The sequence below is a fragment of the Lotus japonicus genome, chromosome 5 (assembly GCF_012489685.1).
Source record: "Lotus japonicus ecotype B-129 chromosome 5, LjGifu_v1.2".
NCBI classification, from domain to species: domain Eukaryota; kingdom Viridiplantae; phylum Streptophyta; class Magnoliopsida; order Fabales; family Fabaceae; genus Lotus; species Lotus japonicus.
The window spans coordinates 43,952,588-44,096,766 of NC_080045.1; the positions used below are offsets into that span (position 1 = coordinate 43,952,588).

The window sequence follows — 144,179 nt, forward strand, 5'->3', positions numbered from 1 at the left end:
GCTCGCCATCTCGCGACATCTCACTCACTGCACAACTCGCCATGTTGCGACATCTCACGACATCTCCCTACGCAACTCGCCATGTCGCTGAATAACTCGCCATGTCGCGACATCTCACGACATCTCCCTACGTAACTCGCCATGTCGCGACATCTTGCGACATCTTCCTGCGCAACTCGCCATGTGCGCGCACCACACATCTAATGAACTATTAAACAGATGTAAATTATCAAATATACTCATAAAAATATAATATTTTTATCATGGTTTCGTATACACGTTTTGTAAACCTCTATAAATTTTCAAGTCACAATTCGAAGTACAAAAATCAGGAAAAATCGTACACTAACCGCAGTTTGTAAGAAACTGGACAGCTTAACCTATACTCACTAAAATACACATAACTCGAGCTACAGACGTCGGAATGATGTGAAACCAGTGGCAAAAGTTTCGTAACAGAAAAACCTACAACTTTTATGAAGACTAATTCTTCAAATTCGGCCATTAACATAGCACGAAAAAGGGTACAAGAGAACGTAAATTTCTGCGCATCATGCAAGCCTATCATCTACCCCCAAAATCATCTAAAAACCAAACCCTAACTATTTCAATTTGGGAATTTTTGCAACCTAGGGTTCCTAAATCATGCTTTCTATCATTATCCACTATCATCCAATCCATAAAACATGAATTCAAACCCTTACCTCTTGTAGATCAGTTCTAAGTTTTCTCCTCTTTTCTCCTCTCCTTCTCTGCTTTCACGTGTTTCTTGTTCTGCTTCTCTTCTAATCCTTATTTTTTTTCTTTTCTTTCTTTCTATTTCACTCCTAACCCTTAAATAGCCATACAATGGGCCCCACTCTCAATTACTCACACTAAACCCTAAAACCTTATTTATCTATATCACATAATCACTTAATTATCTAACAAAATCACTTAATTACCATATACCATAATACTAATTAAAATAAAATAATAAATAACCTAATAACATAAAATGGGGTGTTACAATTCTTGGCAAGGTATTTCTCTGATTCTAAATTTATGGAATGTAAAACTGCGATTTCTGCTTTCTCTCAGCTTGCAGGTGAAAGCTTATGTGAATCTTGGGAGAGATTTAAATCTTTGTTGAGGAAATGCCCGAACCATGAATTTGATGCAAGGTCCCAAATCCATATCTTTCGAAAGGGCTTACAGCAACCAACTAGGCAGATTCTGGACGCAACGTCCGGTGGTTCTTTAATGGCTAAGTCACCCACTGAAGCCATTCAAATCATTGAAGCGATGGCCTTAAATGATCAACAAGATCAACACAACCGAGGTCCACCCAGAAGAGGAGGAATGATTGAGCTTGGAGCAACAGATGTTGTGTTAGCTCAAAACAAGCAGCTCCAACAACAACTGGACGAAGTAAAGAAAACACTGACAAATCTGCCCAAACAGCTTAAGGAGATGCAAGAATCATCTTCCAGAAGACAGGTAAATAGGTGTGATGTTTGTATAGGTGACCACCCTACTAGTGGTTGTGACCAGAATCAAGAAGAAGTGAATTACTTGGGTAATCAGCAAAGACAAGGCCAATATCAAAATGCTTATCCAAGGGGAGGAAATCAATATAACAACAGCAGCCAACCCTGGAGACAAGATGCAGGGCCTTCTAGCAGCAGAGCACCACCATCCTACCAAAATCAACAACACTTTCAGCCGCTCCAAGATCGGACTTCCAAATTGGAGGATACACTAACTCAATTTATGCAGGTTTCTATGTCCAATCAGAAAAATACTGATGCATCCATTAAAAATTTGGAAGTACAGGTTGGACAAATAGCTAAACAGTTGACTCAGATGACTACTGAACAAAAAGGGAAGTTTCACGCCAGCACTGAAGACAATCCTAAGGAGCACTGCAAGGCGATCTTCACAAGGAGTGGAAAAGAGGTTGGTAGAGGAGTTGGTGAGAAAGTGAGTGAGAAAGAGGATAGTGATGAAGAAAAAGAGCAAAAACATGATAGTGAAGATATTGAGAGAGAGGTGCTAAAAAATAAGAGTGACAGTGTAAATAGGCAAGAAAAGAGTGATAAAGAGAAAACCAAAGAAAAAGGTAAGGTACAGGTAGGTGAGAGTGGAGAGGAAAGCAAACTTGGAGGGAAAGAGAATGAACTGAAAAACAAAGAGAAAGTAACCCTAAAACCTCCCCTAGAGAAGAGACTTCCATACCTACATGCTCCTACCAAAGCAGATAAAGAAAGGCAATTCACTCGTTTCATGGATATCTTCAAGAGGCTCCAGATCAACATCCCATTTGCAGAAGCTTTGGAGCAAATGCCGACTTACGCAAAATTCATGAAAGAGTTGCTGACAAAGAAAAGAAAGTTTCAAGATGAAGAAGTGGTGCATTTGGGTGCTCATTGCAGTTCATTCATTCAACATTTCATCCCTGAGAAGTTGGATGATCCTGGCAATGTCACGATTCAAGTCACCATTGGCACACTAGCAGTGGGAAAAGCTCTAATCGATTTGGGGGCGAGTATCAGCCTTATGCCACTTTCAATTATGAAAAGAGCAGGTGGTATGGAGCTTAGGCCAACCAGAATGTCTTTACAACTTGCAGATAGATCAATCAAATATCCAGTTGGCATAGCAGAGGATGTACTGGTAAGAGTTGATAAATTTTTAATTCCCGCTGACTTTGCTGTTATTGATATTCCAGAGGATGAAGAAGTTCCAATCATTTTGGGAAGACCTTTTATGAGGACAGCAAGAATGGCTATTGACATGGACATTGGAAAGCTGAAAGTGAGAGTCCAAGATGATGAAGTTCAATTTGATCTCTATGAGGCTATCCAACATCCAAAGGACAAAGGACAATGTTTCAAAATTGATATAATTGATGAAGTTTGCAGAGAAGCAGATAAGAAACCTTATGTGTTTGATCCTTTGGAGGTGGCCCTCATCAACATGTGTTGTTGCTCACAGTTCAATGATTTGGAGGAAAAAGAAATTGAGAAGTGTTTGGAGGAACTTAATCTTTTGAAGGAAATACCCCCTGAACAAGTAGTAGTGGAGAATATCAAGAAGGAGGAACCAGTGGAAGCTGATATAAAGAAGGCTGATCAGAAACTGGAGCTAAAACTCTTACCCTCTCATTTAAAATATGTGTTTTTGCAGGGTGAAACAGGTAAACCAGTGATCATTAGCAGTTCTCTATCAAGCTGATTGATGTTCTTAAGGAAAATCAGGAAGCTATAGGCTGGACTTTATCTGATCTCAAAGGCATTAGTCCTTCTTACTGCATGCACAAAATTATGATGGAGGATGATTTCAAGCCGATAGCACAACCTCAAAGAAGATTGAATTCGACTATGAAAGAAGTAGTCAGAAAGGAAGTGGTGAAACTACTTGAAGCAGGTATGATTTATCCTATCTCTGACAGTTCTTGGGTGAGTCCTGTGCGGGTAGTTCCAAAGAAAGGTGGAATGACTGTGATCACCAATGACAAGAATGAGTTGATTCCGACCAGAACAGTTACAGGTTGGAGAATGTGTATTGATTACAGGAAACTAAACAAGGCCACTAGAAAGGACCATTTCCCATTGCCATTCATGGATCAGATGTTGGAGAGGTTATCTGGACAAGCATTCTATTGTTTTCTGGATGGATACTCAGGCTACAATCAGATTACAGTCAATCCAGACGATCAGGAGAAAACGGCCTTTACATGTCCCTTTGGTGTTTTTGCTTATAGGAAAATGTCATTTGGATTATGTAATGCTCCAGCAACATTTCAGAGATGCATGCTAGCTATCTTCTCAGATTTGGTAGAAAAGATCATTGAAGTTTTATGGATGACTTCTCTGTATTTGGTGCTTCATTTGATCTGTGTTTGGAAAACTTGGATACCGTACTGAAGCGATGTGTGGAAACCAATTGGGTACTTAATTGGGAGAAATGTCACTTCATGGTGACTGAAGGAATTGTCCTTGGGCATAAAATCTCATCAAGAGGAATTGAAGTGGACAAAGCAAAGGTGGAAGTTATTGAGAAGCTACCAGCACCAACAAATATCAAAGCCATCAGGAGCTTTCTTGGACATGCTGGATTTTACAGACGCTTCATCAAAGATTTCTCCAAGATTGCCAAACCATTGAGCAATCTCTTAAATAAGGATTCTTCTTTTCTCTTTAATAGTGCATGTTTAAAAGCTTTTGAACAATTAAAACAAAGTTTGATTTCTGCTCCTATTATTATTGCTCCTGACTGGAAACTCAACTTTGAACTTATGTGTGATGCTAGCGATTATGCAGTTGGTGCAGTTTTAGGACAAAGAAAAGAGAAAATCTTCCATGCAATTCACTATGCTAGTAAAGTTTTAAATGAAGCTCAAATAAATTATGCCACAACTGAAAAAGAATTGTTGGCAATAGTGTTTGCATTGGAAAAATTCAGAAGTTACTTGATAGACTCAAAAGTTGTCATATATACTGATCATGCAGCTATCAAGTATCTCTTAACAAAACCTGATTCTAAACCAAGATTGATAAGATGGATTCTGTTGTTGCAGGAATTTGATTTAGAAATCAAAGACAAGAGCGGAAAGGAAAATCTGGTGGCTGACCATTTGTCAAGGCTGGTGAATGATGAGGTGACCACAAAGGAAAATGATATAACAGATGCATTCCCTGATGAGAAGCTTTTTCTAGTTCAGGAAAGGCCATGGTTTGCTGATATTGCCAACTTCAAAGCTGGAGGCAACATCCCTGATGAATTTAACTATCATCAGAAAAAGAAGTTTCTCAGTGATGCTACTCAGTTCGTGTGGGATGATCCTTATCTATTCAAAGCAGGAGCTGATGGGATACTCAAAAGATGTGTGGCCTCAAATGAGGCTAAGGAAATTTTGTGGCATTGCCACAATTCTGCTTATGGAGGGCACTACAATGGACAGAGGACAGCTGTGAAAGTCCTCCAATCTGGTTTCTATTGGCCTACACTCTTCAAGGATGCTCATTTTCATGTACAAAGGTGTGATGAATGTCAGAGAGCAGGTTCCATTACTAAAGCCAATGAAATGCCCTTGCAAAGTATCTTAGAAGTTGAGGTTTTCGATTGTTGGGGTATGGATTTCATGGGACCGTTCCCGTCCTCATTCTCTAATGAGTATATCTTGGTAGCTGTTGAATATGTTTCTAGATGGGTGGAAGCAGTGGCAACACCAAAAGCTGATGGCAAAACTATAATTAAATTCTTAAGGAAGAACATTTTCAACCGTTTCGGAGCACCAAGGGTGATTATTAGTGATGGAGGATCTCACTTTGTTAACTCTCAACTGGCCAAAGCATTAGAGCATTATGGAGTCAAGCACAAGGTAGCATCACCTTACCATCCACAGACCAATGGACAAGCAGAGGTGTCTAACAGAGAAATTAAGAAGATCCTGGAGAAAACTGTGTCAAGTTCCAGGAAGGATTGGTCTCAGAAGCTTGATGATGCTTTATGGGCGTACAGGACTGCATACAAGTCTCCGATAGGCTTAAGCCCTTTTCAATTGGTCTATGGCAAAGCTTGTCATTTACCGGTTGAATTGGAGCACAAAGCCTATTGGGCTCTTAAATTTCTTAACTTTGATTTGAGTCTTGCAGGTGAGCATAGGAAGAATCAACTGAATCAATTGGAAGAAATGAGGCTTCAGTCCTATGAATCTTTAAAATTGTATAAGGAAAAGGTGAAAAAGTATCATGATAGAAAAATCATCAAGAAGACATTCAGACCAGGTCAACATGTACTTCTGTTCAATTCCAGGTTGAAGTTATTTCCCGGGAAGCTGAAAACAAATGGTCAGGTCTGTTTGTGGTTAAAGATGTCAAACCTTATGGAGCAGTTGAATTGGAAGATCCTGAGTCCACAAGGACTTGGGTGGTCAATGGTCAGAGACTGAAACTATACTTGGGTGGTGAAGTGGATAGGCTCACCACTGTGCTATCTGTCAAGGAAATCTGAGAATATACATGCGTCAAGCTAGTGACGTTAAAGAAGCGCTTCCTGGGAGGCAACCCAGCGTTCGGTTAGATTTTACAGTTTTTAAGTACTTTTAGTAAGTAATATGGTGAGTTTGTGAAGTTTCAATCAAATGTGTGCTTTCATGTGCTTCACAGTTTTTGATTACCATATTGAGCATGTTTAAGGGCCTATGAGTCAATGATTTGATGAAAATGCAAAAATAAGGCTGTGACTTGTGTTTTGTGACAGAACTTAACAGAGATTTGGATTCTATAGCATTTCTGTAAAAGCTCTAAATTTTAATGTTGTAATAGTTCCAAATGGTGCTTTCATATGTGTATGAATACTTGGTTTGCATGAAATTAGTGTTTAGCCAATTTGGGGGAAGTCAGTTGTGAGTTCCTAGTAAAAAAAAAAAAACAGTCCTCCTTAACCATTTTCTGCATTCATAATGATAAAAATGAATCTCGAGCCTTTGAACAAGCTCAATTGTGTGTTTTGATGTTATTTAGTAAGTGTAAGATAGTTACATACTCATTGGGTGAGTTTTGAAGTCATTTGGTGCTTCCGGTTCATGATTTAGCATTTTTTTTTAGGACTTGAGGAATGATTTTGAGAAGTTGTGGTTAACTATGAGTTTTATGGCTTTCAACAAGCTTTAAATGTTGTTTTGAAATGTTCTTGACCTGAGAAGAGATTGGGATTTGAAGGATTTGGAACTTTGGTTGTGTTACTGGTAAAAAGTGGTCTTAAATGAAACCTAAGTTGACTTTTGTGCTAAACGTGTTTAATTTGTCAATTTTAAGCTTGGCACAAGTTTCTTAGAACATTTACATATGTTTGGAATGATTGACATGTGATGGAAGTAGCAGTATCAAAAAATTGGCTTGTTAAGTTGTGAATAGTGCATAAAACTTGTTTGTTTTTGGAAACTGTAGCTTGTGATATTTGATAAATGAAGCTTGGATGTCAAATTTTAAAGCTGAGTCATGCTTCAAATGATATTTGAATGTCAATGGATCAATTGGTATAGTTTGGAACTCTAGAACTCATAATTTGGCCTACTCACGTGTGATTTTTGAAAGTTTTTTCTTATGAAAAAGCCAATTAGATGATTGAATCTTAATCTTTTTTATTGATGATTGGGTTTGAAATTAAGAAGAACAAGTGTACATTGTCTTTTGTGAAGGGATAAAGAGAAGGTGAGAACGTGAGGAGGTGAGGAACTTTTGAAAAAAAAAATACAAAAATAAGAAAATTGAGTTTGCTATTAAAATTCTGCAGGTGAATAACCTGTTAGATTTACGCTAAGCGCATATAACTGGGCGCTGAGCGTTTTTCGTTTTTTTTTTTTTAAAAGGAAAGGAAAAAAACCAAAAAAACTCCTCAGCTTAAACACCACCTCTTCACTTCTTTCTTTCTTCACTTTCTTTTTCTTTCTTCTTCTCCCTTAAAACTCACGCACATATATCTCTCACACACTCCCCTTGCTCCATCACGCTCCAAGTCACGTCTCTCTTCTCAATCACGTTTCTTCTTCTTCTTCACCATGTAAGTGAATGTTTCTCCTCTTTCTTCTCTTCTTCATGGAACTCGAACCCTAGGATAGAAAATTTGGGGATTTTCAAAAATTCTTGTTCTTGGGTTATTAGGATTGGGTTTTCATGCTTGATTTGATGAAACTTGAGTGTAATGATGTGATTGGTAATTATGTGGATATGATTTATGGTCATGACTAGAGCATGTAAATTTCCAAGTGAAGAACAGTATAAGTTGTTGTGCTTGCAAGGTGTTCGATGAAATGTTTTGAATATTGTTGGAACCCATGCTTGATTATTCTTGTCTGATCTTATCAATGAATGTCAAGGGAGGTATACATACTATTTCGGTTCCTTGTCATGTGTGTAGGATGTGTAAATTCATTGGGTTTAAAGAGAAAAATTTGTTTCGTTCAAACTGTTTTGCAAAGCAAATACTCAATGAAATTGGATAAATTACTTGTTGTACATGTTTGATGAACTCTTCAACTAATTTCTCTGGCTCTTGAGTACTGGAACTTATGTTTGATCAGCAGGTCTAAAAAAAATACACGTGGTGTAAAGCGTAACAAAGCATCATCTTCAAGAGTAAATGAGGATCCAGGTTCAGATTTGGAAGTGGAGATGGAACGACAAAGCCGACGTAGTGCACGAGCTAGGAGTGACACACAATTTGACACTAGCAAATTCAAATCTTCTGTGACAGCTATGCACTATGGCAGGTTACGCAGTCTTCGTTTCATTGAGGAAAGAAGGGTAGAACTTGGATCGAATGAGTTCCCAGATTTTCAAAAGGAGCTAGAAGAGAGAGGGTGGATGAAGTTGGCTAAACCACCTCGATACTTCAATCATGAGGTAGTTCGACAATTTTATGCCAATTCCCTTTTTTCTGAAGAGGCTAAAGAGCAAAGGAAGTCTTGGGTGAATGGAATCCAGGTGAATTATGATAAGGATACAATCAATAATTGTCTAGGAAATCCATGGGACCCACACACCGATGATGAAGACGATTTGTGTGACTACCAAACACAGGAACTTAAAGGCATGAATCATCTAAATGGATTTAGCAAAGATAAAGTGAGGAAGAAGCTCTGCATCGAAGGACTTGATACAACTAAAATGAAGGGTGGGATTTACAGAGCCTGCATGAAACAACTTCCTCTCATCTGGATGAATTTCTTGGTTACCAACATGTTGCCTTCTTCTCATGTATCAGATCTTCCATTAACCAAAGCATGTTTGGTCTATTCCATTCTTGAGCAAGATAGTGTGAACATAGCGGCTGTCATTTCTGATCACCTTGCTAAATGTATTGGAAACGGAGTGAAATCAATGATTTTTCCAGCTCTTATACATGAATTATGCAAGTTACACAATGTACCAATGAATGCTGACAATGAGCTACCACTTCAATACCCAATCACTGCAGCCTATATTCAACAGAATTGCAAAGAGAATGATTTGGATACAGCCAAAGCAGAATTTGCCAGAAAACTTCATGAAACACAACCTGAACAGCCAGAGCAAGTTCCACCCACTCATGAGCCACAATCATCCCAGATGGATCAGATTTTATCTCAGCTACAACACATGCAAGAGCAGTGGTCTGAGATACAATCACAACAAGCTGAGGATCGAGTACAGCGAGCTGAGGACAGACTCTTACTCCAGCAAGGGGTACACGTTTGTTAGAGGTGCAGGAAGAGCAGAAGATTCAGAATCAGCAGCAGATGACATACTTCCAAGCTACTACTGAGCTATACAGGACTGCAAGGAGTGCCTCCCGCTCCACCCCAGACCAGCCTTGTGTTTGGCCATCCTATGAGGAGTATTTCTCACATTTATGCTGGCCTGAGGACAGGCCCTACTTCACAGAGGGGAGGGGAGATATTATCCATCATGCTGGAGCTAGAGATTGATGCAGTTGACTGAAAGCTCACCATACTGAGTGATTTTTAATTTTCTGTCATTTAATTTCAGTACTTAGTTGGTTTTTAGTATTTTAGTAGTATGTTGGTACTTTCTATTACTTGTTTTGGTTTTGAGTATTTTATTTTGGAACTTTCCATGGATTTTGGATTTAGAGGTTACCTCTTGGTTTGCCTTGTTTTGGATTGAAGTTTGATCCATTTGCTTAAGCATGGCCGATGAAAAGTTATTGATTGCATGATTGTTGGGTTTTAAAATTGAAAGCATGATCCTTATAGACTTTTGTGGTTGCACTCATAGGTAATTTGGCATGAATAAATGCATTTTTCACATGAGTCCATAGGCATAACCTTGTAATGTCTTGATATCAAAGGGACTCCTGGCCCACAACCGGGTGAGGGAGTGTGACCAAACACTAGTGAGATGAGAGAAAGAGAGAACCATCATTGTTTTACAAAGTTGGACTTGCTTGAGTCTCTAGTTGTGGAAATTGCATGGGAATGAAAGAAAAATCAAGGCATTTTGTTCTTTAGTGTAAATAACCACTTAGCCAAATAAGCTTACCCTTGATTAGGAATTCCATTTGCACCCCTTTTGAGCTTAAATTGAAATTTTGTTGTTCTCTGTATATGATCCCAAAGCCAAAAAAAAAAGTCTCTTCCTTACTTTCATAGTTAAGAGAGCATAAATGATCGGATTGTATAATTGTGCAAGTTGGGGGGAGTGAGGATTTTGGTATTCTTTTTGTTCAATGAAAATGTCAACTTCTCAATCTAACTATGTGTAAATTCAATGGAAAAGAAAAAAACAAAAAAAAACAAAAAGAAAGATTGAGAAGTTGAAAAGGAATGAAAGGGTTGAGGTGTGCTACAAATTGTAAAGAAACGGTGACAAAACAGAGTGGAAAGTTATTGGTTGTAATATATGTCATTTTATGCTCTCTTGACTAGAAAGTGTTTGAATATCCCAAAAAACCAATGTCTTTTGAAACCAGACCTCATTACAACCCTACAAAGACCTTTGTGATTCTGGATTAACCATGCAATTTGACGATTACTGAGACAGGTAACAAGTTTGATTTTTGTGATTCATTGATAGATTTGAGTGAAACACTTGCCCTTTGTTGGTTCTTTAAAATTATATGCAAAGTGTACTGAAGTTCCCATTGGTTGAAAACACATTTGATAGTGTGATTTGCCTTGTAGACTCATGATGGATTGTGTAAATTTTCATTGTCATACTTATCTTTTGTGGGCATCACATTGTTTGATGGGAAGTGCAAAAGTTGGAAATCATGCAAGGTCTGAGGTTTTTGAATTTTAACGGTTCATAACCAATGCTTTTAGCAAATCTTTGTACATTTTCTTTTTTATTGGATTGATACCATTTGTTTGAGGGCAAACAAAGTTCTAAGTTGGGGGGAGTTGATAAGTGTCAATTTTACCTAGTTTTCCATTGTTATTAAGACACTTATCTATGTGATTTATGGAAAATTTATATCAAAGTACTCTCCTTTGCTAAGAATTTATAGATTAATGAATTCTAACTAGAAAGTGTTTAAAATTTAATTCCAATCTCAACTTTTGTTGTAGGAATGATGATTTAAGGAACAAATGCAAGAGACCAAGGATTTTGAAGATTTTGTGTCAAAAGAGCTGAGCTGATTTTGAAGGTGCTCAGCTGATTTTTAGTGGAATGGTTCTGTCCTAAAAGAGCTGAGCTGATTTTGAAGGTGCTCAGCTGATTTTTAGTGGAATGGTTCTGTCCTAAAAGAGCTGAGCTGATTTTGAAGGTGCTCAGCTGATTTGAGGCGGTTTGGAGACAAAACCCATCAGTGAAGGTAAAACAAATTCAACTCAGCTCACGGGAAAAAGAGCTGAGCGCCCTGTGTCACAAATTTCATATAAGAAGGCCAAAAATCCCATCAGAAAGGACCAACAGGGAGAACCAGAACTTGACAAAGGAGAAAACCCACAAAGGAAGAAAGAAAGAAAAGGGAGATTGAGAACTTTCGCACCCTCCGTCGAGCTGGGGACACGCCGACGACGGCACGGATCATCTCCATCTTCTCTATTCTCTTGTAAGCTTTAAGCTTCCATGAAAATGGATAGCTAAACCTCTTTGTGTTGGGATTGGATGCAGTCTTTTATCTTGAATGTATCCAACTTGATTCTCATCTATAAATTTCTATTCCTATGTGTTGATTTCAATGATCTTGTCTTGTTCTTCATGCTAGTTTTAGACTGATCAACTAAAGCTTGATTTTGGATTTGATTGAATGGTGGGAACTATTCCTTTGATTCTGAAATAGATAAGATCATCTAGTGAGCTTCACTTTTAGGAATGAAATTGAAATCCATTAGTCAAGAAGCATCTAAGCTTAAAGCAACTTGTTTTCTAATTTACTCAAGGAATTGATTATTGGAAAGTGAGGTGATAATCCTTTTTATGAGGGAACTTTGAAAAGGATAAGAAATGATGTGATGGAATCCAACATAGGAAGTGACTTATATGTGAAATCATAAGGATACTGAAAAGTTAATCGGCGAAATCCAATTCCAACTGTATTCTCAACTTGTTCACAACTCATTTTATTACAGCTTTCTTTTAGTTTTGCAACTTAGTTTAAAACAACCAACCAAAACACTCCTTGAATTCATTGCTTAAGTATTTTCACTAAAGAACGGCGTTGTATTTCCAATTCCCTGAGGACGATAAAAACCCTTTACTATACTACAATTGAATCTTGAAAGGGATTTGAAAGTAGTTGTGGTAAAAACCTTTCAACACTTCATCAACAAGAATAGCAAAAAATTCATTTCCAATATCAGCAATAATAACATTAGTAGTTTCTAATGCAGCAGCATGAGAGAAATTGAAAAGCATTTTCCATAAAATGTAAACCCGTTGAATTTTCTGATCATATTAAAGCTCGTCAAGAAGTACTAGGGACTACGATTATTGCAATATCATTTTGGATTGTTGAAGAAATTAATTGATAGTTTTCATGAGCATTATCCAAAACAACATTTTTTATCAAATCATTGTGCATGGCAAGAAATTTAAGTAGCTCAAGGACTACCTTGATTGGTAGAACCCTTTGACTCATCGTGACCACGAAAAGCTAAGCTTTGATTTAATAGCCAACAAACACAATCAATTGTTGCCTTTAGGCGTGTTCTGTGGATGTTATGTTGTGTGTTAGAATGCCTAGACATCACAATGGCAATATGTTGATCTTGTTTCATTAAGTCTTGACATTTCTTCAAAGCAATGTTATGAGCACTATTAGGACCTTCAACATGTAATGTGATCTTATCTTTTATGTTCCAATTATTGAATCCCTTGGTGACAAATGTCTCACCACCACCTTGCTTTCCTTGATCAGACATAAAGAGATAGCAACACAAACAATATGCAACATCTTTTTCAATGTTGTACTCTATCCAACTTCTAAATTCAGTGAACCATGGCGTATAAAATCTTCTTTTTGAGGTTTCGATATTCTTTTGTGGAAAGTCGTGATTCTTAGGTTGACATGGCCCTTTTTGCAAATATGCTCTCCGTATCTTATCTTGATCATTAAGATGATATGTTGTAATTCTTGGTCGCAATCCAGGATCCGATGGCAACTCATTTAGATTAACTGCAACATGTGGTGGTTGTTGTTGTGTTGAGCTTGATCCACATTGCTCACTTGATGACCTTGCTCTCTTTACTAAAAATTTGTCCATGACCTTCCTAAAATTAAAAACATATCAATACCATAATCAGAATTCTTAATATATCTCATGGCCAATAATCAACAAATTATGTGCAAATGAAAAGGAGATATTTTAATAGGAAGTAGAATTAGAAAGATGGGAGAAACAGTGCAGCAAGCTAAAACCGCAAAAAAACTACAATTAAAGGACTGTACAAAACCAACAGTAGCTAGACAAAAAACACAGCCAGGGACCATCTCTAAGGGAGTGTATAAACACAATAGTTACAGCCGGCTCTGTACTTTAAGAGAGCCTCCAAAGGTAAATCATAGATAGTTATTCAAGGAGGTACTAGGGGTACCTCAACGCAAATAATACAATAGTAGAGACCATAAAAAATGTAGATACAAAGAGAATAACAGAGCCTTATCAAAACAGCTATACATTGGCACAAACCAACGACACCAGCATATAAAGCTTTCATATGCTCAAACCAAACAGACAAAATAATATTAACAAATAATTTCCCTGCTCCTACAGAACCAGACAAGGAAAAAAGGAAAAAAAACAGAATCTGCAGGGATACTAATTCTGCAATCAAAGTCCATAATAAACCAATGAATCATTTCCTCACGCAGACTTGTATCTCTAATTCTCTATCCCACATATTTCCAACCAAGCAGTTTTTGTTCCAAATTAGTGATTTCGTGCCCAGTAGTCAGAGTAAACGAGAACAAGAGCAGCCAAAACATTCAGAGGCAACCAAGACAGTACCTTGGATTGACAAGCCAATCATAATTTGAAAACTTGAAATTCCTATTTCTTGCATCATTTGAATGAAATTATGACATTTGAGGAAATCAATTTAGGGAAATCAAGCTTGAGAAAGGAGAAGGGAAAGGAAATCAATTTAGCCATTTAGGGTGAGGGAAATCAGCCATACCTGTAGAGCCGCAAAGCTAGAGGCACGGTTGGACTGGTTTGTGGTGGACAATGGTGGTGCGGCGGTCGGTGTGGTGGTGGACGGTGGTGGCGCGTCGTTCCCATGCGACCGTGCGTGAGTTGATGACCCAGACCTAGGTGAGAGTGCTTGTGCGTGTATCGTGAGTGAAATCAGAGAATGAGAGTGAGTTTGTCTGACGTGATGAGTGTGTGAGAGTGAGAGGAGTTGGGGTCTAGGGTTCAAATTTAAATTCTCAGGGGGGTCAAAAAATATTACAGGGGGTAAGTAGAAATTTGTTTTTTCAGGGGGTTCATCTGAATCCCCTGAGCTAGTTGTGGGTCCGCCCCTGCTCAAATATAACATTTTATTGTGCATAACATGTAATTAATATTATGATACTATTTTGACAGTATTATAATTATTATACAGAGGGATATTCGTAGAGAGAGATCCATTGGATGATATCATAAATACTTATTTAAGCAATTGTCTACACCCTTATAGTGATCTAAAATATGTGAGTCTACATTTCTTAATTCATTGCTCATAAGGTTTACTGTCTTAGATAAATATCAACACATGTAATGACTATTGTCGACAAATATATGTCTCGATTGATGATTGTGGCCTTGTTTATCTAATGGTAATCCCATTACGTGAACAACAAGTTTATCATTTTGACTCTTATATGGAAGACCGAAGCGAATACCACCGACAATTCACAATGTCAATAGTTTGGATAACAATTAAATTATTGTAAGACTTTATTTAAAACTGTATATTTTCATTAGCTATTGATTTTCTAACTGTGACTTAGTTGAAGAGTATAAATCAAATATTGGCATTGGATAAGTTTGCACGCATATTAGCTGACACACTAATCGATATGCATACATGGGATATCATGTATGTTAATGGGATATCAGATCTTGGTCAAAATGGACACTCACTGGTTTGTTGACTTTCTTAACTTGAGTGTATTTGTACACTAGTTTACTCATAAATTATCCTTCTCATTAATTGTAATATTATGATATTGATAGGGTTAACTCCCTTGTTTGGGTTCTGGATTGGATGAGCATGTAGTCTTCTTTCCAACAAAACGTTAAACCAAAGGTTGGTTATATTATTTCTATATTTAAATAGATGCACTTTTTTCCAATATAATAGCTGACAAAAGTTTAATTGACTGCTCGATGAGGACGTCGTAAGAATGAAGGTAGCTGTAGACTTGATTGGTGGAGAACATAATGAGTGTTGGGCATAACTGAAGTCAAAGGTTGATAAATTTTGGCATATGATTTTACACGGTGATATCAAACAATGAACTACCATAAGCTTGATGAAATTGAGTGTTTGCACAACTTTTTATATGATGAATCACCTAACACAAATTTGCACAAATTATTATTTTGCAGTAACTTTAAATTTGATCATTGCATTTTATTACTAGATTTGGACAAGGATGAAGTTAATGCACATGTGTTATATCTTGAAACTACATTACCAATTTTGATCTTCAATGGAGTGCTTACCAATTTATATCTGCATCATTCAATTGAGGTTACAAGAACAAACTATAGTGTCTTGAATTCTTCATAATTAAAGCTCTAACATGGTCATGGTTCGTAAGTTTTTTTTCTCGTTACACAGTGAGTATCAAACTTGAACGAGAGGAATAAAAAACAATAGCCACAGAAAATTAACAAAAAAGACTAATCCATTTTTATGGTTTTTTTTTCCAGCATGCATGTGAAAGATAAGAAGAAACAACAATATTTTAAAATTTGGGAATTGTAAGACCCAAGATTTTAAGCTTAGGATCAGTGGAAGAGATTTCCATTTACGATTAGGGTTGATGTATTGTGAAGGGAAACCTGAACAAGAGTTTGTCAAATTAAATAGATTTATGAAGGGGAAAGTTCAGGAAAAGTTCAAGGATTGCATTATGATCGATAAAAGTTATAGCACGATCGTTTTACGCTTAAACCTAGGTCAAAAACCCTAGTATATAGCTAATTTTCACTTTTAGGCACGACGGAAGTTAATTCCAAAAATCTTCAGAGAAATGTTAGAACTTCTCTTTTTCCATATATCACAATCGTTTCGAGGCGAAACTCTAGAATCTACGAACGTCCGATTCCAATCATCGGAAGTTTGCCGAAACCGAATCCCTGGTATTTCAAAACCCTAGAATTTCTCGACAATGAAGACTTTTTCTATTCAGAGCTTCAAATGAATATTCCACACGCGTACACCCATTTCTCTTGATGATTTCAATCTTTCTTCAGAAGGAAGTTTTCTATTCCGACATTCGATGCAAAAAGCAACTTATCGGGTAAAATAGTTTTATACCGACTATGCATTAGTTGCCAAAAATACAAGGAGACCTCTTTATGGTTTTGGAATTCTTTTGCCAAAACATATCTATTAATTCACGGAGAATGACGCCGGAAAAATCAGATTCGCGAAACTTTCATTTTCCCGCGATTTGCCATCTTCTATATATAGCAAGCAAGTGAGAAGAAATCACAAAACTCCACCATTTTCTACCCACCAAGGCCGCGAGTTTGAGAGGAGAGGAGGAGGAGAAGATTTTCTTCATTTCTTGCTTGATCGTTGATCCGTTAGTTGCTGCTTCAAGGTTTCGAGGTGATTTTGAGGAATTCCCAGAGGGGCAAGCCTTTGATTGTGAACAAGTGTTAGGAGATCGTCCTGGAGAATCTACAGGTGAGGGCTTCTCACTGAATCTCTAGTTAATGCTTAGGGTCGATGTTTCGACATTGTTTACTGTTTATGCACTGGAATTGTGTGTGATTGGAAAATGTTTTCTGAGGCTTCGGCTGACAATGTAGATGATTCATCTACTGAATGTTTTTGAGATTGACTTACATGCTATGTGTTATGTGGGTAATCTAGGATGTGTGGTGCATGCTTTATATGCTAAGTGCTAAGTGTTTATGATGCGATTTATCGATATATGACATGTTGTTGATTGTGATGAATTGAATATGCTCTGTACTGGAATCTGAGTTTCTGAACGGTGAGAAAAGCGGGCAGGTCATGCCGATTTTATTTTGAGAGTTTTGAGGAAGCTTGAAAGGACGAATGAGATTCGGGCCTTGTTATGATGTTTATGGATCGAGACATTCTCTGGAGTTATTTGGGGATTAGGAGATCCCGAGAACTTATAGGATTTGCGATAAGACTAAAAGGATAATTATTTTGTAAAGAAAACTCATAAGACATTAAACAACCTTTAAATCTTTAAGTAATGGTAATAATCTCGGAAGGAAGCTTTGGATGCAAATCATAGTTTTGGAAAACGAGAAGTGTCGTCGGATTCCAGCATTGAGAAAGTTGAGAGGCTTCGAGTATGTAGATGTTGTGGTGCTGTTGGAGCAGCGTTTGTTGTTGTGCTGTTGGAGCAGCTATTGTTGTTGTGCTGTTGGAGTAGCTATGTTGTTGGGTGTATCTTCGACTTTGCGGCGCGAATCCGTATGTCCAAACCCGACGGGTTGGGCCGATTCGGCAATAATTGTTGACACGCGCGAATCCGTATATTCAATCCGATGGATTGGATCGATTCGGCGGTAGTCACTCAGGCACGCGTGAGTCCGTATGTTCAATCAGAGGGATTGGATCGATTCAGCGATTGCCATTTTACCTCGCGTGAATCCGTATGTTCAATCCGAGGGATTGGATCGATTCAGCGACAACTTTTCGACACGCGCGGATCCGTATGTTCAATCCGATGGATTGGATCGATTCGGCGATAGTCATTGGACACGCGCAACGTCCGTATGTTCGACTCCTTTGAGTGAATCGACTTGGCGTTGTCATTTGTTGCGTGTGCGAGTCCGTATGTCCATCCCGATGGGTTGGATCGACTCGACATGCCTAATTGTGGGAGTTGCGTGTGCGAGTCCGTATGTTCAACCCAAGGGGTTGGATCGACTTGACATGCCTAATTGTTGGGCTATCCTGGGGATAAGTCCGGGAAACCGGTAGTTTCCGAGTATGTGATACTCTTTGCTTGTTGAGCAGTTGTGACCATCGGATTGAGATGAGTCGGATGATCCGGAGATCATCATGAGTTACTATGTTGATGTGAAGAAGTGTCTTTTGTCGCAGAATCGACTTTACCTTAGGGTAAGCTTTTAGAGACTTTAATTTACCTAGAACACGTGGCGACGTGTCGAGTGAGAGTCGGAGACGTTGTTTGACTAATCATCCTGCATTCATGCATACTGATTTAGTTGTCGAGTGTGATTGTTATTTGTTAATCCTATTTGGAACATGTTAATTGTTATTATTGCTGTTAAGTTCATTATGGAATATGCAACCCTAGGATGTTATCCCTAGCTATAAGCCTAAGTGGCTATTCTCTTATCTATATCTATTGGTGCTATTATTTATGTAATTCTTTGGAGTTGACCCTCGCGTCTTCTGTGTGTGCTTTGGCGGACAAACACCCTTTGTCAGATGTCTTTGGCGGACTGGTTCACGACGGTTCACCCTTCGGGGGAAACTAGAGTTGGGATGCTGGAACAGGAGCGCATCGCGATAGCGAGCGGAGGACGGATGGTGTACATAGACTAGGTCGTTCTGGATTTTCGAATTCGGACGACGATCACGCTAGCACGTAGGATTGAGTGTTAGTGTGAGCTCCTCGAGATGGGATTAGTGTAGGAGTAGAGTCTTAGCTCTGAACATCGTTTGTTTCATTCGGGACAGGGTAGTTTCCCACCTATAACTTTTTGTGTGGTTTCGTTACGGGAATCACAGAGAGTTGGTTGGACTTAGGAGGTCTTATTTTCAGGCCATTGGGTCAGCTGATTCTCAGTTTTGAGGGATGGTGTTGCGGGCACTTCACCCTTTTCATTTGGTTTGTATATTTTGCCTACGGGCGCTACTCTTCTATTACCCGTCACTGGAGGTTTACTCGTGACGAGGTTACTACTTACAGCGGGGGCCGTTATATATTTTGTATATTAGTTTTATTGCTTTTCGCATTTGGGTTTTATTTATTTCAGTCTTGTCTTAGTTATTATCGGAAAAAAAAATATTCACGTTTTTCCGCATTAAGTTTACTTTTGGTTACTAAAGTGACGCCACCGAAATCGGGGTGTTACAGGAATGCAATGAAATGGACAACCAATACACATAAGAGATTCAAAAACTGAGATTGTGTTATCAATGTTGAAATTCTAGCAACCGTAGGACAGATGTTCTACCAGATGTCGAAGACATCTTGTCTAACATTACACAAATTACAGCAAACAATTAAGCAAGTATAAGGACAGAAACACTAAAATCACACAAGAGATTGTTAACCCAGTTCGGTGCAATATCACCTGCGTCTGGAGGGTTTTCATCCGAGAAAGATAATTCACTATTATAGAGAAATAATACACAAAAGGTCTCAACAGAACTGCCACAGTTCAGCTACATTGCTACCTATCTCTACCCGTGGCTTATTACTTAGTCCCCCCTAAGTATGAGAGCCGCTCTCACTTTCTCACTCACAATCACTGCCACAGTGATTGAACTCTAATAAGAGTACAAAGATAGATCTCAAGATCACACAACTAACAACTCTTAGCTTACAACAATGACGTCAAGCTTCTAAGAGAACACATTGTATGAACTCAATAAACCCTAATACAAAACACACAGAGAGCCCCTAGCAACTAGGTCTTGGGTCTTCATAAGTAGTAGTCTTCCAGGCCTTGTTTTTGTTGGGCTTGAAAGTACACAGAGTCCACACACAATAATAAGAAGTTGTTTCAGAAACAAACTAGTAACATATCTGCACAGAATCTTCAAACCGTGATTTAAGGTGCAGACAAAAACTTTCACAATTAACTCCAAATCAAACCCTTTTGAACCGGGTATGACAACACTTAATATCTCCCTTGACGGCGCATAGAAGCTCCCAACAATAACCCTAATTTGATCACTGAGTAATCAATACAAAGCTTCACAAAATCTGCCAAGTAACAGAACGTCTCCCAGGGACAAATGTCATAGCATGATGTTTCAACATCTTGTCCAACAACTTGGCACACACAAACATTAGCTAAAATGCAAACAACCATAACAAAGAAAAAACAAATGTGATTAGCGTTTGTTGTTGATCATGAAATATTTTTAACCTAATGATTGAGGTTCACATAAACACACCACTGATTTATTTTTTTGATAAGCCAAAAATTTATTGAAAAGAATCACAAGGGGTGCTTCAACCAGAAATTGTAAAAGATTGACATAACAATACTACCAGCATCTAGTCACGACTCATACACCAATTTAAAAGCCAAAATTGACTAGAAGGTACCTTGTGCGAATGACTAGCTTCAAATCAAAACTGATAGAAGCCTATATAACAGTACATATCATAGATGCCAATTCAAAAGTCAACAATTCAGACACCAATTCAAAAGTCAATCTACTAGTTCCCCACATTGTGGCAAATATGTAAGACCCCATTGAGATTGTTCAAAAATGCAGCAGGCAGGAACATGAGCTTGACAGGGAGAACAATTTTTTGTTAGAAAGATGAATTAAATTTATTGAAAGAAAGCATCATGGGGACAAGGTTCCCCCACATGAACTAAGAGAAAAAGAAACAACTACAAAGGGAAACATAGTAAAAGCATAACCATAAAAAAATGAAAACAAAGTAAACAACACAGGCAAAACACGCCCGACCAAAGAATGCAGAACAACAACAGAGAGGAAAATTAGAAAACTAAGCAATCCTCATACCCAACAGCAAAGTCGCACCTCACAATAACAATACAAGGCCCCCAACAGCTACAGAGGACAATCAATATACGACCTTGGGCATAAAAGGACCAGATAGATTAAGGGCACCATTCCCATAAGGGAACCTCTCTTGCACACCCCATCTTGGCAAGATAATCAGCCATATCATTGCCTTCTCTAAAGATATGAGAAACCCCTATATAGCCTAATTCAGAGATCAAAGAATCAACAGGGATAACAAATTTGAAGCCACAATTTTGTACATGTCTAGGCAGCAAACCCATCACCTAGTGAGCAAGAATTTACAGAGTCCTCAAGCACAATATTAGGCTTCAAATTCACACAAGCAGCGAAGATTGAAAGTCATGAACTTTGGCAGAGATCCAATTCCAAGAACATAATTTAGATCAAACATTGTTGAAATCAAGCTACTCACCTCTAAAAATAAATGTTATTCATGTGGAACCATAAGGAGCATACATACACAAACCAAACACACATCATTGATGAATGAGGGCGCTGCATTCAACAGAGAACTCAAACATTCAACAAAAATAAGAAAATTATAGACCTAGTCCCCTTTATATCCATGGCAAAGACAAAGCCCCCTACTATTAAAGACTTGAGTAAAATAAAACATAATGAAACATTCAAATTATACCCTTAAATCACATCAACATTCAAATAATTAATTTCAATGCAGTATTTCCTGCTGTATACAAACATCATTTTCTGCAACACTATAGTTTGATCAAAATAAAAAATCTCTAAATGATTTGAATGTTACTGTGATCCTCCATTTTTTGTTATCTCTCGACTACCTAGTATCTGTTAGCAGAACTCACATATGGGCACAATAGAAACTTAGTTGGGAAAAAATTCAAACAAAAAGTAGATTCTTGATCACAATAAAAACTCAGTTGGGAAAAATATTCAAACAAAGAGCAGATTCTTGATCACAATAGAAAACAAGTTGGTACTTGCATAAACATCTGGCACGAATTTGGACCCACTGGAAATGAATTTTGAATCCATGTTACTAATACCATAACTCCAAATCATATGTTAAAGTCTACCCTCCCGATCAACGGTGTGCTCACAATACATCAGAGGATCCTTTGTACCTAACAAGGGTAGAAAGTTCATTACTGTCAAGGAGGTGCGACGGCTGAAGAAAGGAGAAGACGGCAGATAAACCCGAACTTCTGATTTAGCAATATTTTCTTCTGACTAATTTAACCCTCTTATATTGACTAATTTAACCTTTTAAGAAATAACATGTTCTCTAAGTAACCAGTAATAAAATAAAATAACTACCCTCTCTTTCACGATGAATTAGCACTAAATATTTAAAAATTGATTTCAAAAGGTACAAAACTAATTATTTATTCAATAATTAAAACCATGCAATTATGCATAGCATTGATTATAGCATAACGGAACAGGTAATTGATACTTTGAAAGGAGAGGATGGAAATCAAAATTTATTGGCATTGACATTGATGAGCTTGGAGAAGGGAAGTGTTTATTTTTTAAAAATTTTAAAACATTGAAAAACCGATTTCAAAAGGTACAAAACTAATTATTTATTCAATAATTAAAGACTACAATTATGGAGAGCATTGATCATAACATAACTAAGGATAAGTGGTGGCTAGTGCGACGCAGGTTTTCTTGGAAGGATAGGGTGTGTGGCCTGGTGGCTAGGGTTTATAGTGAGAGGCTGAAGTGAGAGTATGTACAAGCATGGGTTGGACTACAAATATGGGCTGGACTTGTAGGTTTTTTTTGTAAGAACTAGTTCGTTCTGGTTGGAGCCCAAACTGGAACCGACTGCCACAAACCACCAAAAACCAGTTCTCTTGACATGTTAGACCCGTTATCTAGTATGGCAGCTCGATTTTACAAAAATGTGCTTATTTTTTTGTGGGTTTGGTTTGGGTTGGTTCACCTTAGGTAACCCTAAGTTTGGGGGGTAGAGAGTCAGGTGAGAGGCTTCGATGTACTTTGATATTCAATAAGGTACCTTAGAGTTTGAGGGTTCATAGTGAGTTTCTTTTGTTACATTATCTCAAACCTGGTCAATAAGGTTGTCCATTGGCTGGTTTCGATCGGACTCAGGCCAAAATAGTCTGTTCAATCGGGTGAAAAACATAAAAATATCACACTCGCCACCGACCGATTAGTGTCTTCGGGTTGTTGGGGTTTGGTTTGCACGAGTCACAGTTTTGTTGGGTGAGTTCATACAGATTGTTATTCCAGAAAATTATATAAAAAAAAAAGATCACTACAAAGTTGTCTCTGCCATGACGGTGCATGACAATGACATAGAATGAAACTCTACTTGGATATATCTCACTTATATGAATGAAGGAATTCTTAGACAAAATCACACTAGCCTTTGAGGACTAAAGTAGAGTTGTGAACCATTTAAATGAGTTTGAAGGAAGAGATGTAAATCGTTCGGTTTCAGTCGAACTCGAGCCAAAATAGTCGGGTTTGTCGGGTGGAAAACATCAAAATACTAGACCCACCACCAACCGATTAGTCGCTACTGATTGTTCGGATTTTGTTTCTCGGGTGACTGTTTTGTCAGGTGAATTGAATTTTGGTCAGCAATGATTTTTTGGACAGCCCTACCGGTCAAGTTACTTGTATGGATAATGGCAACATGCTCGGCTGCTCGCAGTACTTGATTGATTATTTTTGCTTTGCCAATTGCCATGCTGTATATGTAACTTGGGCTTTTATGCCTTTTCCTTTGGGCTAAGACCATGAATGAACTTTGGCAAAAAAAAATCAAAACGGTCCCTTTTGACAAAAACTATCCTTAATTAATTTACAAAAACAAAAACAAAAATAGAAAATGTTGACAAGTACAGAAAGTCCAAAGCATATTTAAATAAAAATTGAGTAAATACTGGAATCAGTTTGGAAAAACACAGGAAACCAATAGATTTTTAAAAAATTAGGTATTAATTAATTTATTAACTTTTAATTAAAAATTTAAAGAATAATTTAGTCTGGAATTTAAATTAATATAATTTTTTTTGAACCAACCAAAAAATTAATATAATTGTTTAAAGACTAAAGTTGATGAAATTTTGAGCATTTACGTAAATTAAGATAATTGAAAGTTACTTATCTGAAATATAATATAATTATTGAGTGAAAGAAAGAATCAAACAAGACATCGTTTTCAGACGAGGAGGAATATGTGAGCGTTTGTCATTGGCACATTCGAAAAGAATCACGTAATATCTAACTGGCATCACACCATGCTCTCTAAAGTCTAATCTATTACCATCATTTTCCTTTTTTATATTTCAATTATTTCATTCTTTTTTATTTGTAACAGTGTTAGCTGCAACTTCTATGGTGTCAAAAGTCCAACTCCAACGGAACCAAAGGTAAAGCTATTAACTTTCCCTTTCACCAAACACAGAGTGTAAAGTTAAAGTTGAATTTTTTTAGTTAGATTCATCCTCGTTTTGATCTCTTCATTCACTGCTTCAAATCTCCCCTTCATTTGCTTCTGCAGATTCAACTCTCTCTTGCCATTTTCTGTTCTTATTGGATCAATTGCAAGAGGGTTCACTTGTTTTTTGTTTGTCTTGTTTCTGGTCTGGATTTTTGGTTGCTGTTTGGTTTGGCCCTTTTCTGGATATGTCTTGTTTTATGGTGAACTCAAGAGACTATAGTAGAATCATTAAATGCTTTTCCTTTTTTTCAAGAACCAAATCTTGATCTAGATTTTGTCATTTGGGATGTTCCTCTTTATTTTTTTCTCCTAGTGGTTGTATCAACTAAATTATAGTAATACTATTGTTTTGACTTTTGAGATTGATTGGTGTGTTTCTTCTAAAAGGGGAACACAAAGGAAGGGGAAGAAAAAAGGAACAAGTGTTTTTGCTTTCTGGGGTTGTGAATTTTTGAGTTTAGAGCTGTGGAATGTGAGCAGCTGGTAGAAGCTTCAAGCTGCTCTTTTTCTCTTTTGTTAGGTTTGGTCCTTTCTTTTGCCTTCAATTTGTAAAGGTTTGATTTTGAAGAGGAAACATATAAGGATATAGTGGAGATCAGGGACTTGTTTCGTCTGTTATGCCCCATGAGGACATTCTTCAGTGGAGAATCATGTAAAGAAGCACCCCCAAATGCTCTTAATCCACAGTCCTGGCTCCAAGTTGAAAGAGGGAAGCTTCCCAAGTTGTCACCACAGTCCTCCTCTACATCAATGTAAGTTTCTCCTTTCAGCATTTTCTGTTTAAAGGTTGAGTTTTTTAGTTAATTCACTGAATTAGGTTGTTTGCTGTTAACTACTACTACAGAGAATCTCTAATCAAGGTCCCCCAACCACCCATACTCCAATATTTTAAACCTGTTGATTATGTCGAAGTTTTGGCCCAAATCCATGAAGAACTTGAGTCTTGTGCTCCACAGGAGCAATCAAATCTGTTTTTGTTGCAATATCAGATCTTTAGGGGCCTTGGGGATGTTAAATTGATGAGAAGAAGCATCCGGGAAGCTTGGCAGAGAGCCAGCACTGTTCATGAGAAGATTATATTTGGGGCATGGTTGAAGTATGAGAAGCATGGGGAAGAGGTAATTGCTGGCTTACTCACAAGTAAATGTGAAAAAGAATATGAGCCCATAGATGTAGAATCTCATCTTACTTTTGATACAGATGTAAGTTCCCATGAGAGAGTTTTGATGAATGGGAAACATAGTTCACAATATGTTATTTTTACCATTGGAAATGAGAAGATAACCTGTGATAGGCAAAAGATATCTGAGCTTTCAGCACCATTTCATGCAATGCTGAATGGGTATTTTAGGGAATCATTTTCTGAGACCATAGATTTGTCTGAAAACAATATCTCCCCTTCATGTATGAGGGCAATAAGTTATTTCAGTTCAACAGGCAGTTTACTTGATGCCCCTCCAAATCTTTTGCTGGAGATGTTAGTTTTTGCCAACAAGTATTGTTGTGATAGACTTAAAAAGGCTTGTGATAGAAGACTTGCATCCTTAGTTTCCTCTAAAGAAGATGCTTTGGAACTCATGGAATGTGCTCTTGATGAGAGCTCAGCTGTCCTTGCAGCTTCTTGTTTACAAGTTCTTTTACGTGATGTTCCCGGCTGCTTGAGTGACAATCAGGTGGTGGAGTTATTTGTTACTGCTAATAGGCAGCGGTTAGCAGTCATGGTTGGGCCAGGTTTATTTGCACTTTTCTGTTTCTTAAGTGAAGTTTCTATGAACCTTAATTCTAGTTCGGACACGACAGCTCATTTTCTGGAACGGTTAGTTGATTTTGCTGAAAATGACAAGCAGAAACTGCTGGCATGTCATCAATTGGGATGTGTAAGACTCTTAAGGAAAGAATTTGATGAAGCTCAATACCTTTTTCAAAGGGCTGTAAATGCAGGGCATATTTATTCTGTTGCGGGTTTAGCTAGACTGGACTGCATAAAGGGAGAGATGCTTTTAGCAAATGAGAAGATCAGCTCAGTCATTTCATCAGTTACTCCACACGGATGGATGTACCAGGAAAGATCGCTATACTGTGACGGTGATACGAGGTGGAAAGACCTTGAGGAAGCAACTAAACTGGATCCTACTCTTGTCTATCCCTATATGTATAGAGCTTCCACTTTAATGAGGATGGAGAACTCTCAAGGTGCACTGGCTGAAATCAATCGGATTCTTGGCTTCAAACTTTCATTAGAATGCTTGGAACTAAGGTTTCTTATCTATCTGGGTCTTGAGAACTACAAAGCAGCCCTCCGCGATGTTCAAGCAATCCTCACTCTATGTCCATATTATAGAATGTTTGAGGGGCGCGTTGCTGCATCTCAACTCCGTACTCTTGTGCGTGAGCATGTTGAACACTGGACAACCGCAGATTGTTGGGCACAATTATATGACTGTTGGTCTTCTGTGGATGATATTGAGTCTCTATCTGTTATTTATCAGATGCTTGAAAAATCTGATGCAGCAAAAGGTGTTCTATACTTCAGACAGTCATTACTTCTCCTCAGGTATGTTATGGATGTAATATAACTCTTATTCATCGTAAAAAATCATGACTTCGCCCTAACTCTATCATTGAATCGTAGATAGTAGGATTGGTGTAATTGAATCATACAGTACCATAACTAAAAGGATGGGTAAATAATAGCTTTTTTTTCTTATCTTCTTGTTCTGTACACGTGGAATTGTTTCTTCAATTGAAAGCCACTGCATCTCTTTCAATTAACTCAACCACAAGAAAAACCCACAACATAATTTTCCTTTGAGATCCGACAGAAATGCAGATTCTCCTGCTACAGGATCCGGTTTCAATCTTTCATGTATTTTTTTTATTCCAACTGAAACTTATGTTTGCTAACGAGTCTATTTATCTAGGCTAAATTGTCCTGAGGCAGCTATGCGGAGTTTACAGCTAGCTTGGAAACATGCATCAAGTGAGCATGAACGATTTGTATATGAGGGGTGGATCTTGTATGATACAGGTCATTATGAGAAAGGGCTTCAAAAAGCTGAAGAGTCTCTTGGTATTAAAAGGTCTTTTGAGGCCTACTTCCTGAAGGCGTATGCATTGGCAGACTCTAGTCTAGATTCATCATGTTCTTCAACTGTTATTTCTCTCCTCGAAGATGCCTTGAGGTGTCCTTCTGATAATCTGCGCAAAGGTCAGGTATGGTTACCACTTCTAGAAAAAATCTACTAATCAACATCCAGTGGGCCATACACAGGTTTATGAAAATAAATTATTTCTCTGATTTTGTATCTTATTTAGCAGTTATTGGTAATCATGTAAAAGTCCTGTTGGTCTGACCTTAATTAGAAGTTATGATGTTTGAGATAATACCAGAGTTTGATAAAACACAGGGGTATAAAGATTTAACATCTGGATATAGTCAAAAGAAATACTAGAAATACATTCTTCAACATACTTCATATGTGATTGGTTTATATTTTAAGAAGTCAACTGTTGGAATCAAGTGTGAGTCAAGTCCCACATCAGAGAAGTCAGGGTAAGAGGGAGATGGACCCATAAACCTATCACCTTAAGGTTTTGGGTTTAGATGTGGCGTCGATATCTCTTGGTGTCTTGCTCCTCGTCCCCTGTCTCTCCCAACATCATCACATTTTTGAAAGACCAATCACATGGAGTGTGTTTGAGAGTGTGTTTAAGAGTGTGTTGATAGCACTTCTCTATTGTCAATATGTTAAAACAGATAAACTTGTTAGCCAGTGTCAGTTATATTTGTGTCATTACATTTACATCCTATCCATGTTCATTTACTTTTTTACTTTGGATTCAATTAACTTACAGGTTTACTATTGTTTTCTTCCTTTTAATCTACCAGGCCCTGAACAATCTTGGAAGTGTTTTTGTTGAATGCGGGAAATTGGATGAAGCAGCTGATTGCTATATCAAAGCCCTTAAAATCCGGCACACCCGAGCCCATCAGGGTCTTGCTCGTGTTCATTTTCTGAAAAACGACAAGACTGCAGCTTACAAGGAAATGACCAATCTCATTGAGAAGGCGAAAAACAATGCATCAGCTTATGAGAAAAGGTCTGAGTATGGTGATCGTGAACACACAAGGGAAGATCTGGAGACGGTGACAAGATTAGACCCACTTCGGGTGTATCCTTATAGATATCGAGCAGCAGGTTTGTAATATTTTACGTGCTTACTCTGCAAAAAATTGAAATCATGTGAACCTGATTTTAGTTAGCTAGAAGAACCTTCTTGTATGTTAGAATTTCTACACATTGTTATTGGCATTGTTGCGGATTCTACTGCATTGACAAATTTCACTTATGTTTACACTATTGCAACTAGTACGTGACAATATTGATGTGCTTGCAGTTTTGATGGACAACCATAAGGAAGAGGAGGCCATTGCTGAACTATCTAGAGCAATTGCGTTTAAAGCTGATTTGCACCTCTTACATCTACGTGCTGCATTCCATGAACACAAGGGGGATGTATTAGGTGCGCTGAGAGACTGTCGTGCTGCACTCTCAGTGGACCCAAACCACCAAGAAATGCTGGACCTTCACACTCGTGTTAATAGCCACGAGCCATGAGTCAAGAACGACTTCTACGAGATGGAAGTGCAAGTTGAAATTGAAAACTTGCAACCTTTGCTGGCAATGAAAATGTTCGGGCACTGAATAGTGAAATCTCAGCCACAATATGAGGAATGAAGAGGTACAACAGCACCCATCAATAGTGATGAAAATTAAATTTGTAAATGAAAATTATAGTTCAAATGGTTGATCAATCAGAACTGCCTATAGCGTCATTTTCCCTCATCCTTTGATGAGGGGGGATGCCCAAATTTTGTAATTTTTATTCTTGTTGTCTTGTGGGGTTTTATGAATGTCAGATATATCGCTTATCTTGCATGCATTTTCAGTTCAATGTTTACACATGCTTATGTTTTTGTTTGTCAGATATCTACTTCCTCTATTTGTTACTTCCTTTAATAGCATATTGTTCATCTTGTTATTGTACCTTGGAATCATTGAACAAAGAGCATTCTTACAATCACACTAAAGCAACTATCATTGTAGTATGGCAATGTTAACCATTGATGACAGGCGTGATAAAGGTGTTGGAGGTGAGAACTGAGGTAATAAAGACGGTGGTCACAGCTTTTATATATTTCTTTTGCATCGTACTAGAATTGAACCCAGAGCATGGAGAATTGTAACATAACAATTATCATGTGGGGCCGATATTGCTAGTCACAACTTCTATATATAAATATTTATTTTTCAGATGTATGCGTGAATAATTTTTAATATGTATAGTAGCACCCATATTTTCCGATGAATCAAAAAAAGTAGCACCCATACCACTCTTGTAAAATAAAAATAAAATATAATCTATATTTATTGTATCACATTAGAGCCCATGCCAATGCACCTCCTCTTAACATGGCTTGTTTGTATGAATGAGATTGACGTCCACTTTGTTTGGAAGAGTTGAAAACAAGAAAGAACAACCATAAAGAAAACAACAAAGTGTGTTCTGTAGTTTGGAATGCAACGACACTTATTTTCATATTTTGACTAAAATAACCTTCACTTTTTAATTTATAACAATAGTATATTTTTTATTTAAGAGTATTTATGTTTTTTTTTGAAACTGATCATAATATATTAAATAGTGGGTATTTATGTTAATTTATCATTAATTTTTTTTTTCTCTTCTCACTTTTCTTTTCATATTCTTTCCAACCAAACAACTGAAAAATCAAGTCACTTTCAATCTTTTTTTCTCCCTTTTCTTTCTCACTTTTCTTTTCTAACCAAACAAAGCAGTCAAAAATTGAGTCTATGGTCAAATGTGCGGTGAAAACCAGAGGCATTGTCAATTTATCCATGTAGTTTTCATTGCTTGGCTCCAGCTTATGCAAATTACAGACGATGATGTTGATGGCTTGATGCTACCCATTAGAGTTCCAACACTTTTGAATGCCCATGAAGCGGGCAAGAGACCAAATTTTGAAATGACCAACGGAAAACAAGGGTAATGTTACATTGTTCATCACAAGCTAACGAAAACGAAAATATGGTAAGTTGTACTTTTTAATATTAGCTTATCATTATACATGTAGAATCAGCGAAGTTTAGTAAGTTCTGCCGAGAACTTTTTCTTACCATTCCATATACAGAGACACCAATGCAAAAATTAATATATGCTGTACATGTTAATTCCCCAAGACGAAAAAACATCGTTTCCCTACTTTACTGTATGTCTGTATTGCATCAACTTTTCTATTTCTATAATTCTATACAGATACAAGCATGCGATGCTCATTTGGTCCTAAGTGCATCAGTTAGCAGTCATTTATTATTTTTAATTTGTTCTGGTCAGTTATTTGGGAACCTAGTAGCAGTCAGTTATTTTGGCATCATATTGTCAGGCTTGAAACATCAGCTTATTCTACCTTTTCCTCGAACCAATATCTGCTTCTGTTCGGTGAGACTCATTCACTGATAGAGGACCCGTGGCGTTTGATCATATTGATCCATTAAATGTAATCTTGAACTCTGTTGAGTGAGTCTCACCGATTTGGAAATTTCAGATCAGTAAGATTGTGGCACAAACTATTCAGCTGAGAATGAATAATTCAGTGAGACACTGGTTGTTTTCCATAAATCATAATCCTCTTGGGGGAGGCTGGAAATAGGGATGCTGCAGTGCCTCATCAACACTAAGCCGATCCTCCTACAATTTAAACAGAAGCCTTCATCAGAAGCAGCATTAACCAACTAAAGAAGTGATTAATATTAGCCGTATGCTCTCTCTCTGTCTCCACCCTCATCCTTTTTTTTCTCTTTTGATCCACATAGACAACTACAGCAAGCTTTTAAGTGACAAATTGACTGAAGAAAGAGTAAGAAGCAACATTATTTTCTTTGTGGGACTAGACAGAAGATCATCAATCAAACTATTATAAATGAACATATCCTCCCTAACGAGCTCCACATCAGGCAATCAAACTTTGATGCTAAGACCAGGATCCCAAACAATTTAGATTGTTTCTTATATCAAACTGTTTCGAAAGTTAGAAGCTAAGAGAAAAGATCTAAAAAATGACAAAATCAACTGTAATAACTAATCGGGAAACTTACTGGGTCCCAGAGTAATAGATGGCGCACTAAGCGTAGAGCCCAGACATTTGAAAAACTGCAAGAAGAAAACATTTGCACCATCAGAGAAGACTAGACATATATCATACCATGATAAGAATGAAAACTTCTGAAGTTAGGCGGCTAACCCTATTTTAAGAGGATCTCTATTCTTAATTTGACGAGAAAAGAATTCTTCAGAGCATTTCCAGGATGCAGGTGAAACTCCAACCTATATTGACAAAGATGAAAGCTTAATTAGGTCAATATATGTTCAAAAAAGAAAGTTGGAAGGCAATGTGTTTCTGATAGATAAACCATTTGGAATGGACTAATCTAGAAACATGCATTCACAAGTCTTCCACAAGGGAGTGAAATCCGAGGTGGTATGCGTGTTGTTTCAGACTACTTCAAATTGTGTATGATGGGCTCAATGCACATGGAGATTTAAATGATTTATCCTTAGAAATGATTTACGATTAGACATTATTACATTATCTGATTCATGTGGCTGGTTCAACCAAGTAGGAAAAGGCTTTTGTATAGTTGTTATCATTATTTTCTTTGTTGAGAGTAAATCAAATTCTATATTGACATTCTTAAGAAAAACTAGCATAAAATGCAACAAGTTATTACCACCCTATTGCAACAACTCAAACTAGAATAAGCCCAATATGCAGACCAATAAATATTTTGAGTATTATGTTTATGCCTCTGCATGTCTCCATGGTCGGGTACGCTTGTGTATAAGAATGTGCAAGCCCTAAACCCCATCATACATAAGAATCTGAACTCTTTTCTTTTATTGATTTGGAAAAGCCATAAGATAGAGTACCTAAAGAGGTTTTATGGAAGCCTCTAGAAAAGGAAAGAATTCAGATTGTTTATATTTAAGCAATCAAATATATGTGTGATGAGCCATGACAGCTATAAGAACAAAAGGTATTGATACAAAAGATTTCTCAATAACTAAAGATCTGCACCAACGGACAACTTTAAGCTCTTACTGTTTTATCTTGATTCTAGACATGCTGACTGAACATATCCAAGAGACTCTGCCATGGGGCATGCTTTTTGCGAATAATATTGGACCAGGCGGGGCACAAGCTGCCCTATGACCGCCCACGACACCAATAGAATAGGGCGAGACATCAATTGTGGAGACACGGGCGATGATGGACGGTCTGATGGTCTATCGTCTTACTGGTGGTCCCACTTGCTAGCTGGAAGATTCTTTTGGGTTTGTCTTATTTGCATAGGGATTTGGGCCTTGGCTGTAAGGCCCAAATGTAAGAACAATCTAGATGAGGACCACACCCTCTATAAAAGGGAGGTCTTACCTTGTATCTGACAACTTTACTATCATTAATGAGAATATTTCCTCTTTATTACATCATTTCTACATTTGTGCTCTGCTAGGGCTAGTCTTTGTACCTTTTATACCTAGATAAGCCCTAGTACGGAACAAATATAGTCTTAGTTGAAGAGTAGATAGGAAATAAGTAAAAAGTTAAGAGATATGAAGACAAGGCTTTCACTTAAGTATAAGAAAAACAAAGCATATAGAAACAAGACCGGCCTTATGTTAAACTTTCTTTAGGCCCCTAATCCCTTTCAGGCTCCCATAATATATTTTAAAATTATTACTATTTTCTTCTTAAAAAAAAGGACATAGTTTATGGGCAATCTTAAATATATTTTTCTAAGATATAGCCCTCTTAATCAGTAATGATGTTATTCATGTCATTAGTTGATTCTTCTCATCTCATTAATCCTAATTAAAATTCATATGTTCCATTGTTTAATAAGGTGAACACAGGGATATATCAAAACCACCACAATACTATATCATAAATGCTAATCACCTGTTTAATATTGACTAACGTTGTAAATGCATCACACTATTTTAGGATAGAATACTTCATGATTTACTTTTTCTTCAATAAATATCATTGTATACTATGTCATTATTAGGATAGATTTATTCCCTTTTTCCCTTGATTTTCATTGATTATGATTCATGTACGCCTATAAATACTAGAGCTTGTATAGTTGTATATTGTAAAATTAAATAACTTCATAAAATTACTAATTGTTCATCCCTTTACTAGGCTATTACTTATTGGTGAAGTACAAATGTAGTACAAAGAATGAGGTACATAGTACATATGGGTCATGCTCATATACTCTCACTGATCTAATTCAAGACCATAAACTTAAAACTTAACAGCAAACCTCTACTCCCATGCTTCCAAAACCATAAATTTTGAGTTTTACCTTTTCTTTTATTTCTTAGTACTCAATAGATTGAGATTATTATCAAAATTATGAGTTATTTTCCAATCTAATCTTTATAATGTCTCAACAAAAAGTTAAATGGATTGGCTTTATTATTTATTTTAAAAAATATGTTTACTAAAATTTATTATGATAATGGAATAAGTGATTTGGCATCCTAAAAAGTAAGATAGAATAACTTAAAATAAAATTGCAATAATGGTATATTCCAACCCCACTTTGTGGCAAAAACTTGTTTTTTGTTGTATATGATGGTCTATTCTCTCCTACAATATTTTCCACGCCAAAATACTTTCTTTTTCCAAATATAATATGAACATTAATGTTTAATGTGCTACTATAAACTAATTCAGAATAATATAAAATCACATATATAAGCATTCAGTACTATCTCATCATAGGTAGTAAACTGATAATGAAATATGTCAACTTTTAACATTTTCCTGAAATTGCATGAACTATGCCAATAAAGCTACTAGTAAACAGTTTGTTTTGTTTTGATTTTGATTTAAAAGTGTTATTTCTGTAATAAACCGTCATGTACTAGCATGCAAATTTTCAATGAAGTCTAGATCAAGGTTACTTGACCTTTGAATAATTGGGCCAGGCATGTTAATATCAATATGTTAGTAGACATTAAATAATCCTAGGAATTTGTATTCAGCCATCTTTAAGGCATGTTATAAAATTCCAGATATGAGAGGTTTTTATTTTTTAAACTGAGGAAACCCTCTTATTATAGCTTCTTTTCAATCTATCTTACTTCTCTTTCCAAATTATATTTTTGCCTACTGCCTATCATCTTCTGCCGAATTAGATTTGGAGAGCTCTAAGCATCTGAGCTTTGGAGATGCAGTCATGCAGATAATCCTTGCAACTTGTCTGTGATGAAAATTAACTCTACAGGAATCAATTAAGCCAATATATTTACAATATAGCCAAATATTTTCCATTGTGAAAATAAAAGATGTCAATCAACATTGTGCGCTAAGACAAGACTAATTTAAGATGGTAAACTTACTTGATTCGTTGTGTGATACTTTTTTGAGGCACTACCAGAAATTCCAGGGACTAAGATGCACAATTCCATGAATGATCTAAGTCTGTCACCACATTAATAAAATAAATAATGTTATAAATATAGAGCGCAGAGGTTCAAAAGATTTGATGAATCTTAAATTTTCTCACCAAGACTGTTAGAAATATAAAATAAAATCCTTTATGGGTCTTCACTCAATAGCTTAAGACTCTATATCCAAGTGGTTTGAAGTTCGATCTTTGTAGCCCCCACTATTCTAATAAAAACAGTTAAAGTTCAGCACAAGGTAGGTAGGCAGGTGATTCTCCACACTTCAAACTCAATGGACTCTTCCAAGAGGGGGCATGTCAAAAATGTAATATCATTCATGTGTAAACTTTACCCAATAGCTTAAGTTTTTGGGTTAGTTGGTTAATGACACCAACAATTATGTAAGTCTTCCTAATAGAGACAACAATGCTAGAGTTAAACCATCAACTACTTGGAAGCCGAAGAAGCATGAGTTTATAGTGTAAGTGCCTGATTGCCTGCACATTAGTCTTGGTCTTGGAGGAGACTTAATTTTCAACTGTTACACGAAACCTTAAAAACGTATGAGACGATGGGTTGATGGCAGAGAAAATAAGAAAATGCCTCGGAGGTTTTCAATACTAAATACCTAATATAGATAACCTAGGGAGAATGCAACACAAAAACAGGAAAATGATTATCAAACACCCCAGATGCTAGGACCTCTGAACTAGGGGTGGAAATAAGGCCAGGCTATGTCAGGCTTTGTACGGCCCAAGCCTGGCCTGCATCTTAATTTTGTGGCCCAAGGCTGGCCTTGAGCCGTCATAGGCCAAAATTTAAGTATTGGCCTGGCCTTTTAGATGGCCTGACTTGCTAGCCTGTTTACAACTATTTAAGATTACAAATCATGTGTCTTTCCCTTTCTCTGATATCGTCTATCCTCATGATATCGAGTTGCAAGCTCTTTTACTCTCTCCCTCGATCTGAAGTTTGAACCTTGCGAACCTCCAATTGCTTCTGAAGTGTTTGTCGTTGCTGTCACTAAGGCTCTGATTTTCAAAAGCATTTTATACTTCTTCCTCGATATTTCGTAAATGGAAATAATGTAGGAGAATGTCAGAGTAAGCAGCCAAAGCATGTATTATCCCCTTCTTCCTTGACATTTCATAAATGCAAAGACTACCACCAAACTTTAGAAACTTAAAACAGAACACTCAGCATTGAGCTACTAGTCTAATTCACAGTTGTGTTTCCGATTAAAACAACAAGCAAACAAGCTGGTGAAGAAGACATCTCTGGGAAAAGAAATTAGAAAATCAACCAAGGATTGCATTCATTTTGACCTTTAAACAGCCCATGAATACCCTTTTGGCTGCCTTTTTGGCTTAAAAGAAGATAGAAGTACTATAAAAGGTCATCTAAAGTTCCAGGCATTAAAGAATGTTAGTATTACAGCCTTCTTAAAGACAAACTTACTTGTATGCCAGTTTCTTCACATCCTCATTCCAGCCCTCAAGATGGCGGTCCAAAAGAGCACGTGTTAAAGCATTTATCTGGAAAACATTTGGTGTACCTAAGACCAACTCTAACATCACAACACCAACACTCCACATGTCATATCTGTGATAGCAGAGAGATTGCTTTAACTATTGTGGCTAATAATAGTGTCGAAATCTATCAAAAGATCAAGCAAAATCTTAAGAAGAAAATATTGAATACAAGATGCTGAATTCATGCAAAACAAGACATACTTCATCGTTGAGCTTGTTGACCCTTGAAACCATGTGGCATTTAGTAAAGCTTCAGGAGCTGTATAGTCATAAGTTTGTTCATCTCTGAAGATAAACGAAAAGAATAATAAAAAAGTAAGTTCATTAAATAGATTATCAGTATGTAGAAGGAGCAGTAAGATACCTAGAAGGCCCTGTAGAACCATATAAATGCTTTAATGTGAATTCATCAATTCCACTTCCAAAGTCAATGATACGCCTAAATGTAAACAGTAAAAGACATCAAATTCATCAGACAAACCAGTAAATTATGCACACAATAGCCAACCAAACAACTGATGACCAAATCAAGTTTTAAAGTTAAGCAATAACCTACTTTTCTTGCTACCATTGTCAAAGACTCAAACCAATGATTATGACTTGCTACCATGTAGTTACTTGAACATATTAACAGAGAGGTAGAGCTGAAAGATTTTGAAATATGCTCAAGTGTGATATCGCACTTTCCAACTAATGCAAATTGCAGGGAAAAAAATGTAGTATTCCTGAGCCAATTTGAATGTTAAATATTAAGAAGAGAGGTTCCATACGCAAGAAGCCTTTTAGACACACCAAAAACTATGTTACTAGAAAAGATAAGGAGAATAGTAAAAGACTTCTGATCATTCTTCTAAATGTTATCAAAATTAAATACACAGTTCATATGAAAAATAGGGATTGAACCACAATTGAGCTAAACAAAAGCAGGATACTAAAATAAGAATAAATACTTCACTGTACATTTTGGTAGAAAAATTATTAACTGTTGTTGGAATCTCTTTCAAGCATCTCCCTGTCTCCTGATCTTCAAAGCATATCACCATATTCTCTTCAAAAATAAAACATCTAGTGTCAGTCAAAGTATACAAAGAAACAATTTCTTTCAAATAAACATTTCATTATAATAAAATGAAATTCAAACATAACATACATCAAAGGATCAAGGATAGCAATCTTGTTATGGACTATATACATAAAGGACAGGGCCAACAAAAGTATAGTGTTTTAACAACTAGGCTTTATCCCACAAAGATAATTTTTTAATCAAATTACCAGTTTTAGTTTGAGCTTAATGTGTTGGAGCAAATATAAGAACCCAAAATGCTGACAGATCAACTAATTGGATTTATTATACAAGCACAGTAACAGGTCGGTTTCCATAAAACAGTCCACTAAGCATTTACACAAATTGGATAATTTACGTAGAAATTTAGCAATGCCAACTAATTGATATCCTTTGTAAAAAAATATTCTATCCATCTCAACATATACATGTACATCACATAGGCACAACAAACCACCCCCAAGTCTTACCAGGTTTAATGTCCCTGTGTGTGATATTGCGATCATGACAGGACTTGAGCGCCAATAGCTGAGCAAACAAAGAAAGAGGATTTGTCAAGAACATATAGTAAAGGCTAACAGGCAATAACCCCACAGAACCTACATTGAACACATACCAGCTGCCAGATAAGATTGCGCATTTCCTCTTGCCCTTCTTCGGTCGTTTTCATCCAATGCCACCACTTTGATGGACGTAGTATCTGAACATGTTTTACTTGCTCAGGTCTTTCTTTCTCAGAAGAATCAGATGCATCTTCCACAGTATATATAAGTTTTGACAATGACACTCCTTCATAATTGAATACAAGCCATATCTCATTGGATCGAGACTCAAATGACTCCACATATCTAGCAATATGGTTCAAACCTTCTTCATATGCGGATCTTTGCGGTCGAAATTTGTTTGGAAATGAATCATCTGAACCAAATTGTGATGTTTCCAAGACACAGTTTGATTTTCCAGCTGATAGTAGATCTTCAAAGCATGTAGAGGCATTTAAGAAAGTTTCTCCAAAATACTTCTCCCTCAGTCCACTTAAGTAAACAGCAGAGCCTCTCTCTACCTGTTTAGTACATTTAAGAGTTAGGCATGCTAGATGCTTTCATGTGCATAATTAAAATACAGTGCCTCCTGAAAATAAAGTTTCCACTTAGCAAGTCATAGAAAGTGTTAGCATCTCAAAGCAACTAAACCACTAACTAACGGGGTACCTATCATAAACAAAATAGTCCCAATCAAAAGAAGGGAGGTATGCTTACTGCTTAGACTTAGTGTTTTGTATCTTTTATTTGTGTTAGGGAAAATAACCGAACAGCCAAACACAAAAGATAGGGATATGTCTGGAAATAACTGAATATTAAGCTTAAACGAACCAAGAAGGTAAACCTTCTTACAAGGGAAATCCCTTACAAGTTATATGCATGGGATACAAAACTTAATTCGTTGTAATCTAAGTATTTCAAATTTATTCAAAATAAAATTAATGAAATTAAATATGATATAAAAGTCAGATTTTGATTTATAGTGATAACTCCATAAGACTAAAGAATGAACATCTAATTAATAGATTTTTTTTTGCTGAAAAAGAAGAGCATCACATTTGAGATAAAAAAACATAGAAATGGAGGACTAAACACCAGGATCCAAAGAAAACAATAGAAGCTGAAGAAGAACAAATTTTAATTAAAAGAATAAAGCAAGCAGCTTCCTCTCAGGCTGAATAATCCAAATAGCAACACAATAATCCAATTTCAAGAAATGTTTATTCATCTTCAGAAATATATAAAGACTAAGGACTGGGGGGGGGGGGTGCACTTTGTACAAATAATGTGGCAGATTTAATGTATGTTATGATGATAATCATGCTGACAGACAAAAAAATAATACAGGTATCAACTCCTTTCTCAAGTAAACAGTGCATTTTGACCCCTAAAGGGATCCTATAATACATTGAAACCATAAAAATCAGTTCTATTTCACTCAAATGTATTACCATTATACGTTTCAAAATGTAGAGGGTGTAATTAGAAGGCCCGTCCTGCCAATCAGTAGTAGTTGAGCTGCTGTTTATATTATTGTCATCCTTGCTCATTTTTGCACCATCATTACCTTGATTACAGTTCCAATGAAAAGCCAACCATACTTCACCATATGATCCACGACCATAACTCTTCTTCAATACATACCTACACACCAAAGTGTATATTTACTTGTTGGGCTAAAGAAAAACATAAGCATCAAATTTTCCAAAACAATATTCACTTACACCATGTCACATAATTGTAATAATGATAGTACTGACCATCTACATAAGAGAATCTTGAAACCATATGGACTTGAAAAGTAAATATTCAACAAGATATTATCCTCATAAGCATCAAATTTGCCAAAACAATATTCACTTACACCATGTCACATAATTGTAATAATGATAGTACTGACCATCTATATAATGCTGTGTTTGTTTGTAGGGAATATGGCAGGAAGGAAGTTATAAGGAAGGAAGTTGGCTGGAAAACAGTGTTTTCCATGTGTTTGGATGACACGGGAAAATGAGGGGAAGGGAAGAATGACACATGGGCCCCACGAAAAAGTTTTCTCTCCCACAATGGGAAGAAAACTGACACAACACAGTGTCTTCCTCCTCTATCCTTATGCCCCTTCAACCATTGTCTTTTGCAAACTACCCAGTACCCACGTGTTTTTTTTTTTGAAGTTTCAATTACAATATTGTTTATGTTTGCAAAAAAAAAATTACAATGTTTATTTTGTTGTTTTTTTATTCAATTATATTGTGAAGTAAGAAAAAAAAATTACGCTGTGCCTTCGTCTTTGTAAAAATAATTTTTCAAATTTATACATTTAATTTATGATATTATTTATATGATAAAAAATAATAGTTTAATGATAAGTATTTTTGAAAGATTAATATATACACACACATACAAAGCACAAGGGGATGAAATGGTAATTTTACATCACACTCATTTTTCTCTTTCCTACTTTTCCTTCTACTTTTCCTACATTTTCACTCAATCCAAACAACTTCAAAATCAACTAATTTTCCGTTAATATTCATTCCTTTTATAATTTTTCCTCTTATATTCCTTCCCCTCATTTTCACCTCTGCATCCAGACAGAGCATAAGAGAATCTTGAAACCATATGGACTTGAAAAGTAACTATTCAACAAGATATTATCCTCCTCTATCTTATACTACGAACAATATTCATGTGTCAATGCATTCGAAGAAGATAGATTTACCTTAAATCAGGCATTGAATAATCAGAAGACCCATTATTGGAACCAGTATCATTTAAAGGAATGGATCCGAGAATACCAATAAAACTGGCAAAGCCTTCAGGATTAATGCATTGGTCTTTGGCTTCACTGACAGTGGGACCAAGGTGAAAGCAAAAGTTTTGCTTGTTGTACAAGTTTACAGGACCATCTAATGCTGAAAGGAATCAACCAGAGTATTGGATTTCAACAGATAAATTCAACCAAACACACAAAAAAAATGCACCTTAAATAACCTAACATCTTCGCTTACCAGCATGAAGGGCATCTGGTGGAGGGGGAGGTAGCTCATACAAATGGTCTTCCCTGTCAGTTTTTTTGGCAGGCCCCTTAGAGTCCACAAGTTCATCAAGATTCTCAGATAAATAAAAACATCCAAAATCACCATGATTCCCTTCAACCTATCAAAAAAGTAAATTAAGAGGTATTCATTCCGATTAATTTTGAACAAAGGGATCTCTGCTTGAAAGTGAAGCAATGATTTATTATGACAGTAAAAGAGTACACAGAAGGATGGAAATTTATTCTAGAGGAAACACACATAATGAAGATAAACTCCCAATTAATGAAATCTCACACATCTATCACAACACGAAAACGGACCTTATTAAAGAAAAAAAAATCATTTTATTGGCAGTATATGTTACAGGTTTCAGTCTTTCAGAACATAAAAAATGCTTAAAAATCAGCCATGTATGCATTAGATAATACAAAACATACATCTCACCACCAAGAGTGTGACAAAATTGATTTATCAAATAATGTGCACAGAAAAACATGAGTCTCTAGTCTCAGAGAAGGGTACAAAGAGGTTACATTAGTTTGCAGTCTACAAGCTTCTAGAAAAAGCTTCTCTAAGACTATATATAGTAGATGTGTTACAAAGATAGAACAGTATAGAGAGAGAGAAAGAGAAAAGAGAGAGAGAAGTTTGATCTGAATGAAACAGAACTGAATTATTGATTGTGATTACAAGAGTAGCTCTTCTATATAAAGAGTTACATTAGTTTGCTTACAATAGGAGATACTAACTACTCAAACTAACTTGTACAGCTGTCATAACAGAAACTAACTGCCTCCAAGGGCAGGATCCCATACACTTGAGTACACAATACTCCCATACACAAACATACTCTAATATGATAGTATGCAGAAATCAGATTAGAAAACCAGAATACAATTTTCAGACTCAATTCTACTTGCTTCTCCTCTTTCTCTCTCCATCTGCATTTCTAACAAATTAGTTTGAACTTTGAACAATTGTGTTGAGGGACTGGGAAAGAGGACCGAGGGATAGAGTAGAGCCCCTGATAGAACAAATATGGCTAAAATTTCAAGAATTTACTGGAAAGCAGGTTGGTCCTCTTCATTCCGTTCAAAACATACAAATCACTTCCAAGACAGCTAATCTTCTACCCCCAGCAACCTTGGTCGGCCCTTTCTGAAGTGGCTGGAAGGGGGGGACATTTTTTTTTTTTTCGGATTTTTTTTTTTTTTTTTTCAGGTTGACGGCTGACCTAGGAAGGTTGAGAACCTAGGCTCTGATACCATGTAAAGAGAAAAGACTAAGAGAGAGAGAGAAAGAGATATTGTAATGGGATACACTGCAAGGTGCAACCTCCCTCATATATATAATACTAGGTTAAGAGTAGTACAACATGTAGTACAAAGTACATATGGGCCTGGCCCATAGACTCTACATCTAACCCTAACTCTTAACATAATCCTTAATGCTAACACTCCCCCTCAAGCTGGAGCATAGATATTAATCATGCCCAGCTTGTTACAAATAAAATCATTACACACCCCATTCAAAGCCTTTGTAAACACATCTGCAAGTTGATCGCCTGTTCTAACATAAGAAGTAGATATAAGGTTCTGTTGAAGTTTCTCACGAATAAAATGGCAATCCACCTCAATATGTTTAGTTCTTTCATGAAAAACTGGATTTGATGAGATATGTAGGGCAGCCTGATTATCACACCATAGTTTCATTGGAGATATCCTCTCAATTCCCATCTCACTCAAGATTTGTCCTACCCACATAAGTTCACAAGTAGTTTGAGCCATAGCACGATATTCAGCTTCTGCACTAGATCGTGCCACCACATTTTGCTTCTTGCTTTTCCAAGAAATTAAATTACCTCCCAAAAATACACAATAGCCAGTGGTGGATTTTCTATCCATAGGAGATCCTGCCCAGTCAGCATCTGAAAATGCCTCCACTCGCATATGTCCATGATCCCTGTACACGATACCTCTTCCTGGAGCTTTCTTCAGATACTTGACAATGCGAATCAATGCTTCCCAATGTGCGTCTGTCGGGGAGGACATAAACTGACTTACAACGCTCACTGGGAAGGCAATATCTGGTCTGGTAACTGTCAAGTAATTCAACTTACCCACCAATCTTCTATATTGCTGTGGGTCATTGAAAGGAACTCCTTCTGCTGTAAGTTTCATTCCTGGTTCCATAGGGGTCTCACATGGTTTAGATCCCATAAGACCAGTCTCAGCTAGCAAATCCAAAACATACTTCCTCTGAGATATCATAATCCCATTCTTCGAGTACATAACTTCAATGCCCAAAAAGTATTTCAGAATTCCAAGATCTTTGGTCTGAAACTTCATCTGAAGGAAAGTCTTCAAGTTGCCAATTCCTTCACTATCACTACCTGTAATCACAATATCATCAACATAAACAACCAATAAAATGCAGCCTTTATTAGTTTGCTTGAAAAACACAGTGTGGTCACTCTCGCTTCTTCGTAAACCAAACTCCATAACAACATCACTGAATCGTCCAAACCAGGACCTAGGTGATTGTTTTAGGCCATACAATGATTTCTTGAGTCGACACACTTTCCCACACTCCCCCTGAGCAACAAACCCGGGTGGTTGCTCCATGTATACCTCATCCTGTAAATCACCATGTAAAAATGCATTCTTCACATCTAACTGGAACAAAGGCCAATGATTAGTAGCAGCAAGAGAGATGAGAATGCGAACAGAGGACAATTTAGCAACAGGGGAAAAAGTATCAGTGTAGTCGACCCCATATGTTTGAGCATATCCCTTAGCAACCAACCGAGCTTTCAGGCGAGCCAGAGAACCATCAGGGTTTACTTTAGTAGTGTAAACCCACTTACACCCAACAACTTGTTTCCCTGCGGGTAAAGGGACCAAATCCCAAGTCGCATTATGCTCAAGGGCCAGCATTTCCTCCTCCATAGCCTGCCTCCAACCAGCATGTGATAAGGCATCTGAAAGAGACTTAGGCACAGACACAGAATCTAAGGCAGCAACAAAAGACTTAGAGGCAGGTGACAATTTATTGGAAGTGACATAAGAAGAGATGGGGTAAGAGCAAGTGCGTTTACCTTTACGTAAAGCTATAGGGAGGTCCAAATTATCATGAGGGTCTGAAGACACCAGAGGAATTGAAGGTAGAGATTGAGTATCCGGTGGAGGAGCACTACTCTTCGGCCTGCGACTATATGTCTTCTCATAAAATTGGAAACCTGTACCAGTAGTAGTCTGTGGAGCAGGGGAAGTAGTGATATAAGTTAAGAAGGTGTCTTCTGACTCACATACCGGGAAAGAGGAGGGCAACCACCCCGAGAAGGAGCAGTCCTCAAAGAATGTAACATCAGCAGAGACAAGGTAGCGACCAAGAGCTGGAGAGAAACACCGGTACCCTTTCTGGGTACGAGAGTAACCCAGGAACACACACTTTAATGACTTCGGATCCAACTTAGTCACTTGAGGCCTGACATCAAGAACAAAACAGGTGCAACCAAATACTTTTGGAGGCAAAGGAAACAAAGAACATGACGGAAACAAGACAGAATAAGGAATAACACCATTTAACACAGTGGATGGCATGCGATTAATTAAATATGCAGCAGTAAGAACTGCATCAGCCCAAAAACATTTCGGAACTTTCATCTGAAACATCAAAGCACGAGCAACTTCCATAAGATGCCGGTTTTTACGCTCAGCCACCCCATTTTGTTGTGGTGTAACAATGCAAGAAGACTGATGAATCATGCCATGTTTATCCATAAAAGTACGGAATGGTGAAGAGAAGTACTCTTTGGCATTATCACTACGAAGAATACGTATTGGACAGTTAAATTGAGTACGAATTTCAGCACAAAAGTTGCAAAATATAGTGAATAACTCAGATCTGGATTTCATTAAATATAACCATGTTGCACGAGAATAATCATCCACAAATGTGACAAAATACTTGTAACCTAATTTAGAAGTTACAGGGCATGGCCCCCATACATCAGAGTGGACAATATGAAATAAAGACATAGCTCTTTTATTCAAACGAGGTAAATAAACACTACGATGATGTTTAGCAAACTGACAAGACTCACAAGAAAAATTTGATAAGGACTCCAATTGAGGACACAACTTCCTAAGAACTCCTAGAGATGGGTGACCGAGACGACCATGAAGCTGAAAAGGAGACACGCTACTGGTACGATAAGCTGTGGATGCCTTCGAGACTCCTTCGTCTAGTAGATACAGTCCATCAGATTCTCTTCCTCTACCAATAATCCTCTGTGTCGACAGATCCTGAAACACACAAGAATCCGGAAAGAAGGTTACTGAACACTTTAATGAACGGGTTATTTTGCTAATTGAGAGAAGATTACAAGGAAACTGAGGTAAATATAGCACAGAGGACATAGGTAAGGTAGAAACTGGGGTGGTACACCCACTCCCCTTAACACGAACAATGGACCCATCAGCAAGGGTTACAGACGAATGAATACTAGAGGAACTAAATGACGAAAAAATACCTGAATCCCCTGTCATATGATCAGTAGCGCCGGAATCAATGATCCAACGCCGTGAGGTAGAGGATAGACACACAGTAGGATTACCTGTTTGGACAAAGGTAGCTGTGGAGGAGGAAGGTGAGGCTAACTGCTGTGAGATCTGAAACTGTGTATATCTGGCAAACTCATCATCACTCATAACCACTGTACGCTTTTCTGGTTGTGTTTGGATAACATCTGACTGGGAAACGTTGTTGGCAAAGCGATTAGGAGCTGACTGTTGAAAATGTTGTTGGTGCTGTTGAGAATTGGGACATTGATTCTTGTAATGACCCAGTTCTCCACAACTATAACATTGGATCTGTCCGGAACGTCCACCACGACCTCTAGCACCACCACGACCTCCTCGGCCACCACCACGTCCGCCACGAAAGCCTGAATGGGCCGCTAAAGCAGAGCGATCTGAAGTATCAACATCTGAAGCAGGTTTGGGCTTCTCAAAAGAGGACTGCATGACTCGAGAGAAGACAACAGTGAGAGTATCCACCTGCTTGCTCGACAAAATCTGAGACCGGACCACCTCAAACTCCTGATCAAGGCCAGATAACCAACTCAATGCTATCAATTTCTTCTGTTGGGCTAGCATATCCTCTTTTGTCTTGCAAGATAGGAGAGAAGTCAGTTCCTCAGCATATTTCTTGAATTCCAGAAAATAATCCATCAACTTACGCTTGTCCTGTTTCGGACGAAATATCTGCTGCAACAGAGCATAGATGCGATTCAAATTATCAGCTTTCCCAAAAATAAATTGGAGAAACTCCCATAACTCCTTCACTGTTTGACAATGAGTAATCACAGATTGTGTCCGCTTATCAACAGAATTCACCAATAACGCCAGAATGCGTTTATCATCCATCTTCCATTTCGCCGCTGCCGTTGCGTTTGTAGGACAAGACCCCGTCAAATGCTCATCCTTTCCCATTCCTCCAAGGCTGACCTCCACCAAATACTTCCACTCCACATAGTTCTCACCATCCCCATCAAGCTTGATGTCGGTGAGTTTGGACGAAGTAGTCATGAACTCGGTGACTGGGGTCTTCCCTTCACCATTTGTCTTAGAGTTGTCTTCAGCCATATCTCAGAGAGGAATCACTTAAGAAATAAAAGAAACTCAATACTCAGCGAACAATATGAACGCTGGTTACTAACAGAAAATGCACGTTTCCACCTGTAGAGCACACCGAAACACACCGTCGCACGTCGAAACGTCACCAAATCACCACCGACGGCTGTGAAAATCACTGGGCGTTCCTCAGACAGCAAAGACGCCCTGCTCTGTACCTGAAACGTACGCTATCTGGCTCCGAAACAGCACCTTCGCGATTACTCACATAAACCGCGATTTCGGCATTCTGCCGATTTCTTCAAGATCCGGCCGCCAAAAAATTTTTCCTACCCCCAGCAACCTTGGTCGGCCCTTTCTGAAGTGGCTGGAAGGGGGGGAATTTTTTTTTTTTTTCTTCAGGTTGACGGCTGTGACGGCTGACCTAGGAAGGTTGAGAACCTAGGCTCTGATACCATGTAAAGAGAAAAGACTAAGAGAGAGAGAAAGAGATATTGTAATGGGATACACTGCAAGGTGCAGCCTCCCTCATATATATAATACTAGGTTAAGAGTAGTACAACATGTAGTACAAAGTACATATGGGCCTGGCCCATAGACTCTACATCTAACCCTAACTCTTAACATAATCCTTAATGCTAACATATCACAACACGAAAACGGACCTTATTAAAGAAAAAAAAAATCATTTTATTGGCAGTATATGTTACAGGTTTCAGTCTTTCAGAACATAAAAAATGCTTAAAAATCAGCCATGTATGCATTAGATAATACAAAACATACATCTCACCACCAAGAGTGTGACAAAATTGATTTATCAAATAATGTGCACAGAAAAACATGAGTCTCTAGTCTCAGAGAAGGGTACAAAGAGGTTACATTAGTTTGCAGTCTACAAGCTTCTAGAAAAAGCTTCTCTAAGACTATATATAGTAGATGTGTTACAAAGATAGAACAGTATAGAGAGAGAGAAAGAGAAAAGAGAGAGAGAAGTTTGATCTGAATGAAACAGAACTGAATTATTGATTGTGATTACAAGAGTAGCTCTTCTATATAAAGAGTTACATTAGTTTGCTTACAATAGGAGATACTAACTACTCAAACTAACTTGTACAGCTGTCAAACAGAAACTAACTGCCTCCAAGGGCAGGATCCCATACACTTGAGTACACAATACTCCCATACACAAACATACTCTAATATGATAGTATGCAGAAATCAGATTAGAAAACCAGAATACAATTTTCAGACTCAATTCTACTTGCTTCTCCTCTTTCTCTCTCCATCTGCATTTCTAACAAATTAGTTTGAACTTTGAACAATTGTGTTGAGGGACTGGGAAAGAGGACCGAGGGATAGAGTAGAGCCCCTGATAGAACAAATATGGCTAAAATTTCAAGAATTTACTGGAAAGCAGGTTGGTCCTCTTCATTCCGTTCAAAACATACAAATCACTTCCAAGACAGCTAATCTTCTACCCAAGTTTTCTCCTCCAACAACAAAAACAGTGCTAAAAGCTAGCTTCACAACTGACTCAACCACAATTTTGAAGAATCACAGCATAAGAGTTCCCTGACTTTAATACTCAAAACAATTATCTTAAAAATTGACAAAAATGCTATCAGTCTGTTCAGAAAAACAACTCATTTCTTAATTCTATCAGGACATTCAATTAATGAGATAAGCAAACAACATATGGAGAAACTAAAATATTAACTTTCCATGGATCCATACCAATATTCGCTTAAACTTGGTATCTACCAAATGAGGATGCTCCAAGTGGATTAGTTCAGATGACATGCCATGAGCTGAGCAAGTCCCAAATAACAAATAAATTGATAAGCATCAGCAGCAAGAACACAAGCTAGGAAAATGAATAACCAAATTAAATAACTTCAGCAATAATTTAAGTTCCCTGCAGAGCACATATCATGGCAAACTTGATTTTCTTCTTTGAAGTCAAACATGACATATTGTTATATACAAACTCACACCACATATATTATTCGTTATAAAAGGTTAAGTTAGTAAAACTGTCTATAATTAGAACAAGCACATATAACCACTGCATCATGCCAATTATATACGCATCTGCGAGTGCTATTGCATGTGACTCAGATGTTCTTTAAATATCTGAACAAACTGAAGATAATCAAATAACAGATTGGCAGATATACAATGTCACCTTAAATGACACCCAAAAAATTGCTAATTAGTGGTTAGGTTAGCACATAGAATGTAATTTAATGAAGTAAATTCATGCATAGTAGAAGCAATTATCAACTACAATAAACTAATTCAATTGAATTTCAACCATTTAATATTAGTATTTCAGTCAAGTTAGACTGAAACAAATGCAATCTCTCCTGAAAATATCAATTTTAGTGTCTTTCCATACCTTTATCATCCTTCTCTAAGTAATTGTATGGCCCAATTTTTTGTGTCCAAGATTCATAATTTAAATGACACGGAATTTCCTGAACTGGAGCTCCTTTTAGACCTCATTGCCTTGTTTTCTCACCCCAAATAAAGGGTTTTGGTTGTTTGATCCTTCTGGGGCATTTTTATTTTTTTGTTCAGATCCTCACTCATTCCTTGAATAGGGATCTTCATGAAAACCCCTGTTGGAAATCCAAAGCTCCATCTAAGGTCAATATTTATGTGTACAGTGTCCCTTAATAGAAATAATACTGATGAAAATGTTGTGGGTTCATAGGTGCATGATGCTCTTCCCCCTACTATGTGGGCCCTGGGTGGTGTTTGCACATAATCTTTTCCATGTCTGCTCTTATATTTCTACTGGAGTTTTTTTTATAGAACTCCTTATTTGGCATTTTCAGTGAAACGGGGTGTGCCCTAGGTCCCTGGACCAATTCTTGATTAGATTTCATGGTTTTGATTGAAGTAAAAAGGGAAACTTTTGAGGCATGTGCAATTTATGCTACAGTTATTTGGTGCATTTGGTTGGAGCGGAACTCTCATAGTTTAAGGAGGTTTCTTTGCTGCATCACTTGATTTTGGATAAGATTAGGAATTTGGTGTAAACCCTTTCACTAATAGATATTATAGGAATTGGAAAACTTCGTTACATTGATCATCTCTTTTTTCTCGTTTATTTTATTTATCCTTTCATTTAGGATCATCCTCCTTTACAAATTCTCTCTCTCTCTCTCTCTCTCTCAATAAAATTCTCCTTGTTTTAGAAAATAAATAACTTACCTTAAGTTTGTGAAACTTAAACATCCATCCATGTGAAGTAGTATAAAAGTTTGTGTGGAGGAGCAGGGGTATATGGGAAAATAATTAAAACATGGGAAGTAATTCTTGATAAAAAATAAGATAAGGGATACACATGCAATATCCAAAAGAAGGAAGCATAGGTTTCAAAAACTGTTGGAAAGGTAAGGGTAACAACGGATGTTTGGAACAGTTTTTCTGAAGCTTATTTGGGTCTTAATTTATGACATAAGTGCGTAAGCTAGTGTGTAGCTAAGATTATAAAATAGCTCATGACCTATCTATAAACACTTTTGAGCTCATTTCAATAAGCTTCGGAAATAAGGTTATGAATAAGCACTTATTCGATAAGTGCATAATTATGCTTTTAACCCAAATGCACTTGTAGTCTTTAGATTAATTTCCTATTAAATGACAAAAGTGAACCTAACCTTGATGACATTACCATATTCTTTAGATCATGTATACTATAAACTACTATGCATAAATAACAGCAAGAAGGAGGAGATCTTGAGGAAATGAGTCAAGGTTGAAAGTTTCATCAGCCCAAAAGACATACCTGAGTTTCTGGAAGAGGGTTCCTGCAGACCAAATAATGGGAAACCTGTATCCTTCTTTTCAGTGTAGCTTCTATGTGAATTTGTGGAAGATTTGGCAGATTCTAGAGGAATGACAACTGCTGCCATATTGTCCATACTGCCCTTTTTGAAGGCAGTATTGACTATAAAATCTGCCAATGAATAGGAAGATGAAGGGGCACACTCTGATCTCATGTTACTGAAACGGTGTACTTCCCACAGCAAATCACAGACATCCTGCACGCTCATCTTCTCAAATACACCATCAGATGCAACCACCAAATAACTATCATTAGCAGTCAGAGGCTGCCAATCAGTCACTTCAGGTGCAGATATAACACCATAACTGTTGTCAATTCATTGTAAGAAATTCATTAGAATTTCGACATAAAAGTTTAGATTGTAAAGAAAGCAGTCGTCCTAAAATCTTAAATTGTTAATCTCGTGCATACACTTGTCTTCTAGCCTTGACAAACCGCATGCCCGCCCCTAAATTTTTGCAATTGAATATTAAGACAAGAAAATGAGCTGCTTCAAATTTAAATATCCAATCTGAACCACCAACAAAAAAACATTTGCACATAATACGAGTCTGCTGCTTGAAATATATATATGCTTTAGCCATAAGCTAGGGATGTATGAAAACGATTTCTACTGAACCTACCTTTTAAAGAACACGTCACCAATAGCCCGTGTAATAGCCAGCTGACCATTTACGCGAGGCAAACCAGCCCAATATATAACTTGACCACCAGCTTTTTCCACCCGCATTCTTTCATCATCTCTGTCTGGATGATGATCACTGGTCAACTCCTTTACTACAAAATGAGTGAGTCCATGAGAAGAAGCCAATCTGTACTTTTCACGATCCCACACAGAAACAGAACCATCATGCTCTTTCTGCCTATATAGCCTTAATAATGAGGCTACACATAAGGAACTAAAATCAACAATTGTCTAGTCATGTTTCTTTAAAATGAAAAGGTAAGCTAGTCCCCAGGTCATAACCACATGTCATATTAGGGCAAAAGAAAAGAACCCAATGATAAACCCGTTTGACATTGAAAGTTTGATTAAACACCATAATCTTTCTCACCTTTAGCCTCTCTAGGAGACTGAAAATTTTCAGAGCACAAGAAGGCCTTGGAGTCTCCAATATTGGCAACCAAAATTTTATCATCTGCAACCAGTACAATGGTTGCTGTAGATCCTGAAGGAAGATTATTTCTTGAGGCTTCCTTCATAGTTCAATTAAAATACGTCAATACAAGAACACGTAGGAAAAAGCATCATATAGAGCTTTGTAAAACTGACCAGAAAGTCAAAATTACCTCAGAAAATTTTGCATCAATATCATGGATTGCTCTCAACAAGGCTTCCTTCAAAATTTCCAAGTGAAAAGAGTCATCAAATTTTGAAGTAAGTGTATACTGAAACCTGGAAAAATATTTATCGTTCAGACAGGCATACAAATGCGAGGAAAAAAAAAAGGAATGTAAAACTAAATGCTCATTGAAACACTTAGTCCACCAGAAAAACCAACAAACCAAATAAAAAGTGGCATATGCATACAATCCAAAGCATGGCAACTTATCTTTAGAAGCGAGTACGGTTCTCCCAACAGCAGAACCAAACACACTACTAGTAGTGACTAGTGAGTAATGTGGACATCCAAAGTCAAAATTTATCCACACAAAATTTGCTATCTACCTATATATGCATTTCTAACTTAAGTATATATGTTTATAATGAGTTCATTAACAAGTCACCGAAAAGTTCAATCCATACTACTAGAGATTCGAAACCACCTTTCGGAATGCAGTTCATGCCCTTGCAAACCTAGAATCTCTTTCCATCTATGCAATAGTTTAACATGATCACGATCTCTCGTGTGAAGCATCGTTTCCGTCGACGACGTCTTTGATATAACAGAATAAGCAGCATCAAGAAGAAAATAAGTATGCAGAACGAAATACTCGACCAAAAGCTTCGACGCCATCTCACTAGCTTCTTCACCGTTATGACCATCGAAAACCGCCACAATCCCAACCGCAACCTCCTTGATCCCAACGGCACCTGTTCCACAATCAAACGCAGAGAAATTCGGAATTCGGAACAAAGCTTCTAGAACACAAATCGAATGAGAGAGGGGAATTTGGATAGCGTACCGGGGAAGGGAATGCGAATATCGAGGAGGCAGAGAGCGCGATCCTCTTGAGATTTTCTGCGGCCTTGGAGCACGGCGGATTGGCAACGCGCGGTGGTTTGGGGAGGAGAATCGTTGTAGTCGGAGAGCTTCCAGCGGGGGCATTTTGGGGATTGGAAGACCGCCGGAGCACCGCCGGTTTTGTACACCGTCAAGCATGTGGAGGATTCTCCGAGAGCGAAGGGGAGTGTGGCGGAGAGCAGAAACCCTAACGCGAGTAATAGGTGATGTAATGATGAAATGTTATTCTTGCTTACCATGTTTGGTGATTCGGTGAAGAAACTGAAAGGGTTCGCAGCATGATGCACATTCCTTTCGGCTGAATTATCAGTTTTTGTTGTTATTGTGGCGCCAAATACAGATTTTGCTAGAAATTGAGTGAGCAAACAGCACACAACTACTTTGATCATACTGAAAGAAACTAGTGTGTTAGTTTAGATGTCCAACCATGACTCAATCTTCCTAATTCATATTTAGAGCAAAATTGAAAAAAATTAAATCTAGCAATTCAGCACTAAATGCACTACAGTCATATAATTTGAACATCTTTGCTCCAGAAGTGTGGCTTCAGAAAGCTACAATGTAGTAACTGCGAGTAATCTTTCAGCAACAACGAAGCGGTCGGTGCCGAAGAGCTTTCTTTTGGCGTGCTTTCTTAGGTTTGAAAATCCGAAGTCTTTTCGCCATGTAATTTGTTAACTTTGGCCTCACTTTTGGTATCAACAATAGTCGTTTTGACGCTAACACTTGATAACTTCTTTGACATTGTTTCAGATGAGCCGAATGGACTTCGTCGGATGTCCCTTTTCTTTATCTTGCGAAGTTAATGCTGCTTTCTAGTTTGGATATTTCATACGGTGTGAACATTTTCGGCTCCAGTTTAGCTTGATTTTGATCATTTCAAGTTTGTTTGTGCCGAATCCATTCCACGATTCATATTGCGCCGAATTGTAATTTTTATCATTGGTGGTTTTACTTTAGACATCATGAATTCGGCAAAAGTGAATTTTACCACCAATCGTCAAATGTGAATACTATCAAAAAAAGTGAGATAAAAATAGAAAGTTGAGTCGCGGTAGTTGTAAAGAGAAGGTGTAAAGTGTTAGTCTATTATCCAATAAAATGTCTCAATGTGCCTCCCAACCAATCAAAATATTTGTAAAATCAGCACGGCAACCAGAACCAATGTTTTCATACCACACTCACGGGGTCCTCCTCCCCCATCACAATGCCCCTATGTAACTTCCAGAATTTTCCAAACCAAGGGACCATCCACTCAACATCCATCTATCTCATCCAATTGCAAACCAGGAAAGTGCTAAATCAAATAATTTTGCTCCCATGACATCTAGAACTTTCTATTAAATTGTTCTATTTTCATTGCACAATACTCCACTATTTCCTTCTATATAATAATCCCTCAAACCCCTCACTCTATAGTCCATGCTATATTGTTTCTAGAAATGGTATCACAAACAACCAATCCATTTTGACGGCTTAAACAACTTCCCTTCTCAACAGGGAATGGAACAGGATCATCTGCACTTAATGTTTTTTTTTCTTCATGTTCACTCATCACTATATATAATCACTCTCTCTAACCTCGTTTGGATTATGTTTAGAATTTCCCCACTTCATACCTTTTTCTTCCTGCACAAATCATCACCTGCATAAAGTTACCTATCTCTATCTGCTACTCAAGCATCAATAACTGAATTCAACCACAAATCCATCAAATAGACCATGAATTATATGTATTCAGTGAAAGAAGAGTACATGGCAGTACCATCATCATCGTTTCAATCTGGAGATAAATTCCCATCAACGATTCAACCTCCCCAGCCAATGGAAGGACTTCATGAGATAGGACCCCCGCCATTCCTCACCAAAACGTTTGATGTGGTGGACGATCCAGCTACCAACCATGTAGTTTCGTGGAGCAGGGGCGGCACTAGCTTTGTGGTTTGGGATCCACATGCTTTCTCGATAGGTCTTCTTCCTAGATACTTCAAGCACAACAATTTCTCAAGCTTTGTGAGGCAATTAAACACATATGTAAGTATTGTTGTTTCTTCATCCATGGCTTATTTTGAGTTTCAATTTCAAGTTTTAATGTCTATAACTGTAGGTTTAGTGTTTTACTTAAACTAAATAAAGAAACCAATTCAAATTTTGTTATGTGCATGGAAACGTTTTAACAATTGATTCTGAGGCCAAAATCATTTCTAGAGTGGAGCTTCTGATGAGTAGCTTCTAGGTGTCAGAATTGATTCGGAAGAAAAATAAGCTGATCTAAACGTGCTAATTAAAGTGTTAGAAATTCAAGTCTAAGTGATGAAGTCTCACCTTGGTTAATAATGAATTATTTAAGAACAATACAAGTGTAAAAGACCCACAAACTCATCTTTTGGATCAATATGTGGTGTCATATCATTATTATTCTTTATATAAAGTGTGGGATCATCATTATGATTCTGGTCTATCACTTAAGCCCATTAAAATAGTTCTTTTGGTCTTGAGCTCCCCTCATACTCTAACATAAGGTTCACTTCAAGCTTTGGGGTAGAAAAGTTATCAGTTGAATTTTTTCCAGTAAAAAATGAATATCCAGCTATGCTTTATTGAAAGATTAAATTCATTTTTGTTGCAATTACAGTTTCAAATCTATTCTGAGTTTGTCCAACTTCGTGTTTTTTATATTGATTGTGGTGTTCAATGTTATAGGGATTTAGAAAAATTGATCCAGATAAATGGGAGTTTGCAAATGAAGGATTCCTAAGAGGCCAGAGGCACCTGTTGAGGAACTTAAGGAGAAGGAAAGCACCTTCCCAACAAGCACAAGGTCACAGTGTTGACGTTAGCCGTTTTGGACTTGATGAAGAAGTTGATCGTTTGAGGCGCCAAAAGCGGGAATTGATGATGGAACTCGTGAATCTTAGAGAGCAGCAACACAATACCAGAGTTCACCTTCAGGAGATGGAGCAAAGGCTAAAAGGAATACAAATCAAGCAGCAGCAAATGCTATCATTCTTAGCCAGAGCTATGAAAAATCCAAACTTCATACATCAACTACTCCAACAAAAAGAGAAGAGAAAGGTGCTTGAAGAAGCCATGACCAGAAAGAGAAGGCTAATTGAGCAAGGAACTAGTTGTATTGGAGAATCTAGCATTGCAGGTGAAGGGAGGGGAAGTGTTAAAGTTGAGCCCTTAGAACTTAGTGATTATGAATTTGGGGTGTCAGAGTTGGAAATGCTAGCTATGGAAATGCAGGGTTTTGGAACTGGGAGGACTGTAGATCAAGAAGAACGACCGGAGGGACAAGAATCACAAGACGGGGTGGACAGTATAATTGATGAAGAATTCTGGGAAGCACTATTGTTTAGTGAGAAATTTCCGGGTCAATTAGACTTCGCAATTGCATCTGTTGAAGATAAAGACTAAGATGAAGATGTCAATGTGATTGCCAATCGCTTTGGTTGCTTGGAATCATGTCATTATGTGAACAACTGAATCAAGATTGGTTAACCCTTTCAGTTCACCATGTTCAAGTCTACTTCAAAGGAAGCTTCCAATGGTGGAGTCATTCTAATTGGCAAGACAGTAAAATTACAAGCAGAAGGGAAATAATTTATTTTAGTGTCTTTAAACTATTATATGTTCTTTTATAGCAATTGGTTAAACCCTGAATTTTCATTTTCCTTGATGTTTAATAAGGTAGGTTGCTGCTGATGCTTGGACCAGAATCATTGGTAGTCATATGATAACTGTCATTATTTATCTCAAGGTTCAACTTTTCCTACTCCCTCAAACACATATATGTATATGTAATTATGCATAGTGCATCATATCAAGTTATCAATCCAGATATGACATTACCTGTTGTAATTTTATTTTGATTAACTTAATGAATGTAGATTATCCAGAAGATGTAGAATGGACAAGAAGTAGCTGATTTCCAACAATCACAAATGTTGATTATCAAGAGCCAGTTGGTGGTTATCTTTGTCGGTTTGATTATTCTCCCCTCCTTTTGTTTCCAGTGTGTGTATGTGTATGTGTATGTGTTTGTCTTTTGCTATTCTGGTCGGTGGAGTACTTTCATGGTTGATGTTACATCTGTAGCATGTGATTAGGTATCATCACAATTTCATGTTTCCATTCTCATAAAATAAATCATTGATGGGCCTTGATAGAAATGTTTATTTGTGAAGTAGCAGATTGCTTCACGTTTCTGAGCCACTGGTTATATCATCTGCAAATGTTAAGAAGTGCAAGGTTAGCTACTCCTATTATGTTCGGGAGTTTTTGAAATACATTGAAGGACAAGGTTCTCAAATACCCTGCGCAGTTTTTGTAGTTTTAATCACTTTTGCCTCTTTTTGCATTCTTAATGTCTTTTATAGACCTTGGAAAAGAAATAATAATTCCAAGTAGAAACTCTTTAAATAAATAATGTCAGGACCGGAGAAATTTATTAATTTAGAGAGTTATTAATTTATCGATAAATTAATAATTATTAATTTAAAGAGTTTTTAAGTAATTATACTGTACATACCAAACAAACAAAAAGACAACTTTATAATACAATACAAAAAATACAACACCTGAGCTATTGAGCTATTGGATGCAATAAGAAAAGCTAGAGATGAGCTTCAAATAGACTTGAACTTTAAAGGAAAACAGACAACTATTGAATCATATTTCAATAGAGTGTAATATCTTTTTTTCAGTTTGCATGAATTATTAATTTATGATTTTCTTGGGACCAAAAATTATAAAGGGATCTCCCGAAAAATTATTATCTTATTACTTTATCGATTTTTTCATTTTTTTTACATTGGCTCAAGTCGGGACCGGACAAATTTATTATTTTAGAGAGTTTATTAATTTACCGAGTATTAATTTAAATAGTTTCTACTGTATCTCCCTTTTGGAAGGTTGCCTTGTTTGATAAGATGCCCACTAGGGTGGGCAATTTTTTTTTTGGTTCACCGGTGCACCAGGATTAAACACAGTTTGATCAAAGAATCTTGAAATATTCTTTTATAGAACGCCTAGAATTGAATGATGGTAAAATGACAAAAATGTCAATTGACAACTCATCTACTTACAACCTCTTTGACTCATTTCTCCTTACACTCACTCAATTCAAATGTATATGAACTAACAAAACAAAACTGCTATCTAACAACAAGGATACTTCATGGTCTAGTTTAGATCCAACGACTCAATATTTTAGTAGTGGTACTACAACATTTTGACTAGCTGAACATGCAACAATTAATATGAAATTGAAAATAATGAACTGATTGTTGTCACTGAAGATTTAATCAAAAGGTTTGATATCCTGTCACCAAGTGATAGACTGATAGCCTCTAGTGAGATGAGACAGTTTTTCCTTTAACGACAGTATAAGCTAAGACTAAATGATCTATTTAGAAAATATTATGTACTCATTTTTATTTGCATAATAACTTATTTGGGACATCTATATCTGACTAGGAGTGCCATATGAGTGAGTAAAAAATATTTCAAAAAAAGTTTATGGCATCATTTGGACAATTTTTAATCAAATTTTTTTAGGAACTAAAAACTATAAAAACAAAATTACGGTGCCCATTTTAGATTATATGGTAATGGTATATAAGTCGAGGGCCAGAAAAATTTAACTATTTAATTTGTTAACGTTTTTATTCAATAATTTCATTCTAATCAATTTAAATTGTTACAGTTAAGTTCATGCACATAAAAAAACAAGTCATAAATTTTATAATTATACTTAACTATTTTTTTAAACAATTATATTTAACTATAAAATAAGAAAAAATGATGAAAATTTTGATCTTATATGATTATAATAATTTATTGACCAAACTTAAAATTATCATTACTAATAATTATTTTACATTTTTATGTATTTTTTTTTGACAACATAAAACTTTATTGAATGGAAACTTGTATGAGAACAACCCTCTCATGACAATGGGAAATTGTGACATACAACCAAAAAACCTCTTGAAAGAGCACCTTAGAGATCATGCCTCATTAAAACCTTACTAGGAAAAACCCAATTGGGATAAAAACATAGTGAGGAAAAAGAGTACAAAAATCGCTAAAGAGTCTTTGAGTCACACCTACCAAATACATAAACTGTCCAATATTCTCCCCCTTATCAGTTTAAACCAGCAACCCCCTCAAGCCTTTCATATAATAAACCACCAAAGCATTTCTGAAAAATATACCACCAAAGCAAATTGTCATTACGAAGTGGTTTCTGTGACTGGCCACTAGGTACCATGAACCACTGTCAATAATTGTACCTCATCTACCCATTGTGAACTAATGGCCAATCAACAAAATGTCATGTTAAGAGCTTTCCTGCGCCAAACACAACCCTGCATCTCAAAGTGCTAACACCATAAAATACCATACCAAAACCAGTACCAGTAGATATAACAACTTGCATTTTCAAAAAAAAGAGAGAAGACACATTTATCTGTTTAATCACAGAAACCAGAAATTCCACGTCTAACACCATACCAGTACCTTAATGTGAAACCATTCTTGACCTGCAATTTAATTTTCACTCATTGATCCAGCACCTGCCATAAAGTAACACGACCATCTCTGCCACTCTTTGCCAGGAAGTCTGCTACCTCGTTTGCTTCTCTCAGAACATGGACAACACCTAAGCAATTTACCTCAGAAATTAGCCAATCAATTTTGCTCAAGATCTGGTACAACTTCCACGGTCTTCGATCACTATTCCCCACCCAACCTACCGCCAAAGTGGAGTCACTCTCAATGACAACCGTCTTGATATTAATTTTTATGTATTTTGTATATAAAAACATTTTTTTGTAAATTAATTATTCTTATAAACTTTTTCATCATTATTCGGTTTCACTTTCAAGTGAAAAATCTTATGGATCCTTCTTCATTTGATTTGTTGGTTATCCTATTTTTTCTATAAGCCACCTTTATTCTCATGGAAAATCAAATAATTAAAGAAAAAAATTTAAAATTGAATTAATATATATATATATATATATATATATATATATATATAGATATAGATATAGATATAGATATATGTGTGTGTATTGATTTTATTCATGGAAGACTAAACTTATTTGGTAAAAAAAAAAAGCAGAATCTACTTAATCAACCATAAAATTTAATAAAATTGACTAGTCATTACAACATTTCTTTGAAGGGATACAACTTGATTAAAAATCTTTGACGACACAAGCCTTTCGTTTTCCTCCAAAAGTTACACCTTTTCAATTAACATGATCCTCCGTTCACAAAAAGCATACACATTATACTATTTACAATAAAACTATCGTAGCCATGGAAAACAACTTGGACATGTTCTCTGCCTGACCAGATTCTCTCCATCTCATCATCATTTCCTTGCTTCCCTATAAAGAAGTGGCAAGGACTTCCATCCTCTCCAAACAGTGGTTTGAGACATGGCGTAAGACAAAGAAGATTAATGTGGAGTTCGACAAACTCTTCTTTTTGAAACCCGATGAATTCGATGAATCCAAAGAAGCACACAGAAGGGGTTTCCTCAACTTTATCACTAATTGAATCTCACACAATGCGAACCAATTTGTGGACAAGTTCTTTCTCAAGTTTCTCACCCTGAGAGTTGCCATGACATCATAGAAAGGTGTGTCGCTTTCGCGACACAGTGTGGGGTGAAAGAATTGAGTCTCGATTTCTCTGATCCAAACTGGAAAGAGAATAGCTTGGATGATCATGAAGGTTTGGTGCAATTGCCACAACATGTCTATGAACTCGGGTCATTGCTTGAGTCTCATTTGTGATTAACAGGTGCCAAGCTGTGAAAAAAAAAACATGAATATCATAATATTATGGTAATAAGATGAAAATTATGGGAGGGAAGAGAAGAATATAAGATTACCTGAAGTAAGACAATGCACACCGTTAGAACTCGGACATGGTAGAAATCGCTCAGTATGGTGTAGAGTTCATGGGCATATTCATTGAATTTAGGCTCAAACTCATATGGGAAATCAATTTCTGCCTCTTCCATGACATCTCGGTTTATGTTGATATAAGAAGTCCATCCACCTGCATAATACTTGAAAAACTCAAGATCTGGATCGTCAAAAAAGATTTCACTACATTCAAATTCACACTTATCAATCACTAACCTTTTCAATCTGAGCTTTTCCAGACCCATGTCAAAGCTTTCCAATTTCCCGCACTTCTTCAGGCTTAAGTTTCGAAGAGTGTTACAAGTGTGTAGCAAAGTTCGAAGAGTCGTTTCGCTAATTTCAATCCAGCCCAAAGAAATCACCTTTATTGACCGAAAGTTAAGCATATAGGCATGGTAAAACTGCATGAGTAAAGTTTCAAAGACTCAAGCAATGACCTGAGTTCATAGACATGTTGTGGCAACTGCACCAAAGCTTCACGATCATCCAAGCTATTCTCTTTCCAGTTTGGATCAGAGAAATTAAGACTCAATTCTTTCACCCCACGCCGTGTCGCGAAAGCAACACAACTTTCTATGATTTCATGGTAACTCTTAGGGTGAGAAACCTTGAGAAAAGAACTTGTCCACAAATTGGTTCGTGTTGTGTGAGATCCAATTAGTGATGAAGTTGAGGAAATCCCTTCTCTGTGCTTCTTTGGATTTATCGGATTCATCGGGTTTCACAAAGAAGAGTTCGTCGAACTCCACATTAATCTTCTTTGTCTTACGCCATGTCTCAAACCATTGTTTGGAGAGGATGGAAGTCCTTGCCACTTCTTTGTAGGGAAGCAAGGAAATGATGATGAGATGAAGAGAATCTGGTCAGGCCGAGAACATGTCCAAGTTATTTTTCATGGCTACGGTGGTTTTATTGTAAATAGTATAATGTGTATGGTTTTTGTGAATGGAGGATCATGTTGATTGTAGTGACTCTTTTATAGGATGGAAATGGGGTGCAACTTGAAGGTGAAAAAGTGCAACTTTTGGAGGAAAAGGAAACACTTGTATTTTCAAAGTTTTTTGGTCAAGTTGTGGTCCCTTTAAAGAAATGTTGTAATGGCTGGTCAATTTTAATTTAATTTATGTTTAATTCAAAGATTTTTGGTCAAGTCGTGGTCCCTTTCAATTTTACTTTAATTTGTTTTTAATTAAGTAGATTTTGTTTTATTTTTTTATGACCAAACTAATTTAATTAGTCTTTCATCTTCTTCTTATTAATAAATAAAAGTCAATATATATATATATATGTATTCTATTTTAATTTTTTCCATTAGGACAAAGGTGGCTTATAGGATAACCATCAAAGCAAATGAAGAAGGATCCATAAGATTTTTTACTTGAAAGAGAAACCGCATAATGATGAAAAAGTTTTTCAATCTACGTCAATGCTAATTTGCATAACTCGTATAAATTTTGTTTTTTAAAATAATTAATTTTAGAAAAAGATTATTATATAAAAAATTCTTAAAAATGTAAAATAATTATTAGTAATAATGGTAGTTGAAATTTTGGTCAATAAATTATTATAATAATATTAGTCAAAATTTTCAACAAATTTTCTTATTTTATAGTTAAATATAATTCTCTCTAAAAAAAATAGTTAAATCTAAACTATAGGCTTCTGGCCTGGGTTCGACTCCCCTCTTAGGTCAAAAATAAAAACATTTGTGGCTAGTGACATCACTACTGTATTCCAAGTCAGATTAGTCATGTGAGACCCTTTTCCCCTGTGTAAACTGGTGGTCAAATGACAAAAAAAAGCTTTATCTCAATGAGATAAGACTAATAATAAACTATTCTCAGTATGTAGAAGGAGCAGTAAGATACCAAGAAGGCCCTGTAGAACCATATAAATGCTTTAATGTGAATTCATCAATTCCACTTCCAAAGTCAACGATACGCCTAAATGTAAACAGTAAAAGACATCAAATTCATCAGACAAACCAGTAAATTATGCACACAATAGCCAACCAAACAACTGATGACCAAATCAAGTTTTAAAGTTAAGCAATAACCTACTTTTCTTGCTACCATTGTCAAAGACTCAAACCAATGATTATGACTTGCTACCATGTAGTTACTTGAACATATTAACAGAGAGGTAGAGCTGAAAGATTTTGAAATATGCTCAAGTGTGATATACCATCACTTTCCAACTAATGCAAATTGCAGGGAAAAAAATGTAGTATTCCTGAGCCAATTTGAATGTTAAATATTAAGAAGAGAGGTTCCATACGCAAGAAGCCTTTTAGACACACCAAAAACTATGTTACTAGAAAAGATAAGGAGAATAGTAAAAGACTTCTGATCATTCTTCTAAATGTTATCAAAATAGAAATGAAAACACAAAATCAGAACCCAAATTAATGAAGATGATAATGATAGAATAGGATATTATTTATTCTCTTTGTAATTACGCCTGTAATTAGGGTTTAATATTTATTGTTAGTCAACTAGGTAAGTTGTATATATAGGGTATTTCATTATCAATAATAGTCACGGAATTGATTTCCTTCATGGTATCAGAGCAGGTTCAGATCCCCTCTTCAAATCTGACCTAATTTTTAAATAATATCCTATTCTATCATGAAGGAAATCAATTCCGTGACTATTATTGATAATGAAATACCCTATATATACAACTTACCTAGTTGACTAACAATAAATATTAAACCCTAATTACAGGCGTAATTACAAAGAGAATAAATAATATCCTATTCTATCACACCCCCGCAGTCGAAGCGGGAGGTTCACCGACGCTGAGACTGGAACGAAAATCATCAAAAAGAAGCCGAGGTAGGCCCTTGGTAAAAATGTCCGCAATCTGATGACGGGAAGGAACATGAAGGACGCGAGCCTGGCCACGCGCGACCTTTTCCCGAACAAAATGGATATCCATCTCAATATGTTTGGTACGCTGATGGTGCACTGGATTCCCAGAGAGGTAGATGGCACTAACATTGTCACAGTGGACCAATGTTGCCTGAGAGAGAGGAAAATGAAGCTCCAGAAGTAAATTGCGGATCCAGCAGGACTCGGAGACAACATTAGCAACACCGCGATATTCAGCTTCAGCACTAGAGCGAGAGAGAGTGGGTTGCCGCTTGGAGGACCAAGATATGAGATTGTCACCGAGGAAAACACAATAACCAGAAGTGGAGCGTCTGGTGTCAGGACAGCCCCCCCAGTCAGCATCAGTGTAAGAAACAAGCTTTTCAACCGGGGAGGGATACAAATGTAGCCCATAAGTCAATGTGCCACGAACATAGCGGAGAACCCGCTTGAGGGCAAGCATGTGCTCGGTGTGGGGTGCATGCATATGTAAGCAAACCTGCTGAACAGCATAGGAAATGTCAGGACGAGTAAATGTGAGGTACTGTAGGGCACCAGCAAGGCTCCGATATAGGGAGGCATCCTCACAAGGAGTCCCAGAGGAAGAACTGAGCTTCTGCTTGGTGTCAACCGGTGTAGCAGAAGGGTTGCATGAGGCCATGCCGGCGCGAGCAATAATCTCAGTAGCATAAGTGCTCTGACTGAGGAAAAGGCCACCTGCATGTCTAGTGACAGCGATGCCAAGAAAGTAACTCAGAGGACCGAGATCCTTCATAGCAAACTCGGATGCAAGAAGTGCCATAAAGGATTTGCGGAGATCATGCGATGATGCAACCAGGATGATGTCATCAACATAGAGAAGTATGTAGGCAATATCAGAACCCTGCCGGAAGATGAAAAGAGAATGATCTGAAGTGCTGTGCCGGAATCCAATAGAGGAAACATAATCAGCAAATCGCTGATACCAAGCACGAGGCGCCTGTTTCAGACCATAAAGGGACTTCTTCAGATGGCAGACATAGTCCGGGTGGTGAGGGTCGCGGAAACCCAAAGGCTGATGCATGTAGACAGTCTCATGGAGATCACCATGCAGGAAAGCATTCTGGACATCCAACTGATGTATGGGCCAAGATCTGGAGAGAGCAATGCTGAGAACTGTCCGGATGGTAGCCGGTTTCACCACGGGGCTGAAAGTCTCATCACAATCCACACCTGCAATCTGAGACCTGCCATCACCTACAAGACGAGCCTTATACCGCTCAAACAAACCATTAGACTGCTTTTTATGGCGAAAAATCCACATGCAACGAATAACATTAACATGACAAGGACGGGGAACCAACTCCCACGTATTATTTCTAATAAGAGCATTAAATTCAGACTGCATAGCGGACTTCCAATTTGGATCGGATAAGGCTTGTTTTGGGTTACGAGGCAAGGGTGAGATGGACGGGTCATCAATAGAGACCGAAAGACTAAAAGGCTTTTTAGGTTTGGAAATGCCGTGCATGCTACGGGTAGTCATGGTCCGTACGGGTGGTGCAGGAGGGACCGGAGGCAAGGGCAAAGGTGAGGGAGAAGCGGTAGGGGAGACGGGAGCCGATAAGGGAGGCGAAGAGTCAGTGGGACTCGACGGCTGGACCGGAGGGTCAGGTGGGCGGGAGGATACGGTTTGCCAATGGTGGATCAAGGAAGGAGAGAGGTCCTCGGTGAAACACTCATAAGAAGGGGCAGGAGTCAAGGATAGGTCAGCAAAGGGAAATCGGGTTTCATCAAAAATGACATGCCGCGATATTAAAATTTTTCTGTGTGACAAATCATAACATTTATAACCTCTGTGATTCATCGGATACCTTAGAAAAACACACGGAGTCGATCGTGGTTGCAATTTGTTTATGGTAGCGGAAGGAAATAGAGGAAAACATAGACAACCAAAGACACGTAAGTGGGAGTAGGAAGGGTCGCGATGATACAACAGCTGAGTAGGAGAATCATTCTGAAGAGTCTTGCGTGGCAAAATGTTCAGAAGATATGTTGCCATTTGAAGGGCATGATGCCAAAATGAAGGAGGAACTGACGAATGAGCGAGGAGGGTGCGGATCATGTTGTTAATGGTGCGAATTTTCCGTTCTGCTTTGCCGTTTTGAGAAGAAGTGTGAGGGCAAGAGAAGCGAAAAATAAGGCCATTAGCATCACAATACCGATGAAAGGATTCATTGTCATATTCACGTCCATTATCACATTGAAGACATTTAATATTTGCTGAAAATTGTGTTTTAATAAGTGTAGCAAGAGTAGTAAACATTTCATAAACCTGAGATTTCTTGCTAATCGGAAACGTCCATAAAAAATCAGTGTGATCATCCAAAAACAAAACGTAATAACGATGACCAGCAGTACTTAAAACAGGAGACGTCCATAAATCACTATGCAAAATATCAAATGGTCTCAAAGTAATAGTGGCAGATGAACTAAAAGGCAACCGGACATGTTTGCCTAAAACACAAGAGTCACAAACAGAACTAGAACGCGAAGGTTCACAAAAAATAAGTTTATTATTCCTAAGATGGTTTAAAGCTGAGGAAGCTGGATGACCAAGTCGATTGTGCCAGACACTAGAAGCAAGACCAGCAAAGGGAGAGGAACGAGTGACTGGGTAGAGGTCGCCGAGGCTGTTACATCTCAGGAGAGGCATCCCCGTCTTGAAGTCAGACACCGAGAATCCAAATGGATCAAAAGAAACAGAAACATTATTGTCAGTAGTGAGTTGTCGCACAGAAATTAAGTTTTTAATAATTCGCGGAGTGTGCAAGACATGATTGAGTGCTAAAGGTTTGTGAGGGGTAGGAATAGAAGTGTATCCTGAACCCTGAATTGGAATGCCCTGACCACTACCAACTATCAGTTTCTGATTAAAATGACTTAAATTAGAATAAGACGTGAGAGTACCTTGAGATGCCGCAGTGTGGGATGAGGCGCCAGTGTCCATGTACCACGTGGTGTCTGGAGGAGTCAAGGACATGGTGTGCATGGCAGCAGCGATATCAGTGGGTGCTGGAGAAGCAGTAGCGGTGTAGGCCTGAGGACGCGGACCTAAAACGCCGGGTTGCTGCGGAACACCCATGGGACGCGACCACTGAGATGTGGGGTAAGGACAAGGAGGCATGCCCCAAGGGGAAGGAGCCCAACCAGGGGGAGGAGCCCAACCCCATGGATTCCAGGATGCCTGCGGTGGTGGGCGCCAGGGTGGAGGAGATGCAGCAGAGGAACCAGAGGAGCCAGATGATCCAGGATAACGGGAGCCACCTTTCTTCCTAGGTTTACCAGAACCACCCTGATAATTGCGATTTTGCCCTGACCCATAACGATGGTTGGAGTGGCCCTGATCGCTGCGGTAGGTGGGGCGCTGCTGAGAGGAGTCAACGGAGGCCGGTGGACGGGAAGCAGAGGTGTGCAAAGCAGTCTGAGAGGCCGGACCTGACATCCTGGCGAGACCAGATTCCTCTAGAATCAACATGGAGCGGACCTTGAGGAAAGGAGGCAAAGGCTCACTCTGACGAATCAGGGTGGCAACACCACGGAAAGGCTCAGTGAGACCAGAGACCAACTGGAGAACAAGACGATGATCACTAACAGGGGCACCAACATTCCTCAACTGATCAGAGATATGTTTCAGACGTTGACAATAGGCCGAAACATTAGGAAAATCCTCCATGCGAGTGGAGATGAAATCCTGGTCGAGGGCGACAGCACGGGAGTTCTGATTGTCCTCAAACATAGAAGCTATACGGTTCCAAGTAGCCATAGCAGTAGAACCTTTCGCCATAACAGTGGCGAGAAGATCAAAGGATATGGTGGAATAAATCCACTGTTTGACAGTAGAGTCCAGAGTGGCCCACCGGGCATAAGAAGCATCGGTGCGCGCAGGAGGCTCCATGCCAGCTTGAGGAATGATGTGGTGGAGCACCTGAGTGGTGTGAGCATGAGTTTCAAACAATTCAGCCCACATAGCATAATGATCCTTGTCTATCTCGAGTTTGAAAGGAATGTTGTTTTTTATATTGGTGACAGCAAGTGCCGGATGAAAATCCGACTTGGTAGATGTTGGCGGGACAGGTGGAGTGACCATAGTAGTGGCAGTGTCACTCGTGGGGGCATCGGTTGGAGAGCCAGGGGTAGAAGCAGACGTAGCCATGCAACCTGCAAAACAGAAAAATAAGAATTTTTTTTTTTTTTTTTTTTTTTTTTTTTTCAAAGGTTGCTGCAGGTGCGGTTGGACCGGGTTTGAAGGAACCGGTCTGGTTGAGCCGGGTTCAGGTGAACCGGTCGTCCCAAAACAACCAAGATCACGGGCTCACGTGCGGGTCGGATCTGGATCCCAGGCACGGGTCTGGCTTTGCACGCGGGGCTGGTGCGGCCAAACGGGGTCCGCGAGCGACGGAGAGGACGTGGTGGCCGGCGCGAGGGACGGCGGTGACCGGCGGTGGCGGCTGGGCGTCCGACGGATCTAGATGAGCCTCTGCTCAGTGATGCACGCGGGCACTAGGGGAGAAAACCCTGTGCAGCGTTGAAAGGTTCGTCGATGGGAGGGGAAGAACCGACGAGAGCGATGGAGGCCTGAGGCGGCGGCGGCGGTGTTAGATAGAGAGGAGCACTGCGACGGCGCCGGCGTGGAGGCTGCAAGGAGAGAGGGGCAGCGGCTGGGGGTGGGTTTGGAGGAAGAATTAGGAAATTAAATAAAAATTAGGTCAGATTTGAAGAGGGGATCTGAACCTGCTCAATGATACCATGAAGGAAATCAATTCCGTGACTATTATTGATAATGAAATACCCTATATATACAACTTACCTAGTTGACTAACAATAAATATTAAACCCTAATTACAGGCGTAATTACAAAGAGAATAAATAATATCCTATTCTATCAGTTCCTCGCTCATTCGTCAGTTCCTCCTTCATTTTGGCATCATGCCCTTCAAATGGCAACATATCTTCTGAACATTTTGCCACGCAAGACTCTTCAGAATGATTCTCCTACTCAGCTGTTGTATCATCGCGACCCTTCCTACTCCCACTTACGTGTCTTTGGTTGTCTATGTTTTCCTCTATTTCCTTCCGCTACCATAAACAAATTGCAACCACGATCGACTCCGTGTGTTTTTCTAGGGTATCCGATGAATCACATAGGTTATAAATGTTATGATTTGTCACACAGAAAAATTTTAATATCGCGGCATGTCATTTTTGATGAAACCCGATTTCCCTTTGCTGACCTATCCTTGACTCCTGCCCCTTCTTATGAGTGTTTCACCGAGGACCTCTCTCCTTCCTTGATCCACCATTGGCAAACCGTATCCTCCCGCCCACCTGACCCTCCGGTCCAGCCGTCGAGTCCCACTGACTCTTCGCCTCCCTTATCGGCTCCCGTCTCCCCTACCGCTTCTCCCTCACCTTTGCCCTTGCCTCCGGTCCCTCCTGCACCACCCGTACGGACCATGACTACCCGTAGCATGCACGGCATTTCCAAACCTAAAAAGCCTTTTAGTCTTTCGGTCTCTATTGATGACCCGTCCATCTCACCCTTGCCTCGTAACCCAAAACAAGCCTTATCCGATCCAAATTGGAAGTCCGCTATGCAGTCTGAATTTAATGCTCTTATTAGAAATAATACGTGGGAGTTGGTTCCCCGTCCTTGTCATGTTAATGTTATTCGTTGCATGTGGATTTTTCGCCATAAAAAGCAGTCTAATGGTTTGTTTGAGCGGTATAAGGCTCGTCTTGTAGGTGATGGCAGGTCTCAGATTGCAGGTGTGGATTGTGATGAGACTTTCAGCCCCGTGGTGAAACCGGCTACCATCCGGACAGTTCTCAGCATTGCTCTCTCCAGATCTTGGCCCATACATCAGTTGGATGTCCAGAATGCTTTCCTGCATGGTGATCTCCATGAGACTGTCTACATGCATCAGCCTTTGGGTTTCCGCAACCCTCACCACCCGGACTATGTCTGCCATCTGAAGAAGTCCCTTTATGGTCTGAAACAGGCGCCTCGTGCTTGGTATCAGCGATTTGCTGATTATGTTTCCTCTATTGGATTCCGGCACAGCACTTCAGATCATTCTCTTTTCATCTTCCGGCAGGGTTCTGATATTGCCTACATACTTCTCTATGTTGATGACATCATCCTGGTTGCATCATCGCATGATCTCCGCAAATCCTTTATGGCACTTCTTGCATCCGAGTTTGCTATGAAGGATCTCGGTCCTCTGAGTTACTTTCTTGGCATCGCTGTCACTAGACATGCAGGTGGCCTTTTCCTCAGTCAGAGCACTTATGCTACTGAGATTATTGCTCGCGCCGGCATGGCCTCATGCAACCCTTCTGCTACACCGGTTGACACCAAGCAGAAGCTCAGTTCTTCCTCTGGGACTCCTTGTGAGGATGCCTCCCTATATCGGAGCCTTGCTGGTGCCCTACAGTACCTCACATTTACTCGTCCTGACATTTCCTATGCTGTTCAGCAGGTTTGCTTACATATGCATGCACCCCACACCGAGCACATGCTTGCCCTCAAGCGGGTTCTCCGCTATGTTCGTGGCACATTGACTTATGGGCTACATTTGTATCCCTCCCCGGTTGAAAAGCTTGTTTCTTACACTGATGCTGACTGGGGGGGCTGTCCTGACACCAGACGCTCCACTTCTGGTTATTGTGTTTTCCTCGATGACAACCTCATATCTTGGTCCTCCAAGCGGCAACCCACTCTCTCTCGCTCTAGTGCTGAAGCTGAATATCGCGGTGTTGCTAATGTTGTCTCCGAGTCCTGCTGGATCCGCAATTTACTTCTGGAGCTTCATTTTCCTCTCTCTCAGGCAACATTGGTCCACTATGACAATGTTAGTGCCATCTACCTCTCTGGGAATCCAGTGCACCATCAGCGTACCAAACATATTGAGATGGATATCCATTTTGTTCGGGAAAAGGTCGCGCGTGGCCAGGCTCGCGTCCTTCATGTTCCTTCCCGTCATCAGATTGCGGACATTTTTACCAAGGGCCTACCTCGGCTTCTTTTTGATGATTTTCGTTCCAGTCTCAGCGTCGGTGAACCTCCCGCTTCGACTGCGGGGGTGTGATAGAATAGGATATTATTTATTCTCTTTGTAATTACGCCTGTAATTAGGGTTTAATATTTATTGTTAGTCAACTAGGTAAGTTGTATATATAGGGTATTTCATTATCAATAATAGTCACGGAATTGATTTCCTTCAGATAACCTGGAAAGAAAAAGATGAAAAAAAGAGTTATCATAAACTACCTCTTTACAACTTCGATCCCACCAAATTCTCACGATTCTGTGAGCGTGATTTCTTCTTCTTCTCTCTATTTGTTTCGGTATAGAACATTGCTAGGTTGGGTAGTACCTAAAGTGAGGGGTGAAAGCCTTAAAGAGAGAAGAAAAAGGAGAGGATATCGCTGAATTTCACTTGTTTATTGAGGAAATGAATTAAAAGTCTCTCAATAGGTAACCGCTACCTATTTATAGTATGTGGGTCATGGGCCCTACGCAACAAATCTGTTTGGAATGGGCCCTAGGGGCTGTCCCCAGACCCAATCCGTGGAGGCCGAGCGCCCCGCCACTCGGCAGTCCTTACCTGGGCGTTGCCCCTATGGGGCTCGCCCGGTTCATGAGTCCACAAGACACCAGGCTTTAAGAAGTTAAAGCCGAGCGTGTCTTCAAAGGCTCCACCGTATCGCCAAAACTATCTCACTCTTAACATGTTTTAGTTCTTAGGTCGCCAACATGGCGTTTTATCAAACATGCCCCGCTCCTAAATTGCCCAAACGACGTTTTGACTAGAGGCCGTTACACAAATCTATTGGCCCAGAAACTTCCTGCCCGTAAAGGAACTCGCCAGCCCTCAAGTCCACAAGTCTTGCAAAGTTGGTAAGATTGAATAACGAGCGGCGACGTAAAATTGGCGACCCCTGCGATCATACGGTCTTGACTAATTTGCCCTTCCAATCCACCACGCGCTGTTTCAAAACAGAAGTTGAGGGGACTCCCCACCTATCACGCGCATTTACTTCTGCTAATGCGCTGATTACGTTCCCGAGGCAATCATTTGCTCCCTTCAAATCATGGGTCATAACTTCCCATTAACTCCACGTGTTTCCCACGCGTCGCATCCCAAGAGTCTCTCCTTGCCTATAAAAACCTTGCACCTCCATCGACCCTCACTTTCAAAACTCCTCACTTCTAAAGCCCTCCCGAGCGAACTGGAAGCTTCCCTTTGCCCTGACACTGCTACTTCACATCCTTTCTTCAACCTCCCGTTCGTCTTGTCATCCGGTGAGTGCTCTACTTCCCTGACCTTGTCCCCTTCAACATTCTCATATTCCCGAGTATTTTGTGCATCCTGCATTGCATTTCCATGTCTTTGTCTTCTCAAAACCCTCATCGCCAAGAGTTCCCTGGAGATCTTTCTCCCGTTGGTGGGCTCCCACTTGAGCATGCGGAGGTTGCGGCTTTCCGCTTGAAAACATTCGCCACGCTCCCCGCTCCGGTTCAAGTCGCCCCCCCCCTCAGTCAGTAATCGACCAGCCTTCAGACTTCGCCGTCGTGGATGCGGTGACTGACCTTATTGAGGCGATCGACGGGCTGTGCGTTGACGACGCACTGAACGAAAAACTGCGCGCTGCTGCCTGTAAAAAGGACGAGCGCCCCTGGTTCCACAAGGTCCACGACGACATATCTCATTATCACGTTTTTTACGTGTGTGAGTATCTTTTTACGAAGTTGGGAATTAAATTTCCTTTGTCCGCCTTTTTCTGCGACGTTCTATCTGACATCAACGCCGCCCCCAGTAAACTGCACCCCAACGCCTGGGCGTTCATGCGTTGCTTTGAGATCCTGTGTGACGCCATCAACATCACACCGCAAACTGTGCACTTCTTTTATTTGTACGACGTAGACGCCAAATCTCTAAAGGCTAGAGGTTGGATCTCCCTCAAGGCGCGCACGGGCCGAAAATGCCTAAACCCCCTCAAGAGCAATGCCAAGACTAGCTTTGCTCGAAAATACTTCAAGGTGTTCACCAAGCCTACCCCGAGCTTTTCAGATCAAGAGATGAGACCGCCCTTTTCCCCTTCTACTGGACCGACCGCCCCAATGGGATCCTTGACCCTTCAGCGGATCTCCTCACCACCGAGGACAAAACCATAATCAGCTTCTTCGCCCAACTCCCGATCCTTGACTGTTCCAAGGTTATCGAAGGCGCTTGCCATTCGAGAACTCCCAAGTACCTAGGTTACTAGCCGATTTACTGAATTGCTCGTCTTTCATGCTAACTTGTCTCATGCATTTTATTTAACTCAAGTGTTTTGACCTGACTAGTTCCTTTATTTTTTTTCAGCTGACATGGGTTTCACAGCCGAAGAACTCCAACTCGTCGCCGCTAGAAGGCTTGCAAAGTTTCCTCCGACTTTCAATGCCAATGCCGAGAATCCTAGAAAGACACGCTCTCTCAAGGATGGCGAGGGGAGCAAGAACCCCTCGCCGCTCAAGAAAAAGGTCACCGCTGTAAGATCAAGTTTTGATCTAGTAGTACAACTCTATGTTTTGATGATTACAAGTTAACCTTTTGATATGAACAATTGTGGTACTCTAACGTGTTTTTCTGAGTGTGCTATTTACAGGCTCTGACCTCTATTCAATCTCACACAAATCAGAAGCACTGTGCTTAAAGAGTGTCCCAAGCAACGCTTTCGCATTCACCATGTTCAGTATGAACAGTGGAAAAGCTTCAGAAGTTCTGAAGTTATACAAACTCTGATGTGGACTCAGTCACTAGAAGTTCTGAAGATCCAGAAAGTCTGATAACCAAGAAACACTGAAGGTTCAGATGTTCTGATGGTGTAGAAGACTCTGAAGATCCAGAAGCTGAATAGTGGAAACTCTGATCTCCAGAAGCAATATACTCTGAAGACCATGTACTTCCCTCTGAGTTCAGAATCAGAAGATACAATGGTCAGAGGATCTGGGCTTTCCCTCTGACTCTGATCAACCGGCTTCACAAGTTCCAACATGAAGCATTCCCCTGATCAGAAGTCTCCTAGGTTTAAAGGTCAAGTCACTATCCAAGTACAAAAGCAACTGTACCTTCCTGACGACCTACCTAACAGTATCAGACACAGCAGAAGCTGGATTTTCCAGAACTGCCCTCCAACGGTAGCATTTCCCATGCAACGCTCAACCCTAATCCTTGGAGTATAAAAAGAGGCTGAAGACTGAAAGAAGTGGCTAGAAGCATTCACATACGCGCAAGACAAATTCAAATTCTTCTAAGCTTTCTTTCAACTGAAATTCATTGTGTTTACTATTAGCTTTTTAGAAGCAAATCTCTTGTAAACAATTCTTTGATAAACAGTTTGTTTAGTTCCTTTAGGAGATCAAGGTTGATCGGATCCTAGAGAAGACTAAGAGAGTGAATCTTAGTGTGAGCTAAGTCAGTGTAATTGTTAGTCACTTGTAGGTTTCAAGTGCAGTTGTAACTCTTACCTGATTAGTGGATTGCCTTCATTCTAAGAAGGAAGAAATCACCTTAACGGGTGGACTGGAGTAGCTTGAGTGATTTATCAAGTGAACCAGGATAAAATCCTTGTGTGCTTTTCTATCTCTTATCTTTAGCACTTAAGTTCTCGAAAGATTTGTCAAAATCTTTAAGGTGGAAGCTTTATCTTGAAAACGTTATTCAAACCCCCCCTTTCTACCGTTTTTCATACCTTCAACCGCCACCACCAAGTCTACTGCCGACACCTCTGCTCATCAGAGAGAGGAGACTTCCACTCCGCACCAGCCGTCGCCGACCCAGGGAACCACTTCTCCCAAGACTCAAACCCGAGCGGAAACCAGCCCCCCTCGCCAGGAAACCGGTGAAAAAGATGACCAGGATTCCCTGAGGAAGGAAAAGCACTCCAGCCCAATTAGGGCAGAAACTCATTCTGACCCTAAGGAAAAAGAAGGAGAAGAGAAAGAAAAGGAAAAGGAAACTCTCGCCGCCAGGGAGACCCCCTTTGATAGCTCCACAATGATGCGCGACGCCACCAACCCTATGGAGTTTCTGCTTTCTAGGATCAATCATGATTACCTGGAAAAAGAATTTTTCGGGAAGGGTATCGACGACGCAGACCAAGAGTGCCTCGCGTCTGTGCTGCACGCCGGTTGCATCTTCGCCCATGCCTTTAAGAAGTTCAAAGCTTTCGCTGATGAAGAGGCGAAATTGCAGTCTGACTATGAGGTGCTCGCCACCGAGCATGCCAAGTGCTCCGATCGCCTTGACAGAATCGTGACCGGGGCCGCCAAAGAAAAGATTGCCATCGACAAAAAACTTGTGTCGATCGCCAACGAGCTTAATGAAGCTCGAGTCGAGCTTGTTCGCTGAGCCGCCACGATTTCAGAACTCGAGGAAGACTTGGATGCTGCCAAGCGAGATGTTACGACCCAACCTAGATGGTGACCGGCGCATAGGTTAATCATCCTAACCTAGCAAGCCTTAACTAATTGCGCATAGAGATGGAAAGACTTTATAATATCTATATATGACATATTTATGCTCCAATATCTGGATCGTCCGTTCTGATTGTCCATCTGTTTGTGGGTGAAAAGCTGTACTAAGATCTAATCGTGTTCCTAAAGCCTCCTGAAATGCCCTCCAGAATCGAGAAGTAAATTGTGGACCACGATCAGAAATGATGGAAATGGGAACCCCATGCAATCTTACAATCTCATCTACATACAACTGGGCATACTGCGCCACTTTAAAAGTGGTTTTAACTGGAAGAAAATGTGCAGACTTAGTTAATCTGTCAACTATCACCCAAATAGAATCATTCCCCTTTTGGGAACGAGGTAGTCCAGTAACAAAATCCATAGTAATCTTTTCCCACTTCCATTCTGGAATCTCTATTTGTTGGAGCAAACCTGCTGGCCTTTGATGTTCTATCTTAACCTGTTGGCACACCAAGCACCGAGAAACAAAATCTGTTACATCTCTCTTCATCCCACTCCACCAGTACAATTGCTTCAGGTCCTGATACATTTTGGTTGCTCCGGGGTGAATTGAGTATGTCGAATGGTGAGCTTCTTTAAGAAGATTCCTTCGTAATTCTCCAACATCTGGTACACACAGCCTATTACCAAACCTTAAAACTCCATCGGACCCGACTGAAAATTCTGATGTTTCCCCACTCTTCACCTCTTCCATAATCTTGCATAAAGAAGGATCTTCCCCTTGAGACTTCTTAATCATATCCACAAATGATGTTTTAGACTGAACACAAGCAACAAGGGAGTTTGGGTCCTTAATTCCAAACCTTACACTTTTTGCTTCTAATTTGTGGATCTCCTCCACCAAAGGTCTTCTCACTTCTGCAATATGAGCCATACTAGCCATAGACTTCATGCTCAAAGCATCCGCCACAATGTTAGCCTTTCCCGGATGATAAAGAATAGTACAATCATAGTCCTTCAACAACTGTATCCATCGACGTTGTCGTAGGTTAAGATCCCTCTGTTGGAAAATGTACTGGAGGCTTTTATGATCTGTATAAATTTCACAAGTTTCTCCATACAAGTAATGTCTCCAAATCTTTAAGGCAAAGATCACGGCAGCCATTTCTAAATCATGAGTTGGATAATTCTGTTCGTGCTTCTTTAGTTTTCTAGATGCGTAGGCTATAACCTTACCTTGCTGCATAAGGACACACCCCAATCCAACTCTTGAGGCATCACAATATACCGCATACCCACCAGATCCAGATGGTAAAGCTAAAATTAGTGCTGAAGTTAAATGTGACTTTAATTTCTGGAAACTTTCCTCACATGCATCAGACCACTGAAATTTCACATTCTTTTGAGTTAACTTAGTCAGCGGGGCTGCTATTCGAGATAATTCTTTAACAAACCGACGATAGTAACTTGCCAAACCCAAGAAACTACAAATCTCTGTGACTGTGGTTGGTCTTGGCCATTGCTGGATTGCTTCCACCTTTTTCGGGTCTACCTGAATTCCACCACCTGACACCACATGACCGAGAAACGTTACACTTTCTAGCCAAAACTCACATTTGGAAAACTTGGCATAAAGTCGATGCTCCCTTAAGGTCTGCAACACAATTCGCAGATGTTTCTCATGCTCTTCTTTACTCTTAGATTATACTAAGATATCGTCGATGAATACTATTACACATTGATCCAATAAAGGTTTAAAGACCCGATTCATTAAATCCATAAAGGCCGCAGGAGCATTTGTCAAACCAAAGGACATCACTAAAAATTCATAATGTCCATAACGGGTTCGAAAAGAGGTCTTAGGTATATCTCCCTCTCTAATTCTTAATTGATGGTACCCCGACCGCAAGTCAATCTTTGAGAAAACTTGTGCGCCATCAAGCTGATCAAACAAGTCATCAATACGTGGAAGAGGGTACTTATTGCGTACAGTCACTTTATTTAGCTGTCTATAATCCACACATAGTCGCATGGTTCCATCCTTTTTCTTAACAAAGAGAACTGGAGCTCCCCATGGCGAAGTGCTCAGTCGAATAAGACCTTTATCCAACAAATCTTGCAATTGGAATTTCAATTCTCTTAGCTCAACATGAGCCATGCGATAAGGAGGGATAGATATTGGTTCAACACCAGCCACCAGATCAATGCAAAATTCAATTTCTCGATGTGGGGGTAACCCAGGTAACTCCTTAGGGAACACATCTGGAAATTCCCTTGCAACCACAATTTGGTCAATACTTCTTATTGGCTTCTCAATATCTTTAACCAATGCCAAGAAACCCTGACAACCTTTTTGTAACATCTGCAATGCACACAATGCTGGAACCAATGGTATGGGGGTTATATTGTAATCACCTTGAAATTCAAATGGTTCAACTCCTGGGATATTAAACAAAACTTTTTTGTGATGACAATCAACCGTAGCATGGCACGAAGCTAGCCAGTCCATTCCTAGAATGACATCAAACTCTAGTATGTCTAATACAATCAAATTTGCCATAAACTCTTTGCTTTCAATAGAAATCTCACAATCTTTAAAAACAAACTTCACCAAGACGGAATCCCCAACTGGAGTAGCCACTAGAAAAGAATGATCTAGTAGACTAGGATCCCTACCGAAATGAGTAGCGAAACTCGGAGACACATATGAATGTGTAGACCCCGGATCAAATAATACATGTGCATTTAGTGAACATACTAGGATTATACCTGATACAACTGCATTAGTTGCCTGAGCATCCTGTTTTGTTAGAGCAAATACACGAGCTTGTCCCCCTGTTGATTGGGATTGTCTTTTACCACCAAATCCTCTACCTCCTTGGCCTTTACAAACACTAACCCTTGGCTCATCCCATGGTTCAACTGAGGACAATCCTTCTTCAAATGACCAGCCTGCCCACATTGAAAGCAACCAACTTGCTTAAAGCAAGTTCCAGAATGAAGTTTCCCACAACTCTGACACATAGAACAATTCCCACCATAGTTCCTAGAATTATGCTGAATACTACCACCCCCAACAGGTCTATATTGTGAAACACCTACTGGAGATGATAGTTTTGTAGGTTGCTGAAAGCGCTGAAAGGACCTTTGCTGACCAGATGGGCCAGGTTTCCTAAAAGTACTGTCACTATTCTGACCTTGAAATGATCCATCATATTTGGTCCTCTTAGGCTTATCTGATATAACTCCCTCCTCCAACCTTCTAGCTTCAATTCTTCTGGCACAATCAACAGCTGCAGCATAGGAAGGAAACTGGTTTCTTTGAGATGACACCAACTCAAACAAAGATCTCTCTAATCCATCCACAAATCTCCTAGTACGAGCCATCTCATCTGGAACCAAATAAGAAGCATATCTAGACAACTGTGTAAATATGATATCATACTATGTTACTGACATATCGGAAGTCTGTCTCAAGCTTTCAAACTCCCTGGCCCTCGCCTCTCTAGTACTCTCAGGTAAGAAACGATCCAAAAATGCCAATCTGAAATCCTCCCATGACATAGGAGGTCACTCAACATCTCTTCCTCTAACCATGTTGTCAAACCATATCCTTGCCATGTCCTTCAGTCGGAAAGAAGCCAACTCCACTGTTTTCTGACTTGAACATCCCAAAGCTATGCAACATCTATCTATATCATCAATAAATTGGTTAGGATCCTCTGACACGTTTGAACCAGAAAATGTTGGTGGCTCAAGCGAAGGAAGTCTCTTAAGATGGTAGTATCCCTAGCCTCTCCTTGGACAGCTGGATTTCCCCTCTGCCCTAACACTGCACCAGCCAATAACTCAATGGACTGATGAGTCTTTGCTAACCCAGCAACTACATCAGCCATCCCCACAGCTTGCCCAGTTGATGGTGAGGAAGCGAGATCCCCATGGGCCTCTATTCGGGGTCCTCCAACACGTCCACGACGACCATGTCCTCTCTGAAAAACAGGTGCACGACCCCTCCAACCACGACCCCTAAGGCTTTGCGATACAGTACTCTCATCACTCGATTCATCAAGAGGGACTCCTCTACCACGCATTCGAGGTGGCATATTTGTCTATAATGGCAAGGTAAGACAAAGTCAAGTTAGATTAGGAAAGTATCAATCAAATCACATCATAAGCAAGATATATTTCAGTAAAATGTCTAGAAGAGACTGAACAGCCTGGTCATGAGCATGATTATGCTCAAGTACGTATCACATTCATAACCCTATCAAAGATGACCAGGCTCTGATACCAATTTTGTCACGACCCAACCTAGATGGTGACCGGCGCATAGGTTAATCATCCTAACCTAGCAAGCCTTAACTAATTGCGCATAGAGATGGAAAGACTTTATAATATCTATATATGACATATTTATGCTTCAAGGAATTTTCTATAGAAAATTCGGCAGGGTCTTCCCTAAAATATGAACTATCCAAAATATTATAAGAGCCTGTAATAACAAAATGATAGCAGCAAGTTCAAAACAAAGCCTCCCAAAGTTATATAGGACCAAGGCTATATAATAAAGGTTCTAGTAGACCACATGTTAGAGCCACTACGTAAATACAACGCACAAGTTAAAGTGACATTTACAAAACAAGTTTTAACTCAACAACATGGGTCAGACACAACAACACTAGTAGCCCTTTAGCAGAAGGGCCTCATGAAGGATCCTAAGTCGACTGTCTAGAGGATGTGGTTGATTCAACACGAGCCTGATTACCTGAATTGATAAAAGAAAACAACAGACAAGGTAAGTCACCTCATAATTAGTGAGTAAATACTAGAGAATAAAGAAAACAAGCAGAATTAAATGAATGTTATGAGGAATGATATTCTTGGTCTCATCCAAATCATTGCATACAAATCATATTATACACGGCTAAGTAAGCTATTACTCAAATAAAAGAACAAAAACAAACTCTCTGCTTGTAAATAGAATCTTTAACCATGTCGACATAGGCTCCCCGCCTAAAAGAATCAATATCAGGCTCCCCGCCTCAAATTACCAATAGAAGGCTCCCCGCCTGAAGAGTCAATTGCAGGCTCCCCGCCAAGAAAATAAACAGCAGGCTCCCCGCCTGGACATATAATTCATAACAGGCTCCCCGCCTAAACGAATCATAGTCGAGCTTCCCGCCCGAACATACAACACGGTGCACCAAGGCTAATGTTTACTATCATTAGCTACAAGTTCTAAGAGATCTTCTTCCTCTTTCAGAAAAATATGTAATCAGTCTACTTAGCACGTTAGTAAAATGGTTTAGACAACCATTGAACTATAACATCAGTAATTTCACCACATATCCCAAGTCATAAATCATAAAATAGTTGAACAATGATTTTATCTCACTTTGTGGTAATAAGAAGATATATCAGTTATAATAAGATAATTTATAAACTTGCTATAATCTCCATCATTTTACTCACTGACTTCTTGAGTAGCTGAAACAGAAGTTGTCCTCTGATGCTAATGAGCCAAATTTGTATGATCTAGAGTAAAAATAAAATATTAAATTAGTGCTCTAAGGGATAGCTTCAAAATTAAATCAATTTCCAAACCTAAATTGTTTTACAGATTACCTCAGTCTTTTAACTTAGACTTTCACTCAGCTTTTCCACCTCTACAATGTAGTTTCTAATGATCCTAAAATTTTCCTAACTAACCTCAATCACAGAAATGCCCCCAGAAAAGTACAACACACAACTAAGAGCTCTTACCCAAATTTCCTATGTTCCAAAAGTTCATAATATGAATGTCTGAGCTTTTCCTCTTCTCTGTGACATACCCAAATTGCTAACACATAAGCTATCAATTCTTATGTAAAATTTTAACATGCAAAAGAAGAGATACTTAATTTCTCAATACTTCCTTCCTAACCCATTTTTCCCTTCCCCTATGGCAGAAGACACAGTAAAGATCAAGACTTCCTTACCTTACTTCTCCAAAGATGCGCCCTTGCAGGACCTTCACTGCATGCAGATTTCTGATCCTACTTCCTTCTCTTCTTCTAACATTGTGAAGTCTTCACGCTGTCCCTACCCTGCTCCTCTCAAAATCTTTTTTTTTCTCTATCCCCACTTTACATACTGTGTCTTTTTTAAATATCTATTCTCTTTCCCAAAAGTTGTTTTTAATATATGTAATATCTTTAGTTGTAATCACCAAAGGACCTCGTGGAAGTCAAAACAACTTGCAGAGATATCCTTTTAAGTATATAACTATTTTATATACAAACACAATAATCTAAAATCACGTTCTGTTTTTTTTTTTTTTAAAAAAACATATATATTCTAACTAGTTTATATATATAATCAGATGGAATATCATCTTAGCATTGGGATATATATATACCATTCCCAAGTGCTAATATCTCTTAAAATTTTATGATAGCATATAAGTTAGTAAATTATGTTTACTTAGTTTCAGGGATATATAAAAAATTCCTAGGATGTTACACGAGAAGCTCAATCAGCATTGGCGGCCAAGGAAGAGGTCCTCACTTCGAAGGATAAGGAGCTAGCTTCGCTGAAGGCAGATTTGGAAGAAAAGACTAAAAAGCTGGCCGGCGAGAGAGAAAAAGCTGCCAAAGCGAGGGAGTCGGCGGCGGACGGAGCTTTAGAGCAGCGCGAGGAAGGCTTCTATCTGGCCAACGACCAGGCTCAATGGCTTTTCCCGAACGCCGACCTGAGCTCTATGGGAATACTGAAGGCGATCACCGACTTTGGACTTGTCGGGCCGGACGATCCTCCCAGGCTAGGGCCAAACCCCTGGGCTGACGGAAATGAAGAAGAAGAAGAGGAAGGCGATGGAGACAATTAGCTGCTTTTTGTTGTTGTTGTTTTTTTTTGCTTTGAACTTAAATTAACTTAGCTTGTTGCTCGCCCCCTGGGCTTTTATGTAGTTGACCTATTATTTATCCAAGCTTTATGCGTTCCCTTTCTTTGTGCCGCGATGTTGTTGTCTTTGTATAGTTTATGCTCTTTCCTCTTCATTGTGTAGCTCGCCCACCGGGGATTTTACGTACTTTACTTTGTCGCTTTATTCAATTCCGGCATTAATGGATGTGCGCCTATTTTTTTTGCGCACCCTTTCAGGCTGTATTACGTTTAACGACATAGGCGCGTGGATTATTGGCTAGGGCTTTGTGCTTGGCTTTTCTCACTAAGGCTTTAAAACGCCTCCCCTTAGGGAAGAACAACCTCCATTTTTGAGGACTTTGCCTGGGGCTTCGCCCGCGCGTGGCTTATGACGCTTGGGACCCAATGGCCAATTGGGCGCCCAAGACTTTTGCCTAGCCTGTGGTGCTCACCCGTATTCTGGGGAGACTTACCCTACGCGTCGCTAATGTGTCCAGTGACTGCTTCAGACTCCCCGGGGCGATTCCCGGACGTCAAAGGTCATGGCGGAATCGCCTCCTTTAGGGTTCCAGCCAGCCCCTTTGGGCATCAAGCTTGTCCCACCGAGCAGCCTACTGTAATTTAGTATTTTAACTTTGACAATGGCCATCGGAGATGGCGATTTCGATATCAAAAAGTCGGACAAAACATACTATTCATAGTTCAATATTTCATTACATTTCCGGCGCCCCGTTAAAAAATTCCACTTTGGGAGAAAAAGAGCACGCCTTTATTTAATTGAAAAAATTGTCTCCTCCTTGTCTAACTGTAGTAATAGCGGAGACTTGCGACATTCCATGAGCGCGACACCCGCCTTCCGTCCAGCTCCTCAAGATGGTAAGCTCCTTTGCCTAGAACCTCTGCAACTCTGTAGGGTCCCTCCTAGTTTGGGCTCAATTTGTTTCCTGTGGTGCCTGTTCGCCATTTAAGGACCAAATCTCCCACCTGCATCGCTCTGGGGCGAACCTTCGAATCATATTTGCCTGCCGCTCGCTGTTTCATTGTCGCCTCTCGCACACGGGCTTCTTCCCGAGTCTCGGATAACAAGTCGAGCTCCATCGCCATATTCGCTTGATTTTCACCCTCTAGGCGCAGCGCAGTCCTCCAAGACGAGTTGTCAATCTCAACGGGTAGCATAGCACCCGCCCCGTAGGTCATTCTGAATGGAGTTTCTCTTGTGCTTGATTGCTCGGTGGTGTTGTAAGACCATAAAACCACTGGAAGCTCATCCAACCATGCTCCACTAGCTTCATCCAACCGCCGCTTCAAACCTCGCAGAATCACTTTGTTGGCTGACTCCACCTGCCTATTCGTTTGCAGGTGTTCCACTGAGGCGAACCACATTTGAATTCCCATCTCCTTTCAGAATTCTCGTGAATTGAGTCTCGTTGTCAGATACTATCGCCCGTGGTACTCCGAATCTGCAAATTATCCGTCGCCAGTAGAAATTGACAATTTTTGTCGAAGTAATCTTGGCGAGCGGCTCCGCCTCAATCCATTTCGTAAAGTAATCGACCTCCACCAGGATGAACTTCATCTGTGACCTAGCGACTGGAAAAGGTCCGACCAAATCCACCCCCACATAGCGAACGACCAAGGAGCGCTTATAGTCGATAATTATTCCGGCGGTGCCTTCAACAAATCAGCAAATACTTGACACTTGTTGCACTTCCGTGCAAATTCCATGCAATCCTTCCTCAACGTTGGCCAGCAAAATCCTGCTCTCAACACCTTGCATGCCAAAGACCTTCCTCCGATGTGAATGGCACAGACCCCTCGTAAACCTCGGACATTATAGCCTCATAGGAACTAGTGGTCGTCAATGAGCGTGTAGTGGCTGGCCTCCCTTCTTTGCTCTTTCGTGTATTGTTCGACCCCGGCTGGGTCCCCGGCAAATATGTCGAGTATAGGTCCCATCCAGGTGGTTCCTATATCTACGCAGCTCACCAACTCTCCTTCGACACTGGGGCGTGCCAGCGTTTCTTGTATCACATTCCGATTGTTTCCCGGCTTCCGAGTACTTGCTAACTTGGCTAGGGCATCCGCCCTCTGGTTTTGTGTCCTAGGGACATACTTTACGACAACCTCCTGAAGTCGGGCCATCAGATACCTTACTCGCTCTAAGTATTTGATCAGATTGGGCTCCTTTACTTGGAAAGCCCTCGTTACCTGACTCGCCACCAACTGTGAGTCTGTTTTAATAAGTAAACTTTCAATTTTAACTTCAATCGCCAGCTTGAGCCCGACGATAAAAGCCTCATACTCCGCCTGATTATTTGTAGCCTTAAACTCGAACTTCAAAGATTTTCCAGGGCGAACTCCCCTGGGCCTTCAAGCGTAACTCCCGCACCACTACCGTTACTGTTGGAAGAGCCGTCAACAAACAGGGTCCATTGAGTACTCACCCTTTCGCCGGAATCAGGAGTTAATTCCACAACAAAATCCACCAGCGACTGGGCGCTCATAGTCCCGCGCCTGTCGTACTGCAAACCGTACTCTGACAGCTCCACATACCACACGACCAATCTTTCTGACAAATCGGGCTTTTGCAGAACCTGCCTCAAAGGTAAATCCGTTCGCACCTTCACTGGAAAACTCTGGAATTGGGTCTTAGACGGCGAGCCATCACCAAGACCGCCAATGTTGCCTTCTCAATCTTCTGAGACCTGACTTCTGCGCCTTGTAAAGTGTGACTTACAAAGTACACTATCCTCTGCTCGCCATTGATCTCCTGAAGGATAACGGTGCTAATCGTGTTGGCGCTTATGACGAAATATAAGTGGAGTGGGGACCCTTGCTCTGGGTGAGACAGAACCGACGGGGTTGACAAGAGCTCTTTTAAACGAGTGAAAGCCTCCTCACACTCCGCCGTCCATTCGAATGTAGCATTTTTCCTAAGACATCAGAAGAAAGGAGCTGACATGTCGCCTGACCGGGGAAGGAATCTTGACAGAGCCGCCACCCGCCCCGTCAGACGTTGGACCTCCTTCATCTGATGAATCGCCTTGCACTTATCGGGGTTGATATTAATTCCTCTTGAAGTGATCATGAAGCCCAAAAACTTCCCGCCCTGTATGCCGAACGAGCACTTTTCTGGGTTGAGTCGCATACTGTGCTAGCGGATCTTTGTGAACGCCTCTGATAAGTCTTGGTGATGGTTTGCCCGAAGCTGACTTTACTACCATATCGTCTACGTAGACCTCCATGTTTTTTCCGATCTGTTTAGCAAAGACCCTATCCATCAACCTTTGATAAGTAGCACCGACATTTTTCAAACCAAAAGGCATGGTTCGATAACAATAGTTAACCCTAGCAATCATGAACGTCGTCTTGTCCTCGTCCGACGGATGCATTCGAATCTCTCAAGCTGAGTAACTCGTTCCCAGAGGCGCCGTCGACTAACTTATCGATGCTGGGAAGGGGATAATAATCTTTTGGGCATGCCTTATTGAGATCGGTGTAATCTACACACATTTGCGACTTTCCATTCACCTTTTTGACCATTACGACATTTGCCTGCCACGTTGGATACTTGACCTGTTTGATAAATTATGCTGCTAGGAATTTGTCGACTTCCAGTTGCGCCGCCTTTCCCTTATCGCCACCCATGCGACGCCGAAGCTGTGAGACCGGCTTAACGCTGGGATTCAATGCGAGCCGGTGGCAGATGGAGTTTAGGTCTATTCCGGGCATGTCTTTACAGATCCACGCGAAGAGGTCTAAACTTTCACCGAGCAACTTTCCCAAGCGCTCCTCCTGTTCACTGGAAAGCTTGGTTCCGATCTTTAACATTCGCTCGCCAAACTGTAATGCTTTGGTTTCTTCAATCGGTGTGGGCCTGTTTAGCCGCCCCTCGCCCCTCGGATCTACATTGTCATCTGGCGCTTCGATCTCGTAACAACGATGACCGACTGTCTCACTTTTCTTTCCATACAAATCCAGGCAATTATTGTAACATTCCCTTGCCTTTTTTTGATCGATCTTAAGCTTTCCAATCTTCCCGTTACTTAGCGGATATTTGACCGCCAGATGTACGGTTGAGATCACTGCTCAAAGCCGATTCTAAGTGTGCCTGCCAATGATTATGTTGTATGAAGCCATGACCTGCAGCACGAGGTATCTAATCCTCAAGACTTTCACATTTTCTTCTTCACCGAAGATTGTGTCCAAGTCGATATAGCCCCGAACCATGACCTGCTCGCCAGCAAAACCCACAAGCGTTCCTGCATAAGGTGTCAAATCGTTGTCGGATAGCCCTAACGCATCGAATGCATCCTCGTATATGATATTAGCCAAACTTCCCTGGTCTAAGAGCACTCGCCTGACGTTGAAGCTGTTTACTCTTAGCTGGACCACTTAAGCTTTCCAATCTTCACGTTGTAATGTATGGATGTTCAAATCCAAAACGAATTTCATGGACAGAGTTCATCGCCGGCACGTACCGCTTCCTTGCTGCCTGGGTGTCGCCCCCACCGCCGAATCCTCCAGTGATGGTGTTTATGGCTCCTGCTGGTGGTCCTAGGCTGTGCATGAAAGTCTTATTCGAGGCCCGCTCCTCGATCGCCTGCGCCTCTTTTTCCTGGTTTCCCGCCGGTCCTCCACGGTGATCGCCCAGCCTCTTCTCAACCTCCCGTCGGTCATTGCGATGGCGGTCATCATACTGTCGGTCGTCTCGCTGACGGTCGTCCCACTTCCGGTCATCATACTGACGACTGTCCTTCTGATGATCACCCTTTTTCCAGTCATCATACTGGCGATCATCCCCCTGGCCATATCGCATTGTGCTTCCGGCTTTTACCAACTTTTCTATTTCACGCTTTAAAGTCCAGCAGCTATCGGTGTCGTGTCCTATCGAACGGTGATACTCACACCACTTGTTCGGATCTGTACCCCGGGGCTTGTACTTTGGCACCTCCGGCTCATCCACTAGACTCGTCCCTTTGCCCCCTCGGAACGCATCACTAAGATTAGTGTTAAGCACCATGTTCGTTTCCTCACGTCGTTGATAGCCTTGCGACTACCAAGGGCGTCGACGCTCGTAATCCTCTCTTGGCGGGTACAACTGCTCTCTGGTTGGTTTCACCGTTGTCTTCGCTTTTTCTTCTTTACGCCGACTCCCATCACCCCGCCCGCCATCGTACCTATCCTTTATTGAGTGTTTAACTTACATTCCATCCTTTTCTATTTTCGCGCGCTTGCGTTTAAACGCATCATCCTCTTCATCCAGAATGTACGTGCTTGCCCGAGCGCGCACCTCCGCCATGGATTGAGCCGATTTTCTGCTCAGCTTGCTGTTCAACTTTCCCGGCAACAAACCGTTCTTGAAGGCCAAGGCGCAAGAACGCGGCTCAACATCCTCCACCTTCACAGAAGCCGCGCTGTATCGCGCCATAAATTTCTTCAAAGACTCGCCCTCTTGCTGACGAATGCTGTATAGATCATTGATCGTCACCTGCTGAACCTTGTTCGCAGAGAATTGCACTAGGAATTTTGAAGAAAAATCACGAAAATTTGAAATTGAACCTCTTGGTAAAGTTGTGAACCACGCCATCGACGTCGACTTAAATGTGGAAGGGAACATCCTGCATTTTACTGCATCCGACGCTGCACTGATTACCATTTTTGTGTTGAAGTACAAGAGATGATCCTTAGGATTCGAATCTCCACTGTACGATTCCAAGACTAACGTCTTCATATTATCCGGTATCACTGCCACTTCTACCTCGGTAGAAAACGGACGAAACTCCACCACTGTATCCGCCTCGCGAGAGCCATCGTCCTGCTGCTCCCGACAGAAAAAATCGAGCTGCGCCTGCAAATGTGCATTCCGCTGCTGAATATCACCGATACTGCGCATCATCTGACGCCATTCTCCCTGAGTAACCTGCACAGGGGGATTCTAAGGTGAAAGCGATGGGACAGGTGAAGGCGATGGGACAGGTGAAGGCGAGGGTGACTGAGATGGCGGTCTTGGAGGCGGAGGAGGCGGAGGAAGAGGTGGAGCTGTTGGCTCCACCTGCGGTGCTTGCTGCAAAGGAGGCGATTCGCGGTGCACCTGCTGGACACGCCGCGGAGGCGAAACACGTCGTCGTCCCGGGGAATCGCCCTGTCTTCTGGGACGGGTTTCCATCTTCTAGGACGCAACTGGAGGTTGTTTAAGCACTCACAGGACGCTACTACGTCCGGGAAAAACACTCAAGAACTCGGGATGAAATGTAAACGAAAACGCGAAACCTAACAAGCTTGAGCACGCAATCAACCCTCGTGGTTTGGGAATCGAAAATCTAACGATCCCCATAGACGACGCCAAATGTTCCGGTATAGAACATTGCTAGGTTGGGTAGTATCTAGAGTGAGGGGTGAAAGTCTTAAAGAGAGAAGAAAGAAGAAAGGATATCGCTGAATTTCACTTGTTTATTGAGGAAATGAATTAAAAGCCCCTTCAATAGGTAACCGCTACCTATTTATAGTATGTGGGTCATGGGCCCTACGCAACAAATCTGTTTGGAATGGGCCCTAGGGGCTGTCCCCAGGCCCAATCCGCGGAGGTCCAGCTCCCCGCCACTCGGCGGTCCTTACCTGGGTGTTGGCCCTATGGGGCTCGCCCGGTTCACTATCCTCTACAAGTGAATCAATTTCTTTAATTCATTCTCTCAGATTCAATTTCATCTTTGAGAAAGATGAAGAAGGAAATTGGACCAATGCCATTATATCTAGGAAAACTTTCCAAGCTCGAACTCTTGATATCTCTGATATCTTCTTTAATGGGGAAAGAATTGCAAGAATGCCCAATAAGAAATACAATGTAAATTATAATAAAGAAAAGGGAGCAGGGGGATGGGAGATCAGTATGAATCCATAAATACTAAACAATAACATGCGAATAAGGACTCCTGCATCATCTGATAAGAAATCTGGAAATCGAAGCCATAATTCTTTGGAAAATAGGTCATTCACTTGCAAGTTGCATTCTAAAGGGGGGCGGGGGGGTCCAGAAAGCAGTAGATATAATGTGCAGCCAAGTGCCCAGAGATCATTTCAGAACTAATATATTGAGGGAAGAAAAACAAACCACAAAATTGGTTACTATACCTGGAACGAAATAAATGTAATAAACAAACTCTATGGTAACTTCTTATTATCCTACACAATGATTAGTAATTCTGTATATTTAATATGCCACAAAAATGTGCAACTTTTTTCTAAATTTTTTCCCTTTTTTCCTGGTGGATTAGATTAGATAATAGAAAGCATGCAAGATTCTCTTTTATGTTTAAAAGCTGATCTAAATAGTGTCACAACAGATAATGAAACAAATTATGCAAGATTGATACTCTTGGATAATGATAACAAAAAAATAACAAAGCAGTGGTGGAAACACATTAGCAATTTTACTTCCGGGTTCTAAGTTCAACTCTTAGACCAAGCAATTATTTAAAATAACTCTCAAATGTACATCATTTGACCAAAAAATTAGTTTTGACTATGAATTTATTTTAGTTGACCTCAATTTTTGAAATCTGGCTTCCTGAAGTTACCAAGTCTATGATGTCATATCCGGTTCAACTACATAACCGATCCAACTAGAGGCTCAGATTATCCAGAATACAGTAGCACGGTCGGACCGACTGGTTCGAGTCGAGTTTTAAAACACTTGTACTGATAACATTATAAATACTGCTTCAACATTCTCCTTCTAACCCTAGATTTTCATTCTCAATACTCAAGCGGCGGCAGAGAAAGGTGCTTTTAGACAGAATTTTGATTCTTCTCACGATTCGTCTTTTGAGATTTTTAATTTCACTTATCAAACTAATTGCAATTAACTTATGTAATTCTTGGGTGGATTTTGTTTAGGGTTTGAAGATTTTCACTTGAAAATGAGTGGCAACAACAACACTGAAAGCTCAAACATTGGAGGTAAATTATACTTGAGCCATTAATATATGATATTCATGTTCGATTTAGACGATTTTAATCGATTTGGATGTTAATTGTGGATTACCGTTCATTTTTCTTACTTTTTTATTTTGTTGGAATATGGCCCTTGTGCATGATTATGAATATGTTTGGCAGGAAATTTTTTTCATTTTTCCGTATTTATTTTCACTCAAGAAGAAGATGAAACAGAGTAGAACGTCTTAGGCCTGAATCGAAATAATAAAGACGATTTTGTTGGACGAAAGAATGTCTAATGCTCTTGATTTATTACGAGAAGACGTATGTCTCGAGAAAGTGCAATTTTTAATATTATAGGCTAAGAAAAATGAGATTCTGTCAAAAATAGGTTGGTTGTAGGGGTGGGCAAGAATTTGTGGTTCACCCGAACCCGCACAAACCGTCGTGTTAAAATTATTCTCAGGCGGATTATATTTTGGGTACACAGTTTTTTCAGGTGAGTGAATTGAGTTAGAAGTGGATTATTTAGAGTGTTCGGATTTCATAAATCCATTCCATTGATACTTAACACCGGGTGATAAAATCTAGCTAAAATTCAAATAGTTGTGTGATATGACAACTGCTCTGAGTCCTTGACCACTATGCGCTTTCACTATAGTCTCCCTCTCACATGAAAGACTTAAAGTGTGTAGAAAAGTCCCAAAGTTATATTCTTTCTTTTTCTGTCAAAAGTCAGATGCTTCATTGCTTCCATAATTCGAAAAACCAATATGTTACTTTTTTTTTGGGTTTTTTGTCATATTTTTTGTTTCTCAAACGTATATGTTCCTTTAATATTTTCACTGCGTGAGATCTTTTTCCCCAACTCCTTCTTCTCTCTTACCTTGTCTGCAAATGTGTCACTGTCATTGGTCACTCCATTGTTCACAATATTAGATTTCCAACTGTTGGATGCGTGTGTGTGTATATATATATATATATATATATATGTTCGCATTATGTAAAATTCATTCTACTTACTATTGAAATTGATTTCCTTTACTTTAAAGGTGGTGAGTCTTTGCCTAAAGTTGTCAATGACAATTCTCCAAGTAAAATTGGAGACACTGAAGCAGCCACACTGAAGAAGACTAAAAATAAAAAGGTAGCAAGACGTGGATGCAAACCTGTAAGTTCCCTATACTTTTGATACAAACTAATTGTGTTGATATTATATTATACATTTACATTTTCACCTTTTGTTATTTTAAGGCATTGTAATTATATGCAATGAATCTTATATTTTAGAGGTGCTTTATTCTCACAGGGTAAAGCAAAAGTAAGAAAAAATTCAACTCCGGAATTGATGTCTCGCGTTGTTTGTAAGGAGATCAACGGAGCTAGAACTCTGGGAACGGTTTTTGCCTACTGCTTTGAAAGTAAATTATACACAGTATGTGTTCTTTACTTTATGCAATTGATTAATTATTGTGTATACTCCAATTAATGTGTGTGTCCCTTTATATTTGTATATTTCCATAGGTTAGTTAAGATCACTTTTTGAAAAATGGCTAACAATGTTCTCTTTAGCACTCTATTTCCAACACTATACCATTGAATGCTTCTAATTCATGTGTGGTCCACTGAAAAACGAGTCTCACTTCAAATTTAATAGGTCTCACATGAATTTCAAACAATTAACAAGTGAGTGTTGAAAAGAAAGTGAGAGAAGATAGTACTTCTCATCACCCTTTAGTCTTGATGCATGAATTGTAATTCTTTATAATGGGAAATTCTCTAGTGGACGCTATTAAAAATTGTTCCGTCCATGAACGATATTTTTACTAGTAACATTTAGTGTGTGTTAAGTTGAAGTGTCTCACATTGCATAGAGTTGTGACATAGATAGCCTTTATGAGGGTAGAACAACCCTCAATTCTTGAGCTAGCTTTTGGGTTGAGTTAGACCTCCATAATTATAATATGGTATCATACCATATCCTAGATCAATTTGTTTGTTGTGGAGACCTCCCATATTTGGGTCACCCGTTGTTGTTTAATACACGCTCTAGATGTCCAGCCTTGGGCATGAGAGAGTTTGTTAGAAGTCTCACATTGACTAGAGATGTGACATAGATAACATTTATAATGATAGAGCAACCTCAAGTCTTGAGCTAGCTTTTGAATTGAGTTACGTCTCCCTAATACTAATATGTTATTTACAATAGACTTATTCTGAGCTAAAATTGATTTTAAAAATACTTATTTAACTTATGAACTATATTTTTCTTATGGCATAGTAGATAGAGTCATTTTCATTTTACAAGATCATATCTTATGCAGTTTTTAAAAAAGTATTATTTACTACATTGTTAAAATTAGGTTATTCATGGTTCAAAAAAAGTTATTCATTGAAAAACCTACCTTCATTTGGATGCAGGTTGCGTTCAACAATGGTGCAGTGGAAGATATGGAGTCTAACGAGGTTTTGAAATACAATCCAGTAATGGAAGACTTCGTACCTAAAGAAGAAACCCCACCAAGGTACAATAAAAATACATTAAATAATCAACCCAAAATCATTAACAAAATAAGATACCTTCCTATATATTTATAAGAATACTAATAATATATTTAACTCTATTTTTTCTTGTATGAGTGTGATTTAATTTGTCATGAATAATCTATAATTGTAGCACAAGTTTAAAGAAGACCGAAGCTACAACGAAAGATGCTACATCAGAGGGGTCAAATCCAACAAGGAAGAGAAAAAACACTTATAGCGGTAAGAGTGAAGATCCTTATAATGTTACTTTGGATTATATAGAAATAATCATTGTACTTTGTTTATAATGTTGTAACAATACTACTCAGAAGATTTAATTTATATGGAATATTAATGTAAAAATTCTTTTATAAAGATATCCAATTATTAGTCGCCACATGGAAAAATAAATTTTCAATTTAATTGATAACAAATGCAACAATTTTTGAATATGTAACACGAAACGATTAAATGTCAGTGCAAAATAACTTTTACACTAACGATACATCAAAATTAAACTCATAGTTAGAAGTTTACAAATTATTGATTAGCATGATAAAATATCATTTACATTTTCTAAAAACTGTGTTTGATGCTGATACTGATTTTTGCATCTATATATGTAGGTCAAAACGCATGAGGAGAAATTCTCGGAGGTGGAGAGCAGTTAGCTTCGCAAAAGCTGTTCAACGCCAACTTCTTGATGATATTCTCAAACTATTATGTGTGATCCTAAACTTTCATTTATGAACTTAGTATTTGCATGAAATAATTTCGCCAATTTGTTAAACTTATTCATGTTTTGAACCTTTAAATAACGGTGAGATGAATCTTGTATTGCTTTATACAAATACTTGTGAAATGAATCTTGGATTGCTTTATATAAGTACTTGTGAAGATTATTTTTATACTAGTTTTACATGTAAGTGAATTCCATCAAGATAAATATCTGATCAAGCACAAAAAAGGTCTAGCACAAATAATAGATAGCTGGGCTCATTAAGCATTTAGTCGAGGATTTTATCTCTTGATGGTGTGTATGGAGAATGATTTGTTGGGAGAAACACACCCGCTTGATGCAATCTCCGAGTCTCGATGGGATTAGTCACATGGTTTCCCGTGTTTATACATAAGTTCTTGTGACGATTTCTTTGATAAATAGTTTTACATGTAAGTGGATTCAATACAAGGTCCAACATAGTTGGTAGATAGTTTAACTCCTTAATTGATTGTTCGATCTCTCGGGGAGTGTATGTAGAAGAATTTGTTGGGAGAGACCTATGATCTCCGAGTCTCAAAAGGATTAGTCAAATAGTTGTCGATTGCTTATACATAAGTACCTGCGAAGGATTTTTGGTAAATTGTTATATATGTTGGTTGATTGGATACATGGTCATTATTGATCACGACAAATAAGGTCTAGTACAATTGGTAGATAGCTAGACTCCTTAAATACTTAGTTGAGAGTTTGATCCCTAGACAGTATGTATGTATACAAAATGATTTGTTGAGCAAGTCTTGCCCATTTAATGTGATCTCTGAACCTCAAAGTGATTAGTCATATGAGGCTGCTGATTGTTTGGATACAAAAAGTGACCAGCCTCAAAACTTGGTTTGTATTTAATTATAGAATGGAGTTGAAAATAATCAATACAGAGTTAAGTCTAGTGTCATCTAAGAACTTAAAAAACAAACTATCCGAATAATTCAGATCTAATATAGCTTTTATTTTTCATGTATATTTTTTTATTTTTAAAGTTCAAAGTAAAATCATGATCTGTTGCTTTAACTTAGATCAACCACGAACATGAGATGTCAAATATGACAAGATTCATTAAAAAAGTTCACCAAATATGAACAAACCCAATTTGAATGTTCTTAATTTATTTGGATTTGTTTTTCCGTAAATAGTTAAACTTAAACCAATCTGATTACACCCGTCATTACTTTTATATTCTTGTACCACAACTAGACATGTTATTTAAATGGTAATAGAGTTGAATATTATCCTCAATAATGCCTAGTTTGTTTCAAGGGCTATAGAAGGAAGGAAGAGTAATGGAAGTAATAGAAGGAAGAGTATTTGGTTGTTTTTGGTTGTTGTTGGTTTGTGGTAGTTGCTTTCATTTTTCGTTGTAGTTTTGTTCGTTTGCTTTCGTCTTTTCTTTGTGCTTTCGTTGTATCGTCCGTTGTCAAGAGGGCTTGTTTCTTGACTTTGATTAGTATATCATCTCTTTTGCTTAAGAAAAAAAAGAGTAATGGAAGGATTATGACTGAAAATAATGAGTTTTTCACTTGTTTGAATGCCAATGGAAAATAGAGGAAAGACGTACATTTGAATTATACCCTTATCTTTTGTGTGAATATATTTTTGTCTTATAATGAAATCATACAATTCAATCTATATATAGTGCATGTGTCATGTGACGTCTACAAAAAATGCAGCTAATACACTACAATGAAGACAAAACTCTTTTACAAAACTTTAGTATCAGCTAACAATTACTTTTACGAACCAACTAATTTTTGTGTCAAAAAAGTGACTTCACACTCCTAAGATTAAGGTGAAGGATCCTAATCCCCTTTTTTCAAACCCGACAGTAAAAACGTTTCATTCTTCTAAAACAAACTATCATCTAAACTCAGGCAAATTCTCTGGTACAAGAATTTTTTTTTGGGTATGGTACATGAATGATGTGAGCCACTAAAATAATTACATCTGTAATATTTATTGTTATTAATACTATGGACATAAAACTTAAGTCAATTATAGAAAGGCCCCTGGATTTTCTGTCTCTCCCCAAACACCTTAGCCTCCACATCTGAAACCCTAAATTTGCAGAAATAAATTCCAATGCCCCTTTTGGTTTCAGATCATTATCCTCCATCCCCAACCTCTGAAACCCTAAATTTGCAGAAGCAGAAGCAGAAGTGCAGTGCCCAATTCCCGCTTATGATTTCAGACCAACCTCTGAAATCAACATCAACCCCAACGCACCACCGCATCGTATGCCCTAGAAAGACACCTTCTTCATGTGGTTTCCTGCGGTACGTTCATGAAGCAAGAGGATCTGATTACCCATGTTTGCTATGTGCAATGTTTCATGTTTTAATGCATCGTTCGCTCTTTCCGAAAATCCGCGCCTTTCCCCAAAGTAATCATTTCTTTTCGTCATCATGGGGCACGATTCCCCAACACTTCCGTGGGGCATGCCCCCTCGTCAAGCACTCGCATCCTACACACGTCCCTCTCAGCCTGCTTCTTGGCCTATAAATTCTCTTCATTGTCATCATTAACAACTTTCGCGCTACCCAACAAATTTCTCATCTCCTTGCCCTCGCTCCTTTGGATTGCCCACCGGTCCTTCGTATCCGCACTGACGCTTCCAACTTCCTCACCACCCCCTGCTTGCTCCTCTCCCGGTGAGTTCCCTTACCTAAACCTTGCCTTTGCGTTTCATTCTCATTTTTATTTTCATTCTTAATGTCTCCGAAGCGTCGCTCCAGAAACCCTTCTCAAAATACCCCCTCGACCTCCTCCTTTCAGCCTCAAACTCTGTCGAGGGCACCGAATAGCCCTCTTCCTCCAGGGGGGCTCCCCTTCCTGATGGAAAAGTCAAAGCCTTTCGGCTCAAAACCTTCGCTACCTTACCCCCTTCACTCCAGGACGCCCCCACCCAGGAGGCCATTGACCAAGCGTCAGAACTCACCACGGACAATTCCATCACCGACGTTACCCGCAGGGTCGGAGAGTTTTGCTACGCGAAACCCCTAGTGGACCTTCTCCGTACTTCCGGTTGTAAAGGCCAAGACCACCCGTGGCAACATCGTGTAGTTAATGACTTCAAGATTTCCCATTTTTTCTTTGCATATGACTACCTGCTCTTGGCGCTTGGGATGAAGTTTCCCCTGTCGCCATTCTTCTGCCAGGTGCTGAGCGAGATCAGCGCCGCCCCGTGCCAACTGCATTCCAACGCTTGGGATTTTATGAGGTGTTTCGAGATCCTCTGTGACGCCATCGGGGTCCAGCCCTCGCTTTCCTTTTTTTTTACGAGGTGGACCCCAGATATTTGCAGACCCATGGCTGGGTTTCCCTGAAGTCTCGCCTGGGGCGCAACGGCTTAACCCCTATTGGAGCGACCCCGGACTTGGCTTTGCCCGCCGGTAATAACAGGTAATCGTTCATCCGTCCTACCCCAAAACTTTTACTTAGAGAGACGGGACCGCTCTCTTCCTACTTTATTGGATTGAGAGTCCTCGTTACGTAGTTGACCCTCCTGAGGCATCTTTGACTGCTAAAGAGAGAATTTCTCTCAATTTTCTAGCCCGACTTCATGTCTTCGACTGTGTCGCGTTACCTGACACCATCAAGGGCTCCACGGTTTCCCAGTACCTAGGTTATCACTTGCTTCCACTTCTTGTTCTCGCAGCATTTTCCGCTTCTAACCCCTCTCGTTTTGATTTTTTTCAGGAAACATGAAGTTATCTTCCGCCGAACTCTTGAACGCTTTTACCTCCAGGAACATCGAAGTCCCCCGGGTGCTTAATGATGAAGGCGGCAAGAGGAAACGTTCTTCGGCGAGCGCCTCTAGTGGTAGCCCGCCCAAGAAGAAGACTTCTCTAAATGACTCGAGCACCGTGGTCGCTCCCAAACCAAATTCGACGGTTGAAACTGCTCCATCCAAAGTTGGTGTCGCCGATCAGCCCTCGCACGAGACCAGAAATGTCATTGTGCCCACTCAAAAGCTCGAACCTTCTTCTCAACAAGGGGAGGGAGCCCCGTCAACTCCCGCCACCCAGCATGCTAGTGCCCCGCCTGAGGGGAAAAATCCGTCGGCTCCTCCGAGCCATTCACCGCTCCTTCCTCAACCCATCAATCAATCTTCCAGCAATCCCCCGGTCACCAACCTTCTCGGAGCTGGTGGTGAAAAATAAGGTTCTTTAACAGTCCGTCCCAAGAGTCCTTTCGCTGGCTCCTTATGCGATCCCTTCGACTTCCTCCTTTCTCATCCTTTCTTTGAGAAACTGAGGGAAACTCAGAACAATGACCCTAACAGTGTGTCCCAGGAAGCCGTGTTGAGTCTCCTCCAGGTTGGATGTTTGTTTGCCCAGGTTGCCCGGCGTTCTGAGCACATTGCGGGGGCGGAAGAGCTTCGCCATGAAGTAGAAAAGCTTCGCTCTGACAACTGCATAGCTAATAAACACTGTGCTGATGTGACCACTCAAGCAGCGACTCAGAAGGGCAAACTAAAGAAGACGTCAGAAGAGATTTGCAAGGTAAAAATGGAATTGAGCGAGGCCAACAGGCGGGAAAAAGAGCTTGAGGATCGACAACAAGAGATGCAACGAGATCTTGAAACTAAGGCCGAAACTGTTGCCTCCAAGGACGAGGCCCTCGCCGCTAAGGACAAAGAACTCGCGTCCCTATGCGACAAGCTGGGAGAGAAGGACAAAACTCTCGCCCAGGAGAGATTTGATTTGGCGGCCAAGGACAAGATCGCCACTGATCTGGAGACTCAGGCTAAGTCCGCCGCTGTGGCCCTTGAGAAGAAATTGAGGGCTGAAGCTGTTGTGGATGCGACAAAGGAGCGTGTGCGCGGATTTTTCCTTGCAAAAGCTCAAGTGAAGTTCCTCCATCCCACCACCAACTTGGATCCCATGGGGGTTCTTAAGGCCATCACCCCTGCTGGCCTTGCTGGTCCGGAGGATCCACTAGGGCTCGCGGATCTTAATCTGGAGGATGTTGCGGAGGAGTAAGAAAAAGAAGAAGAAGAAAATGTCAATTAACCATAAACAATTGTAACCCCAGTTTTAATTTTTCCCGCTGGGCATGAACTTAAGTTTTTCGAGCTTTTAGTTTTATCCAATCACTTTTAATGTTATTTTCTCAATTCTACTTATGTTTGAATATTGCCGCACTATTTTATATGCTCTCCACTTATATCTGAATTACGTTTGGAGATTCTGGATGTGTGTGGGGGTAACTAGGACTTTTGTTCGGTTTTCCTTCATCGAGGCTTTTGGTCAGACACTTTTCCCGTAAGAAAAGGCATGGCCCCGCCAACTCTACTCGACGAGGACTTACTGGGGCTCGAGTCCCAATGGCCATGAGGGTTGCCCAAGGCTTTGCATAGTTAAAAATGCTCACCCATGTTTCGGGGAGACTTTTGCGAATAAGAAGCTTATCCCACACATCGCCAACGGATGACAGCGACTTGCGTCGGACTTTCCGGAGCGATCCCCAGACATCAAGGTCGTGTTGGGATCGCCACCTTCAGGGAATTTTCCCACCTAGCACTCGCCGCAATTCAATTTGGATTGAAATTGTTCAATACGAATTTTGTATTTTTCAATCAGACGTTTAGTCAACAAACTCCCGAGATGGAGAACAAGAACGTGTCTTTGGTTTTAATCCTAAAATCACCGTGACTCCTGATCGCCGGACCGCTGACCAAGGAAGCCGCTTCCTCCCTTCAATTTCTTAGTTGTAGTAGTATCGCAGGTTCGATGCGTTCCAAGACCGTGACACTCTCCTTCCATCCAAGCTTTCAAGGTGGTAAGCCCCTTTGCCTAACACTTTCAAAATCCTATAGGGACCTTTCCAAATTGGGCTCAGTTTATTCTCCAAATTTCCAATCCGCCTTTTGAGAACTAGGTCACCTTCTTGCATTGCCCGTGGACGGACCTTGGTATCATATTTCACCGCAGCCTGCTGCTTCATCGCCGCTTCTCGTACGTGAGCATCTTCACGAGTTTCAGACAACAGATCCAACTCCACCGCCATGTTGAAAGAATTCTCGCCCTCAAGCTGTGGCTCCGTTCGCCACGAGCTATTCTCTATCTCTACTGGTAACATGGCATCTGATGACCGGGATTTAGTCTTGTTTTTAGGGTCATTTCTTTGTAGCTTTTGAGACTTTTTGTGTTGAGTCTCATGTAGTGTTTCATGCATTCTCATGCATTTTTATCTTTATTTGTGTTTTCGCTTCATTTAGGTAATTTCATAGTTTTATGAGGACTTTAGTTACATTTTAGGTTAGTTTAAGAGGTTATTGAAAGTTCCACTTGTTTTGAGGGCCTTTGTGAAAAACTGACCTTTAAGTTTCTAGATATTTTCCAAGCTTATTCATCAAGGTTTCAGGTTGAATCAGTTGAAGAAAGAAGGTCAAGAGGCTTGGAGAATTGAAGGGAGGCTTAAAGAGGAGTAAAGAAGAAGATTTAAAGGTTTTCCAGCGTGCATTGGCGCCTAGGCATGCTCCATTGGCGCCAATTGAAGCCAGAGTTACTGTTTCTGGAACTGGAATTGGCGCCTGAGCATGCTCAATTGGCGCCTGAGCATGCTCAATTGGCGCCTGAGCATGCTCCAAGATCGCCTGAGCGCCCAAAACAGAAGAAACTCACCCCTTTTGCCTATAAATAGGATTCTAGTCATAATCTTTGATATCTATTCCATTTTTACAGAAGTTTAGAGGGAGAGGAACATCTAGGAGAGTCAGAGAAGGCTTCCAAGCTTGTAATTCAGGTTCTTAGCTTGCCATGCTTGACTAATCTCTCTTCTTATGCTTTGGTTTTCATGTAAGACTTTTTATATTTGAGTTATAATCTTAAGTTCTTTCCCACATGTTCTTTTTCTTCCCTTGAATCCCATTTTCTGAATTTCAATCTAAGCTTGTATGCATGCTTGCTTTATGCTTTTCTATAATCATAACGGAAGTTTGTTATAGATTAGGGAATCGATTTGGGATTACCCCTTCTATCATGGCTATTAGGAATAGAGGAAGTGTTGGGGTTTGTTGGCCTGAACTTATCTTTATGCTTCAAACAAATGTTTAAGTACACAAGGAATTGGACTTATCTTTTGGTTTGAAAGAATTATCTATGCGAGACATCGATAGGTAGTTGCTTAGGCTATAGCATCAAGGAGAGTTTCAAGAGAACATGTGCATAGAACGATGTGATTGAATTGACTAGTTGAGCAAGAACCCAAAGCATTTTCTTTTCTGAATTGTCTTTTTATTTTCCTTTTTCTTTAATACTACTTCGACATATGTTTATTTCAATAAAACAAACCTTCAAACTCAAGGCTTAAACCGAATTTAGTCACAATCCTTGTGGTTCGATATTTAAAACTGTGTGGATTCGTACACTTGCGGATTTACCAACAGCGTCAGCTCCATAAGTCATCCTAAATGGAGTCTCCTTTGTGGTTGAGTGTGGCGTCGTGTTGTAAGACTAGATTACAACCGGGAGCTCATCCAACCAGGCCCCTTTCGCGTCATCAAGTCGGCATTTCAGACCGTGCAGGATCACCTTGTTTGCTGACTCTGCCTGTCCGTTGGTCTGAGGATGCTCAACTGAAGAGAATCTCATATGAATGCCCATTTCCCTGCAGAATTCACGCGTTTGGCTACCCGTGAATTGTGTCCCTTTGTCTGAAATAGTAGCGCCCCGATTTTCAAGGGTTACTTAGTGATCCAAAAGTAAATTAATCATGCTAATGAACTTTCGAAATCATAAAGATGCAGGTATATATTTTTTTCTTTTGAAACATAATACCTTGTAATACTTTCCAAAACATGCTCTAACAAATGCATACATAATACCCAACATAATAAATACCCTTACATCAACGAATATAATCACAACATAGACTCCAAAAGGAATATAGAATGAAAGCCTCCTATGCCCATCGAGCTCCCTGCAATCTCCACACGACTAATCTCTGTATCAATAGCTCGTCGTCACACCATTCCTCGGCAGCGCCTCCTCTCCTGCATCTAACGGTCTCTTGCTCATCCCTTAGAGCGGCGTCGTCGAACATTCATAAGAGAGAAAGGGTGCAAGGGTCAACTTCTTAAACCAAAAGGCCATAATTAGGACGTGCACACATACAAGCAAGTAGAAGCATGCATATTCACATATATAAACACCTAGCAAGATTCTTACCAAATGACACACTAATACATCCCTAAGGAATTCTAGATGTAACTTAGGATAAGGAAAACACTTCAACATGCAAGGCACAAGGCCCACAACCACATGTCGCACCTTATGGGGCATTCGATTCAAACACGAGTCACAAGACAACAACCAATGTTCTAACGTCAACGACGTTCAAGGGAACCTATGTGTCTCTATAGTGTTAGCGTATGCAATATGCTTGATGCTCATTGCACAACATGATCCGGATAAACGCCAACTCCATACCAGGTAGGCGGGACAAAGACCCTTCCCATGCAATCACTTGCGACTTATCTAATGACCCTTCCCATGCAGTCATTAGTCAACACCTCGGTGTACCAATAACCAAGCGGCACCCTCAGTCAATGCAATGTTATGCTTCATGATTAGTCATACAACGTAGTTATAGTCTTTTGTCGTTCGATGACGACTTCACCACACCTCGACATGAGTGGTCGGGATCACCAACTCATAGGTGTCGCCAACTATCCGTCGCCACGGTAGCCCAACCATCTTAGGTTTCACTTTCGATCTCGTTCGATCTACATCGTCCATACATTGCATATTATTCGATAAATATCAAGGCATACTTCATCATGCATCATATGTTCATAATACAAGGCATATATTCATAATGGGTATCATAAGAGTTCACCACATCATGTTCAACAAGTAATCATGTTCTCAATAAGTATTCATGTTCTCAAACATCAAGGTATTTAGTCATCTCATCATTCGCATTCATGTTATTCAACATCTAAGCATATGAGCAATCCTTAACTTATCATGTTCATAATCAATTTCTCATATTAATCAAAAGGATGGCTCCATTTACTCCAAGAGTAACTTTAAAAAGCTACTCCACATCCTCACCCATGAGTATATTAAAAATTTAATGGCTGAGATTAATTACTAATCTCCAATCACGTGACCTTCTTTTCTTCTTGCCAAGAACTTTTTCAAGCTTCTGGTACATCATCTCTCTCTTTGATTCGCCTATTCATTGAGATGGGTTACTTCTAAAAACTAGAAATAGACCACATCTTTTTCTCCACTCTATTCTCATTGCCTTGAACCAGAGCTTCTTTCTTTTTCAATAGCCTCAATTTAATAGCAGCGACACCAATATTGAGGTCATACCCTTGATGACTGCGAGGAAACTCAAAAGTTGTGTTAGACCTGATATTGAATTGCTTTATTATCAATTTTTGCACTTTGGGAACTATTTGTAAAACTTAATTTTATTATGCTTCCAATGGAAGCCTTTCATTGTAGCCACAATTTTAAGTTCATGTAAGTGTCAAATTGCTAGTTACAAAACCCTAATTAAATAATTGATACTTAAAGAGGGTAAAACAAGATAATTGATACCTACGCAGGTTCTCAATGGTGTTGACACTTGACGCTGCTATGGGATTGGTGGCGGTGACAAAGAAAGGATTGGTGGTGATGATAAAAGAAAGTAATTGTGGATCAAGTTATGAGAATGGAGAGGGAGAGACAGAGGTAGAGAGTTGAGGTGCTGGAAGCTTAGAAAAAAGATCACGTGAGAAGTGATTAACAATTAATCTGAACCAATAAATTTTAATACAATCAAGGGTGAGGATGTGGAGTAGCTTTTTAAAGTTACTCTTGGAGTAAATGGAGCCCTCCTCATATATATATATATATATATATATATATATATATATATTTTATTTGATATTATTATATAGATATTTTAATCTTTATATATATATTTTTTTTTTTGAGAATATAATTCTATTTTTTAAGAATTCTAAGATAATTCTAAAAAGAACTCTTACTATTCATATTAGTTAATTATTATTAAATATCATTTTTAGAAAAAAACTTCACAATACCAGCAATATAATTATTTATATTAATTTACACTCATTTAAATTTAGGGTTGAGCAAATTCTTTTGAAGAAATGATAGTAATTTATATTTATAAACTATGCTAAAAATTGGGATGTTACATCTTGTGGACTTGTGGACTGGGCGAGACCCTAGGGTCCCTCGCCCAGGGGACCCAGCCTTAGGCGCGGAACATGCCTGGACCTTGGGCCGCTCTCCCCAAGGCCCAACCGGCCCATTAAGACAGATTAAAGGCACGAAGGCCCAACCCCAAATCTATAAATAGGGGACGGTTACCAATTGTAAGGGACGTACTCTTAGCTCATTTGGCAATAACAATATTGAAATTCAGTTATATTTTCTCTCTCTAAGGAGTTATGAGCTCATCTCTCTAAGATCTCCGATCACATTCCACACACTCTTGGCACTATGCCTTGATTTTATGTTCTCGACGAGAACACTACCTTACTTTGATAGCATATAGAAACTAACAATTAAGAAAAAATCAACTAACCATATAATCTAGTCACAGGCATAGGTATAATGGAGTATAAACTTGTCATTAATATCTGTGTCCCACAGTGGCTGAAACATTTCAACAATGTGTGTCATTAACACCGTAAAAAAGAGATCTTGTGTTTTTATCATTCAACCTTCAACCAATTTCGCTCAAAACAAAACATAATAATATTTTAACCAAAATAGCAATCAATAGCATCAAACAATCAATAAATAGACATGCACATCAACCCTCTACTCACTCACTGGATGAGACACTGAAATACCTTGAAAATATCTGCTATTGAATTTTAAATAATGAATTTAGAAGTTGGTTAAGCCACTATCTGCAAAATTTTCAATCTGAAAAATTTGAAAGTCAAATAAAATAGAACAATGATATTTATCTATCCATTGCGCTACCTGAATCAACTCTGCTAATTGAATACCATTGTCGTGTTCAAGCAGGGGAATAAACCAAACAAAAGTCATTCAAGGAAGATCGAGTGAGAGAATTAATGCAGTCAGCGCGCAAGAGTGAGTCGCAAAACTATGCTAGAGATAGAGAATGCCAGGAACTAAGGCAGTGGAGGAAGTAAGGTGAAATGAATTGTAGTAACACTAACTTTGTTGCCTCTAATTATTAAATTGTAAAATGCAACATTGTCATATATAACATGCTAGATTTCCTCACCCACCTCTCCTTCGTGTGCTGGATTTCCCATCCCACCTCTCCTTCGAGAGTAATAAGTTGAAAAGAGAAAAACCACCCCTTAAGAAATTAAAAGGACATGGCACAACATCAAATATAAAAAAGAAACTCAATAGATAGCATACTAATTAATTCATAAATATGAGAATCCATACATCAGTTTTTTTCATCATAGATCGTAGCACCAACCTGAGCAATATCGTGAGTCTCAAAGGTAATCACACTGCTCTGCCATGAGATTAACCCCGTCTTTACGAATACTTTCTTCAACCTGCAAATCAAAAAGAAAAAATCACAAATGTTATTTAACTCAAAAGTCCTAAAAATGCAGAGAAACCAGAGATATAGAAGGACTCAAAAGTCTTAAAACCCAGTTGCAAAAGAAAATCAAAACACAGCAAGGAAGAACTCAAATTGGGGGAACAAACAAAAAAACAAACAGATCATTGGTCAATCAAAAGCTCTTATTCCAACCTCTAATGTTTGTTTCAATTATTAAAAAGTGATTCATCTGTTTTCACCTGAATTGGTGTTACAGCTTCTACACCACCAGCTGCCCCTAGTAGATGACCAATCATATATTTCGTGGAATTCACTTTTAGATGTACATAAAGACATCTTTTGCTAAGCATGACAGTATGATAAGTAACAGTGCAATCAAAACAATTTAAGAGAGCGTCAAATCATAGTTAGCTTTGAATTGGTCACCAAGTCATATAAGAGTATGAAAAGAGAAATTTACCTTTGATAGATTAGTGCTATACATTTTGGTTTTATGTTATCATCATTGCGCCAATACTTGAATTTAATTACTCCCTCCGGTCCTATTTATAAGCAACAAAAAAAAAATTTACATAGTTTAAGAAATGTAGTTAAACTAGATAAAATGCATTAAATTTGTCTTAAATCAAAATAAACTTCCAAAATTACCCTTTGTTATTAGTGTTGGAAAGTGGGAAAGAGAGAGAATAATTAATGAAACACATTTTACAAGTTAGAATTAATAAGGGCATCATTGGAAAAAATTAATTAATATAGCTCAAACTTTCATTTGGTTCTTATAAAAAGGACCAAGGTTTTTCTTCTCTTTCATGCTTATAAATAGGACCGGAGGGAGTAATAAATAAGAAAGATAAGTGTGAACAAATTGCAGTTTAGGGTTCCCAAATTCATGTAGGCTAAACAATTGCAATATTTATAAATTAGAATAAGAGGTAAAGATGCATAAAACTAAATATACCTGCACATATTGGTGCACTACTAAGAATGCATCGTAAGCGACCTCCACCATTGAAATCGAAGAGGTAGAGCAACTAGGAGTCATCGCTGAGACCAGAGCAACCATAGCTTTGTCACATGTTGACACCATGTCTCGAATAACATTTCTCAATGAGGGAAGAACAACAAAATTTGTGCTTTTAATATAAACAGAGGGAAAAAAATGAAGAACCAAACAGCAGCAGAAAAAGGGTAAATAAAAAAGGGACATCATTCACCTTGAGGGAGTGACGAACATTGCGAGCACAACAGACCAAGAGGGGAAGAGAAGACAACTCTGAAGTCTGAAATATACCCAGCCAAGAGAAGGTGTAAAGCTTGATCAATAAGCAAATCAGCAATAGGGCTCCCATATTTTATGTTATTTTTTATTTGATGGAAAAAAGAATTGTTGGTTTTAACATGCCATTCAAGATAAATATGAATAAGTTATTGGAAATTATGAATGATATGATATTAATTTAAATCATTTATCACAGATTTTATTTTTGTTTAAAATGGCTAGTTTTTAACAGAATCACAGTTGTTATCTAATGGATTGACACGTAGAATTTTTCGAAAAAGAATACTTTTTTGAAAAAAGAATATGCAACTACTAGAATCTAGCAATCCATAATAAAAACTCATAAAATCATGAGTTAAATAAAAATCCAAAATTCAATAAAAATACCATAAAAATTAATTAATACCCTCAAAATAAATAAAAAATAAAATAAAAGACCCAAGATAAAATCAAGAAATAAACAACCTAAACCTTAATCAAATCTAAAATTTTAAAAGGTACTGATTAAAGATGGATAAAATCTACTAAAATCTAGCAAATCACAATAAAAACTCATAAAATCCTGAATTAAATAAAAATTCAAAAATTCAATAAAAATTAATTAATACTCTAAAAGTAAATCTAAAATAAAATAAAAGACCCACATATAAAATCAAGAAATAAACAACCTAAATCCTAATCAAATCTAAAATTTAAAAAGGTGCTAATTAAAGATAGATAAAACTACCAAAATCTAGCAAATCACAATAAAAATTCATAAAATCCTAAATTAAATAAAAATCTGAAAATTCAATAAAAATACCATAAAAATTAATTAATACTCTAAAAATAAATAAAAAATAAAAATAGTTTTTTTAGGAAGTTTTTTAAATTCGGTTTCAAGATAAAATAACACACATAAGAGAATCTATCAAATGGAATGACACGTGAAATTTTTTTCTTATGAGAATTAACCTGCAAGATAAAATAACACAACATAAGAGAATCTATCAAATGGAATGACACGTGAATTTTTTTTTATGAGAATTAATCTGAGAATGACACGTGAGATTTTTTTTAGAGTATTCATTAATATAAGATAAAAATAAACAACCTAAATCCTAATTAATTTAGACTCTAAAAATAACTCTAAAATAAAATAAATTATTTCATGAAATTAACATTAAATAAATAATAAGATAAATTAAGATAAAATCAAGAAATAAACAACCTAAATCCTAATCAAATCTAAAATTTAAAAAGTTAATAAATAAAGATAGATAAAAACTACAAAAATCTAGCAAATCACAATAAAAACTCATAAAATCATGAATTAACTAAAATTGGAAAATTCAATAAAAATACCATAAAAATTAATTAATACTCTAAAAATAAATCAAAATTAAATTAAGATAAAATCAAGAAATAAACAACCTAAATCCTAATCAAATCTAAAATTTAAAAAGGTACTAAATAAATATAGATAAAAACTATCAAAATCTAGCAAATCACAATAAAAACTCATAAAATCATGAATTAATTAAAAATCGGAAAATTCAATAAAAATACCATAAAAATTAATTAATACTCTAAAAATAAATCAAAAATAAATTAAGATAAAATCAAGAAATAAACAACCTAAATCCTAATCAAATCTAAAATTTAAAAAGGTACTAAATAAATATAGATAAAAACTATCAAAATCTAGCAAATCACAATAAAAACTCATAAAATCATGAATTAATTAAAAATCCGAAAATTCAATAAAAATACCATAAAATTTAATTAATACTCTAAAAATAAATTAAGATAAAATTAAGAAATAAGCAACCTAAATCCTAATCAAATCTAGAATTTAAAAATGTATTTTTTTTATGAGAATGACACGTTGATTTTTTTTATATGAAAATTAACGTGAGAATGACACATCACTAAGAATTAACGTGGGAATGACACGTCAGAAAATCACCCTGATAGAAGTTTTTCTTTTCTAATATATATTGATATTGATATTGATGATTTGTAAAAATAATTTATGTAATATAAAAAATTATTGAATAGTAGATAATTAACAATATGATAAACATATGTAATGTAATTACATTAATGAAACTCAATAAAAATATTTAGGTGCTTGTTGTGGTACCTTAAGCCAGATTAAGGCGTGGTACCTAAAATGAGCTAGTTCAATAATAAAGACTCGTGTATTGATTAAAATTTTGATTTTGTTCTATCATAGTAAATGCAATATTCCATTCTTAGGGATGTAAGATATGCAAGTTGTGTTTCTGAGCTTTGTTCATCCATCAATCATGATCATTTTACGCGCATTTCCATCACAATCATTCGTTTCCACCACTCGTTCATTTTTCATTAAAAAATGAATTTCATGAGATAAAGTTAATTGACAAGTGAAGTAAAATCTAAAATGTAGTATTTACCTTGAATAACATGATAATAATATTTTAAATTACTTAATGCAGGTACCACACCCAAATCGTTAGTGCTGTAATTCTCTCCTCCATGCTGCTTGTTCTGGGAATGAACATTGAAGAGAGACATAGTACTTAGAGGTAGAGGGATTGTGCTAAGAGAGAATGAGAGTGAGAGAGAGTGCTGAATTTCGAGTGTTATTTCATCAAATGAGCCAAAAGTCCCTTACACTTGATAACTACCTCCTATTTATAGAGCTTGGGTACTACCTATTGGGCCAATTGGGCCTCCGAGGTCAAGGCCCATCTGAAGGCCAGGGCCCCGCCTCAGGGCGGGATACATGCTGGGCGTTGCCCCTCTAGGGGCTCGCCCAGTCCACTGCTCGATAACTAGAACTTGTTGCTAGAGCAAGTAGTGACTAGACTGATTGCTCTTCCCTATCCATTTGTTTCTTGATTTCTCATGCCTACCCCTGTTTCTTTATGTGTGTACCTGTCATTATTGGCATTGGGGCTGGTTTTCTATCTTGTATCTACTAGCACATCTTGCGCTTTAAATATATATAAACTTGGCACTTATGCGAAAAAACCATGAACCCAGCGCAACACCTCACTCTTACTAGCATGATCCAAAAAATTGAAAAACACATAAGAAACCCCATGGTTCACAAACCTCCAACACAACACCAACACATTCATGAAAAAGCCTCCCACATATATGACAAGAAAAGCTCCCCCGCCAGGACCCTGAAAAGATACTACTGCTGCAACATGAAAAACCCTCTCAGCATTTGGAACATCCATTGCAGCAACAACCAAACCTCCGGGCACATGCACCCGATTAAAAACCGCCAAACTGCAGTCCTCTACCAAAGACACTTTCGGCCTAACCTGGCCAACGACCAACCTGACAACTCTTCTTACTACTAGACGCCCTAAACCTCTCACACTCCTCTAGACCCATACTTCCGGCACCAGTCATTGACCAAAACCATCACGGATCACCCTCGCGATACCTTGTATAGCCACCTCTTCAGGACAATCCAACAACATTCCCGCACACTCGCTCCTGATCAAAGCACGACGAGCTCGTGTTCTAACACCTTCCTCACTATGCCAATCAAGGGACATCAAATGCATAGCATACCCATCACGTTGTAGTAGAGCAGCCTCTGAGTTTCCTGTCTCTTTGCATGGTCTTCCTCGTGACCGCTTTGGTGTGTGCACCTGTAGAGAAGTATGCATCTTCCTTGGTCTACCACGTCGCTGGCGAGTCTCCACAGTCACTGCTTCCACACTTTAGTTGCTCTTCTTGTAAATCAATATCCCGCTGCACCGCTAGCTCCAATTCCTCAGAGTCTGTGTTCCATTCGTTTTCCCAATTAAAACCAGTGTCCACCGTCCTTGGCACCACCCGAATAGAGTCCTTGGATGTTACAATATTTTGTTGATTCGTACTCTATGATAATTTTAACTATCAATAATTATTTAATAAAAAATATTTATTGATTTTAAATCTATTTTTATAACTAATTAATTTTAATTCTTAATATTTATCAACTCAAGTTATTTTTTTAAAATTATAACTATTATTATTTAATATATGTATTTTTAAAATATTTAATGTAGGTAGTTGAACAGCTTTTAATAATACAATTATTTTTTTTAGTTTTTAATCTTATTATTTAATATATTTATTACAAAGATAATTTGTTACTATTTAATGCATTATAATACATGCAATCTTTACTAATGTATTTAATGTAATAGTTCAAGTATGCTTTACTTATATAGACTAGATATTATACCCGTGCGTTGCACGGGTTTACTTACAATATTTTTTTAACATTATATATAAATTATTATAGTTTAAATAAATAAAAAAATATTTTTTTAATTATAATTGTAAATAAACTGTGTTAAGACATTTCAATAAATATTATTAAATTTTTTTGTATAAATAATTAATATTACTCAAATTTTATTATTGATATTTAATTATTAGCATAGAAATGATTTTTAGAAATAAAAAAATTTATGAAAAATTATTAAGTTAAATTGAAATATTTAAATTACGTAAAAAATGTTAAGTGCTAGTGTCATGAAATAAATTTTAATATCATTTTTTATACTTTTGTTCTGGAAATGAACACTCAAGAATGGTATAAGCCTCAAATCCTAGTAAAGCATGAGTCTAGTAATAGCCTAATCTTTTAGAATAAATGCCGAATGATCCTTTGCAATGATCATAAAGTCCCCTTTTATAGAGGTTACATGAAACCCTAACTTTGCCACTAATGAGGCTTGTTGGGTCGTACCTCACCTGGCCGAACTCCCTTACATACATCAACCGCCTCTGGCGCTTGCCCTAAGGGGGTCCCTAATCTCCTAAGTCCTTTCTCTCGCCCCTAGCGAGTTCCTCTCTTTTAGGTCTTGTTCGTCCCTGGGCAAGTTCCTCTAGGGTGTGGGGGGCTCGCTCAATCCAACTTTTTACCAAGAAAGTCATTTGTTGTGATTTGTCAAGGTCAAGAAGAATAAATTAATTTTAAATTTTAGAATTATGATAAGTGATAACATAAATAGCTTAAAATATTATCAAGTGAATTTAAATTTATTTAACTTATTTGATTTCCGAATGTTTTCTCAAAGCCGATAGCCAAGAGACTTATAATCTCTCGAGGTTCTACGATCACATTAAATGGATATGCCTCTCACAACGAACATTTATTCAACTTTGACCATTATTAATTTTCTATATTATGCTTCCTTAAGTAAATTTTTTTTTACAACAAAAGATGAATATTATTAATAGCAAATGATTCATGAGAACAACCCTCTCATGGATAAGTAATTTTTACTAATATATCATAGATCTAAATTATTATTAGATACTTTTTCAATAATGCACATATATGTTATAGTTAACTTTAAATTCACTTTAGCGGCGCTTTTTAATTTTAAAACTATTTATCTACATTATTTATTAAAAATATTATTTTATTATTAACTAATTTTAATTTTCAATATTTGTCAAATGCAAAACTAAAGAAAATTTCAGTTTTTTTTAACAAAATTAATTTTTAATATTGACAATAATTTTTTTTAGTTTTTAGTTTGAGAGTTATATGGTTTAATTCATTTAATACTCTTTGCTAATGAGTTTAATGTAAAAGCTCAAGTGAGCTTTACATATATACTAGAAATTAAACCCGTGCGTTGCACGGGTTCGTTTTTAATTTGTATTTTTTAATTGTAATATTTAAATTTGCAGAAAGGTAAGAAAGCTATTATTTAGAAGAATATTTAGAATATATGTATAATTAAATATAATTGAGTTATGATATTCTCACATTTTCTTTCTCTAATAAGGGAAAAAATGATCAAACAGGTAGTTTTTTTTTTTTTTTGCTTCATCGGAAGAAAAAATAGGTAGATTTCTATTGAGATTGAAATGAGAGTAGTTTTTTTTTTATATAAAAGAAATTTAATTACTTAATTAGATTAGTATTGAAATGAACGTGGTAGTCTACTATTTTTTTTCTAATATTGATTTAGTCGTTGCAGTGATGTTATCAGTTGTGCTAATTTTTTTTTATCAAGATTGATGTGGTTGTTTACCATTGCTGGTGGCATAGAAGTTCTTTTAAAATCACTTCCACGAACATAAAAATAGATTCTATCTAACTGCAGGATGAACGTCATTTGTTCTCTTTGAATGATTAAGTTGCTATTTTTTTTCCATAATATGACAATATTGAGGAGTGAAAGATTCATATTTCTTATCAAGAATATAGTGAGTACTACATTTTACACTTATCTTTCTAATGCAATATATAAATTTATGTGGCTCACACTTTGTTACTGATTTGTGTCATATAAATATAGAAATGATGATATATTTGTATGATTTCAATTGAATGAGAAGAATTGTTTAGTAAATTACCATATATGTGAAACTCACAGTTTTATTTTCCAATCATCTGCAACGGGGATATATCACTAAGTAATGTGTGTTTCTTGTTGTTGTTGATGATCTTTCTCCTGCAATAAAGAAATATGAGTAATTTAAAAAAGCAAATTTGAAATTAACTAAAATAATTAATGTAACACCCCGATTTCAGGGGGTCACTTTAGTAACCTATTAAAGTAAATATGCAATATTTTCTAAAAGAGATTTATAATTGCGAGTATTTTTTTTTCTTTTCAAAGTATTTCTAAATCATGAAATGCATACTCCCAACTGTATATAAATTTACATCCGGCCTTAAACAAGGCAAGTACCCGGAGGTAACAACAGATGAACCCAACTTACAAACCGAACGAATAGAATTAGATTCAACGAGGAATCTATTATGCAAGGACTCATAAATCCGATATACTCCCTACGATTTCCACATCGGAGAATCGCAAGATAGCAATGCACCGGAACCTACCCAAAACTTCAAACAATACTTATCAAATAATCCTATAAGCTTTAACCAACAATGATAAGCTCTTTACCCAAAAGGCTCTAGCCTTACACGCGACTCTATTCTTCGAGTCTTCTATAGTTCTTCGACATGGAGTAGCATCTGCTCGCGTCACCACCTATCGTTGTCTGACAATGGGCGTAGTCCGCCAAAACACAAACAGAAGGCGCGGGGGTCAACTCCAAAGAATTATGTAAATAATAAATCCAATAGGTAAAGATAATAAATAATAGCCACTTAGGCTTATAAGTTTAGGGATAACATCCTAGGGTTGCTTATATCACAATGAATATGAAAGATCATAATAACAATTAGCATGCCTCAAATAGGATTAACAAGTACCAATCACACTCAGCAACTAAGTCAGTATGTATGTTGCATGAAATGCAATGCTGGTTGACAAGATGCATTCCGGAAGAAGGATGGTCATCAACGAGACGGCCCTAACACCAGCCACGGTGGGTACCTCCCTGCTCGCGTGTCTCTTACACCACACAAAAGTAGTCAGATCAGCAGTGAACCCGTAGGTCTGCCATTCCGTCTGCTACTAAGAACCACCGTAGTGTTCTAAATATGGAAATCCGGGTCTTATGACCATTTTGGAATCCACCGAGGTCCGGTATCACGCCGTATATTAACCTCAAAATGAGTGCATGAATGCAAGTGATTAGCCAAACAACGTCTCCGACCTCACTCGACACGTCGCCACGTGTTCTAATTAACTTTATATCTCTAAAAAGAATACCCTAAGGTAAATGTCGATTCTGCGACAAAATCAATTAATCATAAGAAGAAAGAATGTAATCATTTATGATAACTTCTTGAGTTATCCGACTCATCTCCATCCGATGGTCAAAAACTGCTCAACGAGCAAAGAGTACCAATGTACTTGGAACTTAAAGTTCCCGGCTAAACTTTAGATAGCCAAACAACAAACTGCTCATCGAGCGAAAGAGTACGATTGTACTTGGAAACTTAAAGTTTCCGGCTAAACTTTAGATAGCCAAACAACAAACTGCTCATCGAGCAAAAGAGTATCAACATACTCAGAAACTTATAAATTTCCTCAAAGCTTGGACTCGACGACTCTTCTCATTTTTCAAACAAATCTTCAAGTCCTAAGCTCTTAACTGAGATTATTATCATTATTCAAAGGTTTAGAGATTGATTAATGTCTTATGAATTTTCCTTGTCAAAATAGGTTTCGTTTAGTCTTGCCATAACCCTATGAGTTTCAAAGATCCCATAATCCCAAGTAATTCCCAGAGAAGGTCTCGATCCTCTAAAACGTAACAAGGCCCGAACTCCGTTCGTCCTTTCAAACTCTCTCAAAAATCTCATAAAATTCGGCATGACTTGCCCGTTATCCTCACTCTTCAGTATCACAGATATAAGTGGAATAACATAGTCAAATCAGCGCAATCCAATAAGCATAAACAACATATTCCAACACATCCTAGATTAACCATTTAGCACATAACATGTGAATCATTTAGCACACAATATCAAGACATCATGAAATCAACAAGCTCGGCCGAAGCCTCAGAAATCATTTTAGATATTTAGCAATTAAGTGCATAACACATAAATCAAGTCGAATTCGTCGACACCTAAAACATTATCTAGTAATTCAGAGAGTAGCTCTCACCTTAGCCGATTCCCATACTAACTGCAATTTCAATCCCAACACATCTTTGCTTTCCCGTGTCGGTTCGCTTCCTTTTATTCTTTAGCTTCGTCGTCAAGCGCTCCCGTCATTCGTACCCTTCATGAGTACACATAACGTAATTACTATTTGTGTTAACCTACTGACTCAAAGTCTAAACTATGACTTCAGGCATTTGACTCGAAGCGAACGTATGTTAAACCTAATCCTCATAATGGTTATAACTCATTAGGATAAAACTCAGAAATTAAGACAAGTCGTCATAATGACAACAAAACAGTAACAGTACTCAATGCTTCAAAAAGCTTTGACTTCGCAAATCAACTTTAAAACCAAATACTCATATTTTTGTTAAAATAGAAAAGTATACATAACTAGTAATTACTCCTCTCGTTTTCCTTAGAGTTCTCAGTCTCTATTAGGATACTCATTAAGGTCTTTTCATAATATCATACAAATGAGTCTCTTTCATTTTAACTAATTACATAGCATCTCACAATAAATCTTTTCCTTTATTTTATACAATCGCACACACACACACACAGAATAATACCTTTCTTTGAAATTCTATTTTGGTGCCACGAGAAATACTAGAAATATAGTCACCTACATCATTTAATTAACAAGAGGATAAACTTTTATTTACAATTATTTAAACATTGAATCCCCAAAGGATTATACAACTAGAGCAATTAAAATGATTATCATTTAAATTGGAAGGAAACTTCATGTAGGTGATAAAGGCGTAGAAACAATAATTTAGGAGAAGCTAGTCTCAAATTCAAACTCACTTAGGGCAAAAGCATTTCCAAACTCAACTTTAAAGGTATAGCTGTCCCAATTTTCGTGATACAAAATAGCTCACTAGAAATAAAAAATTAATAATGATTCAGTTTCAGCCCCAAATTTTCTCAACAGGACTAAAGAACTTATCATCTAAATAAGGGTGGGAATCACAATAGAAAATTATTGTCAAAAACTCAAGTGATTCTAATTGCTTGACTTTTAAAACTGGGGCCTTTAATCAAAACCAAGAGTAATGAAAACGTGAACTTAAAGTTGCAAAGAACTATTCTTATTTTAATGTATTTTTGCTACATTCATCAATTGTTGTATTTTCACAAGTGCTATATCAAACTGTCTAGTGTCTAGGCAAGGCCATTATTTGTTAAAAGAGAATGATATTTTAAGTTAAAACCAGATGACCCCAAAAAGGAGTATTAGTCATTGTACATTAGCATATTAGGTAACTAGAAATAATGGCTAGCGAAATTGGAGTTGAAATACATCAAAATTGGGGAGGATGGTCCAACATACTACAAGGCTTACGTGAGAGACCATTTTGACAGCAAAAGTCCAGTGAAAAAAATCCAAATTCTATTTAACAAGGAACAGCCCTAAATAACCATGAATCATGGCAAAATTACACAAAGGATTGAAATTTTTAATTATTTATTTTCAATATAACTCCATTGATCTCATCAGCCAAAATAACCTAAGGCTATGTTTGGCATGTTTAGCTGATAAGCTAGCTGAAAGCTGAAAAGCTAGCTGAAAGCTTATAAGCTAGCTGATAGCTTATAAGCTAGCTGAAAGCTGAAAAGCTACGTGATTGAAACAAAAGTGTTTGGTAGAACTAGCTGTTAAACAAGCTGAAATTGTAAAATGACATAAAAAGACATACTTGTATAATTATTTTTATATTTAACATTATTTTATTTTCACATTAATACCAATATGATATTAATATTAAAATTATTATCACTTTAAATATTTTTATTAGCTACAGTTATATATCATCTTAAAAATATAATATTTATTTTTACTAATATAATATTTATAACACTTGTGGTGCGCAGCGGTGTGGCGGGAATGGTGGCGGAAACTGCATACGTAAGTGTGAGGGGAAAATAAGTTTAGTGTTTTTATAAATATATAAGGGTAATGGTAGAATTTTAATAAAATAATAAGGATAAAAATGAGAATAAATTTAATAAGCTATAAGCTTTAAGCTACCTGAGATAGCTTATAGCTTAAAGCTTTAAGCTACTAAAATAAGCTCCTTCACCAAACACTTTTGAAGAGCTTTTAAGCTAGTCAAATAAGCTTTAAGCTAGCCAAATAAGCTATAAGCTAGCCGAAATGACATGCCAAACATAGCCTAAGTGTAACCCTCAAAACATTTACTTCAACTTTAACATATGGTTTTATTTTTAGAATAACAATACCAATACCAATATAGACACCAACAATACCATTTTCCATCATAAATAATTAATACAAGGATAAGCCCAAAATACTACCACTATATATTTTTTTTTCTATTAACATAAAATTTCTAAACACAGTGTTCAATTCTTTCTCCTTCTACCTCAAGTCTCATGGTCATGGGACTGAGCTTCACTTCTTCCTCTGGTCGTGCTCTCCCCTTCCTCGAGTAGCCATTGAGACTGAATAATAAAGGCACATAACTCAGAGAATGGAACTCAGGATATGAACAAGAGAAAAGCTAGGGTTTTAAAAAGGGAAATTTGAAATAGATAAGAATAATCACCTCTTAATGATGATTGAGCCTTAGATTCAGGAAGAGGAGGTTGAGAGCTTCAAGAAATTGGCATCCTTTCTCAGAACAAAACTCGCCGGAGAAGACGGCGGCGGCGGCGGTCGCCGGAGTCACGGTGGCCGATCATCGAATCGATGGAGGGGTTTTGTTGCGGATGATGAGGGGAGTTCAGTGGTGGTGTTTGTTTCTCCAAAAACTTAATGGTTCGCCGGAGATCGGAGGAACAAGGTGGCGGCTAGGGTTTTGGTGGTGGCTCTCATGGAGAGGAAACAAAAAAAACAGAACAGGGACAGTGGTGGTTGCTGCGTGTAAGAGGCATGGAGGTGGTGGTGCTCGCGGTTTTGGCTCGTGGTGGTGGTGTTGTTCCAGACATGTTGGGAAGAAGAAAATGGTGAGGAGGAAGAAGAGAAGTTGTAGACAAGGTTCAGAGAAAGTGTTCTGCAGCTTTTGTTTTTGAGAGAAAGAAATCAGAATAATAAAAGAAAGAGAGATATTTTTCTTTTGTGGGAGAAAGAGGGAGAGAATCGTGAGTGAGAAGGGAGAGTGTGAAGTGAGGAAGAGAAAAAGTCTGAATGGGTGGATGTGGGGCCCTTGGAGAGAGAGATTGGGAAAGGAAAAATAAATTGGATGAGTAAAGAGAGAGAGAGAGAGTGAGCGGTTGGGAGGGAGTGAATGAAGGGAGAGAAAGAAAAGAAATAATATATCTGATTGGTAAAGTGGGGCCCGCATGAGAGAGAAAGTGATCAGAAAATTTGAATGAAAGGATAAGTGGTTGAGGGAAAAGAATAAAAAATATTTTTTGGTGATAGGCTAACATAGGTAATTATAAAAAGGTGACCTGTTAGAGCAGGTCATCTCTTCAATAAAGAAAGAGATAATTAAAGAGTGGAAATTCCTAGAATTAGAATGAAATAATACACACAAAAATAATTCTAATTTTATTCTTGTTTTTAAATAAAACTATATAAAATTGAAATATTGAAATTAATTATTACTTGATTAATTTTTCACAAATCGCGATTAGATTCGAGTCAGGAAAATAATATAAAAATACTACAATATAAATGCGCGATTAAATAACTATAAGGGAAATATTCCTTAAGGTATTTTCCGTCGTCGTGACGCGAATAATATTTCAGTCACAATTAATTGATAAATAGTACGCGTTGTCGTGATTAAGGAGATTAAATGAATAAACGTTCTATTAAACTTCGGGTCTTACAATTAAAAATGACATACTTGTTGAAGTAGTTAGAGACAATTGTCATTTTTTTCTCACCAGCAGCTGAACTCTAAGAAATATGAATAATTTGAGTTTGTGAGTGATTTTACTGGTTTGTTTATATAGAGATATAATAGATGCATGGTTCAATATAATACAATTCATTTTTTATTTATTTAATGTAAATAGTTGAATAGCCTCCTGACATTAACAATTTTATTCAGTTTTTGACACTGGTATTGCCATCATGCTATTATTTTTAATTTAATGTTAGTTTTTCTTCGGAGTTACTATGTTAAGGAATTCTAAGAGTTTGTGAGTTTAAGAAAAATAGACATATATTCATGCAGAAAATTGGACAGCAAACTAAGACCATTGCATATCAAGATTAATTTTGGCGGAAGTATGCTTTATTGTTAATAGTTTTTTTTTCTTGGACTAAATTGATATTAGTTTAAAATTTACATTAAATTTGATTTTAATTTAAGGTACTGTGTTAAAACCATTTGCAGATATAACTTTGTGGTATGTTACACTTTTGGCATGGATGTTACTCTTTAGCTTATACATTTGATATTTATTAAGTTTAAAACTGAAATCATTAGTGCACAAGTTTCCACTACCCGTTCATTCACTCACTAAGCTATCTCATTAAAACACCAATTTTTTTACTAATGTATGTAGGTTCTCACGTGTATTTGTACTTAATACTTAGCTCAAGTGAGCTTTACTAATATATATAGATAGATAGATATTTTTTTTTGGAAAAACCAAATATATATATATATATATATATATATATATATATATATATAAGTACTTTGGGAAATAAGAGCCCAAGTACAATATAGATAGATATATATTGATAATTTTTTTTTATTTTAAAAGTATTTTATCTAAATTATTTATTAATAAATATTATTTTATTTTTTATTTTGATTTTTAAAATTTGTCAAATGCAAAGCTCAAGTCAATTTTAAGTCTATGAATGTTGTTATTTAATATAAGTAGTTGAATAGGTTTTTATAATACAAATTTTTTCAGTTTTTAGTTTATTAATTTTTTTATTTTTTAATGTATTTAATATAAAGGTATGTGAGCTTTTATGGTTTAATACATATGTGTATTTGTACTTAATACTTAGCTCAAGTGAGCTTTACTAATATATATAGATAGATAGATAGATATTTTTTTTTGGCAAAACCAAATATATATATAATTACTTTGGGAAATAAGAGCCACAAGTACAATATAGATAGATATATATTGATAGAAATTTTTTTATTTTAAAAGTAATTTATCTAAATTATTTATTAATAAATATTTTTTTTATTTTGATTTTTTAAATTTGTCAAATGCAAAGCTCTAGTCAATTTTAAGTCTATGAATGTTGTTATTTAATATAGTTTTTTTTTTTCGAGAACTGAAATTTGCATTGAAATATAGAATAGTCATGAGAACAATCCTCTCATGTAGATTATTAAAAGTACACATAAAAAAAAGGATCCATAAATAATCAGTACAACTCATTTCAATACATCTCAAAAACCTCCTAAGCCCAAGTGCTAAATTGATGATAATGAAGGGGCCTCATTAAAACCTCCAAAGGAAAAACCCAGTGGGAAAAAATCCTAAGGAGGAAAAAGAGTACCCCAACAAAGTAAGTAGTTGAATAGGTTTTTAATATAGTAAGTAGTTATTTAATATAGTAAGTAGTTGAATAGGTTTTTATAATACAAATTTTTTTTTTTCAGTTTTTAGTTTATTAAATTTTTGTTTTTTTATGTATTTAATATAAAGATATGTGAGCTTTTATGGTTTAATACATTAATTGCATGCAAAAACACAAGTGTGCTTTACATATATACTAGATATTATACCCGTGCGTTGCACGGGTTTACTTACAATATTTTTTAACATTATATATAAATTATTATAGTTTAAATAAATAAAAAAATATTTTTAATTATAATTGTAAATAAACTGTGTTAAGACATTTCAATAAATATTATTAGACTTTTTTTGTATAAATAATTAATATTACTCAAATTTTATTATTGATATTTAATTATTAGCATAGAAATGATTTTTAGAAATAAAAAAATGAAAAATTATTAAGTTAATTTGAAATATTTAAATTACGTAAAAAAATGTTAAGTGCTAGTGTCATGAAATAAATTTTAATATCATTTTTTATAGGTTTAAATATGTTGGAAGTCCCTCTAAAATAGGGGTGCTTTGGTTAAGGCCCCTACAAATTTTTTTGGGTGGAATAAGCCCCTAATGTGAAAATAATATATGGTGATAAGCCCCTACCGTGAGGTTTCGTTTAATTTATGATGATTCTGTAAACGGCGTTGGCGTGTATTATATTTTGTGAAAATTATTCAATTAAAGAGGGTGCCACGTAAGTAAATGAGGGATCAAAAAATAAAAATAAAATGAAAATCCAAAGTAAAAAACACAAGTACGTTTGGGGATTTTACTTGAGTTTTTTACTTGGGTTTTTATTTTTTCAACCCTAATTTACTTACGTGGCACCCTCTTTAATTGAATAATTTTCACAAAATATAATTTACGTCAGCGTCGTTTGCAGAATCATGAGAAATTAAACGGAACCTCACGGCAGGGGTTTATCACTATATATTATTTTCACATTAGGGGCTTATTCCACCCAAAAAAAATTGTAGGGGCCTTAACCAAAAGATCCCTATTTTAGAGGGACCTCCAACATATTTAAGCCTTTTTTATACTTTGGTTATGGAAATGAACACTCAAAAATGGTATAAGCCTCAAACCCTAGTAAAGCATGAGTCTAGTAATAGCCTAATCCTTTAGAATAAATGCCGAATGATCCTTTGCAATGATCATAAAGTCCCATTTTATAGAGGTTACATGAAACCCTAACTTTTCCATTAATGGGGCTTGTTAGGTCGTACCTCACTCGGCCCAACTCCCTTACATACATCAACCGCCCCTGGCGCTTGCCCTAAGGGGGTCCCTAATCTCCTAAGTCCTTTCTCTCGCCCCTAGCGAGTTTCTCTCTTTTAGGTCTTGTTCGTCCCTGGGCAAGTTCCTCTAGGGTGTGGGGGACTCGCCCAATCCAACTTTTTACCAAGAAAGTCATTTGTTGTGACTTGTCAAGGTCAAGAAGAATAAATTAATTTTAAATTTTAGAATTATGATAAGTGATAGCATAAATAGCTTAAAATATTATCAAGCGAATTTAAATTTATTTAACTTATTTGGTTTTCGAATGTTTTCTCAAAGCCGATAGCCAAGAGACTTATAATCTCTCGAGGTTCTACGATCACATTAAATTGATATGCCTCTCACAATGAACATTTATTCAACTTTGACCATTATTATTTTTCTCTGTTATGCTTCCTTAAGTAATTTTTTTTTACAACAAAAGATGAATATTATTAATAGCAAATGATTCATGAGAACAACCCTCTCATGGATAAGTAATTTTTACTAATATATCATAGATCAAAATTATTATTAGATATTTTTTCAATAATGCACATATATGTTATAGTTAACTTTAAATTCATTTTAGCGGCGCTTTTTAATTTTAAAACTATTTATCTACATTATTTATTAAAAATATTATTTTATTATTAACTAATTTTAATTTTCAATATTTGTCAAATGCAAAACTAAAGAAAATTTCAGTTTTTTTTAACAAAATTAATTTTTAATATTGACAATAATTTTTTTAGTTTTTAATTTGAGAATTATATGGTTTAATGCATTTAATATTCTTTGCTAATGAGTTTAATGCAAAAGCTCAAGTGAGCTTTACATATATATATATATAGATATATAGATAGATTCTCTACGTGCATAGGGATAGAGAGACGGAAATTGATTATAACTGGGAAAAAAAATAGTTGATGATCTCCATGCGGGCCATACATTATTATTCACGGGTTCTTCTGTTACCAGATTCTCACATCATCATCACACATATGAAAACTTCAAGCTGCTCCTTTACATACACTACTAGTATGTTTACCCGTGCATCGGCACGGGGGCATATTTCCAAATATATAATAAATTATTTTTAATATATGGAATTTTTTTGTGTATAAATGAAAAATAAAAATAAAAATTATTTTTTATTTGATTAATTTGATAATGATGTAACAATATAATAAATTTTAGGATTTTTCTATTTATTTTTTCGTTTTTTCTATCTTCAAATAATTGTACACAATTTATAATATATAAAAGATGTGATATTTTTTGGTACATCGGACTGATAAATTGCATCATCCAGGAATTGATCTATGGACCTCTCCCACTCAACGAATGAAATTATAATAAAATTTTATCTTCTCTTATTTTTAATTAAAAATATTTTAATGTAAACGTTCTTCCCTTTCGAATTTATATTCACAATCAAATTGTAATGCTTCAATATTTAAAAAGTCTAGAAAATGTTTAACAATTATATTAAAACATTTTCCATTAGTTTCAACTTGAAGGTATTTTCATGCTAAATGTTCCTCATCGTATCAGCTTTTTACTATATAACCTCTCTCTCTCTCTCTCTCTCTCTCTCTCTCTCTCTCTCTCTCTCTCTCTCTCTCTCTCTCTCTCTCTCTCTCTCTCTCTCTCTCTCTCTCTCTCTCTCTCTCTCTCTCTCTCTCTCTCTCTAAGCTAGATATGTTCATTTAATTCCCCGTGAGAGCTTCATATTCACAATCAAATTAAAGTGCTTCTGTATATCTACTCTCATTATTAGAAATTGGGAGACATATACCCAACCACAAAAGCTAGGTCAAGAGTCAAGGTTTGCACTACACTTTTAAAGGATATTTATGCTCTATCTCTAGCCAATGTGAGACTTCTAGAAAAAGTACTGAAATTATAGCAAAACATTTTCTATTAGTTTCAACTTAAAAGTATTTCATGCAAATTGTTTCTCCCCGTATGAGCTTTTTAGCATATGTAACGTAAACATAAATGAATATAAGCTATATATGTTCATTTATTCCAATTCCTTCAACATTTCTTATATATATATATAAATACTTTTAAACATATAAAAAATTAAAAGATTATATTGAAATTTATTGTTTGTTATTTTCAACTTGAAAATATTGTAATATAAATGTTCTTCCCCGTGTAATCTATATTTTCACAATCAAATTAAAATGGTTTTGTATATCTTCTCTTAAAATTTTTTAAAAGTATGTAAAAAGTACTAAAATAATATTAGTTTCAACTTAATTTTAACATCAAAATTCTATTAGTTTAACTAAAAACAATTTTAGTACTTTTTATGGAAGAGAATATTAAATTATATTAAAATTTTTCTTTAATTTTTTTTAACTGTAAAATATTTTAATATAAATATTCTTCTTCGTGAGATCCCTATTTTCACAATAAAATTGTAAAAAATTCACTTTACATTCATTTAAAAATAAATACGGTCCAAGGATGAAAAGTCAAAAATATAACCTGTTTACTAAAATTTATTTAAACTTTCTGTTAACTATAGTGGAAAATCAAAAAATTAAAATATTGACAAATATACCAAAGTATATAAATTCTATATTTTTTATATATCTTTATAAATATTTTTTATTCTATATAGCTATAATGTTTAAATTTTAGTTTCAGAAAAACAATTGTACATCGGAAACATAAATTGCACATTTGGGGATTGATTCCAGGACCTCCCACACCCAACCCACATGTCCCCCAGCTCTTACCACTTTAGCTATCATTTGAGGACAAAAAAAACTTTTTAATATATCCAACCACAATATAGCTGACATAAATGGTAAAATTTATAATTCAAAAACTAAACAAAAATTATAATAATCTTCCGATGTACTAAAAAATTTATAATAAAATTTTTGATTTTTGATTCTAGAATATTTTAAAGTTATGAATAAAAATACTTTAGTCCCCCATGGAAGTTTTCTAGTTTTACCTTCTAATACTTTTAATTAATTTCTTCATAAATAATAGACTATATTTGTTAATTTATTTCAATGCCACGTGAAAAAAATTGTAAGTTTTAAAGTTATGAAAAAAAATCTTTTAGTCCCCGTGGAAGCTTTATAGTTTTACCTTCTTATGATATTCTTAATTAATTTATTCATAAATAAATAGATTATATTTATTAATTTATTCCGATCCGGCGTGAAAAAAATCTAAGTTTTAAAGTTATGAAAAAAAAATCATTTAATCCCCTGTGGAAGCTTTCCAGTTTTACCTTCTAATTTATGATACTATTAATTAATTTCCTTCTAAAACTATTTTAATATTTTTGAAAATAGTTATCAAATAATGATAAAAATTCTTTACGATATAAGTTTTAACTTGAAAAAAAAAATTCCAATAAATCTAGTACATCTACATTCATGCTCCACTGTCATAATACTTTTCTACCACAAAACATATTTTTGAATATCAATCACGATATCACATTAGTAACATACAATGACAGTCATAACTCCCTCTAAACTTCAACTACAACACTATCCCCGTTGATATCTTTATATAATTTTTTTAATTCATCATCGTAGAACCTGTATCATCTATTAGACAAAAAATTAGTGCTACTTTGAAGGTACGGAGAAACTTCAAAAAAATAAGATGACCATAGAATTGAGACAAAAAAAGCACATTAAATCAAAATTTAACAAAACTGAAAGAAAACAAAAATTTAGGAATAAAAACATCAAAGAAATTGTCCAAGTCCTGCAAAACAATGAGATATATTGTCCCAAAAAATAAAATCATTGATAAGATTAGCCATTAATGGAAGCCATGGCCAGCATCATCAGCTGTTTTATCCCCTTTCTTTGCATCCCCAATTACACACTGTGAAATAAGAGCAAACACAATTCTTTGAAAATTCACAACAGATTCCACTAAAATGTTGTATAGCTTATTGTACATGCCAAGGAAAGGGGTGAAGGAGAGAGCCCGTGAACTTTGACCAATCTCCAACATGAGACAAATCGGGCAATGATCTCGAAATATTATTCTTTCAAAACTGATGGCCTGCACGAACACCTCATAATCTGATTACTCTTAGCAGGTTATTAATTCCAATTATGATTATTATGTATAAAACATATTCAACTAATTCACAAAAACAATAGAAAGGAAAGTATACCGTAGAAAATTGAATTTAATTTAGAAGGGAAAGCGAAGTACATATATAACTCCATTAAGAACATTATAACATCAAGATCAATTTGAACCCCCCATGAAACACAATTGTTATGTCAATTGTTTTAGGTTTCCAAAGATTTGGCTTCCCAAGAATTCAAGGTATGCTATATCAGGTAGAGCTAGCTACTCCACTTGCCATTTCCTTTCCCTCCCTCTGCAATTAGCTTCTCAAAAACCAGAAACCCCAACCTTTGAGAGGCGCAGAGACTGAAAACCTAGATCAAATTACCAATCACAACCGAATTTGAAACAAAACAGATAAAAAAAGAAAACAATACATAGAGGAAAAAATCTTTCCTAGTTTCGTAAATGAAGAGCCTTAAAAAATTAAAAAGTAAATGGGATAGAAGCTTGAGAAGTGAGAAAATAAAGGAATTTGAAATATAAATCAATAGCTTGAAAAGAGAGTGAAACAATAGAATTGAAGTTTCTCAAATGTAGATTTAAGACACCGGCCTTATCATGCTAGATTGAAAACAATGGAGTAGTGAAGTCATATATATTGACATTAATTCTCAAGATATGATTGATGGGTTAATCAACAAAGGGTAGTAGCTGGATGCTGATCACTTCACATTTGATCGGGGTGAATGATTGTTAGCTTCATCATACAATTCTTTGGATCTGCTACTAAAGTTGATTCCATGGCATTACGCGGAATGAATTTATCATGGGATCAAACCACACATAGTAAGTAAATATGTTTGAACACATACTGATGGCACCATATATATCATGAAAATAGGGAGATTTCGTGCATTAGAACTGGTGCGAGTCAATATATATCATGAAAATAGGGAGAATGCCAGTAAAAATTCAAACTCACGATATACTTCAACAAACATCCCGGTGTGCAGAGATTTCAGATTTTGCTCCTCATTAGGGGATTTCCGCATTCATGCATGGTAACCTTTGTTGAGTACAAAATCTGATGCAAGGAGAAGCAAATAATTCATAACAACAACAAAAATTGTGAGAAAGATGAGACAAAAATATATAAAAATACAAAACTGAAAACACAGACTATTGGAGAAAGAAAGATTAATGTTTTGAACCCTAAAGATCATGGGTTATTTATAGGTGAACCCTCATGAATTGTATTAAAGTGGGTTGGCAAAATATACCAATCAAAGTAATAGGCGATAGAATCTAAAAAATTTAACACATATTTTCAAATCATGTCTAGGGAATATGGACAATTAATATCATTGGATTTATTTCCAAGACCATTATTAGGCACGTGATTGTATAAAATAGATGAGATGTGCCATTCGCTATTTACTACTGGTCAGATTGGGAGACTCTATTTTCTATTATTATAAACAATATGAAATTAGGAGATGGTGAGTTAGATAAGAGAAAGACACGTTTAAAATAAAAAGAAATCATAAAGGAAATAAAGAGGGTTTCAAATGGGAATTAATGATTCTTAAATCTGATAGGCCTTGAATGAGGTGGTTTTTATTATAGTTAAAATCATGGTTGAATTTATTTATCAGAAAAAATATGATTGGTCAATAACTTGGTAGTGCTTTTTATTATTGTGATCAGATTTTTTAAATGGTTTAAGTTGTTAAATATTGATTGGCTTAGAAGTAGGTAGTGGATAATTAATGTGAATAAATAATGAATGTTAGTCAAATGTAAGGTTAAAAATATTTCGAAAATAAAATAAATTGTAGGTGTTATTACATGGCTACCCTTAGATAAAAAAACAATTAGCAAAGATGCCACTCTCAACTTTCCAAAAGTGGAATTAACATTTTCTTTTTAATTTATTTTATTCTTGAAAAAATGCTTGAAACCTATCCTAATGCCTGCCAAGTGTCAATACTTTCCATCTTTTAGGTTCTCTTTTATATTGTATTTAGATAAGTTCTCATAAGGATTTAATAATAATATTACAAATAATATGTATATGTTGAGGAGACACGGCAAGGATCCATGGGTCAAGGCTAAGGGGAGGCACCAAGGAGATCTTGGACACCACATCTTAACCCAAAACCTTAAGGCACTAGGTTTACAGATCCATCTCCTTATAAACTTTCCGTACTACCTTGACTTCTTCGATGTAGGACTTGACTCTAACACTTGATTCCAACAATCTCCCCCTCAAGTGTGAGTCCTTCAACCACATCACTCATGGTCCTCCCGTCTGCGGAAGCTATCCACCCTTGTACCGACGTTCGCTGCTCAACGAAACCCGCCGCCTAGCCACACTGCTAGGAAGACTTTCGACACAAGGAGCCGTTATCATGGTTCCACGAACCATCGGCTCTGATACTAATTGTTGAGGAGTCACGGCGAGGATCCATGGGTCAATGCCAAGGGGAGACACCAAGGAGATCTTGGACACCACATCTTAACCCAAAACCTTAAGGCACTAGGTTTATGGGTCCATCTCCTTATAAACTCTCCATACCTTGACTTCTTCAATGTGAGACTTGACTCTAACACTTGATTCTTACAATATAGTTAGATAAATATTGTGCAACTATAGTTTCAGCTTATTTTATTTCCGCACGTTTTATATAACATCGATCTGTTTCATATATGTGGATACAATTTTCATTGCCGATTTTGATTCCCTGATTGATTTCTCATAAAATCAACAAGGTAGGAAATTCAAGTTTGTGAGATTTCAAAATTAATGTTGTTGATCTCACATAATAAAAATATTATAAGAAAACACGTCATTACATAAATGAATATCTATAGAAAGTGATTCTGTGCTTGCAGTTGGATGAGCTAAGGGGCTTAAGCCAAGACCTTAAAAACTGATAAATGAGTTGAACATGATTGATTATTTGATGCCCCTTGTATCATGTAGTGGGGTAGCTCATATTTTAAGGGAATGGAATGCTGAGGCCGATGATTTGGCCAAGGAAGAGTGTTTCAGGAGTTTGGATCCTCTCCTGCAGTTTTGCCCTCAATCTCTCTACTGCAGTTTTTGTGGCGGTTGGATTCATCCAATGGTCAAGAGATATTAAGCATTAAAAAAGAGTTTAGTCAAGAAAAACTCGCACGTGACACAAACACCTAACCAGTGAACCTCTAAATTCGGCGGCCGGCGGGCGTGGCTGATCCTGCAACCCGATAAAAACTAAAAATTGAATTGCAATGACTCATGAATCTTCACAAACTGAACCAAGTCAATCTGTACAAATAGGATGAAATGAATCTGCAACAATTGCACAAATTGGGGGTAAATGTGCAAAATGTGTGAAGAACAGAAACGATTGAACATGTCCTTTTTGTTTCCAATCAAACTCTAAAGTGAAATAGAGTTTATTTCTGGGTGAATTGGAATGCTAGAGTGGAACCCCAGTTTCCAATTTGAGAAGGAATATCCGAATTTGATTTGGCTGAGGAACATGGTTGTTGCATGGCGGTGGTACGAATTGGTGGTCAGAGTAAATAAGGTCACGGTGGGGATGACTGGCATCGGATTTGTGACAGGCCGTTGTACAGCGTGAGGTGAAGGGATGACAAACTGGTGTGGTGATTTACAGCAGCGGTGCAGTGGCCTTCTTCTTCACTGTAATGCTTCCTACTGCTATACATCACGTGCGTGTTATTTTTTTTTAAGAAAATGCATTTTTAATGCTTGATATTTCTGGACCATGGGATGAATCCAACAGCTAGAAAAGCTGCAGTAGAGAGATTGAGGGAAAAACTGCTGCTGAGGATCCAGATCCGTGTTTCAGAGTAGATCCTATATGGTTATTTGTTGGAGGGTCTAATTGAAGTTTTTTGTTGCTTGTTGTGCTGTTTGTTTTCAATAGAGGTGCTGGTTGTTTCTAGAAGACGGGGTGTTTCAGGGTAGATCTTTTTTATGTGGTGTTTGGTTTTGTACTTTTCAAAGGAGGTGTCATGTTGTTGGTGTGGCCACGCAAGGGAGGAAGGGAAAGGTGGTAAAATGAATTTTTTGTTGCATGTTTTTGGGTGGGTCACGCATGGGATGTGCCTCATGTTTTTTGTATTTCAATTTAGTTTGTGAAATATTGTTTTAATTTAGTGTATGTGAGGGTCATTGTATTTTCGTGTTAATGACATTCTAAAGAATGAATACTATTTTTCCTTCATTAAGTTTTTTTTCCAATGAGTTTTTTCTACTAAAATTTTAATGAGGCTCATTCTTTATGTTTGATATTCAAAAGGGTGTGGGAATATAATGTTTGTAGGTTGGATGCAACATATGGTCTACTCCAATTTCATGAGAGAGTTGCTCTTATGGTTTTCTCTCATTTTTTTCAATAATATATATTCTATTTCTTAAAAAAAAAATTGATCCCGTCAATTTCTATCATATGCGTTTTTTATTTTTATTTCTTTCTGAAATTTTAATAAATAAAATAAAATTTCCATTTGAGATACTCATCATTACTAAATATTTTGTCCCTTATAATTGAAATTTTAATTATGATCTTTTCCCAAAAATTTTAAAATAGAAAAAATTAACTATAAAATTAAATAAAAATATATTTTTTAGGAAAAAATTTAAAATATAATTGTGGTATAAATTCATACAAAAAACTCATATAATAATTAATAATTATCTATTATCTCTAAAATTATATTTTTTATTCAAAAAAGTATGAAGTCAATAAAAAATTAACCAAATAACAATTAATGATGTTAATTAAAGTTTCCGATTTAATACGTATCAGGTCAATAAAAAATAGAGTCTCTCTATCAACCCATACCAATTACCAATATTTTTATTAATTATAAAAACTACTCTTCATTCTTTTAATTCAATGTAGCTCACTCCCAAACCTATTTAACCAATCACAACATATGCTTTGTTCCCTCAGGAGTGTCCATTTTGTTTTGTTGTTACGGGTGGGATTTACACATATAACTGGATGCTGAACCAGAATAGTCAGCTGACAGAAAATGACAATAAATACTATAATTTAAGCAGACATGATATTGATATACTTGAAATGTTGTTCAACATTTTTGCTACCCCTTATGCATGGTAGACACTGGAATGTTCCTCGTAGAAGTTCAGTTCGAGCCTTACTGAATTCTCTTATTTGTGATGTACTTATATCTCTTATACTGCATATGCAAGTTCGATGGTCAACAAAAACCCTGGATTTCCAATTCAGGGACAGAAATGGAAAACTGGCTCAGAATCTCGTGTCACCATGGATTGGGCACTTTCTCTCCTCAATAATCCATTTGAAAAACAAATGTAGTAACAAAATTTAATTTAAAAAATGAACAATTTGAATTTCTTTTATTGACATTGTATCCCTAATTACATCACATATCTAAAATTAAATATGGCTTAAATAGAACAAAAGGCATTCAATATATTACAATAACTATAATGACCAAATGCAGATACCCGAAGATGAAGTTATTTGGAAGGTTGTAGAATGCAACATTGATGTCATTGTATCGAATTGGTTCATTTGGTTTTTCTTCTGGTTCTAGCTCTTCTTTCATGAACTCGAGACATAATTTCTTGAAACAAGGTTCATATGTGTAATACAAGTGCCAGTTCCCTCGAACTACCGAATTAATTTCTGAAATTGTAGATTCAAGCAGAATTATAAGAAGAAGCAGGAACAAATTCACACAAAGAGATACTTGAAATACCAAATTGTTTCTGAAATGGTAGATTCAAACAAAATTAGAAGAAGAAGCAAGAACAGATTCACACAAAGAAATACTTGAACTGCCGAATTGTTTCTGAAATGGTAGATTCAAGCACAAAATGATACAGTAATTGTAAGAAGTAGAAGAACTGTAGATTCAAACAAAGAGATACTTGAACTATAGATATATTTCTGAAAATGTAGATTCAAACACAGAGATACAATAATTATCATAGAAGAAGAAGAGAATCCGTGGAGCAATTGTAAGAAACTTTCCTCGACTATCCTTTCATTCCAAATCTAATTCTCTATTCTTGCTTGTAATCAACGCTTCGGTTTCTTCTTGCTTCACCTATAATGTGTGAATTGTAAACACTGATTGATATGTATAGTGAACAAGTATTCGTTCTTTTGTTAGTGAGAACACTTAACTGAACTATTTGAGTTTGTTACAATTCACCGGAAAATGTGGAGAAGTAGTTTAGTTGTTGTTTTGAATAATAGTTGAACTGAGATTAAATAATTTAAGGTAACTGTTATTATCACCACCACCCCACATCTAGTTTCACCATCCTTACACAGGTAGAACTTGAAAACACCCCTATAAAACATTTCATTCGCAATTTAACGTGCGTGGGCTATGCACTTTGAAACTATGTGAACGACCACTTTAAACTATGTAACCTACACACTTTGAAATGCGTTTGGTACACACTTTAAACTGCGTAGCCTACATACTTTAAAATGCGTAATTATGCACCAGATGCCACATAACAAAAGCAGATAACATAAGACACATGAGATAACAGAAACTAAAATGCATGAAACTACGACTGAAATTAAACTAACATTGGTTAAAACATTCTATTACAACATTATATTAGCATTGTTACAACATTACACTATCACAAATCTCTATTAAACTAACATTGTTGAACACATTCTCTTACAACATTATATTATCCTAAACTCAGTCAACGATAAAATTTACTATTTTTTCGTTCCTGAGTGAGTTTTGTTGTGCAAAATTTTGTTGATATGTAGTCATGCTCTCTACGCATGGTAACCCCCAAACAAGAGCTTCTTCAGTACAATGATGATGCCACTGGGGATTAATAGCAAGCGTACGAAATCCATTCCTTAAGTGCACCTACAAGACAATTATTATCTTTGTTAATAAAACACTGATTAAGATAATGTAATGTGTCTATTGTTAAGTTCAAACGCTATCTATATCACTTATCATATTTGGAATGATAACAATTTCAAGAGTATAAGTGTAACGGTTAAGAATTTCATATGAATTGAATTTCAGAAAATATCAATTATGGACTATGCCCTCTATTGTCTGATGAAATATGCAAGTCAAAGCTACAAGATGGTCTGCTCAAGAGAAGATTTCACTGTCTGAATACACCCATCGTTTAGCTCAAGCTGACCAATGAAAGTGTTGTCCAGAGAATGATCGCCTTTTTTTTGATTTGGAAAATATCTCTAACAATCTTGGAGAGGAAATCAAGTGCAAAAAGATCATGTAATACTCTACAAAGCACATTGATCAAGGGAACAAACACAACGTTGTCACAATCGGTTTCCTTTTTCTCTCTCCTAAAATAAAGGAACAAAGCTCAAGTGCTACCAACCAGCCGACAAGATACATCTTTGTGGTAACAAGTACTAGTCAAAGGGCACAATTCATTTAATGCACCTAACGAAAGGATCGTTTGATCCAACGGCTAGAACTTGGTGTGCTCTACATGCTCCAAGGACTCTCAACAAATCCTAGAAGCACTTGAAGTATACAAGGAGGACTTGAAGATTTTCAGAAACAAGAATCATCATCGCAAGAACTTATTCTCTAACATAGAAATTTTCTTCAAGCAAAAAGTGAAAAAGTCCTCACACTGTTTGAGAGAGCAAACCTTAAGAGTCAAATCTATACATCATATTCTCTCAAGATCTAGAACTAAAAGTATTTCTTAAGAGTCAAATCAACTTCAATACTTTGTAGTTCTTGTGCTTAGAAGTTTTCTACTATCACTCTTGTAAGAAGAGAACTTTGTAGAAGCAAGCAATCTTGAAAAAGATTGTAGGAGAAGTCCTTGATAATATTGTGGCTAGGAGAAGTCCTTCATCGTACCTGTGTTAGGAGAAGTCCTTGATAATACTGGTAAAGGAGAAGTCCTTGATACTACTTTCTCCTTTGCGATCGAATGTAGTGCTCTCCTTGGCACTAGGCCCCATAAGTTTTCGTACAACTTTTCTTTGAATCTATGCTCGCTTATGAATATTCTAGCCTGAAAAAAAAGATGCATTAATCTTTGTGTGCCGCAGGAGTGTGCACCTATGTATGTCATTCCAAGCCGCGTACAAATACATTTGCTATCTTTGAGGCATCTTTTCAATGTTGAATGTGCACCTTCAACCCTATAAAATGTTAAAGAAAGATTGTTGAAAATTAACACCTTATGCATCTTTGAGGCATAATCAAAATTAATAAGAAAAAAGACAAGCTAGATTGTTGAAAATTATTCATAAATGAAAGCAAAGTAGTTGTTAGCTGTTCTGTTCCCTAGATGCATGAATTCATCAATGGCATACTCAGAAATTTGTGTTTCTCAAACAACCATTGAGTTGTGATGTACTGAATGAACTCAGATTCCTCCCCAAAATGAGAACACATGAAATCTATATTAGCACCAAACTCAGCCGTGGATGCTGAATACATCACATTACTCCATGCATCTCCAACTTCTTCCCACAGCTCTTTTAGTTTGATAATTAGCTTACCCTTTGCCATCACATTCTTCGCAATGTGGAATTGGCAAAGCGAATGTGTAGAGGTAGGAAATGTGGTTGCAACTATGTTTACCAAAGCATTGTCCTTGTTAGTTACAATAAACTTTGGCAAATCATCTTCCTTAAGTACTAATCGTCTCAATTATCCAACGCTCATATCACTTCAGGTTCACGCTCATTGCAAAGGTATGAAAATCCTATAGTGAATGTCAAACCAGATGATGTCATATCTGCGATCTTCAGCAAAGCTATCCTATATTTGTTGGTTTTGTAGGTGCTATCAATCAACACAACAGTGGAGAATTGATTAAACTTGATGTGCCCAGAATAATGATCTAACCACTGAGGATCCATCTTACCAATGAGTATATTTGTCTTCCTCCATCAATTTCACAGTGACCCTCCACCCTTCCTTGCTTGGTCTCGCTCTGAAAGGACAATCAATGATGAGGATCAAGAGCAACAAGAGGCCATTCAAAGCTTAGGAGGTCCAATGACCAGGGCAAGAAAGCACCAAGAGAAATTAGTCAAATTCATGGCTAAGACACTTGCAATACAAGGAAGTGAAGTGATGGCACCAAAGCCCGTGATGGTCATCCCAGCCCAAGAGTGGGTGCCATTTTAAAGAAGGAGTTGATTTGTGTTCGTTTTCTTTTATTTAAATTAAATAAATGTGCGAGTGACCAATTTATTAAGTTGGGACCAGAAGGACCTAGTCTTTGTATTTTTGTTTGTTTGTTTAATCCACTTCAAGTGGTGGTTGGTGCATGGAGTGTAAAGGGGGGAGGGGGACCATCTCTCTCTCTCTTTGTTTGTTTATAAGTAAGTAGTCAATGGTTTGACAAGGAGTTACAATCTGAATCAACAAGAAGAGAAGAGAGTAAAGGGCATTCAAGGATTTTCAAGGCTAAATTAGAAGTTACAAGAATGAAGTTAAGTGGATTAAAAGCATTACGTTTGTGTATTCCTAATCATAAAGAGCTATCTGAATGTGAGTTAAAACCAGTGATATGCTAAACTGCAAGTGTCCAGTTTCACCCAGGGTTTTAATTATCGAACACAAGGATTGTGTGAGTTTACTTCTAAATTTACCAATTTAGTTGCAAAGAAGAAAAACAAAGATAAAAATAGATGATTAATTGATTGTGATTATCACGAAAAGAAATCAAGAAAAACAAATAAATGGTTGTTGATTTGAAAATTTAGGGAGAAAAGCTGCACTAGGGAATTGAATTTGTTACCCTCGTTATGCATGTACCCGCCCCAGTTACATATTAATTCGACTAAACTCAAAGCTCTGCCTCCAAAGAGTCTCAAAAGTGTGTTCCATGTCCCAGAATGGCCAAGAATTAGGTTAAAACCGTGTTTTATAACCTTCCCAGCAGAGCTTGGCGCATTTGCGCCCTAAAACACATAAAAGAGCATGGAAATTGCGCGAAACAGGGAAGGATTGGCGCGAGTTTTCGTGCAGAAAATTCCAGCAACCATGAAGCTCAAGCATTTGCGCGAGAAACAAGCTGAATTTGCATGGATCTCGTGCCAAAATCTCCAGCCACTCCATATCTTCATCTTCTCTTGATTTCCTTTAAATCTTCCTCTAAAATAAAGAAAATAAAAACATATTAGAGATACTTATAAGATAATAATCTAAATTAAACTTATCTTATGCTAAAATAAAATCATTTAAATCCTAACAAAAACTAGAAAGATATCATAAAAACTAATAAAACTAATTAAAATAACAAAATACTAAAATAATGCAAATACTTAACTAAAACTAATGAAATAACTCAAATAAACACACATGCAAATTACCACACTAAAGAAGCATAGAACCCCGGGTTCAGTGGCGGAGGGACAGGGGTGACTTCCTGCTTAGTCACCCCTGAAATTTAGAAATTTCTCAAACAAAAAAATTGAAGCAATGTGGGACTTGAGAAGGAGTGGATTCAAAGTTCAAACAATTGTTGTGTGTTTCTTTCTTCTCTTTGGTAAGCCATGATTCCCATCTATTTGTGTTTGTTTTGTAAGCATTAACTAACATAGAAAATGGAACAAGATGATAGGTTGATTCAATAACCTTAATTCAAATAACAGTAAGCAAAAAGTGAAACTGCAGTGGTAAACCAAATGGAACGCAAATACCATCAAACTGTCATGAAAATCTATGAAATACGAAATATCTGCCAGCATTACCAACAAACACAATGTCTAAGCTTGAATATGTTTGAGCCAATCTGCAATCTAATCCAAAAACACCATAAATGAAAAAGGATAGACATAATTAAACTGCATTAGGGGATACTCATGGGGTAAACCTCCTAAAATCATCACTCATTTTACAAAAGGCTACTTACTCCTTTAGCTTGTGCCAAAGTTACTTTTCCAATGTGGAAACTTGTAGAGTCCTTTCAACTGCTTCTTATCTGGGCATGCTCATTTCATTCATCTTTTATGCCTTTCTTCTGCAGCTCTGTAGTTTGATCTTCCACTGTTTTTGTTTTGTCAATTGGGGTTTCAATGTGATTAGAATTTTGGGTTGGATTTTGTTCAATCTTTTGAAAAATTGTCTTTTGGGTTATTTGGTTTACCTTAGTGTCAAACTCTCCATGTCCCTGTTAAAAAATTTTGAGATTTTGGATGCTATTTTTGGCTAGCAGTTGTGGATTGTGATATTTCTGACTATAAAACTAAGAGAGATCTGATTATCTTTTCTTTTCCTCTTATTTTGGTAAAAAAATTATTCTCACATTAGTTATGGGCCGAATTTGTTGTGTTTTTCACTCGTTTCTTTTATCTTGTTTCCCTAGAGTTCATTATGCACATGTACTTTTATTTGGCTATAGCTATAGGTTTGTCTTCTATAGTATGCATATGCCTGAATTTGGTGTGATCAAATGAATATGTCTATATAAAACTTTTGATTTTAGAAAAGGAGTAATGTATTTCTTTGTCATTGTGATAGAATTATTTATTACTTAATAGCTTCTGAGGCTTCAATTAAGTGCTACAAATGGAATCATGGAGTTATGTCCCTGAAGAGAAAGACTATTTGTTCCCTGATGAAGTGGATTTCTCACTTGATGCTTTTATGAGAAGTACAAAAACTTTGGTTGAATGGGACAACAAACCCATTGAGAGAGATGGATTCAATTCACGGTTACATGTATACCTACAAAGCAAGCTAGAGCTGATGTTTTGACCTGGTGATGGAGCACTGAGCATGAGAAGCATTTGTAATTCATATAATAAGTTGTATGATTAATTTCATGAAGAAATCATAATTTCCAAAACATTTAATCATATGTCATGATCAATTTGTTGCTTAACTTGGCTGATTATATGAGATTGAATTTGTGGTATTTGTATTTTGCTTGTAAAAAGAAAAAGTGATAAAAATTATGCACACCAACTATTTGTAAAAAACTCTCTTTAAGTTTTAGCCTTCAACAAATGAGTTTTTCCATTATCATTTTCGTTTTTATTCAAGTCCACTCGACAAATACAAGTTTGAGTCACAACCAATACAAATACTCATGCAGATCAGAGTATACATGGCCAAGACTAACATCACGGAGGCCATTAGTTACACTTCCTAGTTCTAGTGCCCTGACGCTTTAAGAAAGACTTGTATGGAACGTATTTTCCGTCTCGCTCACATCCTAATGTAAGAAATTTCTTCCTATTAAGACCCCTATTATCAGACTTGGTAATAAAAACAATGAAGCCTAATTACTTTTCAAGATTACGAGCCCATTCCAAGACCTCATCCCGAAAAGCAAACACCTACAATCACAGAAATGCTGGTGGTAATTACAAGGTCACTTGTGATTAAATTGTTATAAACATAAACATAGATAAAAAAACTACCTCATCTATGGTGAATGCCTTTGTATAGTCCACATAAAGTTGCTCGTCTTACATATCCTCTACGCTTACTAACTTTCCAGGTGGTGACTTCTTTTCCGGCTTGTCTACCTTATAGGACTGAACTGGACTCATGAAAAAAAGCCTCTACAATAGCCAAATCAAACTGTTAATAAACATAAAATTTCTACATTCTGCAATAGAAGGCACTTAAAAGTGCGTACCTATGTCGCATTTTAAAGTGCGTAGTTAACGCACTTCAAAGTGCATTAGCCATAGCACGAAACTCTACTTATGTACTAGACCTTGCTACAACAGTTTGTTTCTTTCTTTTCTAGAAAATTAGATTTCCTTCAAGTAGAACACAATAACTTGTAGTGAACTTTCTATCTCTAACATCACATGCCCAGTTTGCATCAACATATCTAATGACATTAGTATGACCCTTGTATGAGTAAACAAGCCCCTTTCCAAGTGATCCTTTAATATATCTTAGGATCCAAATGGCTGCATTCCAATGACTATCACATAGTGAATTAAGAACAACCCTCTCAAAGTAAGTGAAAAGCTTAATCACAAACTCTGGAAAAAAACAGGTTAAGCATGACACCAAACTTAAGGATTGTGTCTCGTTAAAAGCTTCATAGGAAAAACCCTAAGAAGGAAAAAGAGTATACAACCTCAAGCTTGCAAACAACCATACTTCCACCATCCATACAAACACAGCACTTATGCAAAGATGCAATAAAGCTACTAACACCCAAAGCATAATAAATACCCCTGGTCCCTGGATTACAATTAGTGTAATAACCAAAACCCAAAAAAAAAACCACGTGACAAGCCATCTGTATCCAAATACCATATCAGCTAGCATAGACCAACAAACAATTTTTAAGTCTTAAAAACGTTCAATCTCCAGCCAAGCCCAAGAACGACAACATATATATTTTCAGACAAAAATTCCAACATGAGCCAAAACAAGATTAGAGACTTAAGAACCGCAAGCATCCCCCAAAAGCAAAAATCCATTGTCCAACATTCCACAGCTAAAGCAACAATCATCAGTACCAGTCACTCTGTTTACTGTCAAGAGACCCTTTTTCCACAAGGTCACCACTCCTCCCGCAGCACCCACCGCAGGCACCCATTCAAAGAGCATATTTATTGATTTTGTCTAACTTGTCATTTCCTTCTTCCTATTCCCATCCAGTTTTGATTCCTGCAACATTATCAATTCTGGTTTTACTCTCTCCAAAGCTTTTTTAATCACCATCCTCTTCAGCGATCGACCCATGCCCCTAACATTCCAGGACACCCACAACTTACCCATAATCGCAAACCTATGCAGACCTTCTACCCCCAATTTGACGCATCAACCCTTGAATAGCAACCTCTTCTAGCTAGGACATCAAAAAGCATGCCTATACCGCGACCAACATTTAGAACACGCTGAGCTTGTTCCCTCAGAGTTACAGGTCCAGACGCCACACCTAAGCCTTGATCATCATCCTCTCTAACTCGATGGATAGCCTGAGGCGCTTTCCCTCTCGGATTTCGACTACCAGGTTTCCTACGTGAGGTTTCTGGCCGTCTAGTTCTTTTTTCTTTTCTCGTAACTTGTTTTTTTTTCCAAATCCTCTCGGTTTTTTTGTTTGTTTTAGGTTTTGTTTTGTTTTTCTTTTATTTTTAATATTTCTGGTTACTAACTTTTTTCCCACTAACATATCTTTTATTTATATCTTTTTTTTTTATTTTGTTAATTTTATTTTTTTGGTGAATTTTTTTTGAACCAACGAAAAAGAAGTGTTAGTTTGTGGAGTTTTGCAGTGATGGAAGCTAATCTTAATGAGCTAGAATTTTGGGTCAAGCAACTGATGCCTAGGAACCAACAACAATTTGGGTCACCTCAATACTATCCACAAGAGACATTTCAAAATTCTTGGTGTGATCCAGCTTGCTATCATCCACAAGGGCAATTCCAACAACCTATTTATGCTCCACAATGCTTACTATACACAAGAGGAATTCCAATATCCCTTTCATATTTCTTATTATTCTGAAGAGGAATTTCATCAACCTTGGAGTGATCCACTTCCTTCTTTGGAAGACCCGGCGAAGAGATATGAAGCAAGCCAAGCTCAGTACCAACCTCCAGCCCAGCCTTCACTTGAGGACCTTGTCCAACAAAATGCTGCTTCCATTCAAAACATGGTGACAATGATTGGCCAACTTGCATCCACGGTCAATCAGTTGCAAACACAAATTTATGATGTTGTCATTGAAAATGATTATGAAGAAGATGACTCAACGACCCCAGATGTTGCTTCTGATGCTGGTGTTGATCGTTCAACATGTTCTGATTTTGATGGTTCAATATATACTAATGCTAATGGTCATTCTTATGTTGATGTTGAAGCTGACTTGCATGTTGATGTTGAATCTAATTCTCATTCTAAAGCTGAAACTAATTATGATGTTGAAATTGATACTTGTATTTCACATGCTAACTTTGATGGTCCTGCAGATTCTAATGATGAAGCCAAACAACAAGAAATACATCTTCTTTTCCACAAAGAACTAATGAGAGTGAGGATATGTATGATGGTGAAGAAGAAAATAAGTTGTTGGATGATTTCCATAAGTGTTTTGTAGGGGATGAAGTTGAAAAAATGGATGTAGGATGTGGATTTAAATTAGAAATTTTTCCACATAAGTCATTTTTAATTGATCTAGAAATTTTTGAAAAAGACGTGCTTATTGGAGACTCTGTTGATTGCAAGGAGTCAATCTCAATGGAGGAATAATTTTTGAAACCTCTACCCAAGCCTCCAGACAAAGAGTTGAATGTTGAATGTACTGATTTTTCATTTACTCTTATTTTAGGTAGTACACATGCTGCGAAAAAGTTTTCACTCAAACTGATCATTATCATGAGACATGTTGAAGGTGCTAGAAAGCAGTTTGGGTTTGTTCAGCTTTTTGATAATGAGATTCCTCCAAAGCCACCTGACTTATGGATTGTTGTTGTTGTGCCTCAAGACGATGAGCTTCCGCTTGATGCGAGGCCTCCACCGGATCCAGGTGAAAGCTTATTCATAGCATTAAGAGGTTTCATGCCTCGCCAGTTCCTCCCTTGATCCCTTGTTTTTCCTATCCCTTCTCTTTTATTACACTTGTCTAAGTTATATGATGATTTGTTCCTTACATTGAGGACAATGTGTGATTTAAGTGTGGAGGTGGGAATCTTAGTTAGGAGTAGTGGAACCTTAGTTAGGATAGTTTGAAATTTCAATTTATTTGCTTTGTTTTTCTTGTTTTTGTTCTTCTAGTTTTCAATAAAATAGTTCACACTTTCTCAATGAGTTCTAGGTATGATGAGTTTGTGAGCAATATAGTCATTTTTCTGTTAAGTTTCATGTCTCTTTTGGATGAAGTTGCTTGCATTTTGAGTTCACCATGATTTGCATTGAGAATTGATTTGTTGGATTCATTGTGTTATATGCTTGCCATGTGAGACAACCTTGTGAGATTTTGGACCAAACACTTGAATGGTAATATCTTTGCCATGATTCTCTTCTTTCTTGTGTGATTTCCTCATGTTTATATGCACTGTAGAACTTGACTTGACTCTGACTGAAATTGTTGTTCATTTGCATACATTGAAGTGATAAGGCATTCTTTTTCAATAAGCTACTGGCCTAAAAAGCTCACCTTGCATGTTTTGACCTTTGTTTTAGCACCTATGAGCCTAATATCTCCATTCTTTTGTAGCTCATTACAAGCCTAAGTGAAAAACAATGATGATACCTTACCTTATGGAATGTAAGAGCTTTGGAATTATTTTGGAAATGAGTATTCAACAAGTGTGGGGATGAATTATTTGAATGCATGATCTAAGTTGCTCTTAAAAGGTAGATCCTTGTGGATAAATTGTAAGCAAGCTGGAAAAAAAAAAAGAAAAAGAACAAAAGAAGCTGAAAAAAAGATGAAAGAAAACAAAATATACTAAAAAAAAGAAAGTTACAAAGTGAAGGAAGGTACACATTGCAAAGGAAAAAAAAAAGAGAAAATGAAGTGAAAGTTGTAAAAAATGAAGTTGTGGAAAGGAAGAATGTGTCAAATATTGGGGTTTAAGTTTAATTTGAATTATTCCCCATTGCTCTTATTTTTCCTAAGGTTTTAACTCTGAATATATTTCTGAAATCCTTCCTTGACCTTGGCCTGATTACAACCTTGAAAAGCCCTATGATCTTTGTGTGCATTTGTTCAATTTAATTGATGTGTTAGAATCTTGTCAAACCTATGATAGTTGCATGTTTTCATGAGATGATGAGAGTTTCTTAAGCATGATTAAACACAAGCCTAAACCCTTGAGAGTAGAGAATATAACACTTACATCCAACTTTGATGTTTAATTTGCAATTTTTGTTGGTTTGGAATGTAGGTGATGAATTCTTGTTTGTCTAATCTCAATGAAAATTGAAGTGATTGTTTTCTTGCTCATAAATCTGAATTCCTACTCCTCAAAGAGAAGTGTGTGCTGAGTTTTTATGTTTTAGGAAGTACTTGATATCATAAGTGATTTTCTCATTCTTCTTTGAAATTAAGTTTTGCTCAGGAATGCAAAAGGCTAAGTGTGGGGGAATTTGATGAGTGCATAATTGATGCATTTTATGTGTGTCTTTCTAAGCTTCATTGTATACATCTTTGTGCTTAATTCTTATGTCTTAGCCATGTTTTAACCATTAGTGCTTATTTGGATTATTCATAGAAATGTGCTTAATTCTACACTTTTAGTTTCTGTGATTGTTTTTCTAAAACATGTTGAATCTGGAGCTATATTGATCCGAATGAGGCGCATAATATGTCGTTGGAAAGATAATATGAAGCCCTAAAACTTTAATGTTCAGAACAATAAATAATTGTCTTTCAAAGTTGCTGTCGCTAATCCTGCCAGTCTGAAACAGTCTGCACTTAAATGATCATATCTTGGGCTTAAGAATTCCGAATTAGGATCCGATTGAAGGCCCGCGAAGCTGACTTAAAGCGATACAACTCTCATGTTTACCTTGAATGAAGATTCTGTAAGACCTGCTGGTATGCTACAGAGTTTAGACGTGCCAGAGTGGAAATGGGATAGTATATCTATGGATTTTGTGGTAGCTTTGCCAAGAACACAGAAGAGACACGATTCGATTTGGGTGATTGTGGATCGTTTGACCAAGTCAGCGCATTTTCTACCAGTGAGAACTACCTACAATGTGGAAAAGTTGGCTGAGATTTATGTGGCGGAGATTGTGAGACTACACGGAGTTCCGACAAGTATTGTGTCTGATCGGGATCCAAAGTTTACTTTGCACTTTTGGGGAGCTCTTCATGATGCGTTAGGAACCAAGTTGAGGTTTGTTGTTCCTTTGTTGTCATCAATTTTGTTAAAAACAACCTGATGTCCTAGCCGATGTTGTGACATCTGCCTTGATGAAGGCCAGGACATCCGCCCCTGCTGGCATGCAAGTGGGTCCCTTGTGGTTATGCTTTATGGTATGATCTGTGCTTACTTGAAGGTCAAGTAACTGTGTGTTGGGAGCCAGTTGCGGGTTGTTATTGTTGAAGCAAATCTGTGATTAAAAAGATTTGTTTCTATTTTTACTAGTTGATCACTCATATCAGACCTTGAAAGATTCTCTGCTGATATGAGTTGGATCAAAGTGTTCTTCAGCCCAAATAAACCCTAGCCGCCTCTGCTGAAGTATATATTGACAAAGACCTGAAGCTTGAAGTTGATCGAGAGAATTACCTTGAAGATCAAGTGTTCTTAAGAGTGTAAGTTGTTCTTTGTCTTTGTTAGTTGTGAACTCGTCTTGCTCACTGATTCTATAAAGTGAGACTGAGTTCTGTGTTGTGTTTGAATGTCAAACAAACTCTGTGTTATTGTTGTTCACCAATCACTGTGGCAGTGATTGAGCAAAAGTGAGAGGGGCTCTCATACTTAGGCTGTGGTTCTAAGTAGAATACCACTGGGTAGATTAGGTTAAGAACAATGAACTTGATGTGTTCATGTGGGTCTGTAATACCTAGTTCTTGAGATAGTGGAATTCCTTTTCATTGGGCGAAAGCTAACCAGACGTAGGTGTAGTTTCACCGAACTGGGTTAACAACTTCCTGTGTCTTGTTTCCTTTTAGTTGTTTGTTGTTTTGTGTTCAGGTCTTTCAGTTGTATGATGTTCTAATCGATTGTCCCAGCATCGTGCAGGACATTTGTTCTAAGGGATCTAGAATTTCAATTGGCATCAGAGCAGGCACCCCTGTTCTGTGTGGGTGAGCT

The 144,179-nt window shown here is 37.5% G+C and overlaps 7 protein-coding genes, 3 long non-coding RNA genes and 1 other non-coding gene across 25 annotated transcripts; 4 read left to right on the plus strand and 7 right to left on the minus strand.

Moving 5' to 3' along the window:
• Positions 1 to 1,044: 1,044 nt before the first annotated feature.
• Positions 1,045 to 3,216, plus strand: LOC130719607 (uncharacterized). Its single transcript, XM_057570225.1, has one exon. The coding sequence runs from the start codon at positions 1,045 to 1,047 to the stop codon at positions 3,214 to 3,216; it is 2,172 nt and encodes a 723-aa protein (XP_057426208.1).
• LOC130721727 (small nucleolar RNA R71) lies at positions 1,048 to 1,154 on the minus strand. Its single transcript, XR_009013647.1, has one exon. It is a non-coding gene; the product is annotated as a small nucleolar RNA R71 (small nucleolar RNA).
• Positions 3,217 to 7,358: 4,142 nt separating the features above from the next.
• Positions 7,359 to 11,674, plus strand: LOC130721305 (uncharacterized). 2 transcript variants are annotated; one of them, XR_009013406.1, is made up of 3 exons: positions 7,359 to 7,548; positions 8,072 to 9,483; positions 11,057 to 11,674. XR_009013406.1 is itself a non-coding variant. In XM_057572070.1 (2 exons), coding segments are annotated over exons 1-2 (1,158 nt in total). In that variant the 5' UTR covers positions 7,359 to 7,546; the 3' UTR covers positions 9,228 to 11,674. The 2 variants fall into 2 exon arrangements, 1 of the variants encoding a protein (XP_057428053.1); XM_057572070.1 differs by having other exon boundaries at positions 8,072 to 11,674.
• A 12,478-nt stretch (positions 11,675 to 24,152) lies between these two features.
• On the plus strand, positions 24,153 to 29,307 carry LOC130716871 (ETO1-like protein 1). 4 transcript variants are annotated; one of them, XM_057566897.1, is made up of 6 exons: positions 24,153 to 24,292; positions 24,424 to 25,115; positions 25,208 to 26,917; positions 27,285 to 27,576; positions 28,253 to 28,562; positions 28,762 to 29,307. In XM_057566897.1, the coding sequence occupies exons 2-6, from the start codon at positions 24,988 to 24,990 to the stop codon at positions 28,980 to 28,982; spliced, it is 2,661 nt and encodes an 886-aa protein (XP_057422880.1). In that variant the 5' UTR covers positions 24,153 to 24,292; positions 24,424 to 24,987; the 3' UTR covers positions 28,983 to 29,307. The 4 variants fall into 4 exon arrangements, with proteins under 4 accessions (XP_057422880.1, XP_057422881.1, XP_057422879.1 ...); XM_057566898.1 differs by having other exon boundaries at positions 24,154 to 24,292; positions 24,751 to 25,115; XM_057566896.1 differs by lacking the exon at positions 24,153 to 24,292 and having other exon boundaries at positions 24,299 to 25,115.
• Positions 29,308 to 30,473: 1,166 nt separating this feature from the next.
• Positions 30,474 to 53,689, minus strand: LOC130717044 (uncharacterized). Of its 4 annotated transcripts, none has more exons than XM_057567145.1 (20): positions 52,703 to 53,689; positions 52,343 to 52,610; positions 51,866 to 51,971; positions 51,631 to 51,768; positions 51,199 to 51,347; positions 50,516 to 50,880; positions 48,454 to 48,527; positions 41,054 to 41,201; positions 40,765 to 40,957; positions 39,494 to 39,686; positions 38,117 to 38,563; positions 37,971 to 38,028; positions 37,398 to 37,485; positions 36,802 to 36,876; positions 36,639 to 36,722; positions 36,364 to 36,507; positions 34,858 to 34,939; positions 31,688 to 31,770; positions 31,542 to 31,596; positions 30,474 to 31,134 (listed from the first exon to the last, which is right to left on the minus strand). In XM_057567145.1, the coding sequence occupies exons 1-20, from the start codon at positions 53,148 to 53,150 to the stop codon at positions 31,066 to 31,068; spliced, it is 3,267 nt and encodes a 1,088-aa protein (XP_057423128.1). In that variant the 5' UTR covers positions 53,151 to 53,689; the 3' UTR covers positions 30,474 to 31,065. The 4 variants fall into 4 exon arrangements, with proteins under 4 accessions (XP_057423128.1, XP_057423126.1, XP_057423127.1 ...); XM_057567143.1 differs by having other exon boundaries at positions 51,199 to 51,460; positions 51,631 to 51,772; XM_057567144.1 differs by having other exon boundaries at positions 51,199 to 51,352; positions 51,631 to 51,772; positions 52,703 to 53,688.
• Positions 53,690 to 54,080: 391 nt separating this feature from the next.
• On the plus strand, positions 54,081 to 57,236 carry LOC130717045 (heat stress transcription factor A-7a-like). Its single transcript, XM_057567147.1, has 3 exons — positions 54,081 to 54,795; positions 55,465 to 56,524; positions 56,655 to 57,236. The coding sequence occupies exons 1-2, from the start codon at positions 54,484 to 54,486 to the stop codon at positions 56,179 to 56,181; spliced, it is 1,029 nt and encodes a 342-aa protein (XP_057423130.1). The 5' UTR covers positions 54,081 to 54,483; the 3' UTR covers positions 56,182 to 56,524; positions 56,655 to 57,236.
• A 2,710-nt stretch (positions 57,237 to 59,946) lies between these two features.
• Positions 59,947 to 61,087, minus strand: LOC130720902 (uncharacterized). Its single transcript, XR_009013281.1, has 3 exons — positions 60,927 to 61,087; positions 60,674 to 60,843; positions 59,947 to 60,590 (listed from the first exon to the last, which is right to left on the minus strand). It is a non-coding gene; the product is annotated as an uncharacterized LOC130720902 (long non-coding RNA).
• Positions 61,088 to 77,430: 16,343 nt separating this feature from the next.
• LOC130716576 (uncharacterized) lies at positions 77,431 to 81,347 on the minus strand. The gene is made up of 2 exons (XM_057566543.1): positions 81,068 to 81,347; positions 77,431 to 79,854 (listed from the first exon to the last, which is right to left on the minus strand). Exon 2 carries the CDS (start codon positions 78,474 to 78,476, stop codon positions 77,898 to 77,900), a length of 579 nt encoding a protein of 192 aa, XP_057422526.1. The 5' UTR covers positions 78,477 to 79,854; positions 81,068 to 81,347; the 3' UTR covers positions 77,431 to 77,897.
• Positions 81,348 to 82,913: 1,566 nt separating this feature from the next.
• On the minus strand, positions 82,914 to 83,387 carry LOC130719609 (uncharacterized). The gene has a single exon (XM_057570227.1). It carries the CDS (start codon positions 83,385 to 83,387, stop codon positions 82,914 to 82,916), a length of 474 nt encoding a protein of 157 aa, XP_057426210.1.
• Positions 83,388 to 100,498: 17,111 nt separating this feature from the next.
• LOC130721271 (uncharacterized) lies at positions 100,499 to 114,795 on the minus strand. Of its 8 annotated transcripts, XR_009013374.1 has the most exons (8): positions 114,571 to 114,795; positions 112,954 to 113,050; positions 112,397 to 112,494; positions 105,722 to 106,043; positions 105,224 to 105,305; positions 104,671 to 104,752; positions 101,079 to 101,251; positions 100,499 to 100,885 (listed from the first exon to the last, which is right to left on the minus strand). It is a non-coding gene; the product is annotated as an uncharacterized LOC130721271 (long non-coding RNA). The 8 variants fall into 8 exon arrangements; XR_009013373.1 differs by lacking the exon at positions 100,499 to 100,885 and having other exon boundaries at positions 100,898 to 101,251; positions 114,571 to 114,787; XR_009013372.1 differs by lacking the exons at positions 100,499 to 100,885; positions 101,079 to 101,251 and adding an exon at positions 101,261 to 102,563 and having other exon boundaries at positions 114,571 to 114,785.
• Positions 114,796 to 116,770: 1,975 nt separating this feature from the next.
• Positions 116,771 to 117,871, minus strand: LOC130721396 (uncharacterized). The gene is made up of 2 exons (XR_009013433.1): positions 117,143 to 117,871; positions 116,771 to 117,038 (listed from the first exon to the last, which is right to left on the minus strand). It is a non-coding gene; the product is annotated as an uncharacterized LOC130721396 (long non-coding RNA).
• Between the last annotated feature and the right edge of the window lie 26,308 nt (positions 117,872 to 144,179).

Coding starts and splice junctions, on each gene's coding strand:
- LOC130719607 (XM_057570225.1), top strand. CDS start 1,045: ATGGAATGTAAAACTGCGATTTCTGCTTTCTCTCAGCTTGCAGGTGAA.
- LOC130716871 (XM_057566897.1), top strand. CDS start 24,988: ATGAGGACATTCTTCAGTGGAGAATCATGTAAAGAAGCACCCCCAAAT. Junction 26,918..27,284: donor CAGTCATTACTTCTCCTCAG/GTATGTTATGGA, acceptor CTATTTATCTAG/GCTAAATTGTCCTGAGGCAG. Junction 27,577..28,252: donor ATAATCTGCGCAAAGGTCAG/GTATGGTTACCA, acceptor TTAATCTACCAG/GCCCTGAACAATCTTGGAAG.
- LOC130717044 (XM_057567143.1), bottom strand. CDS start 53,150: ATGATCAAAGTAGTTGTGTGCTGTTTGCTCACTCAATTTCTAGCAAAA. Junction 31,771..34,857: donor AGTATCACACAACGAATCAA/GTAAGTTTACCA, acceptor TTGTCAATATAG/GTTGGAGTTTCACCTGCATC. Junction 31,135..31,541: donor ATCTATTACTCTGGGACCCA/GTAAGTTTCCCG, acceptor TTTAAATTGTAG/GAGGATCGGCTTAGTGTTGA.
- LOC130717045 (XM_057567147.1), top strand. CDS start 54,484: ATGAATTATATGTATTCAGTGAAAGAAGAGTACATGGCAGTACCATCA. Junction 54,796..55,464: donor TGAGGCAATTAAACACATAT/GTAAGTATTGTT, acceptor TCAATGTTATAG/GGATTTAGAAAAATTGATCC.
- LOC130716576 (XM_057566543.1), bottom strand. CDS start 78,476: ATGGCTCGTACTAGGAGATTTGTGGATGGATTAGAGAGATCTTTGTTT.
- LOC130719609 (XM_057570227.1), bottom strand. CDS start 83,387: ATGGGAATTCAAATGTGGTTCGCCTCAGTGGAACACCTGCAAACGAAT.